This window comes from Hordeum vulgare, chromosome 6H, assembly GCF_904849725.1.
Source record: "Hordeum vulgare subsp. vulgare chromosome 6H, MorexV3_pseudomolecules_assembly, whole genome shotgun sequence".
In the NCBI taxonomy this organism is placed as follows: Eukaryota; Viridiplantae; Streptophyta; class Magnoliopsida; order Poales; family Poaceae; genus Hordeum; species Hordeum vulgare.
The window spans coordinates 529579626-529723804 of record NC_058523.1 but is presented as its reverse complement, the minus strand read 5'-3'; the positions used below and the strand labels follow the sequence as shown (position 1 = coordinate 529723804).

Genomic DNA, 144179 nt, shown 5'->3' with positions numbered 1-144179 from the left:
CTTTGGGTACAAGTAATTTTGGAGTTTTTTTTAAGAGATAAATACTGAGTCCCACGGTGTTTAAACCTGTCATGGATGATTTTTTCGATGTGTGAACTTGAAAAATACATCGAACAGGCCCTAAAACTTGACACAAACATGTACTCCCTTCGTCCGGAAATACTTGTCCTAAAATGTATAAAATGGATGTATCTATAACTAAAATAAGTCTAGATACATCTATTTTTAGGACAAGTATTTCTGGACGGAGGGAGTAAATATGATGCTAATTCTGTCCTTAACCGTAAAATGGGTCGACATGCATGCCAGCGTATATGGACGATGCGTTTACTAAACCTTTCAACTAATCTAAATATGTCCCTCCTGATTTTCAGGGGTGGGTGGATCTCACCCCCTCTTAATCCAATTAATGATTGTTAAATCAGACTATCTCGTAAACGTACGTAAACATTTACGTAGATATAGCATTACTCATGGACGATGTGACTGCTCGCCCTGGCCACTATACCAAACATGTTTTGATGCTACACCAAACATGTTTTTTTAGCCTCCATTGAGCATACAAGTTATAGGATCTGTTCGGATGTACTACAAACAGATGAATTTTGATTGGAGATTAAGGGGGATGAGGACCCCATCCTCCTTGAAAATCAGAGGGGAGTGGTTAGTTAAAAAGAAAGAATCCTAGTCAGCATGTAACCTTATGTAGCTCTTTGTATGTCTAGCATTTTTGCTGGCCACTGGCTAGCCACGGCTCAGTCCTTCCACCAAACATGTTTGGCCGAAAGAAAAGGACCATCAGTTTTAATGTACTGTAAACAAAACTTTTCTGTCCACAAATGGGTTGCAGCCACTAGGGCATTTTGCACACGTTATTGTTTTCAAATATTTAAATAATAATCATAGTAATAAAATTAGTTTCAAATATTATAAATTATCTTATGCCACACAAATATCCGTACGCACACAAGATAAATATAAAGAGGCATGTAATAATATAATCCATGACTGTTTACAAATTCTTGCACATACAAAAATTAAAAATAGTGTTTTCTAAAAATAAGTTAATATTTCTGAAACTTACAAGAACATTTTCTAAGTAAGTTATTTTCTCACATACCTCTGTATATTCATTTTGTGTGCACACAGATTTCTGTGTGGCATGAGGTAATTATTAATAACACATGAATATTTGAACCTAACTTTTATTATTATAATTATCATTTACATACTTTTACAATAAAAAAATAATGTGTGCAAAATGGGCCACTAGCTACAGCTCATTTATGTACACGAGAGTTTTTGGTTGCAATACATTAAGCCCAGGGCCCCTCATTTCCATCAAAACATGTTAGGTGGAGTGGTGAGCGCAAGTACGGCGAATTTGTTGTGTACCCAAGATTTTTTATGTTAAATTTTTTGTTTCATATTGTATGGATTGTTGCTTTATTTATAAAGCGTCACGAACGACTATTTCAAGTAATTACAAGTCGGCTCCACGTCGTGTCAGTGCCACATCAGCCATATACGATGCCACGTTGACGCATTTTACGTCTACGGACAGGATTTTCATTGAATCTACACGTTCATGCCAAGTTTTAAAAGCAATTCAACGTTTTTTTAAGTTCATGCATTAAAGTGAACATCAATGACAAGTTCAAACACCACCGTTGAATCTACCTTTTTTAATATTACTTTTAGAACTGATTTTTTAAAAAGTTGATGTGTTTGGCATCGACCAATACCATGGTGTTACAGATTATGGTGTTTCAATATTATGGTATTTTTGCAGTATTTTAAAAAGAGGTTTTCGTGGCTGCAGGCGACCGTTAACGATCCGGCGCCTGCAGAGTCGCTCGCATGGGCCAGCCCACTAGTGCGCTGCGCACTTTCTTTGATCTGTTATTTTTTCGTTGATCCAGTAGAGAAAAGGCCCAGATTTTCTATTTGTTACGAAAATGGAAATAAAAAATAAAGAAAGGTTTACAGACTTGAAGAAAAAGGTTCATACATTTGAAAAAAAGTTCATATCTTTAAAAGACGTTCATCAATTTTGAATTTTTTTTTATCAATTTGAAAAACAAAAGTTCATACAATATGGAAAAAGTTCATGCATATTTGAAAAAAGTTCATCGAACTGAAAAAAGGTTCATAAATCATTAAAAAGTCCATCAATTTTGATAAAAAATCATCCATTTTCAAAAAGATGTTCATTAAATTTCAAAAAAGTTCATTGATATTCAAAAAAGTTCACCGATATTAAAAAATTACATAGAATTTTGATATTTCAGAAAAGGTTCATCGATTTTCAGAGAAAAGGTCACCAATCATAAAAAATACTCGTTAAATTTTAAAAAAGTTTATAAATATTTGAAAAAGTTCACAAAGTTTTTGGGAAAAAAAATCGTCAACAGCACCTAGATGGTCAGGCTCATTTATGAACGTCACATGCGCCATTTAACGAAAATGCACATTAACTGATGCATGTGGCGCCAAATAGGAAATGTCGTTTCCGTCATCACCTTTTTATTTCCTAAACCAAAATCAGTTATGACATCTAGGAGTGCCGAGACGATCCGCCCTTCCCATTGTCAGTTGGAGCGCATCCCCAGAGTCATCTCTTTCGTCTCTCGGTTCGTATGACCCATTGCTAGTCATAACTCTCAATCAAGTTATACGAGATATCGTTGGAGTGCCCCCTTTTTGACTGGTTGGCTCGTATTTGAGGAGGTCTATTTGGTGGTTGCCATTGGATGTCGTAGCACGCCCAAGTGATGGAGTAATAGCATACGTGAGTACTACCTCCGTCTCGGTGTATAGGTCATCTTAGGTTGTGCACCGTGACTAGGATGGAGAGGAAAACAAGAAAAATTAATGTGATTTTGCTAATTAATACCATTGCATGCAATGAACTGACCACTGCATGTCTCAAATCATTAAAAACATACACGTCCCGCGTCTCTTATTGGTTGATTCCTCTATTCATGTCAAAAAACAAAAAACGAGATGAAAGTTAGTGCACTGTGCCTAAGTGTTTTGTGATTATTTGGTTTTCGTAAGATGACTTATAAACCGAAACGGAGGGAGTAGAAATTTCTGACATTTATTATTAAAAATATTTTGACAATGGCATACTACTACTCCCTTCGTTTTTCAATATAAGTTTCTTTAGAAGTTTTATTAAAAGATTACATATACATATATGTAAAAATATTTTAAAGTATAGATACACTCATTTTGCTTTGTAAATAGTCTTATATTGAATTTTTAAAAAAGATTTATATTTAGAAAACGGAGTATACATGTAAACGGAGTATAATCGCTTCAAAAGTCAAGACGTGTGATATGACAGGGTCGAGGTGGAGCCTAGTTCGGTCGTGACGCCGACAGTATCTGCGACAGGCCAAGGGTTGACCGACCGACGCGACAGCATGTCCAAAGTACCCGTTCTACATGGCAAGCACGAATGGTGCAAGCTTTCGGCAGCCGACACACGGAGCCAAAGCGGGGCTCCTTTCGGCGACTGTTCTCCTACATGCCCCTCCACTCCTGCCATTTGCATGTCGCATGCGGACGAGATAGATGAATGCATTCAATTCACCATGCACACAGAATAGCGCTCATTCGTGGTCAGGCTGAAAGCGTGACTTGTTCACTGACGACACACCAAATCAGCCTCGATGCTGCATGCACTGCACTGCAGGGGCTTGACCCCGACGACGACGACGACACCGCTGGGCTGCTCGGCCAACGTTGTGACCGATCGTCTCCCTGTGCGTGCGTGCGTCAAGTGCCGGAACAGAACTGTACGTGTAGCCATCACAAATTCGTGGCGCAAGATCTTTGTTGCTCCGGGCTAAATAAACTGTGCGGACGTCGATCGGTGCGTGTCGCGTGGCCAGAAAACTGGAAGGCGTCACGTCACGTCTGCCGCCGGTGCAGCCGTACGTACGCAGGTTGCATCATGGAGTTAAGCGCAACCAGACCGACGACGGATCAACCACCGCCTAATCAACGCCATGCATAAACCACAAGAAAACAAAACCGGGCTGCATGCATGGACCGAGCTAGCCAGCGTGCATCGCTTTCCCCAGTTAATTCAGATAGACGTACATGCAGCCCGGACGTGATGGAATGCGTGCATGCATGCATGCCTGGCGTGCATCGCTTTCAACGGTTGATTCAGGTAGAAACTGCAATCGATCGACCGGCCGAGCATAACCTCGATCGTGTGAAGCACGCACGCACGCACGCAGGGCGTAGGTTAAGATGCATGGGAAACGAGGTGGGTTTGAAGGGGTCGGCTAAGATGGGAAACCACGGCAAGGCACGCACGTACGTGTCGTGACAGCGACCACAAACATCCATGGAAAAAGTCATCGGCTGAACAAGCGGTAACGGAATTACCTACCTCTCCGGCGGCGTTGGCCTCCTCCGCGGCGGCCGGGGCGCCGGCGGCGCCGCGCCCGAGCTGCGCCCAGAGCGCCATGACCTCGGCCTCCTTGCGCTCCATGCGCGCGCGCCACACGGACCGCAGCCGCTCGTCCCTCCGCCGCGTGTACGCCTCGTACATCCTCCCCCGCACGCCCCCCACCGCCGCCTCCTCCTCCTCGACGCCGCCGTTCGCGTCGGCGCCGGGGGCGGCGAGGACGAGGACGCGTGCGTCGTCGTCGTCGTCGACGGCGAGCCCGCTGATCATCCTCCCGGAGGAGGCCTGCAGGCGCTGCTTGTAGCCGGCGAACTGGCGCTCCAGCTCCGCGGCCATCGCCCACAGGTCCACGGCGCCGTCGCGCAGCGCCATGGCGGGGCTCTGGACCTCTGGCGCACGCTGGCTCGCTCCGGGCTGTGGATTCCGTTTGACTCTCGTGTCGAGGATGGAAGGGGAATTATGGGGAAGGCGCCGCGCGGGAAGGAAGACGGTGGCGCACGTCGTGGGCGCATGCACCCGGTGTCGGTCGGTCTCCAGAGCGTGCGGGTTCGGTCGACCGTTGCGCGCCGGGCTGGGGTATTTGTTGGGGCGGTCGATCGGGCCAGGTCCAAAGGTTTGGGTGACGTCGACCGTGTGTCCAGTCTAGCCACATCGCGTATATATATACGTAAGTAATCCATCCAAAAAAACAAATACGTATGTATCTAGTTTAATTTGTTCGTCGCGGGCTCGCCGTACGTCATCCTCATCAGATGAATGGATGGACGGATCATTTCCTGACGACTTCCAAGTTCCAACGATCGATCGATGTGTAATTAAGGTCGTGCATATCTCTGGATAAGAACGGACCGAATCGTGTTGGATATGTATTTACATTGGCATCCCTTGTAAGAAAGAGGCACGTGGACATGTAGTTTAGTTGATGGAGTTTGCGTGTACGCATTTTGTACGACGGGGTATATATAGTAAACTAACTGATCGCGTCCACTTCTGCTAGCTAGTATACAGTATCTGTCAGCGCTGAAATTTTCGCATATATCTCGTAGTACGCCATGTCACGGCGACTCGGTGAGACCAGGTGGTACGTCAATTAATCTGGCTGGCACACGTACGTAGACGCGGACATGGGAATAAAACAGATAGACCTCCTGTGTTAGCTTGGAGGCATGTTGTCGCAGACGACAAAGATCCCCGGCCGTATCTTCTCCTCGGGCCGCGCTCTGTCTCGATCAGTCTGATGGAGCATTTTGCTTGCCGATCTTCTCTGGGCATCTCTCATCTCTGTGCTTCATGCGCATTCATCGTCTCTCATTTACGCAGGCACGCATGCCGTGCGTGCAGGGGGCACCCGATGCATCCATGAAGGCCAGGCCAGGCAGGGGCCGCCGGTCAGTGCGTGTCCCCGCTCGACGCCGGCCGGCCTGCGTGACTCTCCGTCCTGCAACATCGATCGCCTTCAATTAGCTGCCGTTGGAACGAGAAATGCCCACTGCCTGCGTGCTCTCGGCATGTACCCCGGGGGCCGGGGACATGCATGCATGCATGCATGCGGCCATCGCAGGGCATTTACGCTTACGCAGCGATGCGTTTCGTCGCCGGTAGATCGAGCCTGCCGCATGCACTTCCGCCAGTGCCTGTCCCCGGCCGGCCGGTCTACGTGACTGCGCCCGTAGCCCCTGCGGCGTGGCCATTACTAATTACGTGCTAGCTGCTGCAGCAGCCGGCCGGCGCCGGCCTCTGTGCTGCCGTCAGTTATCACGAGAATGCAGTGCGGTGGCCGGCGCACTGGCGCGTGATTGGAATTGAAGCAGCGGGGCGCAGATCGGTCGATGATGCATGCCAGTTTTATTTTAAAAGAACTGCCTTTATGAAGGCCAGGTGACTAGCAAGAGGTGGTGGTGGTAGTAGTAGTAGTACCACTTCGCGCGTAGCTTGCCATGGCTTGCTGTAGAACCCGTCTCCATTGAGGTAGGGCCGTAGGAGTAGCATGCCACCGTCTGCATCGCACGATGAAGCAGGGGCAGGGCTAGGGAAGTAGAGAGGCAGCGATCGCGATGGCAGTGGCCAAATCAATTCGAGAATCAACGTATAGTAAGTATGCATAGTGACTACACGGATGTGGACCGGCCGGGTTCGCCGGTGATCGCTGACCAGCATAGCCTGGTCCATTCTCTCTTGGGAGCATCTACGTGTTGGTCCGTCGTCCGGCAACTTTGTATTTCTCGCTCGACAAACCCTGACCGCCGGGTCCTCTTGCCATCCCCGCACAGCACCTTTTGTCCTGTAAGGTGGGCGATTTGCTTCGGAGAGAAGAGCAGCGCCCAGAGCCCGAGACGGGATGCTGCGGTAGTGCAGCGTCCCTAGCGAGGTGTCGCCATGGGCAAGTCGATGCGGCTGGCCGCGACGGTAGCAGACGGAGGCGATGCGGAGGTCTGACGGGTTATTATGCGCGGGGGTTCGACGGGCTGCTCGCTGACGCTAGAGGACAGTGGTCTTAGGGAAGGACAGAGGGCTGGCGGCTCGGGGTGGTGGGCAGGGCAGCCCGTTCGGTGGGTGGGCCGCATGCGAGAGGAGGAAGAAGATGACCCACCCATTGCATTTCAGTCTAACGGTTGGAAAATTCAACTAAGAGCAAACAAAATCAGGCCGATATGTGCCCTTTTGTCTGTGTGTGTTATTAAAACCGATAGTTTCTACTCGCTCCGTACCATAATACTTGTACTCGAAGAGAAGTAGACTAATTCTTTCCAACTACAATTACTTTAGTACGTGGAGAGTAGGTCGTAATCAAGGTTTTTTTATCTACTCACACTAAAGCTTCAGTCTGTGATTGTAGTGTTCACTTGAGCTTATATGGTGTACACAAAAAATTGATGATTCCTTTTGGTAACGTAGATTAATGCTACCTCCGTCCAAGTGTATAGGGCATGCACGTAGTTCTAGGTTGTTAATTTAACTAGCTAAATATATATTATTTGTGATAAAAATTACACATTCAGAAACTACATTCCTACATGAATCTAATGGTATATTATTTATTACATATAATATATATTTAGGTAGTTAAATTAACAACTTAGAACTGCGCGCATGCCCTACACACTTGGACGGAGGTAGTACCTTCAACTTCTAAACTCCTTTGAAATGGGAAGCTCTCAACCCTCCCCGGCGTGGGTTTTACGTGGGCCCCCCATGTCATAGAGCCAACAACATTTTTCATCGCCCTAGTCTGCACCTTAATTATGTATCATTCATACATTGTTGTGTCGCTATGCCGTCGATTGGGTGAGAGAAGAAAAGGTGGCACCGTTTGCAGGGTGTTGTCGATGCTTCCTCCTGATATTGTGGTCATGTTTGAGGTTGCCTCTAGAATGATGGTGTCCAAGTTAACTACGCTAACCTCGTGTCACTGGTCGGTTCGGAAGCCCCGGTGTGCAGAGATTATGCCACTACTGTAGATCTAAGGACCGGGGTGACCGGATCTTTTTGGAGACGGACACAACACTAAGACAAAATGTTAGTTCATGGAGTTATGATTCCGTGCACCCCCACCCCGAAGTGAAGTTTACATATTTTGATTCATGTAAACTCTTGGGGGGGGGGGGGGGAGTATCCAAGCAAAATTCACGACCCACAATTGTTGATCATATTAAATGATTTGGTATAGCTCGGTGCCGAAAACTATAGGTGCATTATTGGACAATCTAGATCCTTTCGTTCTATCTGCTCAATAATGATAAGAAATACAATGGACGTCCAATTATTAATCTCCCTATACTTTTACTGAAGGCTATGTGAAATCCATGAAGAAAAAAGCTACTACTGGGCTCTTGATCTAAATGAACTCAAAGGGAGACCCAATAAACTCATGAAGCTTTAAATTTCCTAACTACGGTTGGGAAGCATCCTCACACCACCACCTTCATGTTTTTACGGTAGACTTCTTCGAAGAATCAACCAGCATCACTACTATCTACAACAATACCACGTTTTTATAAGCATGATGGTGTGTGTTGAAAACACTTTTGTCAAGCATATCACCAATTAGATCTAGGATGATACCTCCCAAGCCTAAATTAACAAGCCACTGATGAGACTTCTTGCCCCGAATACTTAAAACACAATGAGTATCACTAGTGGGGACGGGGCCTTTAGCCCCGACCCGTAAGGGGCTTTAGTCCCGGTTCACCAACCGGGACTAAAGGGGCGGGACTAAAGGCCTAACCCTTAGTCCCGGCCCTATTACAATCCGGGACTAAAGGTGCTCCACGTGGGCGCCTCGTAGCGCCCCAGGGGCAGGCCCTTTAGTCCCGGTTCGTTACACGGACCTGGACTAAATATTTTCAGATTTTGTTGGTTTTTGGGTTTATTTTTTGAATGAAATTATTTTTGGGTTTTAGGGTTTTAGGGTTTAGGTGCTCGGGAGATTAACGTGATGCCTCGTTTGGTGTTCGGGAATTAGTTTTCATATAATTTAAATAGAAATAATTATGCATATATATATAAGATTAACTTATCTTACAAGCGAGCATATATATACAATTATATGGAGATCTGAATTATCGGGACTAGAGCCCGTCTATTCGATTACATGGACGAACATCAGTAATGGCCCCTAGTTACACTAAGTCGTCCTTTGTCATCTATAGCTTCCGTCCTCAGAAATCCCGCAAGCTCCTCTGCAACAGCAATCGCGCGTTGCTCTGGTAGGACCTTCGTCCTCATGGCCGTGTCCTATATAAGAAGAGGAGATGAATATGAATATCAATCATGATAACAAAGAATGACGGGTAATAATAGAGGTGTGAATGTTCATTGCTTACGTCGAATCTGTGATCCTTGAGCTCAGAGGTAAACGTGCGAATGGTCTCGCAAACATAGTATCCGCATAGATGTGTTCCCCGTGGCTGCTGGTCGCACTTTACGAGAATAGAATATATATAATCAAAATAATAATCTAGCATCATAAATGTATTGAAAATTAATAGAAGTATATCATACTACTACTTACCTGAGCCGCTCTAAAGGTCAGCTTCTCAGGAAAGTTACCGGGAGTCACGCACTTGAACCGCTTCCAAACCCTGCCCGACAAGGATAATGATTTGCTAAGTTTTTCATTAATTGATATATCAGAAAATCATCGAAAGAGACCGATAGAGCGCAAGAATGATTAAAATTACCCTTGGAGCATGTCCTGCAGGCTTTGGAACTGTTCCAAGGGTCTCGATAATGGGTCGAAGGCATCAACTCTTCCCTTATCAATTTGAATGTCCAACAGAATCCAATGGAAGCTGCACATGTATATATATATATATGTGTGTGTGTGTGTGTCAGTAACTTATCAATTACACTTATAAGTGAATGGACACAACAGAGTAAAGACCGTCACCTGAAGTTGTATGGAAACAGTTGTTGGGGAACGTCGCAAGGGAAACAAAAATTTTCCTACGCGCACGAAGACCTATCATGGTGATGTCCATCTACGAGAGGGGATGAGTGATCTACGTACCCTTGTAGATCGTACAGCAGAAGCGTTAGTGAACGTGGTTGATGCAGTGGAACGTCCTCACGTCCCTCGATCCGCCCCGCGAACAATCCCGCGATCAGTCCCACGATCTAGTACCGAACGGACGGCACCTCCGCGTTCAGCACACGTACAACTCGACGATGATCTCGGCCTTCTTGATCCAGCAAGAGAGACGGAGAGGTAGAAGAGTTCTCCAGCAGCGTGACGGCGCTCCGGAGGTTGGTGATGACCTTGTCTCAGCAGGGCTCCGCCCGAGCTCTGCAGAAACGCGATCTAGAGGAAAAACCATGGAGGTATGTGGTCGGGCAGCCGTGAGAAAGTCGTCTCAAATCAGCCCTAAAACCTCCGTATATATAGGTGGGAGGGAGGGGAGGAGGCAGCCTCAAAACCTAAAGGTTTGGCCGAAATTGGAGGTGGAGGAGTCCTACTCCAATCCTACTTGGAGTAGGATTCCACCTTCCCACTTGGAAACTCTTTCCACCTTGTGTTATTTCCTTCTCAAACCTTATGGGCCTTAGTGGGAACTTATTCCAGCCCACTAGGGGCTGGTTTATCTCTTCCCATAGCCCATGAGACCCCTTGGGGCGTGACACCCCTCCCGATGGTCCCCGGCACCCCTCCCGGCACTCCCGGTACACTACCGATGAGCCCGAAACTTTTCCGGTAATGCACGAAAACCTTCCGGTAACCAAATGAGGTCATCCTATATATCAATCTTCGTTCCCGGACCATTCCGGAAACCCTCGTGACGTCCGTGATCTCATCCGGGACTCCGAACAACATTCGGTAACCAACCATATAACTCAAATACGCATAAAACAACGTCGAACCTTAAGTGTGCAGACCCTGCGGGTTCGAGAACTATGTAGACATGACCCGAGAGACTCCTCGGTCAATATCCAATAGCGGGACCTGGATGCCCATATTGGATCCTACATATTCTACGAAGATCTTATCGTTTGAACCTCAGTGCCAAGGATTCATATAATCCCGTATGTCATTCCCTTTGTCCTTCGGTATGTTACTTGCCCGAGATTCGATCGTTAGTATCCGCATACCTATTTCAATCTCGTTTACCGGCAAGTCTCTTTACTCGTTCCGTAATACAAGATCCCGCAACTTACATTAAGTTACATTGCTTGCAAGGCTTGTGTGTGATGTTGTATTACCGAGTGGGCCCCGAGATACCTCTCCGTCACACGGAGTGACAAATCCCAGTCTTGATCCATACTAACTCAACTAACACCTTCGGAGATACCTGTAGAGCATCTTTATAGTCACCCAGTTACGTTGCGACGTTTGATACACACAAAGTATTCCTCCGGTGTCAGTGAGTTATATGATCTCATGGTCATAGGAATAAATACTTGACACGCAGAAAACAGTAGCAACAAAATGACACGATCAACATGCTACGTCTATTAGTTTGGGTCTAGTCCATCACATGATTCTCCTAATGATGTGATCCCGTTATCAAGTGACAACACTTGCCTATGGCCAGGAAACCTTGACCATCTTTGATCAACGAGCTAGTCAACTAGAGGCTTACTAGGGACAGTGTTTTGTCTATGTATCCACACAAGTATTGTGTTTCCAATCAATACAATTATAGCATGGATAATAAACGATTATCATGAACTAAGAAATATAATAATAACTAATTTATTATTGCCTCTAGGGCATATTTCCAACAACAGTATGTGGTCAAAGAAATTTTGATCTATTAGAAACCTTAGAAGGTTTTCCTCCGTCTCCTTGGGTTTATCAGTTAGCGTCGCTATATGTATTTTATCTGGGTCAATAAACCCAATATTTAGGATGCTCTTACTTTTACAATCCAGAATCTTCATTCTGCATAATAGAGTACAAGTTATATATAGACAATGAATTGAAATAACTAAACAAGTTATATGTAGATAACGAATTGAAAAACTTACAGACAATAGCAACTCATAAGCGATTTGTCGAGGGCGTCACCATTGTACATCTGGAAGAGTTCATCAAAGTCGATATGGATTTCTTCGGAGCGGCCGTAGTACTCCCGTGGGACACTCAGCACGATCATCGTTCTCCCATTCTTTGATTCACTTAAGTACCATTTATGCAAGTAACGCATATTTGTTGGGAGATCATCTTTGCTGACCAAAGGCTCTCCCATGACAAACTGTGGCTTAGGGGCTACCACAGCCTTGGGTATCCTGTCATCTTGGGAAGCCAGCAAATCTTCAACCGAGATACCACATTCAGCCGCCAACTCCTTTGCTCTTTCAAAAGCTTGCCCCTGCACCGGAGGGGGAACATTCTCGGTTAACACCTTGAGGGGTGGGATCGACTGTTTGGCCTGTTGTCCAAGCTGAGGAACGTCTGATTTTTCTTGCTTGTAGTTGAACTTGATTTGCTCCCACTTGCACTTGCACGTGAGCTGCTCTTTTTCACTTCCTTCTGCAATGTGCATGTATAGTCATCAGGCTTATAGTGTAAGTCATACTGTGATGGAAGGGTTATGAAGTCTTTTGCCCATGCTATTTGCTTCTCGGTGTATTCCGGGCGGGGCTCGGGTTCCTTCTTTTTCATCTGCGCATCATGCTGTTCCTTTGCTATCCTGGCGTTTTCCTCGGGGGTACGATCATAAGGTCTGATAGGAAGATTAGCATGAGGTACCTTTGGGAGGGGCAACCGTTTGCGCTTTGGGGGGCTCCGTCGCTTAGGAAACGTCGGCGGAGCGTTCTTGGTGGCACGCTTCCGCTTAGTATCCTGTGCGGGCGGCGGCGGAGACGGACGACCCAAGTCCGGCGGCGGTGATCGAGATGGACTCGTGTTGTGCTGGCCGACGTCATGTGGAGGGCTTGGAGGTAATGGAGGTGTAGGTGACCTGCGACGACTCGGAGGCGGTGTTATCCTTGGGGCCGAGCCTAGAAGCTTGATGTAGTTCTTGTCCCATAGGATGACTCCACCCAGTACTTCTCCGAGTGTCCTCTCATCTTCGGGTCCAACTATGTCGAGCTCCATATCATTAAACCCCGTCATGATTTCATCCACCGCGACTTTAGCAAAGCCAGCTGGAATCTCACGGCCATGCCAGCGTGCATCAGGGCCAGAAGGTAAAGCTTGTCCGACGGCCACCTTCATGGATATGTTCTTGAATTTCTGATGGAGTTCACATGATGTTGACTCCTTGATTCCATCCACGGGGTAGTCGGGACCGCCCTCTATCATTCTTCGTGCATCGTCGGGCGGGGCCTCAGATTCAGCTACGCTGCTTTTCCGCTTAGATGGGGCGCCGGTAATATCAAGTGCAGGATCTTCCTGGCGCGGTACTCCTGTAAGCTCATCAATCTGCTTCTGTTGCTCGTTAATCCTGGCAAGCAACTGGTTGAACTTGTCATTCTCCTCATCCTGCTGCCGCTTCTTTGCTCTCTCTCGGCTTCTGTAAGTGTCTTGGTCTCTGGCAAACCCAAGCCACCACGGGTAAGAAGGACCGAAGCCTCGCGTTCGTCCTCCATGTTCGTCATTGCCGAGGACCAGTGTGAGCAAATCTTTATCTCTATCTGCAGTGAACTTTCTTTTTCCCTCCTTAATTTCTTTCACTACCCTTTTCCAATTCTCCCTGGGTATCCTAAGACCGTCATTGTAGATGAGGTCCCCTGTTTTTTCGTCGTACGACCCACCATGCGCAAGGAACCAATTTCTTTCTCTCAATTCCCACTCATCACGGAGTGGTTCAGGTACGATGCCTTTATCTATCAGATCTTGCTCTTTATTATCCCACTTTGGGATGGCAGTCTCATAGCCCCCTGGCCCCAGCTTGTGGTGATATTTCTTCTTGTCGGCATTTATCTTGTTCTTTTCTGATAATGCCTGGGCATCTTCTGACTCCTTGTACTCTTGAAATGCCTTCCAGTGATTCGCCTGCTTGGCTAGATACCCCTCGAATACTGGCACTTTCTTTGTCTTCAGATAGTTTTTCCATAGCTTCTTCTTCCAGCTACGGAACAGTTCGGCCATCTTCTTCAGAGTCCACTGCTTGACTTTGGCCCTCAGTTTGTCTGCGATGTCTTCATTCTCACATTCTGGCAGGTTGAAATGTGACATGAGATCATTCCAAAGATTATCTTTGTACCTTTCGGCGACATAGTCACTATCGGCTGCCCCTTTGCGCTTGTTCCACTCCCGAACGCTGATCGGGACGTGATCCCTAACGAGAACTCCGCATTGCTTCTTGAATGTGTCAGCAGCATTCTTAGGAAGCTTGGGTTCGCCCGTAGGAAATATCACCTCAAAGGTGTAATGCGTCCGTGCATCCAACTTTCTAGTCGGGCCCGTTTCGTAGTTTTGCTCGATGTGGAGGCCTAAGAGGGAGAAACATTCGTCAAATGAATGTATATGTATACAATATAGAGCTATCTCCAATATTTTTCACATATTACAAGTGATTGTCGAACTTCATATGTATACCTCGCCGGACTTTATTATTTCTTCACCGGCTTCTCCATCAGTGGAGCTATCACCTTCTCCGTCATTGGACCTATCTCCTGCCCCATCGGCTTCATCTTCGTGTCGCTCGACCTCCATTCCAACGTTGTGGTTTAGATATGACGACGGAGATTCAGCTGGTTCAACGTCGGGGCCGTCTTTGATTATATCTTCGAGAAGTTCTTCCTCTTCGAGGTTCCTGATATGTGGATCCATAGTTCTGCAAAAAACGGATTCTCTTAACCTTTGTACCAAAAAAGAATTATTCTATCAGGAACTCCGTTCCAAAACAACTTTAGTCCCGGGTCGTGGCTCCACCCGGGACTCCTAGATTTCTGCATAGTATTCAAAGTAGGAGTACTTTTCCAATTTGAGCATTCAATAAGCAAAACCAAATCGTAAAATAAAGTAGTATTCAAATTAGCATGCATTCAATTATAAGCTAATACATCATCTCTTTTGTCTGTACATCGTCAAATATTATCACTAATACTCCTCGAATACTATCATACATATAGCATCACTGATACATCTAGAACCGTAGCGCCGATGGGTATCGGCGCGGGCGGTGGACACCCAAAGAGAAGGAACCATCATAGGATCATAGCTCCAGTGAGATCCCCGAAGAACCTGCCAGGTATGCTCCAACCTGCCCTCCAACGCAACCATGTAGCGACGGACGTGCTCATCCTCCTCGCTGACACGGTGACCTACCACCTCCGCGGTGTCCGGAAGCCTCGGCACCCTCACTGGCCCACGCGACCGCCACCAAACAAGGACCGGGTCAACGACGGGCTGGCTCCTCACCAACCTACGCCCCCCGGAAGGTAGCACCTCCCAATACCAGCCGGGCGGAGCCCGGTCCCGGACAGGGCCCCTCTGATCAAGTAGGTGTCCTCCGCCGAGTCGACGACGAGGATGCGGGATAGGCATCGTAAAATGAACTAAAAAAATAAACTAGTTCTATTAATTTTCTTGCTAAAAATAAACTATTAACACTTAGGCATATACAATAGCAAAATTAAACTACTAACACTTAAGCATATACTATAGCAAAATTAAGCAATAATCTAAGAAACACTATTAACACTTAAGCATATACACTATACAATAGCAAAATTAAATGACAAAAAAATATATTTCTTCTTCTTGTAACCCTAAACTAATTTTTCCTCTTCTTCTACTTCTACTTCTCCTCTTCTTGTAGTACTTCTCCTCTTCTCTTCTTCTACTTCTCCTCTCCACCTCTTCTAATTTTTTCTCTTCTTCTACTTCTCCTCTTCTTCTATTTTTCCTCTTCTTCTCCTCTCCTCCTCTTCTTATTCTCCTTTTTCTTCTTTTCTTCTCCTCCTCTTCTTATTTTCATTTTTCCTAATCTTATTTTCTTATTTTTGTTCATATTTCTTCTTCTTGTAACCCTAACCTAATTCTAAATATTACTAACCCTAATAATCTAGCACAAACCTAATAACAATAGGAATTAAATGACAAAAAAAATCTTTTTCTTTTTCTTCTTTTCTTCTCCTTTTTCTTCCTTTCTTCTCCTTTTTCTTCCTTTCTTCTCCTTTTTCTTCCTTTCTTCCCTTTTTCTTCTTTTCTTCTCCTTTTTCTTATTTTCTTCTCCTTTTTCTTCTTTTCTTCTCCTTCCCTTTTTCTTCTTCTCTTCTCCTCCTCTTCTTATTCTCTACTTCTACTTCTCCTCTTCTTCTATTTTTCCTCTTCTTCTCCTCTCCTCCTCTTCTTTTCTTCTCCTTTTTCTTCTTTTCTTCTTTTCTTCTACTGGCCGGAGTGTTGGGGAGGAGGGGGCGGGGGGCTTACCGGCCGGAGGTGTCGACGGCGCGCGGCGAGGAGGACGACGGCGACAGCGAGGAGGACGACAGGCGGCGGCGAGCAGGACGTCGGGCAGCCTGACGGCGTCGTCGAGTTCGTCGCTGTGCCGCGCCGGGCAGGAGAACGAGAGGAAGAAGAGAAATGGACGATTTGGGTTGGAATTTTTTGAAGTCCCGCTTATATAGGTGGATCTTTAGTCCCGGTGCGTGGCTCGAACCGGGACTAAAGACCCCCTTTAGTCCCGGGTGGAGCCACGACCCGGGACTAAAGCCCCTCGTTTCCCGCCTCCTCGCCTGCCGAAAAGGGGGTCTTTAGTCCCGGGGCGTGGCTCCAACCGGGACTAAAGGCGGTCTGTAGTCCCGGGGCGTGGCTCCACCCGGGACTAAAGCCCCTCCTCGGCTGCACGATAAGTTTAGTCCCACCTCGCCCAGCGAGGGGGACTAACACTTGTTTATAAGCCCCGTCGCAGCTTCTCCATCGAGCTCCTCTCTAAAGCAGGCTTACGGGCCTAAACTCACTGAAAATTGAAACTATATTCGAAATTGTAGAGAAAATTCAATCTAAATTCAAATGAGAATTTAGATTGAATTTTCTCTATGATTTCGAATATAGTTTCAATTTTTTTCTATTTTCATAATTAATAATTTTGACTATCCAAACTATTATCTATTTTGTTATTTTCAATTAAAAACTATGTTTATTAAAAATTCTTTTTGCATATTTGAGAATTTGACAAAACTATGATAATGAAAAGTGTTTGAAATTGAATAAATAATGCAAAACTATTTTCTATTTTCATAATTAATAATTTTGACTATCCAAACTATTATCTATTTTTTTATTTTCAATTGAAAACTATGTTTATTAAAAATTCTTTTTGCATATTTGAGAATTTGACAAAACTATGATAATGAAAAGTGTTTGAAATTGAATAAATAATGCAAAACTATTTTCTATTTTCATAATTAATAATTTTGACTATCCAAACTATTATCTATTTTGTTATTTTCAATTAAAAACTATGTTTATTAAAAATTCTTTTTGCATATTTGAGAATTTGACAAAACTATGATAATGAAAAGTGTTTGAAATTGAATAAATAATGCAAAACTATTTTCTATTTTCATAATTAATAATTTTTACTATCCAAACTATTATCTATTTTTTTATTTTCAATTAAAAACTATGTTTATTAAGAATTCTTTTTGCATATTTGAGAATTTGACAAAACTATGATAATGAAAAGTGTTTGAAATTGAATAATAATGCAAAAATATTTTCTATTTTCAAAAGTAATTTATTTGACTATCCAAACTATTATCTATTTTGTTATTTTCAATTAAAAACTATGTTTATTAAAAATTCTTTTTGCATATTTGAGAATTTGACAAAACTATTATAATGGAAAGTGTTTGAAATTGAATAAATAATGCAAAACTATTTTCTATTTTCAAAAGTAATTATTTTGACTATCCAAACTATTATCTATTTTGTTATTTTCAATTTAAAACTATGTTTATTAAAAATTGTTTTTGCATATTTGAGAAGTTGACCGTGAAAAACTATAGCAGGCTTACTTATTTTTTTGAGCTAGTTGACCCTGAAATTGAAAAGCACTACAAATGAACTCTGAAAATGTTGAAAGTTGGCATGCTATCATCATTTCACCCACATAGCATGTGTTAAAAAGTTGAGAGGGCTACGACAAAAACTGGATGCACTTCGTGTACAAAACGGACAATCTCTCTCGAAGTATCAGGGTTTCGAACGAGAACTCGTCTCTTACAAAGGGATTTCATTTTTTTGAACTTATTTGAACTCCATACTTTTTGTGTGTTCAAAATGCACCATTCTAAGGCACATCACAAAATTTCAACAATTTCTGACTTCATTTGGTATTCTTCGTGCATTTACTTAATTTTTTTGAGCTAGTTGACCTTGAAATTGAAAAGCACTAGAAATGAACTATGAAAATGTTGAAAGTTGGCATGCTATCATCATTTCACCCACATAGCATGTGTTAAAAAGTTGAGAGGGCTACGACAAAAACTGGATGCACTTCGTGTACAAAACGGACAATCTCTCTCGAAGTATCAGGGTTTCGAACGAGAACTCATCTCTTACAAAGGGATTTCATTTTTTTGAACTTATTTCAACTCCATACTTTTTGTGTGTTCAAAATGCACCATTCTAAGGCACATCACAAAATTTCAACAATTTCTGACTTCATTTGGTATTCTTCGTGCATTTACTTATTTTTTGACCGTCGATGATGGTCGCTATTCCTTCTTTCCCTAATGCATAACAAATATCTAGCACAAGGAGAAGAAGGAAAAGCGACCCCACAACAAAAGTGGTTCTGCGGCACGCCACGTGGTTCCGCTGCACGCCACGTGGGACTAATGGTCTTTCATTTTTAAATGACTGTTTTAATCAAAAACAGATCTGTTACAAAAGGGATTTCATTTTTTGAACTTATTTGAACTGAAGACTTTTTGTATATATATGTGGTCGAAATGCATGATACCATGAAATTAGAAAGGGCTAAACCATTCAAAAGTAGCAAAGGAAGTTAGAAAGGGCTAAACCATTCAAATTTCGAAACTATAATGGCACAAATAGAAACTAGACATATATAAATTGGTCCAAGTAGTACATGATACTAGTCGAAACAGTACATAATAATAGCTACCATAGATATATATACAAGTGTTCGACGTTCAGAACACTACTCGTCTGAATCGTCTGAATAAGAATGTCCACCTTCCTCGAGGTGACGCTGGCCATAGTTGACGACTCGAATCTTGCGGTACAACTCGTATGAAACGTATGCATCTTTTGCTGCATACTCAATGTTGATAGGATCAAGTGGGGCCTTCTCCCAAAGTTTGTGCTGAGACTTTGGGAAACTGGTCTTCATATCACCATATTCCTCGTCGATCAAGGCAACTGCCATATGAGCCATCAAAGTCCTGTCATGTCGAAGCCTGAATACCGTTTGGAGATCAACGAGGCAACCAGCTGGTATCTCAATACCGAAGCTGTGCCTCATCTTCAGCTTGTCGTTCCTTATGTCAACGGTAGCAAAAGTGATGCCGCTGCGAAGGAAGTCCATGAGTTCTGGACAATGCTTGTCACTCCTGCAACAGAAACAAATTAAAATGGAACAAATGTTACATACTGCTGCAATAAGGAAACATGTTTCACTACAACTAAAGAGAAAATTATCTTTAGGATTCAAATAGAACATATGCAATGGAACCTAGAGAGATCACTATAGCTATCCAATGGAACCTAGAGAGATCACTAGCTATATGCAATTTTCATGACTATGACATATCATATTGCTATCCAATGGAACCTAGAGAGATCACTAGCTATATGCAATTTTCATAACCTTGGATCAAAGAACAACGCATAAAATTGTATCACTACAACTATGATTTCAATGGAACATATTGAACCAATCAGATATTTCAGATTGTGGAACACTATTCCAATCAGATTGCGTTCCCTTCAACTAATCAAAATTGTTTCACTACAACTATTTGAAGCGAACCAACTATGATTCCAATGGAACATATTAAACATTAGTTGATTCTAATACGATTTTTCAGATTATGGAACACTATTCCAATCAGATTGTGTTCCCCTTCAACTAATCAAAATTGTTCCACTACAACTATTTGAAGGGAACCAACTATGATTCCAATGGAACATATTAAACACTAGTTGATTCTAATACGATTTTTCAGATTATGGAACACTATTCCAATTAGATTGTGTTCCCCTTCAACTAATCAAAATTGTTTCACTACAACTATTTGAAGGGAACCAACTATGATTGAAAGAAATAAACTTACAATGTCATTATCTTGGATCAAAGAAAGCCTCAAAACTTACCTCGCCCATTGGAAGATCAAGACATGGCGTGTGTGTTGGAAATATGCCCTAGAGGCAATAATAAATTAGTTATTATTATATTTCTTTGTTCATGATAATCGTTTATTGTCCATGCTATAATTGTATTGATTGGAAACACAGTGCATGTGTGGATACATAGACTGTCCCTAGTAAGCCTCTAGTTGACTAGCTCGTTGATCAAAGATGGTCAAGGTTTCCTGGCCATAGGCAAGTGTTGTTACTTGATAACAGGAGCACATCATTAGGAGAATCATGTGATGGACTAGACCTAAACTAATAGACGTAGCATGTTGATCGTGTCATTTTGTTGCTACTGTTTTCTGCGTGTCAAGTATTTGTTCCTATGACCATGAGATCATATAACTCACTGACACCGGAGGAATGCTTTGTGTGTATCAAACGTCGCAACGTAACTGGGTGAATATAAAGATGCTCTACAGGTATCTCCGAAGGTGTTCATTGAGTTAGTATGAATCGAGACTGGGATTTGTCACTCCGAGTGACGGAGAGGTATCTCGGGGCCCACTCGGTAATACAACATCACACACAAGCCTTGCAAGCAATGTGACTTAGTGTAAGTTGCGGGATCTTGTATTATGGAACGAGTAAAGAGACTTGCCGGTAAACGAGATTGAAATAGGTATGCGGATACTGACGATCGAATCTCGGGCAAGTAACATACCGAAGGACAAAGGGAATAACATACGGGATTATATGAATCCTTGGCACCGAGGTTCAAACGATAAGATCTTCATAGGATCTGTAGGATCCAATATGGGAATCCAGGTCCCGCTATTGGATATTGACCGAGGAGTCACTCGGGTCATGTCTACATAGTTCTCGAACCCGCAGGGTCTGCACACTTAAGGTTCGACGTTGTTTTATGCGTATTTGAGTTATATGGTTGGTTACCGAATGTTGTTCGGAGTCCCGGATGAGATCACGGACGTCACAAGGGATTCCGGAATGGTCCGGAAACAAAGATTGATATATAGGATGACTTCATTTGGTTACCGGAAGGTTTTCGGGCATTACCGATAATGTACCGGGAATGACGAATGGGTTCCGGATCTTCACCGGGAGGGGGGACCACCCACCCGGGAGGGCCCAAGGACCTTGGGGGTGGCGCACCAAGTAGGTGGGGTCAGCCCAAGGCTGTCTTGCGCAAGAGAAAGAAAAACCAAAAGAAGAGAAAAAAAGGAAAGGTGGGAAAAGAGAGAAGGACTCCACCTTCCAATCCTAGTTGGACTAGGATTGGAGGAGGACTCCTCCTCCCCTTGGTGGCGCAGCCCTTGGGGTTCCTTGAGCCTCAAGGCAAGCCTCCCCTCCCTCCTCCTATATATAGTGGGGTTTTAGGGCTGATTTGAGACAACTTTTTCAAGGCAGCCCGACCACATACCTTCACAGTTTTACCTCTAGACCGCGTCTCTGCGGAGCTCGGGTGGAGCCCTGCCGAGATTAGATCATCACCAACCTCCGGAGCGCCGTCACGCTGCCGGAGAACTCATCTACCTCTCCGTCTCTCTTGCTGGATCAAGAAGGCCGAGATCATCGTCGAGCTGTACGTGTGCTGAACGCGGAGGTGCCATCCGTTCGGCACTAGATCGTGGGACGGATCGCGGGACGGTTCGTGGGACGGTTCGCGGGGCGGATCGAGGGACGTGAGGACGTTCCAGTACATCAACCGCGTTCACTAACGCTTCTGATGTGCGATCTACAAGGGTACGTAGATCAGAAATCCCCTCTCGTAGATGGACATCACCATGATAGGTCTTCGTGCGCGTAGGAAAATTTTGTTTCCCATGCTACGTTCCCCAACAGTGGCATCATGAGCTAGGTTCATGCGTAGATGTCTTCTCGAGTAGAACACAGAAGTTTTTCTGGGCGGTGATGTGCGTTTTGCTGCCCTCCTTAGTCTTTTCTTGATTCCGCAGTATTGTTGGATTGAAGCGGCTTGGACCGACATTACTCGTACGCTTACGAGAGACTGGTTTCATCGCTACGAGTAACCCCCTTGCTCAAAGATGACTGGCAAGTGTCGGTTTCTCCAACTTTAGTTGAATCGGATTTTTATTAAGGAGGTCCTTGTATAAGGTTAAATAGAAATTCATATATCTCCGTTGTGGTATTTGCGTAAGTAAGATGCGATCCTACTAGATACCCATGGTCACCACGTAAAAAATGCAACAACAATTAGAGGACGTCTAACTTGTTTTTGCAGGGTATGCTTGTGCTGTGATATGGCCAACGATGTGATGTGATATATTGGATGTATGAGATGATCATGTTGTAATAGTTAATATCAACTTGCACGTCGATGGTACGACAACCGGCAGGAGCCATAGGGTTGTCTTTAAACTAATGTTTGTGCTTGCAGATGCGTTTACTATATTGCTAGGACGTAGCTTTAGTAGTAATAGCATGAGTAGCACGACAACCCCGATGGCGACACGTTGATGGAGATCATGATGATGGAGATCATGGTGTGACGCCGGTGACAAGAAGATCGTGCCGGTGCTTTGGTGATGGAGATCAAGAAGCACATGATGATGGCTATATCATGTCACTTATGAATTGCATGTGATGTTAATCCTTTTATGCACCTTATTTTGCTTAGAACGACGGTAGCATTATGAGGTGATCTCTCACTAAAATTTCAATACGAAATTGTGTTCTCCCCGACTGTTTACCGTTGCGACACTTCTTCGTTTCGAGACACCACGTGATGATCGGGTGTGATAGACTCAACGTTCACATACAACGGGTGCAAAACAGTTGCACACGCGGAACACTCGGGTTAAGCTTGATGAGTCTAGCATGTGCAGACATGGCCTCGGAACACATGAGACCGAAAGTTCGAGCATGAATCTTATAGTTGATATGATTAGCATAGAGATGCTTACCACTGAAACTATTCTCGACTCACGTGATGATCGGACTTGAGATAGTGGATTTGGATCATGTACCACTCAAATGACTAGAGAGATGTACTTTTTGAGTGGGAGTTCTTAAGTAATATGATTAATTGAACTAATTGTCATGAACGTAGTCTAATGGTCTTTGCAAATTACGATGTAGCTTGCGCTATAGCTCTACTGTTTTTATATGTTCCTAGAGAAAATTTAGTTGAAAGTTGATAGTAGCAAACGTTGCAGAGGATTGTCCTCGTTGCTGTGCAGAAGGCTTATGTCCTTAATGCACCACTCGGTGTGCTGCACCTCGAGCGTCGTCTGTGGATGCTGTGAACATCCGACATACACGTTTCTGATGACTACACGGTAGTTCAGTGCAAAATACTTAATGGCTTAGAAGCAAGGCGCCGAAGACGTTTTGAAACATCACGGAACATAAGTGATGTTCTAAAGAGATGAAATTGTGATTTCATGCTTGTGCCCTTGTTAAAGAGGTATGAGACCTCCGACAAGATTCTTTGTCCACAAAGTAAAGGAGAAAAGCTCAGTCGTTGAGCGGGTGCTCAGATTGTCTGAGTACGACAATCGCTTGAATCAAGTGGGAGTTAATCTTCGAGATGAGATAGTGATGGTTCTCCAAAGTCACTGCCACCAAGCTGTGAGAGCTTCGTGATGAACTATAACATATCAAGGATAGATACAATGATCCTTGAGCGATTCGCGATGTTTGACACTGCGAAAGTAGAAATCAAGAAGGAGCATCAATAGTTGATGGTTAGTAAAACCACTAAGTTTCAAGAAAGGCAAGGGCTAGAAGGGATACTTCGTGAAACGGCAAAACAGTTGCTGCACTAATGAAGAGACCCAAGATTAAACCCAAACCCGAGACTAAGTGCTTCTGTAATGAGGGGAACAGTCAGTGAGGCGGAGCAACTCTAGATACTTGGTTGATAAGAAGGCTGGCAAAAGTCAAAAGAAGTATATTTGATATACATGATGTTGATGTGTACTTTACTAGTACTCCTAGTAGCACGAGGGTATTGGATACCGGTTCGGTTGCTAAGTGATTAGTAACATGAAATGAAAGCTACGGCATAAACGGAGACTAGCTAAAGGCGAGGTGACGATACGTGTTGGAAGTGTTTCCAAGGTTGATATGATCAAACGTCGCACACTCCATCTACCATCGGGATTGGTGTCAAACCTAAATAATTGTTATTTGGTACTTGCGTTAAGCATGAACATGATTGGATCGTGTTTATTGCAATACGATTATTCATTTAAAGAGAATAATGGTTACTCTATTTGCTTGACTAAATCACCTTCAATGGTTTATTGAATCTCGATCGTAGTGTTACACATGTTCATAAAATTGGTGCGAAAAGATACGAGGTAATGACGATAGTACCACTTACTTGTGGCACTGCCGCTTGAGTCATGTTGGTGTAAATTGCATGAAGAGGCTCCATGATGATGGATCTTTATACTCACTTGATTTTGAATCACTAGTGACATGCAAATCATACCACATGAGCAAGGCCTTGTTTTCATTGAGATGAAACAAGATAGTAACTTGTTGGAAGTGATACATTTTGATGTATGCAGTCCAATGGGTGCTGAGGCACGCAGTGGATATCATTATGTTCTTACTTCAATGACGATTTGAGCAGATACAAGAGTATTTACTTAATGAATCACAAGTCTGAAATATTGAAAGGTTCAAATCTGTTTCAGGAGTGAAGTTCGTCGTAACAAGAGGATAAACTGTCTACGATATGATCATAGAAATGAATATCTGAGTTACGAGTTTTGGTACGCAGTTAAGACAATGTGGAAATTGTTTCGCAGTTCATGCCACCTGGAACATCATAGTGTGATGATGTGTCTGAACGTCATAGCCACGCACTATTTGGTATGGTGCATGTTATGATGACTCTTATTGAATTACCACTATCGTTTATGGGTTATGCATTAGAGACAACCGCATTCACTTTAAATAGGGCACCGCGTATTTCCGTTGAGATGACACAGTATAGACTGAGGTTTAGAGAAATCTAAACTGTCGTTTCTTGAAAGTTTGGGGCTTCGACACTTATGTGAAAAAGTTTCAGTCGAATAAGCTCAAACCCAAAGCGGATAAATGCATCTTCATAGGATATCCAAAACAGTTGGGTACATCTCCTATCTCAGATCCGAAAGCAAAGTGTTTGTTTCTAGAAACGGATCCTTTCTCGAGGAAAGGTTTCTCTCGAAAGAATTGAGTGGGAGGGTGATAGAACTTGATGAGGTTATTGAACCATCACTTCGACTAGTGTGTACCACGGCACAAGAAGTTGTTCCTGTGGCGCCTACACCAATTGAAGTGGAAGCTGATGATGGTGATCATTGAGCTTCGGATCAAGTTACTACAAACCTCGTAGGTCGACAAGGTCGCGTACTACTACAGAGTGGTATAGTAACCCTGTCTTGGAGGTCATGTTGTTGAACAATAATGAACCTACGAGCCGTGGAGAAGCAATGGTGGGCCCGGATTCCGACAAATGGCTAGAGGCCATGAAATCCGAGAGAGGATCCATGTATGAAAACAAAGTGTAGACTTTGGAAGAACTACTTGATGGTCATAGGACTGTTGAGTAAAGATGGATCTTTAAAAGGAAGACATACGATGATGGTGATAAGTCACTATTAAAAGCTCGACTTGTCGCAAAGATGTTTCCGACAAGATCAAACAGTTGACTATGATGAGACTTTCTCACTCGTAGCGATGCTAAAAGTCTGTTAGAATTATGTTAGTAGTTGATGCATTATTTATGAAATATTGCACATAGGATGTCAAAACATTGTTTCCTCGACGGTTTCCTTGAGCAAACATTGTATGTGCTAAAACCAGAAGGTTTTGTCGATCCTAAAGATACTAACAAGTATGCAAGCTCCAATGATCCTTCAATGGACCGGTGCAAGCATCTCGGAGTTCGAATATACACTTTGATGAGATGATCAAAGATTTTCGGTTTGTACAAGGTTTATTAGAAACTTGTATTTCCAAAGAAGTGAGTGGGAGCACTATATAATTTCTGATAAGTATATGTGGTTGACATATTGTGGATCAGAAGTAATATAGAATTTCTGTAAAGCATACAAGGTTGTTTGAAAGGAGTTTTCAAAGGAGTACCTAGATTGCACTACTTGAACGTTGAGCATCAAAGATCTATGGACATAGATCGAAAGCGCTTAATGGAAGTTTCAACAAGATCCATGCCTTGACAAGTTTTTGAAGGAGTTCAAAATAGATCAGCAAAGAAGGAGTTCTTGGTTGCGTTGTGAGGTGTGAATTTGAGTAAGACTCAAAACCCGACCCCGGCAGAATAAAGAGAATAGACGAAGGTCGTCTTGTATGCTTTGGCCGTAGAATCTGAAGTATGCCATGCTGGGTACCGCACCTGATGTGTGCCTTGACTCAAAGTCTGTTGAGAGGTACAGAGAGTGATCCATGATTGAATCACTAGCAGCGGTCAAAATTTATCCTTAGTAACTGATGGACTGTCGGGACCCCGATCCTAAGTCATAAGGACCCAGCCTGTAACACATCACATCACTTTGCGGCCTCACGCACGGTAAACTCCACGGCTGCCACCTTACCTTGGCCGGGACCGTTTGCGTCTTTTGGCTCACGTATATGAATATGTTGATAGCGTTCAAACGACAAAGAACCCGGGTCGACATGACTAGTTATAAACCCAAGCGGTACATCCGTACAGGGACAAGCATACATAACCCAGCAAAGCAGGTGTCGGTCATCAGCGTGTGTAGACGAGTCGTAGCAAGCTACAAGGACTCCATTACACCGCGTGACATTTCCCCGAGGGGACAGACACAACAGCAAAGAAGGATACATGCCGGTCAATCAATGTGTTCCGAGCAGTAGCAAGCTACCAAGGCCCGATGGAAACACAAAGAGGCATTTCCCTATAAAGAGTACTACTAAAGACAAACAACTAGGTGTCGAAATCCCACACATATAATGCATTTCAAACATACACACATTATGCACGATATGTGTAGATACAACATGGCATCACAACATAACTCTATGACTCAAGCATTTATTAAAGACTCATAAGAGTCAACATAGTATGATATTACAAACAGGGGTCTCGTGACCCGACACTCAAGTCATACAAACAACAAGCGGAAGCAAATCATGTCTGGGTACAGACATCTACTAAAAGTGGCTGGAAGAGCTTGAAAGCTACTACGACCCTACCAAAGGAGCCAGACCTCTGTCTGGGATTCCCAAGCTATTCCGGTCAACATCGAACACATCGCGTAGAACCTTTTAATGAGTCTAAGTCTTCTCTGCAAAAACATAAATAAAGCAACCATGAGTACAAAGGTACTCAGCAAGTCTTACATCAGAACTATCTACATATGCATCATGTTTCAATGAAAGGATTGTGGGCTTTGATTGCAGCAAGCCAGCTTTGACTCTTGGCTAACTTGTACTACGACTACAAGTTCTTTCTTTGAGGTGGGATAGCGCACACGAGTCCACATATTCACCAATTCAATACACCACTATGGATCCACCCTCGTTTCCCTACGAGAAGGCCTTCCATAGCACTCACACTTATCTTGCATGTTTTAAAGTATCCATTTAAGTTGTCTATGTACCACGTAATGTTTCCAAGTAGTCCATATCCGAGGACGCGGCTATTCGAACAGATTGAATCACCCTGCAGGGGTATACTTCTTCACACACGCTCCCACCACTTATCACCATATGCACGTCATGCATCTCGGCAACCTTCAAGTGGAAGCACTGGCGTGGGTGTCGGCCACGACCGTTAACCACACAAGACCCTAGTCCAGGTTTATCGCCTATTTGAGACTGAACCCGCAAGGAAGTCCGGCCGAGGTTTCCTCTAAGGCCCCAAACGATGTGCGCAGGGTTCCCAAGCCCACCATCCGGGTGCCACTTGGTACACCGTGCCACTGTGTATCTACCGTAGTGAAGCCTACCCCGTCGGGCAGAGCTAAACACGGCCGCCAACACTTTTCCTACAAACACCAGAAACTAATTGCAACTCCTGGACGAGAGGGTCAATTAAGCATCCCAATGTGTGGTAGTATCTTGTCTTGGATAACACACACATAACTCAGTTCTTAAGGACGGTCCCAATGAGACAACCCGCCATGTACTCCTACATGGCCTCTCATCGCTACCTTTACCAAATCAGATTCACACCTTTACTCTCACACTATAGGACATGAACACAACCATTCCGATACATCATTCAGATGGATCAGACCCGACACGACTCTAAGCATAGCAGGCATTGTAAACAAGCATGGATGAGTAAGCACAACAAGGCTCAAGCAGTTGCTACTCATGCTAAGTGGTTTCAACTATTTACTGTGACAAAATCAGGTCATGCAGAGGAATGGGTTCAACTACCGATAACATGTACAGTTGAATCGTGTTTGTCCTAATGCAGTAAAAGAGAGCAGGAGCGAGAGAGTGGGTTTATATCAATATGCTCAAGGGGGGTTTGCTTGCCTGACACGTCTGAAGATAGCAATGAGTCTTTATCAATGTCAACGATCACATCGTCGAAAACATCGTTTACCGAGGGGGAACAACACCGACAAACAAGAAAGAACAACAATTACTTCACGGAAATGCAACACTATGATGCATGCTCAAGACATGAAATGAAAGGTGGCAGGGCTAATGTGGTTATCATTTCTTAAGTTGAAGTTGGTTTGAATTAGGATCCAAACATCACTTCAAGCCGGGTATCTTTCCAAGTACCCTTATAATTGATTCGACCTGATGCTCATAACAAATTGTTCCAACATGCACGGGGTTAGTATTTTGAGGTACAGTTTTGCATTGACCAATCTTTGGTCATAACAGTTGAAGTGGAAATCAAATAAGTATCAATTTCCAACTCCAAACTATTTATTAAATTTACCCTATTCATCATTTTGCCTATTTGGTGTTGTTAACTTTTTCAAACATACATGAAAATGCCATAATCAGATTCTTTGGATTTTTCTGATCCTTTTTCATATATAAATTATTTTCATCCGAGTTATATTTTAATTTCTATGATTTTTACAAGTTTTAGCAATTTCCTGGATTTATTTTATAATAGGAAATCAATTACCGCGTCAGCATTGCGTAAGTGGGGGCTACACGTCAGTGACTCAGTTTCATAACAGGGTTTTATTAGCTAACTAATGAATTAATAAGAAGTGGGGCCCGTCTGTCAGTGGCTCTAGGTTAATTAGTAGCTTTATTAGGCTAATCTAATCCTGACCAGCCGGGCCCACATGGCAGTGGCTCAGGCCGGCGAGGTCAACGCCGGCGACCAACAGGGCGACGGAGGCTCGCCGGAATCGCGTCATCGGCATCCATTTGATGAGCCGAAGGGCGGAATGGGATCGCGGGGACACGCTGAGTACTTATGTGGCAACTGGGTGGCCGGAGGGGCACCGGAACTACGACGGCGATGAGCCTAAGCGGCGGCCGGAGCTCTGCTTAGTCGGGCTCGAGACTAGGGGACCAGGGGAAAGCAGCTGAGGCCGGCTACGGCTTCCTGCGAGCGTGGAGAGCACACAGAGGTGCTCGATAGCGGCCCTAAGTGGCACTGGCCACGGCGACGCCATGGCCGGCGGCATGAGCTTCGGCTCCGACGGCTAGCAAGGTTAGAGGAAGGGGAGCTCGACAAGGAGAGGGGGAACGAGTCCGGTGGCTCACAGGGGTTCGGATTGCGCACACGTAGAGGCCGGGGAAGCTCCGGTTGCGGCGAATCGACGCCGGGGAGGTTCGGCGGCCGACGATGAAGTTGATGCGGATGGCGGCGTGGCAGGGTGTCTGAGCTCGATTCTTCGCGCGTAGAGATGGGGAGGTCAGCGGCGCAGCTATGGGACACATCAGCTGGGCTAGAGAGGGCCGGAGGGGGCGGTGGAGAGCTTGAGCCCGAGCTCGTCAATGGCAGGAGGAAGAAGAGAGAAGAGAAGGGGAGGAAGAAGATGAGGCAGAGGGGTCGGGGGCGGCTCAGCGGCGCGAAGATAAGGGAGAGGAGGGCGACGAGGCAGGCACGCAGGGAGGAGGTGGCGCCCTCGCGAGCTCGCCATCCCCTGCTTCTCCTCTGCCTTCTCGCAAGAGGTAGAAGACAGGGGTGCCCCTGGTTGGCTGGGCCAGCAGGTGAGCACAGGATAGCTCTCTCTCTCTTTTCCTTTGCTGTTTTTATTTACTTTCTGGCATTTGTTTTTATTTGTTTTGGCTCCAACCCTAGGCCAAAATATTGAAATCATTTGTGGGGTTTTGTTTGGACTATTTCCAAGTTCCACAAAAAGATTTACTATTTTTGAAATAACTAAATATTTATAGTTATTTGTTTTGGCAATTTCCAGTGCCTTTTGTGGATTAATTTAAAGGTCAAAAGTTATTGAAAATAAAAGTCATCAATGAAATGTTGTTGCCAACATTTATCAGAAAAGATGAACATTTCTAAAAACCATTTTGGGTTCACTAAAAATCACACTTAGTAGAATTTCCTTTAGTGAGGTGAGGTGCTAGGGTTTTGTTAGTCCAAAATTCAAAAACATTTGGGTTTAACATGATGCAAGATGATGATGTAACTAATTGCAACCAATTATTCTAGGGCTGTCACATGGACTAAGGAATTTTTCTCGATTATGGAGGTGGTTAAAGAATTCGTCGTAAAGGGTTACGTCGATGCAAGCTTTGACACTAATCCAAATAACTATGAGTAGTGAAACGGATTCGTATAGTAGAGTAGATATTTGGAGTATTTCCGAATAGCACATAGTAGCAGCATCTATAAGATGACATAAAGATTTGTAAAGAACACACGGGTCTGAAAGTTTCAGAACCCTTGACTAAAACCGCTCTCACGAGCAAGACGTGATCAGACCCCATGACTATATGGGTGTTGGATTCGTTGGAATCACATGGTGATGTGAACTAGATTATTGACTCTAGTGCAAGTGGGAGACTGTTGGAAATATGCCCTAGAGGCAATAATAAATTAGTTATTATTATATTTCTTTGTTCATGATAATCGTTTATTGTCCATGCTATAATTGTATTGATTGGAAACACAGTGCATGTGTGGATACATAGACAAAACACTGTCCCTAGTAAGCCTCTAGTTTACTAGCTCGTTGATCAAAGATGGTCAAGGTTTCCTGGCCAGAGGCAAGTGTTGTTACTTGATAACGGGATCACATCATTAGGAGAATCATGTGATGGACTAGACCCAAACTAATAGACGTAGCATGTTGATCGTGTCATTTTGTTGCTACTGTTTTCTGCGTGTCAAGTATTTGTTCCTATGACCATGAGATCATATAACTCACTGACACCGGAGGAATGCTTTGTGTGTATCAAACGTCGCAACGTAACTGGGTGACTATAAAGATGCTCTACATGTATCTCCGAAGGTTTTCGTTGAGTTAGTATGAATCGAGACTCGGATTTGTCACTCCGTGTGACGGAGAGGTATCTCGGGGCCCACTCGGTAATACAACATCACACACAAGCCTTGCAAGCAATGTGACTTAGTGTAAGTTGCGGGATCTTGTATTACAGAACGAGTAAAGAGACTTGCCGGTAAACGAGATTGAAATAGGTATGCGGATACTGACGATCGAATCTCGGGCAAGTAACATACCGAAGGACAAAGGGAATGACATACAGGATTATATGAATCCTTGGCACTGAGGTTCAAACGATAAGATCTTCGTAGAATATGTAGGATCCAATATGGGAATCCAGGTCCCGCTATTGCATATTGACCGAGGAGTCACTCGGGTCATGTCTACATAGTTCTCGAACCCGCAGGGTCTGCACGCTTAAGGTTCGGCGTTGTTTTATGCGTATTTGAGTTATATGGTTGGTTACCGAATGTTGTTCGGAGTCCCGGATGAGATCACGGACGTCATGAGGGTTTCCGGAATGGTCCGGAAACGAAGATTGATATATAGGATGACTTCATTTGGTTACCGGAAGGTTTTCGGGCATTACCGGTAATGTACCGGGAATGACGAATGGGTTCCGGATCTTCACCGGGAGGGGGGACCACCCACCCGGGAGGGCCCAAGGACCTTGGGGGTGGCGCACCAAGTAGGTGGGGTCAGCCCAAGGCTGTCTTGCGCAAGAGAAAGAAAAACCAAAAGAAGAGAAAAAAAAGGAAAGGTGGGAAAAGAGAGAAGGACTCCACCTTCCAATCCTAGTTGGACTAGGATTGGAGGAGGACTCCTCCTCCCCTTGGTGGCGCAGCCCTTGGGGTTCCTTGAGCCTCAAGGCAAGCCTCCCCTCACTCCTCCTATATATAGTGGGGTTTTAGGGCTGATTTGAGACAACTTTTTCAAGGCAGCCCGACCACATACCTTCACGGTTTTACCTCTGGATCGCCTATCTGCGGAGCTCGGGCGGAGCCCTGCCGAGATTAGATCATCACCAACCTCCGGAGCGCCGTCACGCTGCCGGAGAACTCATCTACCTCTCCGTCTCTCTTGCTAGATCAAGAAGGCCGAGATCATCGTCGAGCTGTACGTGTGCTGAACGCGGAGGTGCCGTCCGTTCGGCACTAGATCGTGGGACGGATCGCGGGACGGTTCGTGGGACGGTTCACGGGGCGGATCGAGGGACGTGAGGACGTTCCACTACATCAACCACGTTCACTAACGCTTCTGCTGTGTGATCTACAAGGGTACGTAGATCAGAAATCCCCTCTCGTAGATGGACATCACCATGATAGGTGTTCGTGCGCGTAGGAAAATTTTGTTTCCCATGCTACGTTCCCCAACAGTGGCATCATGAGCTAGGTTCATGCGTAGATGTCTTCTCGAGTAGAACACAAAAGTTTTTGTGGGCGGTGATGTGCGTTTTGCTGCCCTCCTTAGTCTTTTCTTGATTCCACGGTATTGTTGGATTGAAGCGGCTTGGACCGACATTACTCGTACGCTTACGAGAGACTGGTTTCATCGCTACGAGTAACCCCCTTGCTCAAAGATGACTGGCAAGTGTCGGTTTCTCCAACTTTAGTTGAATCAGATTTGACCAAGGAGGTCCTTGTATAAGGTTAAATAGAAATTCATATATCTCCGTTGTGGTGTTTGCGTAAGTAAGATGCGATCCTACTAGATACCCATGGTCACCACGTAAAACATGCAACAACAATTAGAGGACGTCTAACTTGTTTTTGCAGGGTATGCTTGTGCTGTGATATGGCCAACGATGTGATGTGATATATTGGATGTATGAGATGATCATGTTGTAATAGTTAATATCAACTTGCACGTCGATGGTACGACAACCGGCAGGAGCCATAGGGTTGTCTTTAAACTAATGTTTGTGCTTGCAGATGCGTTTACTATATTGCTAGGACGTAGCTTTAGTAGTAATAGCATGAGTAGCACGACAACCCCAATGGTGACACGTTGATGGAGATCATGATGATGGAGATCATGGTGTGACGCCGGTGACAAGAAGATCGTGCCGGTGCTTTGGTGATGGAGATCAAGAAGCACATGATGATGGCTATATCATGTCACTTATGAATTGCATGTGATGTTAATCCTTTTATGCACCTTATTTTGCTTAGAACGACGGTAGCATTATGAGGTGATCTCTCACTAAAATTTCAAGACGAAATTGTGTTCTCCCCGAATGTGCACCATTGCGACACTTCTTCGTTTCGAGACACCACGTGATGATCGGGTGTGATAGACTCAACGTTCACATACAACGGGTGCAAAATAGTTGCACACGCGGAACACTCGGGTTAAGCTTGACGAGTCTAGCATGTGCAGACATGGCCTCGGAACACATGAGACCAAAAGTTCGAGCATGAATCTTATAGTTGATATGATTAGCATAGAGATGCTTACCACTGAAACTATTCTCGACTCACGTGATGATCGGACTTGAGATAGTGGATTTGGATCATGTACCACTCAAATGACTAGAGAGATGTACTTTTTGAGTGGGAGTTCTTAAGTAATATGATTAGTTGAACTAATTGTCATGAACGTAGTCTAATGGTCTTTGCGAATTACGATGTAGCTTGTGCTATAGCTCTACTGTTTTTATATGTTCCTAGAGAAAATTTAGTTGAAAGTTGATAGTAGCAAACGTTGCAGAGGATTGTCCTCGTTGCTGTGCAGAAGGCTTATGTCCTTAATGCACCACTCGGTGTGCTGCACCTCGAGCGTCGTCTGTGGATGCTGTGAACATCCGACATACACGTTTCTGATGACTACACGGTAGTTCAGTGCAAAATACTTAATGGCTTAGAAGCAAGGCGCCGAAGACGTTTTGAAACGTCACGCAACATAAGTGATGTTCTAAAGAGATGAAATTGTGATTTCATGCTTGTGCCCTTGTTAAAGAGGTATGAGACCTCCGACAAGATTCTTTGTCCACAAAGTAAAGGAGAAAAGCTCAGTCGTTGAGCGGGTGCTCAGATTGTCTGAGTACGACAATCGCTTGAATCAAGTGGGAGTTAATCTTCGAGATGAGATAGTGATGGTTCTCCAAAGTCACTGCCACCAAGCTGTGAGAGCTTCGTGATGAACTATAACATATCAAGGATAGATACAATGATCCTTGAGCGATTCGCGATGTTTGACACTGCGAAAGTAGAAATCAAGAAGGAGCATCAATAGTTGATGGTTAGTAAAACCACTAAGTTTCAAGAAAGGCAAGGGCTAGAAGGGATACTTCGTGAAACGGCAAAACAGTTGCTGCACTAATGAAGAGACCCAAGATTAAACCCAAACCCGAGACTAAGTGCTTCTGTAATGAGGGGAACAGTCAGTGAGGCGGAGCAACTCTAGATACTTGGTTGATAAGAAGGCTGGCAAAAGTCAAAAGAAGTATATTTGATATACATGATGTTGATGTGTACTTTACTAGTACTCCTAGTAGCACGAGGGTATTGGATACCGGTTCGGTTGCTAAGTGATTAGTAACATGAAATGAAAGCTACGGCATAAACGGAGACTAGCTAAAGGCGAGGTGACGATACGTGTTGGAAGTGTTTCCAAGGTTGATATGATCAAACGTCGCACACTCCATCTACCATCGGGATTGGTGTCAAACCTAAATAATTGTTATTTGGTACTTGCGTTAAGCATGAACATGATTGGATCGTGTTTATTGCAATACGATTATTCATTTAAAGAGAATAATGGTTACTCTATTTGCTTGAATAAATCACCTTCAATGGTTTATTGAATCTCGATCGTAGTGTTACACATGTTCATAAAATTGGTGCGAAAAGATACGAGGTAATGACGATAGTACCACTTACTTGTGGCACTGCCGCTTGAGTCATGTTGGTGTAAATTGCATGAAGAGGCTCCATGCTGATGGATCTTTATACTCACTTGATTTTGAATCACTAGTGACATGCAAATCATACCACATGACCAAGGCCTTGTTTTCATTGAGATGAAACAAGATAGTAACTTGTTGGAAGTGATACATTTTGATGTATGCAGTCCAATGGGTGCTGAGGCACGCAGTGGATATCATTATGTTCTTACTTCAATGACGATTTGAGCAGATACAAGAGTATTTACTTAATGAATCACAAGTCTGAAATATTGAAAGGTTCAAATCTGTTTCAGGAGTGAAGTTCGTCGTAACAAGAGGATAAACTGTCTACGATATGATCATAGAAATGAATATCTGAGTTACGAGTTTTGGTACGCAGTTAAGACAATGTGGAAATTGTTTCGCAGTTCATGCCACCTGGAACATCATAGTGTGATGATGTGTCTGAACGTCATAGCCACGCACTATTTGGTATGGTGCATGTTATGATGACTCTTATTGAATTACCACTATCGTTTATGGGTTATGCATTAGAGACAACCGCATTCACTTTAAATAGGGCACCGCGTATTTCCGTTGAGATGACACAGTATAGACTGAGGTTTAGAGAAATCTAAACTGTCGTTTCTTGAAAGTTTGGGGCTTCGACACTTATGTGAAAAAGTTTCAGTCGAATAAGCTCAAACCCAAAGCGGATAAATGCATCTTCATAGGATATCCAAAACAGTTGGGTACATCTCCTATCTCAGATCCGAAAGCAAAGTGTTTGTTTCTAGAAACGGATCCTTTCTCGAGGAAAGGTTTCTCTCGAAAGAATTGAGTGGGAGGGTGATAGAACTTGATGAGGTTATTGAACCATCACTTCGACTAGTGTGTACCACGGCACAAGAAGTTGTTCCTGTGGCGCCTACACCAATTGAAGTGGAAGCTGATGATGGTGATCATTGAGCTTCGGATCAAGTTACTACAAACCTCGTAGGTCGACAAGGTCGCGTACTACTACAGAGTGGTATAGTAACCCTGTCTTGGAGGTCATGTTGTTGAACAATAATGAACCTACGAGCCGTGGAGAAGCAATGGTGGGCCCGGATTCCGACAAATGGCTAGAGGCCATGAAATCCGAGAGAGGATCCATGTATGAAAACAAAGTGTAGACTTTGGAAGAACTACTTGATGGTCATAGGACTGTTGAGTAAAGATGGATCTTTAAAAGGAAGACATACGATGATGGTGATAAGTCACTATTAAAAGCTCGACTTGTCGCAAAGATGTTTCCGACAAGATCAAACAGTTGACTATGATGAGACTTTCTCACTCGTAGCGATGCTAAAAGTCTGTTAGAATTATGTTAGTAGTTGATGCATTATTTATGAAATATTGCACATAGGATGTCAAAACATTGTTTCCTCGACGGTTTCCTTGAGCAAACATTGTATGTGCTAAAACCAGAAGGTTTTGTCGATCCTAAAGATACTAACAAGTATGCAAGCTCCAATGATCCTTCAATGGACCGGTGCAAGCATCTCGGAGTTCGAATATACACTTTGATGAGATGATCAAAGATTTTCGGTTTGTACAAGGTTTATTAGAAACTTGTATTTCCAAAGAAGTGAGTGGGAGCACTATATAATTTCTGATAAGTATATGTGGTTGACATATTGTGGATCAGAAGTAATATAGAATTTCTGTAAAGCATACAAGGTTGTTTGAAAGGAGTTTTCAAAGGAGTACCTAGATTGCACTACTTGAACGTTGAGCATCAAAGATCTATGGACATAGATCGAAAGCGCTTAATGGAAGTTTCAACAAGATCCATGCCTTGACAAGTTTTTGAAGGAGTTCAAAATAGATCAGCAAAGAAGGAGTTCTTGGTTGCGTTGTGAGGTGTGAATTTGAGTAAGACTCAAAACCCGACCCCGGCAGAATAAAGAGAATAGACGAAGGTCGTCTTCTATGCTTTGGCCGTAGAATCTGAAGTATGCCATGCTGGGTACCGCACCTGATGTGTGCCTTGACTCAAAGTCTGTTGAGAGGTACAGAGAGTGATCCATGATTGAATCACTAGCAGCGGTCAAAATTTATCCTTAGTAACTGATGGACTGTCGGGACCCCGATCCTAAGTCATAAGGACCCAGCCTGTAACACATCACATCACTTTGCGGCCTCACGCACGGTAAACTCCACGGCTGCCACCTTACCTTGGCCGGGACCGTTTGCGTCTTTTGGCTCACGTATATGAATATGTTGATAGCGTTCAAACGACAAAGAACCCGGGTCGACATGACTAGTTATAAACCCAAGCGGTACATCCGTACAGGGACAAGCATACATAACCCAGCAAAGCAGGTGTCGGTCATCAGCGTGTGTAGACGAGTCGTAGCAAGCTACAAGGACTCCATTACACCGCGTGACATTTCCCCGAGGGGACAGACACAACAGCAAAGAAGGATACATGCCGGTCAATCAATGTGTTCCGAGCAGTAGCAAGCTACCAAGGCCCGATGGAAACACAAAGAGGCATTTCCCTATAAAGAGTACTACTAAAGACAAACAACTAGGTGTCGAAATCCCACACATATAATGCATTTCAAACATACACACATTATGCACGATATGTGTAGATACAACATGGCATCACAACATAACTCTATGACTCAAGCATTTATTAAAGACTCATAAGAGTCAACATAGTATGATATTACAAACAGGGGTCTCGTGACCCGACACTCAAGTCATACAAACAACAAGCGGAAGCAAATCATGTCTGGGTACAGACATCTACTAAAAGTGGCTGGAAGAGCTTGAAAGCTACTACGACCCTACCAAAGGAGCCAGACCTCTGTCTGGGATTCCCAAGCTATTCCGGTCAACATCGAACACATCGCGTAGAACCTTTTAATGAGTCTAAGTCTTCTCTGCAAAAACATAAATAAAGCAACCATGAGTACAAAGGTACTCAGCAAGTCTTACATCAGAACTATCTACATATGCATCATGTTTCAATGAAAGGATTGTGGGCTTTGATTGCAGCAAGCCAGCTTTGACTCTTGGCTAACTTGTACTACGACTACAAGTTCTTTCTTTGAGGTGGGATAGCGCACACGAGTCCACATATTCACCAATTCAATACACCACTATGGATCCACCCTCGTTTCCCTACGAGAAGGCCTTCCATAGCACTCACACTTATCTTGCATGTTTTAAAGTATCCATTTAAGTTGTCTATGTACCACGTAATGTTTCCAAGTAGTCCATATCCGAGGACGCGGCTATTCGAACAGATTGAATCACCCTGCAGGGGTATACTTCTTCACACACGCTCCCACCACTTATCACCATATGCACGTCATGCATCTCGGCAACCTTCAAGTGGAAGCACTGGCGTGGGTGTCGGCCACGACCGTTAACCACACAAGACCCTAGTCCAGGTTTATCGCCTATTTGAGACTGAACCCGCAAGGAAGTCCGGCCGAGGTTTCCTCTAAGGCCCCAAACGATGTGCGCAGGGTTCCCAAGCCCACCATCCGGGTGCCACTTGGTACACCGTGCCACTGTGTATCTACCATAGTGAAGCCTACCCCGTCGGGCAGAGCTAAACACGGCCGCCAACACTTTTCCTACAAACACCAGAAACTAATTGCAACTCCTGGACGAGAGGGTCAATTAAGCATCCCAATGTGTGGTAGTATCTTGTCTTGGATAACACACACATAACTCAGTTCTTAAGGACGGTCCCAATGAGACAACCCGCCATGTACTCCTACATGGCCTCTCATCGCTACCTTTACCAAATCAGATTCACACCTTTACTCTCACACTATAGGACATGAACACAACCATTCCGATACATCATTCAGATGGATCAGACCCGACACGACTCTAAGCATAGCAGGCATTGTAAACAAGCATGGATGAGTAAGCACAACAAGGCTCAAGCAGTTGCTACTCATGCTAAGTGGTTTCAACTATTTAGTGTGACAAAATCAGGTCATGCAGAGGAATGGGTTCAACTACCGATAACATGTACAGTTGAATCGTGTTTGTCCTAATGCAGTAAAAGAGAGCAGGAGCGAGAGAGTGGGTTTATATCAATATGCTCAAGGGAGGTTTGCTTGCCTGAAACGTCTGAAAATAGCAATGAGTCTTCATCAATGTGAACGATCACATCGTCGGAAACATCGTTTACCGAGGGGGAACAACACCGACAAACAAGAAAGAACAACAATTACTTCACGGAAATGCAACACTATGATGCATGCTCAAGACATGAAATGAAAGGTGGCAGGGCTAATATGGTTATCATTTCTTAAGTTGAAGTTGGTTTGAATTAGGATCCAAACATCACTTCAAGCCGGGTATCTTTCCAAGTACCCTTATAATTGATTCGACCTGATGCTCATAACAAATTGTTCCAACATGCACGGGGTTAGTATTTTGAGGTACAGTTTTGCATTGACCAATCTTTGGTCATAACAGTTGAAGTGGAAATCAAATAAGTATCAATTTCCAACTCCAAACTATTTATTAAATTTACCCTATTCATCATTTTGCCTATTTGGTGTTGTTAAATTTTTCAAACATACATGAAATGCCATAATCAGATTCTTTGGATTTTTTTGATCCTTTTTCATATATAAATTATTTTCATCCGAGTTATATTTTAATTTCTATGATTTTTACAAGTTTTAGCAATTTCCTGGATTTATTTCATAATAGGAAATCAATTACTACGTCAGCATTGCGTAAGCAGCCAACTGGCCGAGGCCAGGTCAAACCTGACGTGTGGGGGCCACAAGTCAGTGGATCAGTTTCATAACAGGGTTTATTAGCTAACTAATGAATTAATAAGAAGTGGGGCCCGTCTGTCAGTGGCTCTGGGTTAATTAGTAGCTTTATTAGGCTAATCTAATCCTGACCGGTCGGGCCCACATGGCAGTGGCTCAGGCCGGCGAGGTCAACGCCGGCGACCAACAGGGCGACGGAGGCTCGCCGGAATCGCATCATCAACATCCATTTGACGCGCCGAAGGGCGGAATGGGATCGCGGGGACATGCCGAGTAATTATGTGGCAGCTGGGTGGCCGGAGGGGCACCGGAACTACGACGGCGATGAGCCTAAGCGGCGGCCGGAGCTCTGCTTAGTCGGGCTCGAGACTAGGGGACCAGGGGAAAGCAGCTGAGGCCGGCTACGGCTTCCTACGAGCGTGGAGAGCACACAGAGGTGCTCGGTAGCGGCCCTAAGTGGCACTGGCCACGGCGACGCCATGGCCGGCGGCATGAGCTTCGGCTCCGACGGCTAGCAAGGTTAGAGGAAGGGGAGCTCGACAAGGAGAGGGGGAACGAGTCCGGTGGCTCACAGGGGTTCGGATTGCGCACACGTAGAGGCCGGGGAAGCTCCGGTTGCGGCGAATCGACGCCGGGGAGGTTCGGCGGCCGACGATGAAGTTGATGCGGATGGCGGCGCGGCAGGGTGTCTGAGCTCGATTCTTCGCGCGTAGAGATGGGGAGGTCAGCGGCGCAGCTATGGGACACATCAGCTGGGCTAGAGAGGGCCGGAGGGGGCGGTGGAGAGCTTGAGCCCGAGCTCGTCAATGGCAGGAGGAAGAAGAGAGAAGAGAAGGGGAGGAAGAAGATGAGGCAGAGGGGTCGGGGGCGGCTCAGCGGCGCGAAGATAAGGGAGAGGAGGGCGACGAGGCAGGCACGCAGGGAGGAGGTGGCGCCCTCGCGAGCTCGCCATCCCCTGCTTCTCCTCTGCCTTCTCGCAAGAGGTAGAAGACAGGGGTGCCCCTGGTTGGCTGGGCCAGCAGGTGAGCACAGGATAGCTCTCTCTCTCTTTTCCTTTGCTGTTTTTATTTACTTTCTGGCATTTGTTTTTATTTGTTTTGGCTCCAACCCTAGGCCAAAATATTGAAATCATTTGTGGGGTTTTGTTTGGACTATTTCCAAGTTCCACAAAAAGATTTAGTATTTTTGAAATAACTAAATATTTATAGTTATTTGTTTTGGCAATTTCCAGTGCCTTTTGTGGATTAATTTAAATGTCAAAAGTTATTGAAAATAAAAGTCATCACTGAAATGTTGTTGCCAACATTTATCAGAAAAGATGAACATTTCTAAAAACCATTTTGGGTTCACTAAAAATCACACTTAGTAGAATTTCCTTTAGTGAGGTAGGAACGTCCCTTGAGCTGAGACACAAAACGCATAACACGGATGAGAAAATGAGGCATATGACGAAGGTTCAATTGGTAGGCAACAATTCCACGCTTAAAATAGATGGGGACGAGGTTTCAAAGTAGCGAGGATTAGGTTGCCCTTCATACCACAACGGGGCACCTTAGGAAGGTGACTCTTAGAGTTATTCCCCTAAGTGGCAAAAAGAATTACTTTTGATCCTAAGATCATTGAAACTCTTCATACCAGAATAAGGCAATTCACAATTAATTGTTGGAGGAATTGAAAGAATGGCATACTTAGTTGGAAAGAAACTAGAGTTATAGAACATCTCGGCAAACGGAAGGCACATTCCAAGTATTACCGAGGATACAACCTAGTGTCTGAGCGTGCTCTCAAGAACTTGAGCATTTCCATATTCATCAATGTTTACCAACATCCGTGCCAAGGATCCTGGTGACACAACATACTACCATGATGAACAGTGATGGAGGATGGAGATGCAAAGGAAGACAACACTTCCTCAGATTTCACCTTAGCTGTGCCAAGGGAACGAAATCTGGTTGATCGACCGAGAGACATTTAGCACTCCGCTTCTAATGTTCTCCTTGATGTACTAGCACAACCCAATTATAAGTCATGCTTTATATCTAGCACATCAATATAGATCGGACTTCGGGCTCAAAGGGGATCCATGAGGAACAACTTATAGAATAGGTCATACAAGAACCACACGGAAGATGGCTAAGATTGCTGATGCAAGATATTATAATATCAAGTCTTCCGGCTAGGTGTGTTAGCCATTTCACCACTTTACCGGGTTACATAGAGACCAATATTATAATTCTTGGGGAAATTCCAACCATTACAACTGCCTGAGATTCAGCTCCGGTTGGTGCCACGATGCTTCAGACTCAACGTGTCCAAAAAGAAAGTTTGCAACACAAATCGACGAGATATCGTTGCGAGATTCTCAGGAAATGAACTACGGAAGACAACTCCAGAACATGAGTTGGATCGCAAGACCCACGTGAACACACTGCCCAAGACAACTGTGAACACATAAAAAATCTTACAACAAAACACTACCGAGTTCTGGATGGGAACCATCATTGCGGATAACGAAGCCATGTGCAAGTCCGTCTGGTACCTTCAGGAATGGCACTTACCTTCTTTTCCTTGAACAAATCAATCAGTGGCTTGGTGTGCTAGGAGATACATATGGAGTGAAGATGATCAGTCTATCAAACCATAGAATACTTCGCACGTGCATGATTGACTTGGGAGGATTCCGAAGAAACAAATTAACTTTTCTCGAATTCACGGCGGCAACTTGCATCAGATGCACATGAATCAGAGGAATTCACTTCTTACACCTAACATATACCTCGTGCACGAGACACGAAGACAATGTCTACAAAGTTTCCAGCACTAGCTTAATGTCCAACATAGATCATGGAACAGATTAGAATGTTACCGATGGGCTCAACAATAATTCATCAAGATACCCATATAAATGGATTTCCATAACTATGTGAGCAAGATAATATCATTGGTCAGATCAAAGAATATAATGGTGTATGCTCAGAGAAATCCATGAGTAAAACACCGCTACGAAAATCTTTGGTTCTGAGTTTGATTTGACGATAGCCCATGCTCAAATCAAAATTGAACAAGATAATATATGCAACAATTGATCACCCGAATCAACCAATGGCAATATCATCTTCCTTCAAGACTCTCACAACAGAAAGATATCCCTTTTAAATGAGCTGAGTTTAGGCGAAGCTTTTATCTTCCAACTCTCCAAGTTGTTGTTTAGCTTAACCAACTAGCTCGGGGTATCCAATACGGATTCTTGGAGAAGGGGTTGGTTTATAGAAAAACCAACTGGATCACGAGCTCTATCATAATAGTCAGGAAACAACCTGGTAATACTTCCGAGAAGATATTCGGAAAATCACGAACCACCGATATATTATTAAGCTCGGGAACAATCTCGCTTTTCACGGCAAGATGATGTGATCAATAGAACGAGGGATTGACAAAATCCTAACTCATAGATCGAAAAGTGCACCATGCAACATGGACTAGGTAGCACGCTCAATCTTAGGATGACGATTCAATCATCATCACCATAAGAGTGAATTTATTGTCCATTAACTACCAAGCAATAACATTGCTAGGAGTATTGATTTCACACATCATGGCTCACTTGTCGATATTTCGATTACAACCAACACAAAAACCGAGGAATGAACAATGATAGCGAAAAGTATCACTACATCAAGAGCTCATAAGAGATGGTGCAATTCTCATAACACTCTTGACAAAAAGAGGGTAATACTCCAAGATAGAACAGAGCAAAAGCTGGTTTAGCATTTCGATCTGCGGAATACAACTACTTTGACCCAATCCAAGAGATGGATGTGGTACTGGATTTTGCTTCTCCCAATCATTCGGGAATAGAACAACTTGGCAGACCACAGGAGTAAAAGACATTGATAACAAGAATGCACAACTACTCTTGACTATCCTTTCAATGATGAAGGTCAAAATACAACTAGATAGGGCCAGCTCAAGAGCAGATAAATTCTTGAATTATGGATGCATGGATTAGAATGTGGAAAGAGTTCAACATAATTCTTCCAGATAACCCATGCAAAAGAGCGGAGTAGGCAGAATCACAATATGGAGTAGAGAACTCATCACGAGCACTCTTGTTATGATCTTTAGTTCACGGAGAACTTCTGCCAAAGATGATTCATGGTGTTGGAGAAATGATATACCATGAACCTTGGGAACTACAACAAGGTTACTAATCATTCTAAAGGAACTAGCAACACTATCAACAGAGATGAGCAGAATGATCATTGGATTCAGGAACCTAGAAATAGAGTACCTACAAGCTATTTAACATCACGAGATCTTTTTTTCGAAGATGATGGCCAGAACTATCACACTGGAAACCAAAACACATCTAGACTATTGGGTAGTTTTCGGAGTAACATGTTTTCCTAATACTTCAACAAAACATCGAGGTAATAAAGTACCTCAACACAATTATTGGTGTGCTTTGTCCGGCCAAAAGATTGGGAAAAGAGAAAGGGATTTGCAATCGCATCAGACTATTTGGGAACTTTGGAAAATTCGGACAGCATAACGGCTGTACGGGCATGAAATATGAGGCAACCTGCAAGAAAACTAACAACATAACAATTGAATTCTTATGGAGACACTCATCCAGAAAGACAACAATCTTTCTATAAGTCTCCAACATAGTAACTCGTCATCCTAATGAATAGATGGGAAAGCCTAATTCTTAAACCCCGTAGAATAAAGAAGAGGGTGACTCAGAATAAGGATGACATAAGGAAAGGAGTAAAAAGAGCCTTACGTTCCCTTTCACAAACAATTCCCATATATAACTAAAGAGTTGCTAGACTCAACATCGACCAGTTTGGCTTGGTTATCCTACAGACAGTCAAGCTCTGATACCAAAGCTATCGGGACCCTGATCCTAAGTCATAAGAACCCAGCCTGTAACACATCACATCACTTTGTGGCCTCACGCACGGTAAACTCCACGGCTGCCACCTTACCTTGGCCGGGACAGTTTGCGTCTTTTGGCTCACGTATATGAATATGTTCATAGCGTTCAAACGACAAAGAACCCGGGTCGACATGACTAGTTATAAACGCAAGCGGTACATCCATACAGGGACATGCATACATAACCCAGCAAAGCAGGTGTCGGTCATCAGCGTGTGTAGACGAGTCGTGGCAAGCTACAAGGACTCCATTACACCACGTGACATTTCCCCGAGGGGACAGACACAGCAGCAAAGAAGGATACATGCCGGTCAATCAATGTGTTCCGAGCAGTAGCAAGCTACCAAGGCCCGATGGAAACACAAAGAGGCATTTCCCTGTAAAGAGTACTACTAAAGACAAACAACTAGGTGTCGAAATCCCACACATATAATGCATTTCAAACATACACACATTATGCACGATATGTGTAGATACAACATGGCATCACAACATAACTCTATGACTCAAGCATTTATTAAAGACTCATAAGAGTCAACATAGTATGATATTACAAACAGGGGTCTCGTGACCCGACACTCAAGTCATACAAACAACAAGCGGAAGCAAATCATGTCTGGGTACAGACATCTACTAAAAGTGGCTGGAAGAGCCTGAAAGCTACTACGACCCTACCAAAGGAGCCAGACCTCTGTCTGGCATTCCCAAGCTATTCCGGTCAACATCGAACACATCGCGTAGAACCTTTTAATGAGTCTAAGTCTTCTCTGCAAAAACATAAATAAAGCAACCATGAGTACAAAGGTACTCAGCAAGTCTTACATCAGAACTATCTACATATGCATCATGTTTCAATGAAAGGATTGTGGGCTTTGATTGCAGCAAGCCAGCTTTGACTCTTGGCTAACCTGTACTACGACTACAAGTTCTTTCTTTGAGTGGATAGCGCACACGAGTCCACATATTCACCAATTCAATACACCACTATGGATCCACCCTCGTTTCCCTACGAGAAGGCCTTCCATAGCACTCACACTTATCTTGCATGTTTTAAAGTATCCATTTAAGTTGTCTATGTACCACGTAATGTTTCCAAGTAGTCCATATCCGAGGACGCGGCTATTCGAACAGATTGAATCACCCTGCAGGGGTATACTTCTTCACACACGCTCCCACCACTTATCACCATATGCACGTCATGCATCTCGGCAACCTTCAAGTGGAAGCACTGGCGTGGGTGTCGGCCACGACCGTTAACCACACAAGACCCTAGTCCAGGTTTATCGCCTATTTGAGACTGAACCCGCAAGGAAGTCCGGCCGAGGTTTCCTCTAAGGCCCCAAACGATGTGCGCAGGGTTCCCAAGCCCACCATCCGGGTGCCACTTGGTACACCGTGCCACTGTGTATCTACCGTAGTGAAGCCTACCCCGTCGGGCAGAGCTAAACACGGCCGCCAACACTTTTCCTACAAACACCAGAAACTAATTGCAACTCCTGGACGAGAGGGTCAATTAAGCATCCCAATGTGTGGTAGTATCTTGTCTTGGATAACACACACATAACTCAGTTCTTAAGGACGGTCCCAATGAGACAACCCGCCATGTACTCCTACATGGCCTCTCATCGCTACCTTTACCAAATCAGATTCACACCTTTACTCTCACACTATAGGACATGAACACAACCATTCCGATACATCATTCAGATGGATCAGACCCGACACGACTCTAAGCATAGCAGGCATTGTAAACAAGCATGGATGAGTAAGCACAACAAGGCTCAAGCAGTTGCTACTCATGCTAAGTGGTTTCAACTATTTACTGTGACAAAATCAGGTCATGCAGAGGAATGGGTTCAACTACCGATAACATGTACAGTTGAATCGTGTTTGTCCTAATGCAGTAAAAGAGAGCAGGAGCGAGAGAGTGGGTTTATATCAATATGCTCAAGGGGGGTTTGCTTGCCTGACACGTCTGAAGATAGCAATGAGTCTTTATCAATGTCAACGATCACATCGTCGAAAACATCGTTTACCGAGGGGGAACAACACCGACAAACAAGAAAGAACAACAATTACTTCACGGAAATGCAACACTATGATGCATGCTCAAGACATGAAATGAAAGGTGGCAGGGCTAATGTGGTTATCATTTCTTAAGTTGAAGTTGGTTTGAATTAGGATCCAAACATCACTTCAAGCCGGGTATCTTTCCAAGTACCCTTATAATTGATTCGACCTGATGCTCATAACAAATTGTTCCAACATGCACGGGGTTAGTATTTTGAGGTACAGTTTTGCATTGACCAATCTTTGGTCATAACAGTTGAAGTGGAAATCAAATAAGTATCAATTTCCAACTCCAAACTATTTATTAAATTTACCCTATTCATCATTTTGCCTATTTGGTGTTGTTAACTTTTTCAAACATACATGAAAATGCCATAATCAGATTCTTTGGATTTTTCTGATCCTTTTTCATATATAAATTATTTTCATCCGAGTTATATTTTAATTTCTATGATTTTTACAAGTTTTAGCAATTTCCTGGATTTATTTTATAATAGGAAATCAATTACCGCGTCAGCATTGCGTAAGTGGGGGCTACACGTCAGTGACTCAGTTTCATAACAGGGTTTTATTAGCTAACTAATGAATTAATAAGAAGTGGGGCCCGTCTGTCAGTGGCTCTAGGTTAATTAGTAGCTTTATTAGGCTAATCTAATCCTGACCAGCCGGGCCCACATGGCAGTGGCTCAGGCCGGCGAGGTCAACGCCGGCGACCAACAGGGCGACGGAGGCTCGCCGGAATCGCGTCATCGGCATCCATTTGATGAGCCGAAGGGCGGAATGGGATCGCGGGGACACGCTGAGTACTTATGTGGCAACTGGGTGGCCGGAGGGGCACCGGAACTACGACGGCGATGAGCCTAAGTGGCGGCCGAAGCTCTGCTTAGTCGAGCTCGAGACTAGGGGACCACGGGAAAGCAGCTGAGGCCGGCTACTACTTCCTGCGAGCGCGGAGAGCACACAGAGGTGCTCGGCAGCGGCCCTAAGTGGCACTGGCCATGGCGACGCCATGGCCGGCGGCTGGAGCTTCGGCTGCGACGGCTAGCAAGGTTAGAGGAAGGGGAGCTCGACAAGGAGAGGGGGAACGAGTCCGGTGGCTCACAGGGGTTCGGATTGCGCACACGTAGAGGCCGGGGAAGCTCCGGTTGCGGCGAATCGACGCCGGGGAGGTTCGGCGGCCGACGATGAAGTTGATGCGGATGGCGGTGCGGCAGGGTGTCTGAGCTTGATTCTTCGCGCGTAGAGATGGGGAGGTGAGCGGCGGAGCTATGGGACACATCAGCTAGGGTAGAGAGGGCTGGAGGGGGCGGTGGAGAGCTTGAGCCCGAGCTCGTCAATGGCGGGAGGAAGAAGAGAGAAGAGAAGGGGAGGAAGAAGATGAGGCAGAGGGGTCGGGGGTGGCTCAGCGGCGCGAAGATAAGGGAGAGGAGGGCGACGAGGCAGGCACGCAGGGAGGAGGTGGCGCCCTCGCGAGCTCGTCGTCCCCTGCTTCTCCTCTGCCTTCTCGCAAGAGGTAGAAGATAGGGTGCCCCTGGTGGGCTGGGCCAGCAGGTGAGCACGGGATAGCTCTCTCTCTCTTTTCCTTTGCTGTTTTTATTTACTTTTTGGCATTTGTTTTTATTTGGTTTGTCCCAACCCTAGGCCAAAATATTGAAATCATTTGTGGGGTTTTGCTTGGACTATTTCCAAGTTCCACAAAAAGATTTAGTATTTTTGAAATAACTAAATATTTATAGTTATTTGTTTTGGCAATTTCCAGTGCCTTTTCTGGATTAATTTAAATGTCAAAAGTTATTGAAAATAAAAGTCATCACTGAAATGTTGTTGCCAACATTTATCAGAAAAGATGAACATTTCTAAAAACCATTTTGGGTTCACTAAAAATCACACTTAGTAGAATTTCCTTTAGTGAGGTGAGGTGCTAGGGTTTTGTTAGTCCAAAATTCAAAAACATTTGGGTTTAACATGATGCAAGATGATGATGCAACTAATTGCAACCAATTATTCTAGGGCTGTCACATGGACTAAGGAAGTTTTCTCGATTATGGAGGTGGTTAAAGAGTTCGTCGTAAAGGGTTACGTCGATACAAGCTTTGACACTAATCCGAATAACTATGAGTAGTGAAACGGATTCGTATAGTAGAGTAGATATTTGGAGTATTTCCGAATAGCACATAGTAGCAGCATCTATAAGATGACATAAAGATTTGTAAAGAACACACGGGTCTAAAAGTTTCAGAACCGTTGACTAAAACCGCTCTCACGAGCAAGACGTGATCAGACCCCATGACTATATGGGTGTTGGATTCGTTGGAATCACATGGTCATGTGAACTAGATTATTGACTCTAGTGCAAGTGGGAGACTGTTGGAAATATGCCCTAGAGGCAATAATAAATTAGTTATTATTATATTTCTTTGTTCATGATAATCGTTTATTGTCCATGCTATAATTGTATTGATCGGAAACACAGTGCATGTGTGGATACATAGACAAAACACTGTCCCTAGTAAGCCTCTAGTTGACTAGCTCGTTGATCAAAGATGGTCAAGGTTTCCTGGCCATAGGCAAGTGTTGTTACTTGATAACGGGATCACATCATTAGGAGAATCATGTGATGGACTAGACCCAAACTAATACACGTAGCATGTTGATCGTGTCATTTAGTTGCTACTGTTTTCTGCATGTCAAGTATTTGTTCCTATGACCATGAGATCATATAACTCACTGACACCGGAGGAATGCTTTGTGTGTATCAAACGTCGCAACGTAACTGGGTGACTATAAAGATGCTCTACAGGTATCTCCGAAGGTGTTCGTTGAGTTAGTATGAATCGAGACTGGGATTTGTCACTCCGTGTGATGGAGAGGTATCTCGGGGCCCACTCGGTAATACAACATCACACACAAGCCTTGCGAGCAATGTGACTTAGTGTAAGTTGCGGGATCTTGTATTACGGAACGAGTAAAGAGACTTGCCGGTAAACGAGATTGAAATAGGTATGCGGATACTGACGATCGAATCTCGGGCAAGTAACATACCGAAGGACAAAGGGAATGACATACGGGATTATATGAATCCTTGGCACTGAGGTTCAAACGATAAGATCTTCGTAGAATATGTAGGATCCAATATGGGCATCCAGGTCCCGCTATTGGATATTGACCGAGGAGTCACTCGGGTCATGTCTACATAGTTCTCGAACCCGCAGGGTCTGCACACTTAAGGTTCGACGTTGTTTTATGCGTATTTGAGTTATATGGTTGGTTACCGAATGTTGTTCGGAGTCCCGAATGAGATCACGGACGTCACGAGGGTTTCCGTAATGGTCCGGAAAGGAAGATTGATATATAGGATGACCTCATTTGATTACCGGAAGGTTTTCGGAGTTACCGGGAATGTATCGGGAATGACGAATGGGTTCCGGGAGTTCACCGGGGGGGGGGGGGGGGGGCAACCCACCCCGGGGAAGCCCATAGGCCTTGAGGGTGGCGCACCAGCCCTTAGTGGGCTGGTGGGACAGCCCAAAAGGGCCCTATGCGCATTGGAAGAAAAATCAAAGAGAAAAAAAAGAAGGAGGTGGGAAGGGAAGGAAGGACTCCCACCCACCAAACCAAGTCCAACTCGGTTTAGGGGGGGGGGAGACCGTCCCCCTTGGCTCGGCCGACCCCCTTGGGGCTCCTTGAGCCCCAAGGCAAGGCCCCCCCTCTCCCACCTATATATATAGAGGTTTTAGGGCTGATTTGAGACGACTTTTCCACGGCAGCCCGACCACATACCTCCACGGTTTTTCCTCTAGATCGTGTTTCTGCGGAGCTCGGGCGGAGCCCTGCTGAGACAAGGTGATCACCAACCTCCGGAGCGCCGTCACGCTGCTGGAGAACTCTTCTACCTCTCCGTCTCTCTTGCTGGATCAAGAAGGCCGAGATCATCGTCGAGCTGTACGTGTGCGGAACGCGGAGGTGCCGTCCGTTCGGTACTAGATCGTGGGACTGATCGCGGGATTGTTCGCGGGGCGGATCGAGGGACGTGAGGACGTTCCACTACATCAACCGCGTTCACTAACGCTTCTACTGTACGGTCTACAAGGGTACGTAGATCACTCATCCCCTCTCGTAGATGGACATCACCATGATAGGTCTTCGTGCGCGTAGGAATTTTTTTGTTTCCCATGCAACGTTCCCCAACAATAAGATCCACTACAAGAAAAAAGGTTAATTATGATTCCCTATATTGGTCATTGATTCGTCATTTTTGTCGTTTATTGACCTTTTTTGACCAAATTTACAAGGTCAACAGTTGGCCGTCAAGATTGAACAAACATGACTTTTCTAAAATTTTGGTCGTAGCTCTCTATCGACCAAAATTTTGGTTTGATCATTACCCAGTTGTGTGAGCCACGTAGGATCTGACGTGGCCAAGCTCACGTGGCATTGCCAGTGACCAAATGGAATCATCATAAATTTCAGATCTCTGTCCATCAATCTAGCCTACATGGGCCTGGCCCAATACCTATTTTACTATTGAAAATGTCTGATTTGTTTGAGTTGAAGCATTTTTTTGCTAGAAGCACGCATATCTCACGATAGGCCCATTAAAAATAAGTACAACAGAATAAAAGATTGCAAATAAAATATATATTTCATTTCAGTAGCATATCTCATCAAATACAATACATCATCCATCGACTCCATGCATTAAGGTTCAACGCCCACAAGGGCACATCAAAATAATTTTATATGTGCACAACAGAATACTTCTGCAAGTGCAAGTACACAGAAAAAGGACCCCAAATGCACAATCGCTGTGACTGCCCGATGCCGACGTTCCAGAAGATTCCCCTTTCTTTCCGTTTACGTCGTGTGTCTATTTTCTTTTGTCGCATCATCATCGCATCATGCGCATCATCAACATTGCATTGGCGTTTCGTTGCCGACAGTTTTCAAAACTTGCATCCGTTGTTAGTTGTCGGTTCTCATCGTTGTTCGTTCTGAGCCCGTCCGCACTGGCACGCGCCCGCGGCATCGTCAAACCCTATTTTAAAAGTGTGATGAAAACTTTCTCTGATCGGGTTGAGATTTGACATGCGGTCTTTATTAGTTATAGCTAGGTCGCCTGTCGAATTTCGTCGCGGTCGGAGTCCGTCTGGTACCCGAACGGTCGACCGTAGCGGCACCGTCTCCGGTTATTCGTCGGACGTTTGTCAGTGTTTTTAAATTCGTTGCCGCCCCGCCCGTTCTACCTCTCGTCTCCGGATAACCGCTCAACACAGCCGCTAGTTCCACCTAGACACTTCCTCCGTTCGTGGTCATCGGATCACGATCGGACGGACGAGGTCCACCCCACCATAGACCAACGCTATATAAGTATCACCCCCTAGAAAGACCCCTCCCACTTCACTAGGGTTTCCCCCTAGTCATTTTTGCAGCCACCCCCTCAAAAAAACCCCACCTGCCAGCCCCATCTCCCCCCTCACCGAAATCTCATTCCAGGTCAAACCTGGGCCATTGGATTTCCATCCAAAGGCCCAGATTCGTCAGTTTTCCCACCTACCGGACATGTCCGTGGTCAAACCGGACACGTCCGGCGACCACAGAGCCAACAGAGGCCGGAGATCCTCCTCCTCCCGTAGCCTCGTGCCCGTGTTGGAATTATGCCCTAGAGGCAATAATAAATATAGTTATTATTATAATTCCTGTATCAAGATAATAGTTTATTATCCATGCTATAATTGTATTGAATGAAGACTCATTTACATGTGTGGATACATAGACAAAACACCATCCCTAGCATGCCTCTAGTTGGCTAGCCAGTTGATCGATGATAGTCAGTGTCTTCTGATTATGAACAAGGTGTTGTTGCTTGATAACTGGATCACGTCATTGGGAGAATCACGTGATGGACTAGACCCAAACTAATAGACGTAGCATGTTGATCGTGTCATTTTGTTGCTACTCTTTTCTGCGTGTCAAGTATTTATTCCTATGACCATGAGATCATATAACGCACTGACACCGGAGGAATGCTTTGTGTGTATCAAACGTCGCAACGTAACTGGGTGACTATAAAGATGCTCTACAGGTATCTCCGAAGGTGTTGGTTGAGTTAGTATGGATCAAGACTGGGATTTGTCACTCCGTGTGACGGAGAGGTATCTCGGGGCCCACTCGGTAATACAACATCACACACAAGCCTTGCAAGCAATGTAACTTAGTGTAAGTTGCGGGATCTTGTATTACGGAACGAGTAAAGAGACTTGCCGGTAAACGAGATTGAAATAGGTATGCGGATACTGACGATCGAATCTCGGGCAAGTAACATACGGAAGGACAAAGGGAATGACATACGGGATTATACGAATCCTTGGCACTGAGGTTCAAACGATAAGATCTTCGTAGAATATGTAGGATCCAATATGGGCATCCAGGTCCCGCTATTGGATATTGACCGAGGAGTCTCTCGGGTCATGTCTACATAGTTCTCGAACCCGCAGGGTCTGCACACTTAAGGTTCGACGTTGTTTTGTGCGTATTTGACTTATATGGTTGGTTACCGAATGTTGTTCGGAGTCCCGGATGAGATCACGGACGCCACGAGGGTTTACGGAATGGTCCGGAAACGAGGATTGATATATAGGATGACCTCATTTGATTACCGGAAGGTTTTCGGAGTTACCGGGAATGTACCGGGAATGACGAATGGGTTCTGGGAGTTCACCGGGGGGGGGGGGGGGGGCAACCCACCCCGGGGAAGCCCATTGGCCTTGGGGGAGACACACCAGCCCTTAGTGGGCTGGTGGGACAGCCCACAAGTGCCCTATGCGCCAAGGGGAAGAAAATCAAGAGAGAAAGAAAAAAAAGGAGGAGGTGGGAAGGAAGGGGGACTCCCTCCTACCAAACCTAGTCCAACTCGGTTTGGGGGGGAGGGGAGAGTCCTCCCCCTTGGACTCGGCCGACCCCCTTGGGGCTCCTTGAGCCCCAAGGCAAGGCCCCCTCCCTCCCACCTATATATACAGAGGTTTTAGGGCTGATTTGAGACGACTTTTCCACGGCAGCCCGACCACATACCTCCACGGTTTTTCCTCTAGATTGCGTTTCTGCGGAGCTCGGGCGAAGCCCTGCTGAGACAAGGTCATCACCAACCTACGGAGCGCCGTCACGCTGCCGGAGAACTCTTCTACCTCTCCGTCTCTCTTGCTGGATCAAGAAGGCCGAGATCATCGTCGAGCTGTACGTGTGCTGAACGCGGAGGTGCCGTCCGTTCGGTACTAGATCGTGGGACTGATCGCGGGATTGTTCGCTGGGCGGATCGAGGGACGTAAGGACGTTCCACTACATCAACCGCGTTCTCTAATGCTTCTGCTGTACGGTCTACAAGGGTACGTAGATCACTCATCCCCTCTCGTAGATGGACATCACCATGATAGGTCTTCGTGCGCGTAGGAAAATTTTTGTTTCCCATGCGACGTTCCCCTACAGTGGTATCATCACCTAGGTTCATGCGTAGATGTCTTCTCGAGTAGAACACAAAAGTTTTTTGTGGGCGGTGATGTGCGTTTTGCTGCCCTCCTTAGTCTTTTCTTGATTCCGCGGGATTGTTGGATTGAAGCGGCTTGGACCGACATTACTCGTACGCTTACGAGAGACTGGTTTCATCGTTACGAGTAACCCCCTTTGCTCAAAGATGACTGGCAAGTGTTGGTTTCTCCAACTTTAGTTGAATCGGATTTGACCGAGGAGGTCCTTGGATGAGGTTAAATAGCAACTCATATATCTCCGTTGTGGTGTTTGCGTAAGTAAGATGCGATCCTACTAGATACCCTTGGTCACCACGTAAAACATGCAACAACAAAATTAGAGGACGTCTAACTTGTTTTTGCAGGGTATGATTGTAATGTGATATGGCCAACGATGTGATGTGATATATTGGATGTATGAGATGATCATGTTGTAATAGAAATATCGACTTGCACGTCGATGGTACGGCAACCGGCAGGAGCCATAGGGTTGTCTTTATACTAACGTTTGTGCTTGCAGATGCGTTTACTATTTTGCTAGGATGTAGCTTTAGTAGTAATAGCATAAGTAGCACGACAACCCCGATGGCAACACGTTGATGGATGATCATGGTGTGGCACCGGTGACAAGAAGATCGTGCCGGTGCTTTGGTGATGGAGATCAAGAAGCACGTGATGATGGCCATATCATGTCACTTATGAATTGCATGTGATGTTAATCCTTTTATGCACCTTATTTTGCTTAGAACGACGGTAGCATTATGAGGTGATCTCTCACTAAAATTTCAAGACGAAATTGTGTTCTCCCCGACTGTGCACCGTTGCTACAGTTCGTCGTTTCGAGACACCACGTGATGATCGGGTGTGATAGACTCAACGTACACATACAACGGGTGCAAAACAGTTGCGCACGCGGAACACTCGGGTTAAGCTTGACGAGCCTAGCATGTGCAGACATGGCCTCGGATCACATGAGACCGAAAGGTCGACCATGAATCATATAGTTGATATGATTAGCATAGGGATGCTTACCACTGAAACTATACTCAACTCACGTGATGATCGGACTTGGGATAGTGTAAGTGGATCATGAACCACTCAAATGACTTGACAGATGTACTTTTTGAGTGGGAGTTTAGCATATAATTTGATTAAGTTGAACTATAATTATCTTGAACATAGTCTAAGTCCACTTTGAATATATTTGTGTTGTAGATCATGGCTCACGCGACAGTCATCCTGAATTTTAATACGTTCCTAGAGAAAGCTAAGTTGAAAGATGATGGAAGCAACTTTGTAGACTGGGCTCGTAATCTTAAGCTAATCTTACAAGCTGGGAAAAAGGATTATGTCCTTAATGCTACGCTAGGAGATGAACCACCCGCTACGGCTGATCAGGATGTTAAGAACGCTTGGTTAGCACGTAAGGAGGACTACTCAATAGTTCAATGTGCAGTCTTGTATGGCTTAGAACCGGGACTTCAACGTCGCTTTGAGCGTCATGGAGCATTTGAGATGTTCCAGGAGTTGGAGTTTATCTTTCAGAAGAAGCCCGGATCGAGAGGTATGAGACCTCCGATAAATTCTATGCTTGCAAGATGGAGGAAAACTCGTCTGTCAGTGAACATGTGCTCAAAATTTCTGGGTACTCAAACCGTCTAGCTGAACTGGGGATTGAACTCCCGCAAGAAGCTATCACTGACAGAATCCTTCAATCACTGCCGCCAAGCTACAAAGGCTTTGTGTTGAACTACAACATGCAAGGGATGAACAAGTCTCCCGGCGAGTTGTTTGCGATGTTGAAGGTCGCAGAGTCTGAACTCCGTAAAGAGCATCAAGTGTTGATGGTAAATAAGACCACTAGTTTCAAGAGAAACGGCAAAGGCAAGAAGGGCAATTCGAAGAAGAGCGGCAAGCCTGTTGCCAATCCGCCGAAGAAACCCAAAGCTGGACCTAAGCCTGAAACGGAGTGTTTCTATTGCAAGGGTATGGGTCACTGGAAGCGCAATTGCCCCAAGTATCTGGCAGATAAGAAGGAGGGCAAAGAAAAATCAGGTATATTTGATATACATGTTATTGATGTGTACTTAACCGGCTCTCGTAGTAGTGCCTGGGTATTCGATACCGGTTCTGTTGCTCATATTTGCAACTCGAAGCAGGAACTGCGGAATAGACGAAGGCTGGCGAAAGACGAAGTGACGATGCGCGTAGGAAATGGTTCCAAAGTTGATGCAATCGCAGTCGGCACAGTGTCACTTCAGCTACCATCGGGATTAGTGATGAACTTAAATCATTGTTATTTAGTGCCTGTGTTGAGCATGAACATTATATCTGGATCTTGTTTATTGTGAGACGGTTACTCTTTTAAGTCTGAGAATAATGGTTGTTCTATTTCTATGAGTAACATCTTTTATGGTCATGCACCGAATGTGAGAGGATTGTTCATATTGAATCTTGATAGCGATACGCATATACATAACATTGAGACCAAAAGAGTTAGAGTAAACAATGATAGCGCCATATTTTTGTGGCACTGCCGCTTGGGTCATATTGGTGTAAAGCGCATGAAGAAACTCCATGCTGATGGACTTTTGGAGTCACTTGACACGTGCGAACCATGCCTCATGGGCAAGATGACTAAGACTCCATTCTCAGGAACAATGGAGCGTGCAAGTGACTTGTTGGAAATCATACATACCGATGTGTGTGGTCCGATGAGCGTGGAGGCACGCGGCGGATATCGTTATTTTCTCACATTCACTGACGATTTAAGTAGATATGGTTATGTCTACTTGATGAAACACAAGTCTGAAACATTTGAAAAGTTCAAGCAATTTCAGAGTGAAGTGGAAAATCATCGTAACAAGAAGATCAAGTTCCTACGGTCAGATCGTGGGGGCGAATATCTGAGTTTCGAGTTTGGTGCTCACTTAAAACAATGTGGAATTTTTTCACAGTTAACACCGCCTGGAACACCACAGCGTAATGGTGTGTCCTAACGTCGTAATCGTACTCTATTAGAGATGGTGCGATCTATGATGTCTCTTACTGATTTGCCGTTATCATTTTGGGGCTATGCATTAGAAACAGCTGCATTCACTTTAAATAGGGCACCATCAAAATCCGTTGAGACGACACCATACGAACTGTGGTATGGCAAAAGGCCAAAGTTGTCGTTTCTTGAAGTTTGGGGATGTGATGCTTATGTCAAAAAGCTTCAGCCTGAAAAGCTGGAACCCAAAGCGGAAAGGTGCATCTTCATAGGTTACCCAAAAGAGACAGTTGGGTACACCTTCTATCTCAAATCCGAGGGCAAAGTGTTTGTTGCTAAAAACGGAGCTTTTCTCGAGAAGGAGTTTCTCTCGAGAGAATTGAGTGGGAGGAAGATAGAACTTGACGAGGTTGTCGAACCTCTCATCCCTCTGGATGGTGGCGCAGGGCAAGGGGAAACCTCTGTCGTTGCGACGCCGGTTGAGGAGGAAGTTAATGATGATGATCATGAAACTCCAGTTCAAGTTTCTATTGAACCACGCAGGTCGACGAGATCACGCGCTGCTCCAGAGTGGTACGGTAATCCCGTCTTATCAATCATGTTGTTGGACAACAATGAACCTGCAAATTATGAAGAAGCAATGGTGGGCCCAGATTCCAACAAATGGCTAGAAGCAATGAAATCCGAGATAGGATCCATGTGTGAGAACAAAGTGTGGACTTTGGAGATACTACCTGAGGGCCGCAAGGCTATTCAGAACAAATGGATCTTTAAGAAGAAGACGGACGCTGATGGTAATGTGACCGTTTATAAAGCTCGACTTGTGGCAAAGGGTTTTTCACAAGTTCCAGGAGTTGACTACGATGAGACTTTCTCACCCGTAGCGATGCTTAAGTCCGTCAGAATCATGTTAGCAATAGCTGCATTTTTCGATTATGAAATCTGGCAGATGGATGTCAAAACGGCGTTCCTTAACGGTTTCCTTAAGGAAGAGTTGTATATGATGCAACCCGAAGGTTTTGTCGATCCTAAGAATGCTAACAAGGTGTGCAAGCTCCAGCGATCCATTTATGGACTGGTGCAAGCATCTCGGAGTTGGAACAAACGCTTTGATGAGGTGATCAAGGCATTTGGGTTTATACAAGTGGTTGGAGAATCTTGCATTTACAAGAAAGTGAGTGGGAGCTCTGTGGCGTTTCTAATATTATATGTGGATGACATATTACTGATTGGAAACAACGTAGAGCTTTTGGAGAGCATAAAAGGTTACTTGAATAAAAGTTTCTCTATGAAGGACCTAGGAGAAGCTGCTTACATTCTAGGCATTAAGATCTATAGGGATAGATCAAAACGCCTGATAGGACTTTCACAAAGCACATACCTTGATAAAGTTTTGAAGAGGTTCAAAATGGAACAGTCCAAGAAAGGGTTCTTGCCAGTTTTACAAGGTACGAGATTGAGTAAGACTCAGTGCCCAGCAACTGATGAAGATAGAGAGCATACGCGCTCCGTCCCCTATGCTTCAGCCATAGGTTCTATCATGTATGCGATGATGTGCACTAGACCGGATGTTAGCCTGGCCATAAGTATGGCAGGTAGGTTCCAGAGTAATCCAGGAGTGGATCACTATACAGCGGTCAAGAATATCCTGAAGTACCTGAAATGGACTAAGGAGCTGTTTCTTGTATATGGAGGTGACGAAGAGCTCGCCGTAAGAGGTTACGTCGATGCAAGCTTTGACACAGATCCGGACGACTCTAAGTCGCAAACCGGATACGTATTTATTCTTAATGGGGGTGCGGTAAGCTGGTGCAGTTCCAAGCAAAGCGTCGTAGCAGATTCTACATGTGAAGCGGAGTACATGGCTGCCTCGGAGGCGGCTAAGGAGGGTGTCTGGATGAAGAAGTTCATGACGGATCTTGTAGTGGTGCCAAGTGCACTGGATCCAATAACCTTGTTCTGTGACAACACGGGTGCCATTGCCTTAGCAAAGGAACCACGGTTTCACAAGAAGACCAGACACATCAAACGACGCTTCAACCTCATCCGCGACTACGTCGAGGAAGAGGACGTAAATATATGCAAAGTGCACACGGATCTGAATGTAGCAGACCCGCTGACTAAACCTCTTCCACGGGCAAAACATGATCGACACCAGAACTGTATGGGTGTTAGATTTATTATAATGTAATTCACATGGTGATGTGAGGGCTAGATTATTGACTCTAGTGCAAGTGGGAGACTTTTGGAATTATGCCCTAGAGGCAATAATAAATATAGTTATTATTATAATTCCTGTATCAACATAATGTTGGAAATATGCCCTAGAGGCAATAATAAATTAGTTATTATTATATTTCTTAGTTCATGATAATCGTTTATTATCCATGCTATAATTGTATTGATTGGAAACACAATACTTTTGTGGATACATAGACAAAACACTGTCCCTAGTAAGCCTCTAGTTGACTAGCTCGTTGATCAAAGATGGTCAAGGTTTCCTGGCCATAGGCAAGTATTGTCACTTGATAACGGGATCACATCATTAGGAGAATCATGTGATGGACTAGACCCAAACTAATAGACGTAGCACGTTGATCGTGTCATTTTATTGCTACTGTTTTCTGCGTGTCAAGTATTTATTCCTATGACCATGAGATCATATAACTCACTGACACCGGAGGAATGCTTTGTGTGTATCAAACGTCGCAACGTAACTGGGTGACTATAAAGATGCTCGACGGGTATCTCCGAAGGTGTTAGGTGAGTTAGTATGGATCAAGACTGGGATTTGTCACTCCGTGTGACGGAGAGGTATCTCGGGGCCCACTCGGTAATACAACATCACACACAAGCCTTGCAAGCAATGTGACTTAGTGTAAGTTGCGGGATCCTGTATTACGGAACGAGTAAAGAGACTTGCCGGTAAACGAGATTGAAATAGGTATGCGGATACTGACGATCAAATCTCGGGCAAGTAACATACCGAAGGACAAAGGGAATGACATACGGGATTATACGAATCCTTGGCACTGAGGTTCAAACGATAAGATCTTCGTAGAATATGTAGGATCCAATATGAGCATCCAGGTCCCGCTATTGGATATTGACCGAGGAGTCTCTCGGGTCATGTCTACATAGTTCTCGAACCCGCAGGGTCTGCACACTTAAGGTTCGACGTTGTTTTATGCGTATTTGAGTTATATGGTTGGTTACCGAATGTTGTTCGGAGTCCCGGATGAGATCATGGACGTCACGAGGGTTTCCGGAATGGTCCGAAAACGAAGATTGATATATAGGATGACTTCATTTGATTACCGGAAGGTTTTCGGAGTTACCGGGAATGTACCGGGAATGACGAATGGGTTCCGGGAGTTCACCGGGGGGGGGGGGCAACCCACCCCGGGGAAGCCCATAGGCCTTTGGGGAGACACACCAGCCCTTAGTGGGCTGGTGGGACAGCCCACAAGTGCCCTATGCGCCAAGGAGAAGAAAATCAAGAGAGAAAGAAAAAAAAAGGAAGGAGGTGGGAAGGAAGGGGGACTCCTCCCACCAAACCAAGTCCAACTTCGTTTGGGGGGCGGGGGGGCAGTCCTCCCCCCTTGGACTCGGCCGACCCCCTTGGGGCTCCTTGAGCCCCAAGGCAAGCCCCCCTCCCTCCCACCTATATATACGGAGGTTTTAGGGCTGATTTGAGACGACTTTCCACGGCAGCCCGACCACATACCTCCACGGTTTTTCCTCTAGATCGCGTTTCTGCGGAGCTCGGGCAGAGCCCTGCTGAGACAAGGTCATCACCAACCTCCAGAGCGCCGTCACGCTGCCGGAGAACTCTTCTACCTCTCCGTCTCTCTTGCTGGATCAAGAAGGCCGAGATCATCGTCGAGCTGTACGTGTGCTGAACGCGGAGGTGCCGTCCGTTCAGTACTAGATCGTGGGACTGATCGCGGGATTGTTCGCGGGGCGGATCGAGGGACGTGAGGACGTTCCACTACATCAACCGCGTTCACTAACGCTTCTTCTGTACGATCTACAAGGGTACGTAGATCACTCATCCCCTCTCGTAGATGGACATCACCATCATAGGTCTTCGTGCGCGTAGGAAAATTTTGTTTCCCATGCGTCGTTCCCAACAGTGGCATCATGAGCTAGGTTCATGCGTAGATGTCTTCTCGAGTAGAACACAAAAGTTTTTGTGGGCGGTGATGTGCGTTTTGCTGCCCTCCTTAGTCTTTTCTTGATTCCGCGGTATTGTTGGATTGAAGCGGCTTGGACCGACATTACTCGTACGCTTACGAGAGACTGGTTTCATTGTTACGAGTAACCCCCTTTGCTCAAAGATGACTGGCAAGTGACGGTTTCTCCAACTTTAGTTGAATCGGATTTGACCGAGGAGGTCCTTGGATGAGGTTAAATAGCAATTCATATATCGCCGTTGTGGTGTTTGCGTAAGTAAGATGCGATCCTACTAGATACCCTTGGTCTCCACGTAAAACATGCAACAACAAAATTAGAGGACGTCTAACTTGTTTTTGCAGGGTATGCTTGTGATGTGATATGGCCAACGATGTGATGTGATATATTGGATGTATGAGATGATCATGTTCTAATAGATAATATCGACTTGCACGTCGATGGTACGGCAACCGGCAGGAGCCATAGGGTTGTCTTTATAACTAACGTTTGTGCTTGCAGATGCGTTTACTATTTTGCTAGGACGTAGCTTTAGTAGTAATAGCATGAGTAGCACGACAACCCCGATGGCGACACGTTGATGGAGATCATGGTGTGACGCCGGTGACAAGAAGATCGTGCCGGTGCTTTGGTGATGAAGATCAAGAAGCACGTGATGATGGCCATATCATATCACTTATGAATTGCATGTGATGTTAATCCTTTTATGCACCTTATTTTGCTTAGAACGACGGTAGCATTATGAGGTGATCTCTCACTAAAATTTCAAGACGAAATTGTGTTCTCCCCGACTGTGCACCGTTGCTACAGTTCGTCGTTTCGAGACACCACGTGATGATCGGGTGTGATAGACTCAACGTTCACATACAACGGGTGCAAAACAGTTGCGCACGCGGAACACTCGGGTTAAGCTTGATGAGCCTAGCATGTGCAGACATGGCCTCGGAACACATGAGACCGAAAGGTCGAGCATGAATCGTATAGTTGATATGATTAGCATAGAGATGCTTACCACTAAAACTATTCTCGACTCACGTGATGATCGGACTTGAGATAGTGGATTTGGATCATGTACCACTCAAATGACTAGAGAGATGTACTTTTTGAGTGGGAGTTCTTAAGTAATATGATTAATTGAACTAATTGTCATGAACATAGTCTAATGGTCTTTGCGAATTACGATGTAGCTTGCGCTATAGCTCTACTATTTTTATATGTTCCTAGAGAAAATTTAGTTGAAAGTTGATAGTAGCAAACTTTGCAGACTGAGTCTGTAAAACCGAGGATTGTCCTCGTTGCTGCACAGAAGGCTTATGTCCTTAATTCACCACTCGGTGTGCTGCACCTCGAACGTCGTCTGTGGATGCTGTGAACATCCGACATACACGTTTGTGATGACTACACGATAGTTCAGTACAAAATTACTTAATGGCTTAGAAGCAAGGCGCCGAAAACGTTGTAAAACGTCACGGAACATAAGTGATGTTCTAAAGAGATGAAATTGTGATTTCATGCTTGTGCCCTTGTTAAGAGATACGAGACCTCCGACAAGATTCTTTGTCCACGAAGTAAAGGAGAAAGGCTCAATCGTTGAGCATGTGCTCAGATTGTCTGAGTACGACAATCCCTTGAATCAAGTGGGAGTTAATCTTCCAGATGTGATAGTGATGGTTCTCCAAAGTCACTGCCACCAAGCTGTGAGAGCTTGGTGATGAACTATAACATATCAAGGATACATACAATGATCCTTGAGCGATTCGCGATGTTTGACACTGCGAAAGTAGAAATCAAGGAGGAGCATCAATAGTTGATGGTTTGTAAAACCACTAATTTTCAAGAAAGTCAAGGGCTAGAAGGGATACTTCGTGAAACCGCAAAACAGTTGCTGCACTAATGAAGAGACCCAAGATTAAACCCAAACCCGAGACTAAGCGCTTCTGTAATCAGGGGAACAGTCACTGAGGCGGAGCAACTCTAGATACTTGGTAGATAAGAAGGCTGGCAAGAGTCGAAAGAAGTGTATTTGATATACATGATGTTGATGTGTACTTTACTAGTACTCCTAGTAGCATGAGGTTATTGGATACCGGTTCAGTTGCTAAGTGATTAGTAACACGAAATGTAAGCTACGGCATAAACGGAGACTGGCTAAAGGCGAGGTGACGATACGCGTTGGAAGTGTTTCCAAGGTTGATGTGATCAAACGTCGCATGCTCCCTCTACCATCGGGATTGGTGTTAAACCTAAATAATTGTTATTTGGTGCTTGCGTTAAGCATGAACATGATTGGATCGTGTTTATTGCAATACGATTATTCATTTAAAGAGAATAATGGTTACTCTATTTTCTTGAATAATCACCTTCAATGGTTTATTGAATCTCGATCGTAGTGTTACACGTGTTCATGATATTGGTGCCAAAAGATACGAGTTGATGATGATAGTACCACTTAGTTGTGGCACTGCCGCTTGAGTCATGTTAGTATAAATTGCATGAAGAGGCTCCATGCTGATGGATCTTTGTACTCACCTGATTTCGAATCATTAGTGACATGCAAATCATACCACATGAGCAAGGCCTTGTTTTCATTGAGATGAAATGAAGATAGTAACTTGTTGGAAGTGATACATTTTGATGTATGCAGTCCAATGGGTGCTGAGACACGCAGAGAATATCATTATGTTCTTACTTCACTGACGATTTGAGTAGATACAAGAGTATTTACTTAATGAATCACAAGTCTGAAATGTTGAAAAGTTCAATCCCGTTTCAAAGTGAAGTTCGTCGTAACAAGAGGATAAACTGTCTACGATATGATCATGGAAATGAATATCTGAGTTACGAGTTTTGGTACACAGTTAAGACAATGTGGAAATTGTTTCGCAGTTCATGCCACCTGGAACATCATAGTGTGATGATGTGTCTGAACGTCATAGCCACGCACTATTTGGTATGGTGCATACTATGATGTCTCTTATCGAATTACCAGTATCGTTTATGGGTTATGCATTAGAGACAACCGCACTCACTTTAAATAGGGCACCGCGTATTTCCGTTGAGATGACACATTATAGACTGAGGTTTAGAGAAATCTAAACTGTCATTTCTTAAAAGTTTGGGGTTTCGACACTTATGTGAAAAAGTTTCAGTCTGATAAGCTCGAACCCAAAGCGGATAAATGCATCTTCATAGGATATCCAAAACAGTTGGGTACATCTCCTATCTCAGATCCGAAAGCAAAGTGTTTGTTTCTAGAAATGGATCCTTTCTCGAGGAAAGGTTTCTCTCGAAAGAATTTAGTGGGAGGGTAGTAGAACTTGATGAGGTTATTGAACCATCACTTCGACCAGTGTGTAGCAGGGCGCATGAAGTTGTTCATGTGGAGCCTACACCAATTGAAGTGGAAACTGATGATGATGATCATTGAGCTTCGAATCAAGTTACTACAAACCTCGTAGGTCGACAAGGTCGCGTACTGCTGCAGAGTAGTACGGTAACCCTGTCTTGGAGGTCATGTTGTTGAGCAACAGTGAACCTACGAGTTATGGAGAAAGCAATGGTGGGCCCAGATTCCGACAAATGGCTGGAAGCCATGAAATCCGAGAGAGGATCCATGTGTGAAAACAAAGTGTAGACTTTGGTAGAACTACTTGATGGTCATAGGACTATTGAGTAAAAATGGATCTTTAAAAGAAGACAGATGATGATGGTGATAAGTCACTATTAAGAAAAGCTCGACTTGTCGCAAAGATGTTTTCGACAAGATCAAGCAGTTGACTATGATGAGACTTTCTCACTCGTAGCGATGCTAAAGGTCTGTTAGAATTATGTTAGTTGTTGATGCATTATTTACGAAATATTGTACGTAGGATGTCAAAACATTGTTTTCTCGACGGTTTCCTTGAGCAAACATTGTATGTGATACAACCAGAAGGTTTTATCGATCCTAAAGATACTAGCAAGTATGCAAGCTCCAGTGATCCTTCAATGGACTGGTGCAAGCATCTCGGAGTTGGAATATACACTTTGATGAGATGATCAAAGATTTTGGGTTTGTACAAGGTTTATGAGAAACTTGTATTTACAAAGAAGTGAGTGGGAGCACTATAGAATTTCTGATAAGTATATGTGCTTGACATATTGTGGATCAGAAGTAATGTAGAATTTCTGTAAAGCATACAAGGTTGTTTGAAAGAAGTTTTCAAAGGAGTACCTGGATTAAGCTACTTGAACGTTGAGCATCAAAGATCTATGGAGATAGATCGAAAGCGCTTAATAGAAGTTTCAACAAGATGCATGCCTTGACAAGTTTTTGAAAGAGTTCCAAATAGATCAGCAAAGAAGGAGTTCTTGGTTGCGTTGTGAGGTGTGAATTTGAGTAAGACTCAAAACCCGACCACGGCAGAATAAAGAGAATAGACGAAGGTCGTCTTCTATGCCTTAGACGTAGAATCTAAAGTATGCCATGCTGTGTACCGCACCTGATGTGTGCCTTGACTCAAAGTATGTTGAGGGGTACATAGAGTGATCCATGATTGAATCACTAGCAGCGGTCGAAATTTATCCTTAGTAACTAATGGACTAAGGATTTTTTTCTCGATTGCGGAGGTGGTTAAAGAGTTTGTCGTAAAGGGTTACGTCGATGCAAGCTTTGACACCAATCCGAATAACTATGAGTAGTGAAACGGATTCATATAGTAGAGTAGATATTTGGAGCATTTCCCAATAGCACGTAGTAGCAGCATCTATAAGATGACATATAGATTTGTAAAGAACGCACGGATCTGAAAGTTTCGGAACCGTTGACTAAAACCTCTCTCACGAGCAAGACGTGATCAGACCCCATAACTATATGGGTGTTGGATTCGTTGGAATCACATGGTGATGTGAACTAGATTATTGACTCTAGTGCAAGTGGGAGACTGTTGGAAATATGCCCTAGAGGCAATAATAAATTAGTTATTATTATATTTCTTAGTTCATGATAATCGTTTATTATCCATGCTATAATTGTATTGATTGGAAACACAATACTTGTGTGGATACATAGACAAAACACTGTCCCTAGTAAGCCTCTAGTTGACTAGCTCGTTGATCAAAGATGGTCAAGGTTTCCTGGCCATAGGCAAGTGTTGTTGCTTGATAACTGGATCACATCATTAGGAGAATCACGTGATGGACTAGACCCAAACTAATAGACGTAGCATGTTGATCGTGTCATTTTGTTGCTACTGTTTTCTGCGTGTCAAGTATTTATTCCTATGACCATGAGATCATATAACTCACTGACACCGGAGGAATGCTTTGTGTGTATCAAACGTCGCAACGTAAGTGGGTGACTATAAAGATGATCTACGGGTATCTCCGAAGGTGTTGGTTGAGTTAGTATGGATCAAGACTGGGATTTGTCACTCCGTGTGACGGAGAGGTATCTCGGGGCCCACTCGGTAATACAACATCACACACAAGCCTTGCAAGCAATGTAACTTAGTGTAAGTTGCGGGATCTTGTATTACGGAACGAGTAAAGAGACTTGCCGGTAAACGAGATTGAAATAGGTATGCGGATACTGACGATCGAATCTCGGGCAAGTAACATACGGAAGGACAAAGGGAATGACATACGGGATTATACGAATCCTTGGCACTGAGGTTCAAACGATAAGATCTTCGTAGAATATGTAGGATCCAATATGGGCATCCAGGTCCCGCTATTGGATATTGACCGAGGAGTCTCTCGGGTCATGTCTACATAGTTCTCGAACCCGCAGGGTCTGCACACTTAAGGTTCGACGTTGTTTTGTGCGTATTTGAGTTATATGGTTGGTTACCGAATGTTGTTCGGAGTCCCGGATGAGATCACGGACGTCACGAGGGTTTCCGGAATGGTCCGGAAACGAAGATTGATATATAGGATGACCTCATCTGATTACCAGAAGGATTTCGGAGTTACCGGGAATGTACCGGGAATGACGAATGGGTTCCGGGAGTTCACCGGGGGGGGGGCGGGCAACCCACCCCGGGGAAGCCCATAGGCCTTGGGGGAGACACACCAGCCCTTAGTGGGCTGGTGGGACAGCCCACAAGTGCCCTATGCGCCAAGGGGAAGAAAATCAAGAGAGAAAGAAAAAAAGGAGGAGGTGGGAAGGAAGGGAGACTCCCTCCCACCAAACCTAGTTCAACTCGGTTTGGGGGGGGGGGGAGAGTCCTCCCCCTTGGAGTCGGCCGACCCCCTTGGGGCTCCTTGAGCCCCAAGGCAAGGCCCCCTCCCTCCCACCTATATATACGGAGGTTTTAGGGCTGATTTGAGACGACTTTTCCACGGCAACCCGACCACATACCTCCACGGTTTTTCCTCTAGATCGTGTTTCTGCGGAGCTCGGGCGGAGCCCTGCTGAGACAAGGTCATCACCAACCTCCGGAGAGCCGTCACGCTGCCGGAGAACTCTTCTACCTCTCCGTCTCTCTTGCTGGATCAAGAAGGCCGAGATCATCGTCGAGCTGTACGTGTGCTGAACGTGGAGGTGCCGTCCGTTCGGTACTAGATCGTGGGACTGATCGCGGGATTGTTCGCGGGGCGGATCGAGGGACGTGAGGACGTTCCACTACATCAACTGTGTTCTCTAATGCTTCTGCTGTACGGTCTACAAGGGTGCGTAGATCACTCATCCCCTCTCGTAGATGGACATCACCATGATAGGTCTTCGTGCGCGTAGGAAAATTTTTGTTTCCCATGCGACGTTCCCCTACAGCCCGGGCTCCAGATCGGGGAGGAGCCCCGATCCAGAGCAGCAGCCGCCTAAGCCGGTTCGGCCTCAAGCCGCTCCTCCCGAGCGCCGCTCCTCCTCCCGAGCGCCGCCTCCAGCACCCTGCCCGCGCCCTAGCGCCGCCGCGCCGCCACCGGCCGGTGTAGCCCCGCCGCTGCCCTCGGTCCCAACCTGATCCGTCGCCGCCCTCGGTCCCAACATGATCCGCCGCCGCCCTCGGTCCCAACCTGATCCGCCGCCGCCCCTCGACCTCTCGTGCCCCTGCGCTCGCCAGCGCCTCGCGTCGATCTGGAGGCGTCAGATCGAGCGTGGGGATCGCCCCGGCCCAACGCTCTGCGTTGACCGCGGCCAGGTGGTCAGCCGCCCCGGCCCAGCTCGCCACCAGCGCGCCGCTGGCCCGTCGCCCACCGCCTCGCCACCCCGGTCGGCCCAGCGCGCCAACCGGCCTGCCTCCCCGCCGCCGGGCCTTGGCCATCAGGTGAACACCCTGCTGCCCCTATTTTTCGCCTGCGGGTAGCTTAGCTATCCCGCATCCACCTGGATTTGGCCCGTTGCAGCAGATTCGGCCTAGTAGTTGTTTTAGGATTTATATCAGGTTTTATTATCTCAGGTTTTATTAGATTTAAACGTCCGTAACTTTTTATCCGTAAGTCGGATCGCGATGATTTAGACATGGATTTCGTGTAGTTTTACGCGTACAACCCGTTTATTGAACTTGCATAATTTTTCGGCGTTGTTTGACGTGTTGAATGCATAGATGTACGTGCTGTCCCAATAGTATATTGCGCGTGTTTAATTTTTCGTGCGTGTCCGGATAGCCCGTATGCCTTAGATTAAATGCCTACGTTTTAGGAACTATTTTTCCGTGTATTTTAGAGCAGTCATTTGTATTTTGTGTGTTGGGAATTGCCGATAGTTTAATTTTCCGTGTCTAGGTTATTATCCCGCATTTTTCGTGTGGCAATATTTTGTTGCGCAACCCCACATATCTTATATGTTTCCGGGGTAGAAAAATCCATGGGATTTTTTTGTGCAATTAGTTTTAGCTTTTGAGCAAGTTAGTTCGCGCGATATTTTGCCGTGAAGCCCTTTTGTTTATTTCGTAGGATTTATTCCGTGCGTCGTGTGATGGAGTTGTCAACTTGGAAGTTGTTCTTGGGTGTTTAGTCCAGCCCCTTGTATTTTTGGTTGTAATAGAAATGCATGTTTAGGTGTGTTTTGCTAGCTCTCAAGTTGCTATAAATAGTGCTGATTTGGAGGAGCTGAAATATTTCTAAGTCTGGAATCTGTTATATTTAGTTGCTGTCTTGTTTTGCTTCCATCTTTTGATCTGTAGTTCTTTTGAGGTTGGTCCAATGGAGTTAGTTGTACCCCTTGTGTTTCTCTTGCATGCTGTAAATTTTCATACCATTTGGAGTCCTGTAGCTATAGGTTTTGCTGCTGTCAATATGCCTTCAGACCGAAAACTCCACTTTCATGAGGTGTTATTTTCACTAAGTCTGAAATAGTGTGTGAGATGCTATTTTTTGTCTTCTTTTCCTAGTGCTCCTTGCTGCCATGCTAGTTGTTGTTAGTTGGTTGTAGTAGTGCGTCTTGCCCTCTTTTGTGCCATGCCTTGCTTGAGTTTATCGGAGTTGGTAGCTCGTAGTTGTGGGGCGTAGAAAATGCTATGTGGCTGATTTTGGCAGATTGTAGTCAGTTCTTGTTTTGTTCGTAGTAGTTGAACCGTAGCTCCGATTTGATCGTGTCCTACATGAAACTTTCTTAGAATCTCGTGTAGTTTCATTTTATCTTGCTGGTTGGATGTTTTGAAGTGCTCGTAGCCGTCGTTGCACACATATTGCATTCATGCCATCATATCTTGCGGTGCTTGTATCTTTTGATCCGTAGCTCCGTTGGAGATGTTCTTTATGTGTAGGTTGCTTGACATGACGTGTAGAATCACGTGAACCTATTTGTTTTGATGTTTAACAACCAATTAAATGTGTTAGTTCAGATCTGGTCAGAATTGTAAATTAACATGTGAGGTCCTCTCGGAGGTGCTATATATCATTTCCGACCTCATTTAAAATGCCTAGATAGATAGTTTAAATACGTTTCACCTCTTGCCATGTTTAATCACATTTAATATTGCCATGTACTTAATCGGGATAGAACTAAATAATTAAACATGGAGTTTCGTCAATATGCAACTCGCTGCATATTGAACTTCACTTAACGTGTAGTGTTTGATTGTGTGAATTGTCATGTCGTGACTTGCTTGCTTTCAGCTGCTCATGCATGATATGTGTTGTGCATCGTGTGGTGAATATCGTGTGTTGATTTGTGTTTCCGATTTGCTTCGTCTCGATAGAGTTCCGCAAGCGTGTCGGATGTGAGGACCCGTTCGACTACGTCGGTTCGTCTGCTTCACGAAGGCATTCTTCTTCCAAGCGGGATCTCAGGCAAGATGATCATTTCCCCAGATACCATTACTATCATTGCCATGCTAGTTTTATCGTTGCTACCGTTTATGTTTCGTTGCCTACCACATGTTAAATATCAGCCTCTCAACAAAGCCATGTTTACCTTCAACCTGTTCGACCTAGCAAACCACTGATTGGCTATGTTACTGCTTGCTTAACCCTGTTGTTAGCGTTGCTAGTTGCAGGTGCAGTTGCTTCCATGTGAAAACATGGGTTCCTTGTTATATCACCATATTAATGCTATTTAATTTAATGCACCTATATACTTGGTAAAAGGTGGAAGGCTCGGCCTTTCTAGCCTGGTGTTTTGTTCCACCTTTGCCCCTTAGTTTCCGGCTACAGGTGTTATGTTCCATAATTGAGCGCTCCTAACACGATCGGGGTTGTTATGGGGACCCCATTGATAATTCGTTTTAGATTAAAGCTGGTTTGGCAAGGCCCAACATTGGTACTACATTTGCCTAATCACCTAATAAAATTGCATAGGGACTTTCCGGACCCCGAGGATAATTTAATCAACCCCCCGGGCCAGTGCTCCGCATGAGTGTTGGTCCACCCACCTAGCAGTCGGCGGTGCCACCTCGGGGCAACTCGAGGTTTGGCTACCGTCCACTTTGCATAGACGGTGTGTCCTGAGAACGAGATACGCGGCTCCTATCGGGTTCATCGACACACCGGGTGGCCTTGCTGGATTAGTTTTACCTTTGACGAGATATCTTGTGCATCGGGATTCCGGTGATGCTTTGGGTAATCTCAGAGTTGAGGTTTTCCACTAGGGAATCCGACGAGATCGCGAGCTTCGTGATTGAGGATTTCTATGCGGCTTGTGGTAATTTGTGATGGACTAGTTGGAGCACCCCTGCAGGGTTAAATCTTTTCGGAAAGCCGTGCCCGCGGTTATGTGGCAACGTGGAAACTTTGTTTAACACTTGTTCTAGATAACTTGAAGTTAACTTAATTAAAATATGCCAACTGCGTGCGTAACCGTGATTGTCTCTTTCGTGAGTTCTTTCTTCGATTGAGGACACGGTGGGGTTATGTCTGACGTAGGTAGGTGTTCAGGATCATTCATTTGATCATCTGTAGTTCACGTCCGCTATGCGTAGATCTTCCCCCTCTTATTTCTGGTACTCGTAAGTTAGCCACCAAATATATGCTTAGTCGCTGCTGCAACCTCACCACTTAACCATACCTCACCCATTAAGCTTTGCTAGTCTTGATACCTTTGGAAATGAGATTGCTGAGTCCCCTGTGGCTCACAGATTACTACAACACCAGTTGCAGGTACAGGTAAAGGTTATTTGATGCGAGCGCGTTGATTGATCATTTGGAGTTGCTTCTTCTTCTTCGATCTAGGATGGGTTCCAGGCCGACAGCCTGGGATAGCAAGGATAGACGTCGTTCTTATTTTTCTCGTTTGTTTTCGTCCGTAGTCGGACCCTGCTCTTCCTCTTGATTTTTATGTAATGTACTGATGTGACTCTGATGTAGCTTGTGGCGAGTGTAAGCCAATTCTTTATATATCTCTTCTTTTCAGTACATGTACTTGTAACGATATCCATTCTTGTGACACGACGAGATGCGCTTCTATCCCTGACGAGGCCTCCGTGCCAAATTGAGGATAGGGTCGCATCTTGGGCGTGACAATCGCACATAAAGAGAGTTCCACAAAAATTGGATGAGAACCACAAGTTTCTTCTCATCCTCTTCCTCTGCACAGTATGCTCTTGTCATTGCCGCCTGCAAGAAGAAAATGATGGTAAGGCTTTCACACCAAGGAAACTAGTAAAATTGCACGCACGATAACCAATGATAAAACAGTAGAAAATTGTTTTTCTCATTCATATAGTTATGACTTATGAGGTCATAAAAAGTATCATATATATATAAGTATCAGATATATATGTACTATCTAAATCGAATAAACCTCCAACTCCTTTTTAGCACCTTCACCCTTTAAGTAGTATGTACAATTATTTTACCATACCCCTTTTTATGTATAAATAAGAATTCTAAGAATTCGCTAAAACCTATGAACCTTGCATACACCATCAAACAATGTAGTATGTATACTACCTAAGTAGCCTTATAAGCTACATAGTATAGATGCATACCGGAAATTGCTTTTGGCTCCCGAGCTCCATGGAGGCCTTTAAATTTGAAACTCAAATTTCATAAAAATTCGTATTTTTATATTTCAAAAAATTCTGAAAAAAATACAGGGACAAGTGAAGGCGTAACACATATGTGTGTAAATTTTCAGAAAAAAATACATTGAAATGAGGGCTGTGCAAAAAAGACAAACATGAGGCTTTTTACACATGACGCTATTCATCGTTTCAGGTCATGAATTTGTCTTTTTTGTGCAGATCGTATTTTAAGGTATTTCATCCTAAATATTTGCACACATACACATAACATCCTTCTTTACTTCCATATTTTTTTTCAGATTTTTTTGAAACCAAAAAAATTTGAATTTTGAATTATTTAAAAATTTCGGCCTCCATGGAGGCCGAGCTCCAAACGTCCGCACTCAGATGCATACTCTGCAGTATGTTAGATACTACCTAAACTGTATGGAACACATGTACGTGGGTGTAACTTCAGCCGGTAGTAGAAAAAAGGTTTGAACACATGGATGTAACTTCACCCGGTACTGGCTAGATCCCATATATACACGGTAGGTTTAAAATAGCTACACCCCCTAGTAAAACAGTCCAAACTAATAGTAAAATAAGCACAAAATTGCAGAGATTTTGGAATACATTGTTTATTACCAAAGTCACTATTTACTGCATTGTTCTGGAATTACTACATTTGGTACACTATTTTACTATATTTTGTACTGTTTTACACTTACACTAGGGGAATAAGCTATTCTAAGCTTAGGCTTCATATATATATAATATAAAGTATAGTATGAAAAATAGAAGGTTCAACAAGAACTAGACAAAAGAGCAAAGGCAAACCACAATTAAGTAACAGCTAAAAGAGACTGTCCAGAAGAAATGAAAATACGAGCGTACCTAACATTTCATCACCCCGACTCCTCCGACTCACATGTAAACATTGTGCAAGTACAGCAGCCTGCTGGACCGGAGTTAATGATATGTGTGTGCTTCGACTATTCGAGTCATTCACATTTTCTGCAAGCAAAGGCGTTCTTAGTATATCACAAAATTCATCACTTTCACCAGGAACAGAGCTCCTCATCTTTCTCAAAGCCACAACATCATCCGAAGCTCCTCTTTGTTCTGTTGTTTGCCCCTCATCAGCTGCTAGTTTAGTGGTCTCTGTAATTAGTACCATTTGGGACTTCGCATCCACCTATACCAAAGAATTGATCATTTCAAAAAGATTAAGGATAATTATTCTATATATGTTATGAAACAGCAACATGAATGATAGAAATGAAATACAGTAGCATTTAAGTATATATGTGATGTATACATCATTGTTTTCTCATTTTCTAACAAGGTCCTCAAAAGAATCTGACTAAGAGTGAATGAGGTGGCAAGAAGGAAGTCAATCAATACATTCATTTGAAAAGATTTTTTTTGCAAAATGAAATGGTCCCCTATCATCAAGCTCCAGAAGCTAAAATAGAAACAGTAAGTGCCACGAGGTCAAGCACAATATACCTGGTGTATTTTTCGAAAACCAAGAATCCCTAAGACAATATTATGCTCACATCAGCTACAGATTTTCTGTTCCCCTGCCATTCAGCATACGGGTTAAAAAAATCAGCAAAGTGTCGGTACCCTATGATAGTAAATGAGTTAGGTATACATCTAAAAGTACAACACAGATAAGCTATCAAACATTCATGGAAGATACTTCTATAGGGAACATTTGTTTCCAAAAACATGTCCCTCGATGTGTAATAAACTTTTTACAGTTATAGGCTCGTGCTTTAAGTCAATCTAGACATGTTATGCCCAACATTTTAACTTCACAGCAGCCTCTGAACATCCCATGTAGTGAGAAATAGAATTTTGAGTGTCTGACGTGCAAGATATTTCACTTCTTATCAACTATCCACTATGCAAATTATTTCTAATTGTACACTAACTCTGAGCATCCAGTGAGGAGATGTGGTGGCTGTGTGTGCCCCTCCTGCTCCTCATTCTCGAGCAGGACAAGGCCGGTGGCTACATAGTGAGGAGACGTCCTGGTCGCTTGTCGGCGGGATCTACATGCAGATACGAGATAAGACAGGGTCAGGGGTCAGAGGGAGAGGGGAGGCACGAGGATCTGTAGAAGCTTGTCCTTGGTGGGAGACTCACCAGATCGGGTGCACAAAACAAGTAAGTTGTCATCGGTGCATAAAGCAATAAAATTTGCTCCTAAACATGTATGATCTTTTATTGTAAGGAAAAATAAGCATTGTATGATCTTGTAATGACAAAGAAATTAAAGCGACATACTGCATAGTAAAGTTTGTTATCATAAGGGACAATATAAAGTGACGTTCCTTTCAATTAAGAATTTGCATGTCCAAAAATAAAAAAAATGCAGGACAACCTTTGTTTCCCTCTGTGAAGGGCCTATCTTTTACTTTCATGTATTTATTTTATGCAAGAGTCAATAATGTTAACCTATTCTACCTATTAACACTCTAGTTGGCAAGCATCATGTGTTGGGAAAAGATCCATATATATATCCACTTGGATGTAGGTGATCATGATTCATTATTGTTGACATTATCCTTGAGGTAAATGATTTGGGTGAAAAAAACAATAAAACCCATATCTTCATATGTGTCCGATGGAAATATTAACTCCAAAAATATGCAAGGAGTGTCACTAATCATACAAGACTAAATGATAGTTGAGTATGTGAACTTGCTAAACTGAAAGCTCTTATATAGACTCTTCTTTGAAATATGATAAATTATGATTGTCCCAATGATTCAGAACATAGCTTGTTGATTATCAATAAATTTTATGCTTCATACTTCAATGTTGCAAATCGGTTGTTACTTGTTCATGAGAAGTTATATGATGAAAAACTTGTTGCTAATATTCATGATGCTTTCATGGCCCTATTTTGCTTTTACCGACACCTCCCTATCAAATTATGTGGTCATTATTATCGAGGCCAACTTTCGCTTGAGGACAAACGAGATCTATGCTTGGGGGAGTTAATATGTCCATTTTGCATCATGATTTTCTATTAATATTTATGTTATTCTTGGTCATTATTCCAATTTATGATACTATTCTTATGCCTTTTCTCTCTGAGTTTACAAGGTACATCACAAAGAGGAAAATTGCTGGGAACTAGAATTCTGAACCTAAAAACGAAGAAAAAGGGTGAAAATTCATTGGACTCCAAATGAACTAAAACTTCACAGAGAATTTTAGTGGAATATATAAGAATTATTGAGCCCAAAATACAACACAGGGGGGCCACCTGCTGGCCACAAGCCAATAGGGCGCGCCCTATTAGCTTGTGGGGCCCACGCAGGTGCCCTACTCCCCTCTTCTCCTATAAGGTGTGTTTTGACATCCAAAGAAAATCAAGAAGATACTTTCGGGAAGAAGCGCTGTTGTCTCAAGGCGGAAACCAGGGCAGCGACCCTTGTGCTCTCCGGGAGAAAGATTGTATCGGGGAAATTTCTTTCCGGGAGGGGGAGATCAAAGCCATTGTCGTCACCAACGCTTTCTCCTTCGTGAGAGGATCAATGTCCATCAACATCTTCACCAACACCATATCATCTCAAACCCTAGTTCATCTCTTGTGTTCAATCTTTGTCTCAAAACCTCAGATAGGTACGTGTGGGTTACTAGTAGTGTTGATTATATCTCGTAGTTGATGCTTGTTGGTTTACTTGGTGGAATATATTATGTCAAGACTTAATTATCATTATTACACCTCTGATCTTGAACATGTTGATGATGTGTGAGTAGTTACTTTTGTTCCTGAGGACATGAGAGAAATCTCGTTATAAGTAATTGATGCCAACTGTTCTTCCCCTTTGCAACGGCACCAGAAGAATGCTGCTAGCACTCTCCGGCAATCGAAACTAGAAGAATGTTGTTGACGGTCCACAAGCGCATGGGATCGCAACAGTTTTCGAGGGTAGAGTATTCAACCCAAATTTGTTGATCGCCTATAGGAGGTGAGAGGATACTCTCAAGTATTAGCAGTTGAATATGTCAGATTCAACCACACCTGAAAGATTAGTATCTGCAAGCAAGGTATCAGTAGCAAAGTAGTATGATAACAACGGTGTCAGAAATGATCTGTTGACGGCATACTATTCCTAACGATTGTATCAATGGCGCCAAGTTGCCTCGTTGACGGAAATTGTTAGTTCCCGTCAACGATCAGCGAATCAAGATTGTAGCAGGTAGCATCAGCGTAACGAGCAATAGCAGCGGCAAGGAAAAGCAGTAGTGACAGCAGTAGCAAGTAGCAACAGTAGCAAGCGACAGTAGTAGCAACAGTAGCAGCAGGGCAAGACAAGTAACAGCAGTAGCAACAGTAGTAGCAGCAGCAAAGCAAGACAAGTAACAACAGTAGCAACAGTAGTAGCAGCAGCAGAGCAAAACAAGTAACATCAGTAGCAACAGTAGGACAAACTCGTAGGCAATGGGTCGGTGATTTGTTTGGATGATATTCATCATGCAACAGTTCTAACACGGAGAGATATGTGGCTAGCTCCCGTTCGTCAATGTGATGTAGGCATGCATTCCGTGTATCGTCATACGTGCTTAGGGAAAAGAACTTGCATGACATCTATTGTCCATCCCTCCCGTGGCAGCGAGGTCCAAAAGGAAACTACGGGATATTAAGGTTCTCCTTTTAATAAAGAACCGGACCAACGCATTAGCACTTGGTGAACACATGAACTCCTCAAACTATGGTCATCACCGGGAGTGGTTCTTGTTATTGTCACTCCGGGGTTGCCGGATCATAACACATAGTAGGTAACTACAACTTGCAAGATCGGATCTAAAACACACATATATTGGTGACAACATAATAATTTCAGATCTGAAATCATGTCACTCGAGCCCTAGTGACAAGCATTAAGCATGGCAAAGTAGTAGCAACATCAATCTCAGAACATAGTGGATACTAGGGATCAATCCCCATCAAAACTAACTCGATTACATGATAGATCTCATCCTACTCATCACCGCCTAGCGAACCTCCGAATAGATTACTCACGAACGACGAAGAGCTTCATGGAATTGGAGAGGGAAGAAGGTTGATGATGACGATGGCGACGATTTCCCCTCTCCGGAGCCTAAGACGGACTCCAGATCTGCCCTCCAGATGAAGAACAGGTGGTGGCGGCGCCTCCGTATCGTAAACGCAGCGAAAACTTTTTTTCTGGGATGAAAGGGATCTTATAGAGCTGGAATTGGGGGCGACAGAGCCGTGTGGGCCCCACAAGCCTGCCCACCGCCACCAGGGGGGTGGTGGCGGAGCCAGGGCTTGTGGCCCACTGGCCCACCCCCTGAGGTGGAACTTGGCGCAGATATTTTTCTTATTTGCCAAAACTGCTCCCCGTAAATTTTCAGGACGTTTGGAGAACTTTGATTTCTGCACAAAAATAACACCAAGGCAATTCTGCTGAAAACAGCGTCAGTCCAGGTTAGTTCCATTCAAATCATGCAAATTAGAGTCCAAAACAAGGGCAAAAGAGTTTGGAAAAGTACATACGATGGAGATGTATCAGTAATCATGTGAAGTTGGTATTCGCTCGACATTTTAATGATATGTATGTTGTTCCTTCTCTTATTGGTATCATGTGAACGTCGACTACATGACACTTCACCATATTATGGGCCTAATGGAAGGAATTGTGGACTCATAAGTAGATGTTGGGTTTTGGGTTTCTAGAGTGATAGAAGCTTAAACCCTAGTTTATGTGTTATTTCATAAGAGGCTGGTTTGAATCGACACATTTCATGTTATGGTTAGATTTATCTTAATTCATCTTTCTTAGTTGCGGATGCTTGCGAGAGGGGGTAATCATAAGTGCGTTCGTTGTTCAAGTAAGAACAACACTTAGCACTGGACCACCCACATATCAAATTATCAAGTAATGAATGCGAATCAACTCAACATGATGAACATGACTAGACAGACGGTAGCGCTTGCTTCATATAACAGTACTTTGAGTCCCTTCCTTTGCTATATAAAGGATTGGGCTATCTTGTTGCACACTTGCTACTATTATTACTTGTTACTTGTTATGAATTATCTTGCTATAAAATTATCTATCATTGCTATTCACAACACTTGTAGAGATACCTTGCTGAAACTACTTATCATTTCCTTTGATCCATCTTGATCTACACTTCTTCTTTGGTACAACCCCTGAACACATGAACGGACGAGATTTCTCTATACCCTTCGTTAGAAAGGGCAGGATGGTCTTTCCTTAATTTTTTTAGCGTTTGATTTTCATTAAGTATGTCGTATGCTTGCCGAATTGTATACTCGGTATGATTGCGACGGATGTAGAGAGTCTCGCCACATGTAAAAATTAACAAACTGAGTCCATGCACCTGTTGCAAGTAAGAGCAAGCGGCTGACCAGTTGAGATGACTATTATTTGTGGATAATTAGTAGCGTACATTCTTTAAACCTACTCTTTCCGATTTTATTGACAAGGCCAAGGCACATCGGGGCCGCTTTTTGCTTTTGAATTAGCCCAATTAGTGAGAAGGATTGAATGACATTAACCATAAATTAATTTCCCAAACCCAGTGCTGCACCTCACGTACATATTGGCTGCATGGCCCAATCAAAGTGCAACTTTCACTTAAAACCTTAAAATTAATTTCCAACTAAATAACTGTCTATAAATTCACACGTAGGCAATAGCAACATGCCTTACTGTTTCGCAATCCCGGATCCGTTAACACGAGTGTTTTCGACTCACATGCGTCAATAGACCCAATCGAAGAGCAACACCGACTTATGCACGCCATGGGCCCTCTCCCTTCAAAAGACTAGCATGTTAGGAGGGGACACCCTCACCTTTATAAGTCGTGTTATGTCTCCTCCTACAACCGATGTGGGACTAAATCCAACAATCTCCTCCTCACACATCGGTCACTATGGGCCCGCTAATACCAGCGTCTCCAGCCCACCAACCATGACCGATCACCCATGAGTCTACCGAGATCTATTCCGGGCACCTGGGCTCTGATACCACTTGTTACGCAATCCCGGTCCGCTAACACCTATTGTTAGGTTAGTCCCACATCGGTTTTGGAAGGAGACATAACACGACTTATAAGGGTGAGGGTGTCCCCTCCTAACATGCTAGTCTTTGTGGGGGGGGGGGGGGGGTATAGAGGGCCCAAGGCCTGTCATAAGTCGGTGTTGCTCTCCGATTGGGCCTGTTGACGCATGTGGGTCGGAAACGCTGGTGTTAGCGGACCCGGGATTGCGTAACACTTACAAAAGTGGGCTTTCTCTAGCCTAAAATAACTGGACAGAGGTAACACCAAAGCAAAATCCGGACACCTTTCAAATTTTTCGAACATTTGTTGGATATTTAGACTATTTTTTTAAAACCTGATTAATGTTTGGAAATCCAACAATTTTCTGAACGATTTGAACACATTTTAAAAATATCATTTTTCTAGAAAAGAATAAACACTTTTTGAAAATTTTGAACAACATTTTCTACAAGCATGAACAATTTGCAAGTTTTAAAGAAATGTGTTAGTTAAAAATTTTAAGAACATTTTTAGAACAACATTTTGAACAATTTGAAAGAGATATGAGGAGTATGAGAAAACTTCGGTCCGTTTCATGAGTCTAAGAAACATCATCGCAATATAGCACTTCTTCCGCCCTTATAGACACCCGTGTGTTCGACATAATGTACATACATACGTTCATCAAATCTACTCAACTTTTGCCAGCAAGTGAGAATGGACATACAAATGACCGACATAAAATTTCAACGAAATCGGACAACAAACGCACGTTGTGTCACGTCCGACCACTGTTTTTCTGTGTTTTCGCATGAAAAATCATAAAAAATGTACGAAATATCAGAAATTTAAGAAATTTGGCGTGCATCCTTGTGATGATCATTAGGGCATGTGAAAAAAATTTGGGTCCATTTCATGAGTCTAAGGAACATCATCGCATTATAGCACCTCTTCAGCCTTACCAACACCCGTGGGTTTCACATGATGTACATGTGTACATTCATTAGATCTATCCAACTTTTTGCCAGCAAGTGAGAATGAACATGCCAATCACCCACATAAAATTTGAACAAAATCGGACACCAAACGCATGTTGCGTCACGTCCGGCAACTATTTTTCCATGTTTTTGCATACAAAAATACAGAAAATGCACGTAATGTTAGAAATTTAAAAATTTGACGTACCTCTTTGTGATGATCACTAGGGCGTGTGAAGAAAACTAGGTCTGTTTCATAAATCTGAGAAATATCATCGCATTACAACACCACTTTCGCCCTTACCGACACTCGTGGTTTCCACATGATGTACATGCATACGTTCATCAAATCTACCAAGTTTTGCCAGCAAGTGGGAATTGACATACAAATGACCCGCAAAATTTAAATAAAATCAGACACCAAACGCACGTTACGTCACGTCCCGAAACTGTATTTCCGTGTTTTCGCATGAAAAATAACAAAAAATGCACGAAATGTCAGAAATTAAATTTATTTGAGGTGCCTCCTTGTGATGATCACTAGGGGGTGTGAATTTTTTTTAGTTTGGTTTCATGACTCTAAGAAACGCCATTGCACTATAACACCCCTTCTGCCCTTACCGACGTCCGTGGGTTCCACATGATGTATATTTATACGTTCATCAAATCTACCCAACTTTTGCAAGTAAATGAGAATAAACATTACACATAATCCGTGCAAAATTTAAATGAAATCAGACACCAAACGCACGTTGCGTCAAGTCTGACTACTGTTTTTCCTTGTTTTTGCATGAAAAATCATAGAAGATGCACCGAATGTCAGAAATTAAAAAAATTGGCGTTCCCCTTTGTGATGATCACAAGGATGTGTGGAAAAAATTGGGTTCATGAGTGTGAAAAACATCATCGATTTATAACACTCTTTCGCCCTTACCGACATCTGTGAATTCCACATGATGTATATGTATACGTTCATCGAATCTACCCAACTTTTGCGAGAAAGTGAGAATGAACATACAAATGACCCACGCAAACTTAAACAAAATTGGGCACCAAACGCACGTTGCCTCACACGTTCGCCAACTGTTTTTTCGTGTTTTCGCATGAAAAATCATGTAAAACGCACAGAATGTCAGAAATTAAATAAATTTGGCATGCCTTCTTGTGATGATCATTAGGACATGTGGAAAAAAATTGGGTCCGTTTCATGAGTCTGAAAAACATCATCGCACTTTAACACCCCTTCCGCCCTTACCGACTCTCTTGGGTTCTGCATTATGTACATGCATATGTCCATCAAATCTACCCAACTTTTGCTAGCAAGTGAGAATGAACATACAAATGACCCATGGAAAATTTGAACAAAATCGGTAACCAAAAGCACGTTGTGTCACGTCTGAAACTGTTTTCTACGTTTTCGCATGAAAAATCATAGAAAATGCACGAAATGGCGTGACTCCTTGTGATGATCACTAGGGCGTGTGAAAAAATGTTTCTGTTTCATGAGTCAGAGTAACATCATCACATCATTGTTTAAAGTGAACAAAGATATTGAAGAAGATAAACCCGTTGGGCCCATCGTTAGAAGAGATTTGCGCCTGTTGTTATGATGCTCTGATGTAAAATAAGGTAATCCAATAATAGCCTTAAACAATGTGTGTGTTCTTTTTAAAAATAGTGTACTTCAAAAGTTTATTTGCATTTTTATGAACTATTCGTATATTATTTTTAAATGTAAGGAAGCCCGATTTTTTTTCACATATTTCAAAAATTGTTCAATATTTTCAAACATGTTTTCAGTTTCATAAATTATTTTATTTTTGCAAAATGTATTCGACATTTCCAAGTTGTTCACTGTTTTTTCAAGAAAAGTTTCGTTTTCCGGAAATGTTTAATATATAAATGTGTTATTTTGTACATATAGCTGATGCGCTGTGTAAAACCACCAGCAGTTGCTAGGTCGTGTGGTAAGCAGTGCGTCCCAAGAGTATGACGCCCTGAGTTTGAATCTTGTTATTGCCGTTTTTAAAAAATTTCCCTGCACATAAGGGGGTTGTACGGAAGCGGGCTCCTTGATCTATCCTATTTGTGGACATCTACTGGGTAGCGATGGATTCAATCTGCCCATGCTCTATCAGTATTTTGGCTCGACTGGATGCACTTCCAAATAGCACTGTTGCACTTGTAGCCAGATCCAAAACCAATCATTAAAACTCGATCTGCCTTCCTCATTCGGCCTTTAGCTTCAATATACGCTTAGCTCATACCACAAGGAGCTACTTGATGTATTCCCATATCGGTAGAGTGTCATCCTTGATGGCTCGACATGCTCATATGACAGGTCGAGGCTTTTTTGGACAGCATCGATCACTGCTCGTCCACCAGCGTGGATACAAAAATGCTCGAAGGCTTTGCGGAAGTCAGGGATATACATCTCGGTCCTTATGTTGAATAACTTCCGTGCGATGAAGGAGAGCAAAAATGACAATAGTTCTGAGTTCGGAAGAACAAGTGGTCCAATTATGGTGAGGTTGTCCTTGAGAGTCTTACCAGCAATATCCAAAAGGTCTTTTGATAGATGAATCCCAAGATATCCCCCTCGTCATCTTCCCGTTGGAATACACAGTGGTAGGCCTTGTCTTCGGCCCCAGCGGACTTTCGAGTGATGTGCAAGAGCTGAAAGCGAGCTTTTGCTCTGGATGTTGAAAGGAGCACAGCAGCACCGCCACTGCGGAACAATGCATTGGTCACCAGCATCTCATGCTTTCTCCTCATGTAGTACCTGTTGGAAATAACCACTCTGTCCGTGTTCGGGTCGGACCGGTACAACCAAACCGATTCAAAGTGTATTAGGCTAGCTTTAGTTCTTTATATACTCGTGTAAGCTACCCCTTCTAACCAGATCAGAGCTTAGACAAAGCAATAACAAAACGCAGGTGCGACACGCACCTGTTAACATCAAGTTGCCTCGTGTGTTCTTGTGAGTTTCTCTTGAGCGTATCCATCCAGCTGCTACCCTGGGTGCTTAGCTTTGCTACGTGCGTGTGCAAGTCGACGGGACCTGTGCCAACAATTGGTATCTAGAGCAAGGTTGATCTTCTAGTAACGGAAGATCATGTCGAAGGACGGCACGGAGAAGCAGCTGGCGGCGTACTCCGGTGCGGCTAAAGTACTTGCTGCTCCGGCGAGTTCGTCATACCCACGATTTGATCGCGAGAACTTCGGGGTTTGGAAGGCCCTGATGGAGTGTGGTGTCCGCGCCAACGTGTTGTGGGACGCAGTCGATCCAGGAGGCGACGCTTTCAAGAAAGGAGGAGCCGAGCACTCGAAGGATCGGCAGGCGGCATCGGCGATTTACTCGGTGATGTCGATGGATGTCCTCCAACACCTGATCGCCAAAGAAACGGCGAAGGAGGTGTGGGATACCTTGGAGCTCATGTTCGAGGGACACGACCGCGTCAAGCAAGCCAATCTCCAAACTCTCTTAAGGAACTATGAGACTTTGGTCATGGGCGACAATGAGTCCGTGGACGTGTTTGCTTCACGCGTTGCTACTCTCGTCAATCGGATCCACGCACTTGGAGAAAACCTCACGGAGGCCTCGGTTGTCTGTCGGTTCTTGCGCGCGGCTCCTCCTTGGTTCCTGCAAATTGTCACGGCGATCGAGCAGTGCGTCGATCTCGCGACACTCTCCATTGATGATCTCGTCGGACGCTACAAGGCTCAAGACGAGCGTATGCGGTATAGTCTCAGGGACGGGAAGAATGATGAGCATGTCATGCTCACGCGAGCTCAGTGGCAAGCGTTGGACTCAAGGAAAGGAGGTGAGGGCTCAAGCAAAAACACTCGCCAAGATCGTGCGCCAAACGAACAAATTCAGAAGAACGCCAGCGACGGCGCTCCAAAGAAGATAAAGAAGTTCGACAAGCGCAAGATCAAGTCGGAGTGCAAGAAACCACCAAAGGAGAAAGCTTTCATGGCCAAGGAAGGCGATGACGGCGACATGATGCTCATGGTCGAAGTATGGGAGCTAATGGACGAGGATAGTCCAACTCCTAAGGCGCCAGCTACGGAGGTTGTTACGCTCATAGAGGAGGCAGTTTATCTTCATGACAAGAAGAGGATGAACTCGGCGAGGCACGTGTGGTACCTCGACACGGGAGCTAGCAACCACATGACCGGCGACAAGGACCAGTTTCCTGAGCTCAGACTTTCGGTGGGAGATACGGTTCGGTTCGGCGATGGACGGACCGTTGACATTGCAGGGCGAGGTACTGTCCTGTTTGAGTTGAAGAATGGCGGCCACAAGGTACTCACGGATGTTTACTATATTCCCAAGCTAAAGAGTAGCATGATAAGTCTTGGCCAGCTCGAGGAGCGTGGTTGCAAGATTGTGCTCGAAGATGGCTATCTATGGGGGTATGATCGTCAGAGGATGCTAATTATGAAGGTGCAGAGGTCACCGAACAGACTCTACATCCTCAACTTGTCTCGTGTGGATCCAGTATGTCTCTTGTCGAGCATGGATGACTCGGCATGGAAGTGGCACGCACGCTACGGGCATCTAAATTTCTAGGCTCTTCGGCAACTTGGACAAAAAGAGATGGTACGTGGTCTACCGTGCATCGAACATGTCGACCAAGTGTGTGACGATTGTCTTATTGAGAAACAAAGGAGGGCCCCATTCCCAAGAGAGGAAAACTTTAGGGCGAGTAAAGTTCTTGAGTTGGTCCAGGGAGATTTGTGCGGGCCGATTACACCGGCCACCCCTGCCGGAAATAGATATTTCCTGCTCATCGTCGACGACTTCAGCAGATACATGTGGATTGTGTTGTTGAAGACGAAGGATCAAGCTTTGGAAGCCTTCAGGATAGTAAAGATGGCGGCCGAAGTGGAATCCGAAGCCAAGATGAAGGCCCTCCATACCGATCAGGGGGGGTGAGTTCAAGTCTCGTGAACTCACAAGATTCTGCAAAACACACGGGATCAAGCGGTATCTTAGGGCTCCATATTCACCACAGCAAAATGGTGTTGTGGAGCGGAGGAACCAAACTGTGGTGGCGATGGCACGGAGCATGTTAAAGAGTAAAGGCATGTCGGGCAAGTATTGGGGTGAGGCGGTCAATACGGCCGTTTATTTGCTGAACCGGGCTCCAACCAAGAGTGTGGTTGGAATGACGTCGTACGAAGCATGGTACGGACACAAACCCGCGGTTGATCATCTTCGTACTTTCGGGTGCGTGGCGCATGTGAAGACAGTGGCGGGGCATACTAGCAAATTGGCAGATCGGAGTACTCCAATGATATTGGTTGGCTATGAAGCGGGCACAAAGGCGTACCGTGCGTGCAACCCCTCGAACAACAAGGTGGTTGTGACGCGTGATGTGGTCTTTGAAGAAGCGAGGTCATGGAATTGGAACTCCACCAAGCAAGTATACCCGTCATCAGATGACATTATTAATGTCGTTTACGATGAACCTGAACATGCAGAAGCTGACGATCAACTGAAGAGGTCGTCGGGACAGAGCGATCCTCCGTACGCAGGTGCTACTAAAAACACGCCATCTAGGTCGGCTGTGTCTCTTGAGCCCGTGATCAGTACGTCACCTAGCGCTGCTGGGTGTACATGCAACAACCGAGGCAAGGGAGCCATACAAACTGCAGCCTGCAGCACGCCTGACAGCATTCCCCGTAGCGCTGGTAGCCTAGGCCGTGGCACCTCTCCTGGAGGTTCTGTTGGGGAACGTTGCATGGGAAACAAAAAAATTCCTACGCGCACGAAGACCTATCATCGTGATGTCCATCTACGAGAGGGGATTTCCGAATCAACGTACCCTTGTAGATCGCACAGCAGAAGCGTTAGTGAACGCGGTTGATGTAGTGGAACATCCTCACGTCCCTCGATCAGCCCCGCGAACCGTCCCACGAACCGTCGCGCGATCTGTCCCACGATCAAGTGCCGGTAAACGAGTAAAGAGACTTGCCGGTAAACGAGATTGAAACAGGTATGCAGATACTGACGATCAAATCTCAGGCAAGTAACATACCGAAGGACAAAGGGAATGACATACGGGATTATATGAATCCTTGGCACTGAGGTTCAAACGATAAGATCTTCGTAGAATATGTAGGATCCAATATGGGCATCCAGGTCCCGCTATTGGATATCGACCGAGGAGTCTCTCGGTCATGTCTACATAGTTCTCGACCCCGCAGGGTCTGCACACTTAAGGTTCGACGTTGTTTTATGCGTATTTGAGTTATATGGTTGGTTACCGAATGTTGTTCGGAGTCCCGGATGAGATCGCGGATGTCATGATGGTTTCTGGAATGGTCCGGAAACGAATATTGATATATAGGATGACCTCATTTGGTTACCGGAAGGTTTTCGTGCATTACCGGAAAAGTTTCGGGCTCATCGGTAGTGTACTGGGCATGCCGGGACAGGTGCCGGGGACCATCAGGAGGGGTATCACGCCCCAAGGGGTCTCATGGGCTATGGGAAGAGATAAACCAGCCCCTAGTGGGCTGGAATAAGTTCCCACTAAGGCCCATAAGGTTTGAGAAGGAAAAAACACAAGGTGGAAAGAGTTTCCAAGTGGGACGGTGGAATCCTACTCCAAGTAGGATTGGAGTAGGACTCCTCCACCTCTAATTTCGGCCAAACCTTTAGGTTTTGAGGCTGCCTCCTCCCCTCCCTCCCTCCTATATATAGTGGGGTTTTAGGGCTGATTTGAGACAACTTTTGCCACGGGAGCCCGACCACATACCTCCACGGTTTTACCTCTAGATCGCGTTTCTGCGGAGCTCGGGCGGAGCCCTGCTGAGATTAGATCACCACCAACCTTCGGAGCGCCGTCACGCTGCCGGAGAACTCATCTACCTCTCCGTCTCTCTTGCTGCATCAAGAAGGCCGAGATCATCGTCGAGCTGTACATGTGCTGAACGCGGAGGTGTCGTCCATTCGGCACTAGATCGGAGTAGATCGTGGGACGGATCGTGGGACGGTTCGTGGGACAGTTCGTGGGGCGGGTCGAGGGACGTGAGGACATTCCACTACACCAACCGCGTTTCTTAACGCTTCTGCTATGCGATCTACAAGGGTACGTAGATCGGAAATCCCCTCTCGTAGATGGACATCACCATGATAGGTCTTCGTGCGCGTAGGAAATTTTTGTTTCCCATGCGACGTTCCCCAACAGTTGGATCATGAGCTAGGTTAATGCGTAGATGTAATCTCGAGTAGAACACAAAAGCTTTTGTGGGCGGTGATGTGCGTTTTGCTTCCCTCCTTAGTCTTTTCTTGATTCCACGGTATTGTTGGATCGAAGCGGCTCGGACCGACATTACTCGTACGCTTATGAGAGACTGGTTTCATCGCTACGAGTAACTCCGTTGCTCAATGATGACCGGCGAGTGTCGGTTTCTCCAACTTTAGTTGAATCGAATTTGACTGAGGAGGTCCTTGGATGAGGTTAAATAGCAATTCATATATCTCCGTTTTCGTTTTTGCGTAAGTAAGATGCGATCCTACTAGATACCCATGGTCACCACGTAAAACATGCAACAACAATTAGAGGACGTCTAACTTGTTTTTGCAGGGTATGCTTGTGATGTGATATGGCCAACGATGCGATGTGATATATTGGATGTATGAGATGATCATGTTGTAATAGTTAATATCGACTTGCACATCGATGGTACAACAACCGGCAAGAGCCATAGGGTTGTCTTTAAACTAACGTTTGTGCTTGCACATGTGTTTACTATATTGCTAGGACGTAGCTTTAGTAGTAATAGCATGAGTAGCACGACAACCCCGATGGCGACACGTTGATGGAGATCATGATGATGGAGATCATGGTGTGACGTCGGTGACAAGAAGATCGTGTCGGTGCTTTGGTGATGGAGATCAAGAAGCACATGATGATGGCCATATCATGTCACTTATGAATTGCATGTGATGTTAATCCTTTATGCACCTTATCTTGCTTAGAATGACGGTAGCATTATGAGGTGATGTCTCACTAAAATTTCAAGACGAAATTGTGTTCTCCCCGACTGTGCACCGTTGCGACAGTTCTTCGTTTCGAGACACCACATGATGATCGGGTGTGATAGACTCAACGTTCACATACAACGGGTGCAAAATAGTTGCACACGCGGAACACTCGGGTTAAGCTTGACGAGCCTAGCATGTGCAGACATGGCCTGGGAACACATGAGACCGAAAGGTCGAGCATGAATCGTATAGTTGATATGATTAGCATAGAGATGCTTACCACTGAAACTATTCTCGACTCACGTGATGATCGGACTTGAGATAGTGGATTTGGATCATGTACCACTCAAATGACTAGAGAGATGTACTTTTTGAGTGGGAGTTCTTAAGTAATATGATTAATTGAACTAATTGTCATGAACATAGTCTAATGGTCTTTGCGAATTACGATGTAGCTTGTGCTATAGCTCTACTGTTTTTATATGTTCCTAGAGAAAATTTAGTTGAAAGTTGATAGTAGCAAACTTTGCAGACTAAGTCTTTAAAACCGAGGATTGTCCTCGTTGCTGCGCAGAAGGCTTATGTCCTTAATGCACCACTCGTCGTGCTGCACCTCGAGCGTCGTCTGTAGATGTTGTGAACATCCGACATACACGTTTCTAATGACTACATGATAGTTCAGTACAAATTCCTTAATGGCTTAGAAGCAAGGCGCCAAAGACGTTTTGAAACGTCATGGAACATAAGAGATGTTCTAAAGAGATGAAATTGTGATTTCATGCTTGTGCCCTTGTTAAGAGGTATGAGACCTCCGACAAGATTCTTTGTCCACGAAGTAAAGGAGAAAAGCTCAATCATTGAGTGTGTGCTCAGATTGTCTGAGTACGACAATCGCTTGAATCAAATGGGAGTTGATCTTCCAGATAAGATAGTGATGGTTCTCCAAAGTCACTGCCACCAAGCTGTGAGAGCTTCGTGATGAACTATAACATATCAAGGATAGATACAATGATCCTTGATCGATTCGCGATGTTTGACACTGCGAAAGTAGAAATCAAGAAGGAGCATCGATAGTTGATGGTTAGTAAAACCACTAAGTTTCGACAAAGGCAAGGGCTAGAAGGGATACTTCGTGAAACGGCAAAGCAGTTGCTGCACTAATGAAGAGACCCCAGATTAAACCCAAGCCGGGGACTAAGTGCTTCTGTTATGATGGGAACGGTCACTAAGGCGAAGCAACTCTAGATACTTGGTAGATAAGAAGGCTGGCAAAAGTCGAAAGAAGTATATTTGATATACATGATGTTGATGTGTACTTTACTAGTACTCCTAGTACCACGAGGGTATTGGATACCGGTTCGGTTGCTAAGTGATTAGTAACACGAAATGAAAGCTACGGCATAAACAGAGACTAGCTAAAGGCGAGGTAACGATACGTGTTGGAAGTGTTTCCAAGGTTGATATGATCAAACGTCGCACGCTCCCTCTACCATCGGGATTGGGGTTAAACCGAAATAATCGTTATTTGGTGCTTGCGTTAAGCATGAACATGATTGGATCGTGTTTATTGCAATACGATTATTCATTTAAAGAGAATAATGGTTACTCTATTTTCTTGAATAATCACCTTCAATGGTTTATTGAATCTCGATCGTAGTGTTACACATGTTCATGATATTGGTGCCAAAAGGTACGAGGTAATGATGATAGTACCACTTACTTGTGGCACTGCCCTTGAGTCATGTTGGTATAAATTGCATGAAGATGCTCCATGCTGATGGATCTTTATACTCACTTGATTTTGAATCACTAGTGACATGCAAATCATACCACATGAGCAAGGCCTTGTTTTCATTGAGATGAAACAAGATAGTAACTTGTTGGAAGTGATACATTTTGATGTATGCAGTCAAATGGGTGCTGAGGCACGCAGTGGATATCATTATGTTCTTACTTCAATGACGATTTGAGTGGATACAAGAGTATTTACTTAATGAATCACAAGTCTGAAATATTGAAAAGTTCAATTCTGTTTCGGAGTGAAGTTCGTCGTAAGAAGAGGATAAACTGTCTACGATATGATCATAGAAATGAATATCTGAGTTAAGAGTTTTGGTACGCAGTTAAGACAATGTGGAAATTGTTTCACAGTTCATGCCACCTGGAACATCATAGTGTGATGATGTGTCTGAACGTCATAGCCACACACTATTTGGTATGGTGCATGCTATGATGTCTCTTATCTAATTACCACTATCGTTTATGGGTTATGCATTAGAGACAACCGCATTCACTTTAAATAGGGCACCGCGTATTTCCGTTGACATGACACTCTATAGACTGAGGTTTAGAGAAGTCTAAACTGTCGTTTCTTGAAAGTTTGGGGCTTCGACACTTATGTGAAAAAGTTTCAGTCTGATAAGCTCGAACCCAAAGCGGATAAATGCATCTTCATAAGATATCCAAAACAGTTGGATACATCTCCTATCTCAGATCCGGAAGCAAAGTGTTTGTTTCTAGAAACGGGTTCTTTCTTGAGGAAAGGTTTCTCTCGAAAGAATTGAGTGGGAGGGTGATAGAACTTGATGAGGTTATTGAACCATCACTTCGACTAGTGTGTAGCAGGGCACAGGAAGTTGTTCCTGTGGTGCCTACACCAATTGAAGTGGAAGCTGATGATGGTGATCATTGAGCTTCGGATCAAGTTACTACAAACCTCGTAGGTCGACAAGGTCGCGTACTACTACAGAGTGGTATGGTAACCCTGTCTTGGAGGTCATGTTATTGAACAATAATGAACCTACGAGCTGTGGAGAAGCGATGGTGGGCCCGGATTCCGACAAATGGCTGGAGGCCATGAAATCCGAGAGAGGATCCATGTATGAAAACAAAGTGTAGACTTTGGAAGAACTACTTGATGGTCGTAGGACTATTGAGTAAAGATGGATCTTTGAAAGGAAGACAGACGACGATGGTGATAAGTCACTATTAAGAAAAGCTCAACTTGTCGCAAAGATGTTTCCTACATGATCAAACAGTTGACTATGGTGAGACTTTCTCACTCGTAGCGATGCTAAAAGTCTGTTAGAATTATGTTAGTAGTTGTTGCATTATTTTTGAAATATTGCACATAGGATGTCAAAACATTGTTCCCTCGACGGTTTCCTTGAGCAAACATTGTATGTGATACAACCAGAAGGTTTTGTCGATCCTAAAGATACTAACAAGTATGCAAGCTCCGGCGATCCTTCAATGGACTGGTGCAAGCATCTCGGAGTTGGAATATACACTTTGATAAGATGATCAAAGATTTTGGGTTTGTACAAGGTTTATGAGAAACTTGTATTTCCTAAGAAGTGAGTGGGAGTACTATAGAATTTCTGATAAGTATATGTGGTTGACATATTGTTGATCAGAAGTAATGTAGAATTTCTGTGAAGCATAAAAGGTTGTTTGAAAGGAGTTTTTCAAAGGAATACCTGGATTGAGCTACTTGAACATTGAGCATCAAGATCTATGGAGATAGATCAAAACGCTTAATAGAAGTTTCAACAAGATGCATGCCTTGACAAGTTTTTGAAGGAATTCGAAATAGATCACCAAGAAGGAGTTCTTGACGGTGTTGTAAGGTGTGAATTTTAGTAAGACTCAAAACCCGACCACGGCAGAATAAAGAGAATAGACGAAGGTCGTCTTCTATGCCTTAGCCGTAGACTCTAAAGTATGCCATGCTGAGTACCGCACCTGATGTGTGCCTTGCAGCAAGTCTGTTAAGAGGTACACAGAGTGATCCAGGATTGAATCACTGATCAGCGGTCAAAGTTATCCTTAGTAACTAAATAGACTAAGGAATTTTTCTCGATTATGGAGGTGGTTAAAGAGTTCGTCGTAAAGGGTTACGTCGATACAAGATTTGACACTAATCCGAATAACTATGAGTAGTGAAACAGATTCGTATAGTAGAGTCGATATTTGGAGCATTTCTGAATAGCACATAGTAGCAGCATCTATAAGATGACATAAAGATTTGTAAAGAACACACGAATCTGAAAGTTTCAGAACCGTTGACTAAAACCTCTCTCACGAGCAAAATGTGATAAGACCCCTTAACTATATGGGTGTTGGATTCGTTGGAATCACATGGTGATGTGAACTAGATTATTGACTCTAGTGCAAGTGGGAGACTATTGGAAATATGCCCTAGAGGCAATGATAAATTAGTTATTATTATATTTCTTAGTTCATGATAATCGTTTATTATCCATGCTATAATTGTATTGATTGGAAACACAATACTTGTGTGGATACATAGACAAAACACTGTCCCTAGTAAGCCTCTAGTTAACTAGCTCGTTGATCAAAGATGGTCAAGGTCTCCTGGCCATAGGCAAGTGTTGTTACTTGATAACGGGATCACATCATTAGGAGAATCATGTGATGGACTAGACCCAAAACTAATAGACGTAGCATGTTGATCGTGTCATTTTGTTGCTACTGTTTTCTGTGTGTCAAGTATTTGTTCCTATGACCATGAGATCATATAACTCACTGACACCGGAGGAATGCTTTGTGTGTATCAAACGCCGCAACGTAACTGGGTGACTATAAAGATGCTCTACAGGTATCTCTGAAGGTGTTCATTGAGTTAGTATGGATCGAGACTGGGATTTGTCACTCCGTGTGACGGAGAGGTATCTCGGGGCCCACTCGGTAATACAACATCACACACAAGCCTTGCAAGCAATGTGACTTAGTGTAAGTTCGGGATCTTGTATTACGGAACGAGTAAAGAGACTTGCCGGTAAACGAGATTGAAATAGGTATGTGGATACTGACGATCGAATCTCAGGCAAGTAACATACCGAAGGACAAAGGGAGTGACATACGGGATTATATGAATCCTTGGCACTGAGGTTCAAACGATAAGATCTTCGTAGAATATGTAGGATCCAATATGGGCATCCAGGTCCCGCTATTGGATACTGACCGAGGAGTCTCTCGGGTCATGTCTACATAGTTCTCGAACCCGCAGGGTCTGCACACTTAAGGTTCGACGTTGTTTTATGCGTATTTGAGTTATATGGTTGGTTACCGAATGTTGTTCGGAGTCTCGGATGAGATCACAGACGTTATGAGGGTTTCCGGAATGGTCCGGAAACGAATATTGATATATAGGATGACCTCATTTGGTTACTGGAAGGTTTTCGTGCATTACCGGAAAAGTTTCGGGCTCATCGGTAGTGTACTGGGAGTGCCAGGACGGGTGCTGGGGACCATCAGGAGGGGTATCACGCCCCTAGGGGTCTCATGGGCTATGGAAAGAGATAAACCAGCCCCTAGTGGGCTGGAATAAGTTCCCACTAAGGCCCATAAGGTTTGAGAAGGAAAAAACACAAGGTGGAAAGAGTTTCCAAGTGGGAAGGTGGAATCCTACTCCAAGTAGGATTGGAGTAGGACTCCTCCACCTCCAATTTCGGCCAAACCTTTAGATTTTGAGGCTGCCTCCTCCCCTCCATCCCTCCTATATATCGTGGGGTTTTAGGGCTGATTTGAGACAACTTTTGCCACGGCAGCCCGACCACATACCTCTACGGTTTTACCTCTAGATCGCGTTTCTGCGGAGCTCGGGCGGAGCCCTACTGAGATTAGATCACCACCAACCTCTGGAGCACCATCACGCTGCCGGAGAACTCATCTACCTCTCCGTCTCTCTTGCTGGATCAAGAAGGCCGAGATCATCGTCGAGCTGTACGTGTGCTGAACGCGGAGGTGCCGTCCGTTCGGCACTAGATCGGAGCGGATCGTGGGACGGATCGCGGGACGGTTCGTGGGACGGTTTGCGGGGCGGATCGAGGGACGTGAGGACGCTCCACTACATAAACCGCGTTTCTTAACGCTTCTGCTATGCGATCTACAAGGGTACGTAGATCGGAAATTCCCTCTCGTAGATGGACATCACCATGATAGGTCTTCGTGCGCGTAGGAAATTTTTGTTTCCCATGCGACGTTCCCCAACAATAGGAACATATACTTGACAAGCAGAAAACAGTAGCAACAAAATGACACGATCAACATGCTACGTCTATTAGTTTGGGTCTAGTCCATCACATGATTGTCCTAATGATGTGGTCCCGTTATCAAGTGACAACACTTGCCTATGGTCAGGAAACCATGACCATCTTTGATCAACGAGCTAGTCAACTAGAGGCTTACTAGGGACAGTGTTTTGTCTATGTATCCACACATGCACTGTGTTTCCAATCAATACAATTATAGCATGGATAATAAACGATTATCATGAACAAAGAAATATCATAATAACTAATTTATTATTGCCTCTAGGGCATATTTCCAACAGGTTCACGTGATGGTGGTATGACCCAGAGTCCACCAAGCCACGTGCATGGGGCTGATGGTTCTCTTGTACGTGCACCAGTTTCACCTGGTTCACCTCGTGGATGTGTAGCCAGCCTAGGGGTGCTCCAATCTCTAGAAATCGGGAGTGTGGCAGCTTCAGCAGAAAATTCTTTGTCTTCGACGAAAGAGGAGACGAGGGAACGTCCCCCAACACCAATACGTCTTCGATCAGTGGTGGATTTATATCCGAAGGACACATTTGAAACCATAAATCCGGTAAAAATTAAGAGAAGAGGACGACAATGTTTGCTTAGTGTCGAGGAACCGACAAAGTTTGAAGAAGCAAACACGGAGGAGTGTTGGCGTCGTGCTATGGATGAGGAGTTGGGGTCGATCCGAGACAACAAAACATGGGAGCTCGTGGATCCTCCCAACGGCCATAAAATTATAGGGCTCAAGTGGGTGTACAAGGTAAAAAAGGATGCCCGATGGAAATCTTGTGAAGTACAAAGCAAGGCTCGTAGCTAAGGGATACGTGCAAGAGCAAGGTGTGGATTTCGAAGAAGTGTTTGCTCCAGTTACAAGGATGGAATCGGTGAGGCTAGTTATAGCTCTTGTGGCTCAAGAATCTTGGAGGCTACATCACATGGATGTAAAATCCGTGTTTTTGAACGGGGAGTTGGAAGAAGAAGTTTATGTCAAGAAACCACCGGGGTACATCAAAGAAGGAGAGGAACACAAGGTGCTGAAACTACACAAGGCATTGTACGGGCTATGTCAAGCTCCTCGTGCATGGAACATCAAGCTTGACCGTACACTGGTTTCTCTTGGTTTTGAGAAAAGTCCACTAGAGCACGCTATCACTAGTAGAAAACAGGGCATTGAGCCAACCACATTGGACCCGGATTGGATATAAACCGGTTCTAAAGGGTCTGTCCGCTGGGCCCCCTCCCTGCAGCAAATGGCCGTAAGGCCTTTAGGACCGGTTTGTAACACAAACCGGTCCTAAAGGTTTTTGGACCGGTTGCTGCAGGGAGGGGGGCCCAGTGGACAGACCCTTTAGAACCGGTTTGTATCACAAACCGGTGCTAAAGGTTTTCTCATTTTTGCAGCAACTGCGGGGCCCCGCTGTCAGACCCTTTAGCACCGGTTTTTGACACAAACCGGTCCTAAAGCCCTCCTCTCCTTCCTCCCCGAGCACCCCTATATTCCACCCCATTTTTTCTAGCTCCATTTTTTCTAGCTCGAGCTCAACTCCATTTTTGCTCCCTCCTTCCTCTTGGGAGCTCTAATCCATCCCCATTTTTCTCCACCATTTGTCAAGATTGTTGGCACCCATCGGTCCTATGGTTAGCATCAACATTCCCTCTTCCGGTATTGCAAGTTTTGCTCGTTTTCTTGCTCATTTCATTTTTGTTGTGCTAGCTAGGTGTTTGATGAAATGCCTAAGCTAGAGAGAGTTCATCATTTGTTATGTATACATATGCAATTTGAGCTCAAATTTAATTATGATTTGTGGTTTTTTTTAGTGTCGCGCGCCTTGTCCCCTTCCTCACCGCCGTCGATCGCCCCGTCACCGACACAACCTTGGTGAGCCTATTGTTTTTATTTACCAAAACAAATTTTGATTTGTATGATTTACATATTTACTTGTATATAATTTTCTTATTGTGTAAGATTTTTTTATATGTATAGCGCCATGGTTTTGATATCCGTCCCCGTTGGCCCTCGTCCAGTCTATGATTCGGATGTGGTATATTATCTTTTAGAACTACATATTTTTATTTTCTGATCATATGACAATTAATTACGCCGACCAACTTGACATAGATATTTTTATCTAGGAGGTAGTGGAACCGGAAATGCCAATCGACCCTATTGTTGAGAAGTTACACTTAGTTGAACAAGAAAATGTTGGCCTGAAAGAAAGATTGAAAAAAACTGAAGAAAGGTTGGAAAAAACTGAAAGAGAGAAGATGACCTTGGAAAAGGTTCTTGCCGGTGTCGTCGATGGTCACAAGAGCGAGATGGACGCAATGCGTCTGAAGATTAGAAATATTAGAAAATATGCAATTAGTAAAGAGGCTTGGTATCATTATGCCGTCGGGTCAATTGTTACCTTTGTTGCGATTTTGATCGCATTTGTTGTTGTTTTTAAATGCATTAATTAGAGAGAGTTTTTATGGTTGGTTTCAGTGTGTGTTTTTATGAGAACTATATATGTATGGTCACTACGCTACTTTGGTTTTAACGTGTGATGAACTTTTTGTATTAATTAATTAATTTAGTCATGATGATTTAGCATAATGGTTTTTGATAAATTTATATAATGCAGATGAACCGGCAATGGATGTACAGTGATCGACGTCGTCCCGAATTCCTTAAAGGCATGCATAGTTTTCTCAATGTGGCTGAGAAAAACAGGTAGAATGGATTTATTTTTTGTCCATGTAAAAAATGCCAGAATAAGAGGAATTTCCCTAACTCAAGAACCATACGCACCCACCTGTTGCAAGAAGGCTTCATGCCAAGTTATTTTTGTTGGACCAAGCACGGAGAAAGAGGGGTTGTAATGGAAGACAATGAAGAAGAAGAGGATAATGATAACTATCCTATGTTCGGTGAACACGGTGATACTGAAATGGGGGAAGACGAGCCTGAACTTGAGGACATTGTTGATGAGTGTGATGATGATCTTCGTCAGGTCATTCGTGAAGAACAGATAAACTGCGGAAGTGAAAACGAGAGGTTGAAGTTGGAGCGCATGTTAGAAGATCACAAAAAATTGTTGTACCCAAATTGCGAAGATGGCCAGAAAAAGCTGGGCACCACCCTGGAATTGCTGCAATGGAAGGCAGAGAATGGAATATCTGACAAGGGATTTGAAAAGCTACTGAAAATAATGAAGAAGATGCTTCCAAGAGATAATGTGCTGCCCTGCAGTACGTACGAAGCAAAGAAGGTTGTCTGCCCTCTAGGATTGGAAGTGCATAAGATACATGCATGCATCAATGACTGCATCCTCTACCGCGGTCAGCACGAGAATTTAAATGCCTGCCCGGTATGCGGTGCATTTCGGTATAAGATCAGGCGAGATGACCCTGGTGATGTTGAGGGCGACGACCGCCCCAGGAAGAGGGTTCCTGCCAAGGTGATGTGGCATGCTCCTATAATACCACGGTTGAAACATTTGTTCCGAAACAAAGAGCATGCCAAGTTGCTGCGATGGCACAAAGAAGACCGGAGGGAAGACGATATGCTGAGACAACCCGCTGATGGGTCGCAGTGGAGAAACATCGACGATAAGTACGAGGACTTTGCACGTGACCCAAGAAACTTAAGGTTTGGTCTAAGTACAGATGGCCTGAATCCGTTTGGGGAGCAGAGTAGCAGTCATAGCACCTGGCCCGTGACTCTATATATCTATAACCTTCCTCCTTGGTTATGCATGAAGCGTAAGTTCATTATGATGCCAGTGCTTATCCCAGGCCCGTCGCAACCCGGCAACAACATTGATGTGTACCTGAGGCGACTGGTTGATGAACTTTTAGAGTTATGGGCTGACGAAGGTGTACGTGTGTGGGACGAGTACAAACAGGAGGAATTTGACCTACGAGGGTTGCTGTTTGTAACCATCAATGATTGGCCCGCTCTTAGTAACATCTCAGGACAGTCAAACAAGGGATACAGCGCATGGACACATTGTTTAGGCGAGACTGAAAGTATACATATAGGCAAGAATGTGTACCCGGGGCATCATCGATTTCTTCCAGACAGGCATCCCGTAAGAAAGAAAGGAAAGCATTTCAAAGGCGAGGAAGATACACGGAGGAAGCCAACCCTCCCTAAAGGTACTGATATATATGACATGGTCAAAGATATAAAAGTAATCTTTGGTAAGGGTCCTGGCGCACAATCTGTTCCGAATGACGCCGACAACCACGTAGCCATGTGGAAGAAGAAATCTATATTCTGGGAACTACCCTATTGGAAATTCCTAGAGGTTCGCTCTGCGATCGACGTGATGCACGTGACGAAAAATATTTGCGTGAACCTGCTAAACTTATTGGGCGTGCATGGGAAGAAGTCGAGAGATACACCAAAAGCACGGCTGCACCACCAACGTATGCACGAACGAGACGACCTGATGAATCGAGAGAATTTCAAAGGTCCTGCCAGCTACGCTCTTACCAAGGAAGAGAAGGAGATCTTTTTCCAAGTCCTGAGCAGTATCAAGGTCCCGTCTGGCTACTCGTCGAACATAAAAGGAATACTAAACCTGGAAGAGAAAAAGTTCCAAAACCTAAAGTCTCATGACTGCCACGTGATCATGACCCAGTTACTTCCGATTGCATTGAGGGGGCTTCTGCCAGAAAACGTGCGAGTACCCATTATGAAGCTATGTGCATTCCTCAACGCAATTTCTCAGAAGGCAATCGATCCAGCAACTCTACCAAGTTTACAGAAGGACGTGGTCCAATGTCTTGTCAGCTTCAAGTTGGTGTTCCCACCATCCTTCTTCAATATTATGACGCACCTCATAGTTCACCTAGTCCAAGAGATTTCCGTTCTCGGTCCTGTATTCTTACACAATATGTTCCCCTTTGAGAGGTTCACGGGAGTCTTGAAGAATTATGTTAAAAAACGTGCTAGGCCAGAAGGAAGCATGGTCAAGGGCTATGGAACAGAGGAGGTCATTGAGTTTTGTGTTGACTTTATTCTTGACCTGAACCCGATCGGTGTTCCTCAGTCGCGCCATGAGGGGAGACTGCATGGAAAAGGCACGCTAGGAAAGAAATCAACAACATGTATGGACGAGCAATCTTTCACTCAAGCACACTACACAGTTCTAGTTAATTCCAGCTTGGCGGCTCCATATATCCAGGAACACAAGGATATTTTACGCTCGGAATACCCGGAGCAACCTGAAGATTTCATTGCTAAAGAACACGCGAAGACTTTCGGCGGTTGGTTGCAAAGACGTCTCATTAATGGCAACATTGTTGAAGATGAGCTATACTTGTTGGCCAAGCAACCATCTTCGACTGTATTGACCTTTAAAGGGTACGAGATAAATGGTAACACATTTTACACGGCAGACCAAGATAAAAAGAGCACCAACCAAAACAGTGGCGTCCAGTTTGATGCAAAAGACGACAACGGGCAAAGGGTCACATACTATGGTTACATAGAGCAGATATGGGAACTTGACTACGGACCTTCCTTTAAGGTCCCTTTGTTCTGGTGCAAATGGTTCAACCTGTCAGGCGTGAAGGTAGACCCGAAGTACGGAATGACAATAGTGGATCAGAAGAATCTTGGGTACGGCAATGATCAATTCGTCCTAGCCAATGATGTGGCTCAGGTTTTCTATGTGAAGGACATGTCTAGCAGACCGAGAAAAAGAAAAGATAAGGAAGCGAATACATCAGACAATGAGCCAAGGCGCCACATAGTTCTTTCAGGAAAAAGAAACATCGTGGGAGTCGAGGACAAGACAAAAATGTCAGAAGATTACAATAAATTTGATGAAATTCCTCCCTTCAAAGTCAAAGATGATCCAAGCATCCCGTTAAATGATGAAGATAGTCCATGGTTACGGCGCAATCAGAAGAAAGGCAAGAAGAAAAATAGATAGGGGGTGTTGTTGGTGATGTGTAATAATGTATTAAACCTTTTATGTAATTGTGTTGACCATTTTGATAAATATTAAAAATTTAACCAGTTTCCACTAAATTTGTCCATTTTCTTAAATATCATTTTTATTTTTAAGTGTAAAAATGAAATTTTGACAATTTGTAAATAAATGTAAAAGAAAACAGAAAAGGGAAACAAAAAAGAAAAATAAAAGAAGAAACAGGAAAAAGAAAAAGGAAATAAAAAGAAAAAGAAAACAGGAAACAGAAAAAAGGAAAAAAGAAAAATAAAAGAAGAAACAGGAAAAAGAAAAAGAAAACAAAAAGAAAAAGAAAAGAGGAAACAGAAAAAAGGAAAAAAGAAAAATAAAAGAAGAAACAGGAAAAAGAAAAAGGAAACAAAAAGAAAAAGAAAACAGGAAACAGAAAAAAGGAAAAAAGAAAAAGGAAAAAAACCTTTAGGACTGGTCTGTAACAACAACCGGTCCTAAAGATGGGTTCGGTTCGCGCCCGAATTTTGGACCCTTTAGCACCGGTCTGTGTTAACAACCGGTGCTAAAGGGTCTTTAGCACCGGTTGTTAACACAGACCGGTGCTAAAGGCCCTATACCTCTACGGGGTCGCCAACTTCTCGCCTTCCCGCGCGTCTCTCCTCGCCTTCTCTCCTCGCCGCCTCTCTCCTCGCCGACTCGCGCCGCCTCGCCGGCCGACGATCCTCGGCGCCGCCTCCTCGCCGCGCCGTCGCCTCCTCGCCGCGCCGCCGCCTCCTCCCGCGCGCGGCCGCTGCCTCCTCGCGCGTCGCCTCCTCGCCGCGGCGCCGCCTGCTCGCGCACCGCCGCCGCCTCCTCGCGCGCGCCGCCGCTGCCTCCTCGCCGCGCCGCGGCCTCCTCGTGCCGCGGCCTCCTCGCGCCGCCTCGCCGACCGACGATCCTCGCCGCCTCCTCGCCGCGCCGTCGCCTCCTCGCCGCATCGTCGCCTCCTCGCCGCGCCGCCGCCTCCTCGCCGGTCCTCGCCGCCTCCTCGCGCGCGGCCTCCTCGCGCCACCTCCTCGCCGATCCTCGCGCCGCCTCTTCGCCGCGCCGTCGCCTCCTCGACGCCTCCTCGCGACGCCTCCTCGCCGCCTCCTCGCGCGCCGCGCCACGCTGCCTCCTCGCCGCCCCACTTCGTCTTCTTCACGTAAGGTATATCCATATTTTCGTATATCCATATTGTTGTATGCTTGTAATTATAACCGTCGATATGAGTTTTTTTCCGGCCCGAATAGGACATCCTATAAAAAAAAGTTACGTGAAGCCGCCTTCATCATATTCCGACGATTCCGTAAAACCCTAAACCGACGATTCCGACGATTCATAGTTTACCCTAAACCGACGATTCCGACGATTCCGTAAAACCCTAAACCGACGATTCCGACGATTCATAGTTTACCCTAAACCGACGATTCCGACGATTCCGTAAAACCCTAAACCGACGATTCCGACGATTCATAGTTTACCCTAAACCGATGATTCCGACGATTCCGTAAAACCCTAAACCGACGATTCCGACGATTTCGTAAAACTTTCCGATGATTACAATTCCGTAAAACTTTCCTACGATTCCGACGATTCCATAACTGCGGGGAAAGTTTCCGACGATTCCGTAAAACTTTCCGACGATTCCATAAAACTTTGCGACGATTACGACTCCGACGATTCCGTAAAACTTTTCCGTAAAATTTCAGGTTCCGTAAAACTTTTCCATAAATAATTTTGGTAAGTTAAATTCTTGTTACTAGCAGGTGTTGAGCTATGGATCCCCAAGAACCACATGATCAGCACGCCGATCAGCTCGCGGGAATGGGTGAGGCGGAGAAGGAAAGATACATGTGCCAGATGATTTTTGAAGATGCAACGGCCATATATCATGATGACGACGGTGGGCATGCGTTTAGCAATCAATTTTTGAACGACTCCGTGACGGAGCTGAGAATATAGAAGATGTAGTAGATGCAGAAGTGCCCTCCGGAACAAACTCTGCCAATGTATATCTCAAGTCACTGTTGACGCAACAATTAATTTGTATTGCACTTACTAACGAATCATTATTTTCTCGTTTAGGTGCCCTCCGGAATACCTAGCGCAAGTACTGAGACAAAGTCGAAACGAGGCCCGGCCGCAAGGTTGAAAGATACTGCAAGGTACTCGATCGATAAAGTTGCTGCTGATGGCAAACCACTGGAACCCCCAGAAACTTATCGCAAATTTGTAAATCAGTGCGGAGTTGTTGTAAGAGACCTGGTCCCGATCAACTTAATAGAATGGAATAAGCCGAAGACCGGCGCCAACGTTGGAGCTACTTATGTCGATGACAGATTGAAAAGAGTGCTTTGCGACACGGTGTGGCTAAATTTCAGCGTAGCGGAAGATAAGAAGAAGAAAGTCGAGGAGTGGGCTTTGAAGAAGATGGCCACACAATTCCAGAGGTGAAGAAATATAAGGACGAAGATCCAGTTTTCACTGGGCACCTAGTGAAGATAAGAGACGCTTGGCCTGATTTTAAGGCGTACAAGAAATCGGGTGTCTTTACATCCCGATCAGCCACAAATACGGAGAATGCGAAGAAGAAGAAATATCACCATATTTTGGGGTCAGGTGGCTACATGACTGCCCTGCCTAGGTGGCGACGCTATGAAGATGCGTTTCTGAAAAGAAATATCATTCCACAGACACATGACTGGCCCGATAGGTCCAAGTTCTGGTTGTTCGCGCATGGGGCAACGTTGGACGCTGAGACTGGGATGATTGTTGCGGAGGGACCATGGTCGGAAAAAATAAGACAAGTCGTATCAGATCTAGAGAAGGCAATAGAAGCTGTTCGAAAAGGAACTTTTGTTCCCGATAGAGAGAACGACGAGTTGACGAAGGCACTCGGGAACCCCGAAAAGTGGGGACGAACACGAGGCTTTGGAGCCACTACCCCATGGAACCAAGGGTTTCCGTTGGACCTTGGCACTTACAGAAGCCGTGGTAGAAGCAAGAGGAAGGCGCTGGAACGGATATCGACATTAGAAGAAAAGGTGGCGTTTCTCTTGAAGAAAGGGGGACACCCTGTACCTGACACTGAAGAGGAGGAAGAAGATCCTGCACCTGACGCTGATCAGCAGCAATTAGAAGACAATCCTGTAGCAGATGCCGTCCCATCTCAGCATAGAAGCAGCGTGGGTTCCACGCAGCTGCAGCTAGAAGAAGGTCCTACAGTCGAACCGTCGGCGCCTCACTACCCCGTGGATGATGTCACGGAGAAGACAAACTGTGAGATACATATGCCAATGGGGAACATATCCTTCATGGTGGCGTCAGGCTATGCTTTACCGAATCAACCTGGAGCAACCTACCATGGTGGTCAGATTCCAGCATCCCATGCTCGTGTCGGGTTGTCAACAATTACGCCGGGATGCCAGTCAATTGAGCTTGATATTCCTGGAGGTGAAGGCGAGAAGACACCGGGAGAAATGGAGCTTGGTATCATCTTGTGGAAGAAGAAACACATCGTGTTTCCTAACGCGGCGCCAAGGCCACCGACTCCTCCAGGTACAAATGCACCACCTCCAACAATTACTGAATGTTGCACCACATGTAAGCCTATTTTTAATAGTTTTTTCACTTTCGTACAGAGAATGCACGACCTCCAAGTCCACCCCCAAACGCACCTCCAAGTCCACCCCCCAACGCACCTCCAAGTCCACCCCACAACGAAGATAGGGAGCCCGAGGCCGAGAGTCCATCGCCCGTGCACTCCAGTGAGCCGACGGATGCGCCCACTATGGGTACGGCAAAGCGGAAGCTGCAGTTCACAAGAAACGGGACTCCTCCCAAGAAGAGAGAAAGGAAACCCAATAAAGTCAATACTCCCCCGAAGTTACCAGGCCTGATGACTCCGGAGGAACTAGACGAGGCCGTGAAAGCCAAAAACAAAGCATGGTTCGCATGGTTTCCCCTGAAGCCCCCTCCAGACATCTGGAAGGAAACTCTGAAGAACGTACCAAAGTGGAAAATTGAGCGCACCATCGACAACTTATATTATCCTGAACTGCCGCCACCGCCGCCCCTTTCAGATTATGAACGGTTCATTGAAAAGATGCACACCGCACAGATGAAGCAGGCGGAGCAGATGAAGCAGGCGGAGCAGACGAAATGCGGGAAACAAGTTCCCCAGCTCGGACAACAAGAAGCACAGTCAATTGCCCCGCTCAAGGTGTTATCTCACCAGGCTTCAGTGTCCGGTCCACGCATGGGCGACGTAGGTTACGCTATTGCTGATGTGGTATATAAATATAAGCCCGAGCACCCTCTGGTCGAAAATCCTAGTGCTCTAACAACCCAACTATGGAATTTACATGGTTGGTACTTGGAGGCCGCAAGGCAAAAGAGAGACTGTATCATGGCGGCAGTTCAGGATCAACACTACTTCGGAGAGTACGGTGTGGAGGTTGGGTTCGATGATTTTTTCCAGATGTACAATCAACGTGCCCTCGACAAAGCTATCGTCAGCTGCTACCGTTTGTAAGTGATTTATTTGTGTAATTTAATTATTTAGTTAAGCTCGCGTTCATTGCCCGTATAATTATCACTCACGAGACATTCTTTTTGTACGCTACTATGTAGAATGAAGATTCGTGAATGCAGGCTGGCAGGAATCTGGGACTTTGGGTTCATTGACCCGTATTCGTTTCATCAAGAGACAATAAAAAAGTTCAACAAGGATACACCGGATGATTTGCTAAGGTTTTTGAAGTGACAAAGTACCAAAAAAGAAATACTTTGGCCCTACGCATTCAAGTGAGTGTTACTGTCTTGTACACATTCCATTTTGCTTACCTGATGTTAAGTGTAATTGATGAGTATGCATGACTGCGTGTGTACACGTGCGCAGGTCCCACTTCATATTGTTCATCATTAGAATCGATCAAGGACAAGTTGAAGTCTGGGACCCGTTAACCTGGGACGCTGACAAATGAAAGAGCGCGCGTCAGATGCTTCAAAGGTATATATATATCGGCCTCTTTCGTTCATCGGCCTCTTTTTCGTTCATTTCCTGATATCAAGTAAGTAATAATTAACTCTTGTATTCATTTTTCTTTGTCGGCCAGGGTTTGGCAAATGTTCATCAAGGAAGAACCCGGTACATGGGCAGACAAGATCCACTTTCAGATTAACAAAGTAAGTAGTACTACGTACCCTGGTTTCAATACCATTACCATTCTCTTGATTATTATTAATTTGACTGAATTATGTTCTTGTATATAGGGCGTCCCGCAACAACCACAGGGCACTGATTATTGTGGATACTACGTTTGCGAGTACATTCACAGGATTATCAATGAGAAATCCCGTACTTCCAGAAATCTAGAGGTACGTAACCGGATCTTCACAACTTTATTTATGTTGCCATCAATTATGTTAGTTTTGTTCATAACTTAATTGTTTTCATCTAATTCTTTTAAAGCTGCAACGAAAGCGGGCGATGCTAAGACCAATCCAACGTTGCAAGGCAGTTGCAGAGGAATTGGCAGGATTTCTCCTCACGCAAGTCATAGATGAAGGCGGAGAATTTTTCCATCCTATGAACCAATAGCCAGCTCCCTTCTCTATGCAAGTATAGAGCTATAGGAAACGAACTTCAAATTATGTAATGATAATCGGTCCAGTACTTCGTGTTACATGTATATATGTACTTTTATTTGGTGCATCAACATTTAACCGCAAACACGGAATCGGAAACACTTAACCGCAAACACGGAATCGGTGTTTCCGGATACGTGTTTCCGATTCCGTGTCCGTAAAAAACGGAACACGGACACACGGAATCTGAAATACGTAAACGGAAATACGGAACCGGAAACACGGAATCGGAAAGATGTAAACGGAAATACGGAACCGGAAACACGTAAATGAAAACCCTGAAAATACAGAACACGGAAACACCGAAATATGGAATCGGAAACCCTGAAAAGAAAAGAAAAAAAAAGAAAAAAAAGCATTAGGACCGGTTGGTGTTACCAACCTGTTCTAAAGGTCCTCCGCCTGTGCGCACTCATCGGCGCCCACGTGGAGGCCTTTAGCACCGGTTTGTAAGAGACCGGTGCTAAAGGGGGGGGCTTTAGTCCCGGATACGTAGCACCGGATGTGTATCCGGGTCCAAAGGCCCTTACCAACCGGTTCTAATACCCCTTTCTCCACTAGTGTATGTATAAGCGAGGCAAAGGGAAGGATCGTCTCTTAGTGAGCATCTATGTTGATGATCTTTTGATAACCGGAGCAGATGAGGAGGAGATTGCTAGATTCAAGCTACAAATGAAGGAGCTATTCAAGATGAGTGATCTAGGGCTCTTGAGTTACTATCTCGGGATTGAGGTACAACAAAATCCCGAGGGGATCACACTATGTCAGGAGGCATATGCAAAGAAGATTCTTGAAAGTTGTGGCATGGAGGACTGCAAACCAACTTTTGTTCCGATGGAGCCTCGTCTTAAACTAAGCAAAAGAAGCAAAGCACCCGTGGTTGATGCAACGGAGTATAGGAGTGTGGTCGGAAGCCTAAGGTATCTTGTGAATACACGGTCAGACTTGGCCTATTCCGTTGGCATAGTGAGTCGCTTCATGGAAGCACCCACGAAGGAACATTGGGCAGCTGTGAAACATATACTCAGATACATCAAAGGGACAACAAACTTCGGTTGTGTCTATTTGAGAGGGAAGAAGAAGGAGATGGTGGAGCTACTTGGCTATAGTGATAGTGACCTGGCAGGAGATGTGGACGACCGTAAAAGTACCTCGGGAGTGGCATATTTCTTGGGCGGGAGCATAGTGAGTTGGCTATCACAAAAGCAGAAGGTGGTCGCATTATCATCCTGTGAAGCAGAGTATATTGCAGCTGCAACTGCGGCGTGTCAAGGTGTGTTTTTAGAAAGGCTACTCGGTGACCTCACACACAAGGAACCGAAAGGAATGGTGCTCTATGTTGACAACAAGTCTGCGATTGCTCTATGTAAGAATCCAGTGCATCATGATAGGAGCAAGCACATTGATACGAGGTATCACTACATACGGCAGTGTGTGGAAGAAGGCAAGATTAAAGTCAACTACATTTGCACCGACGACCAGCTTGCACATATCCTGACCAAGTCTTCGGCATCCAAGCTGTGAAGTGAGGACATCGTGTTTAGGGGGGTGATTGTTGGAAATAACCACTCCGTCCGTGTCCGGGTTAGACCGGAACAATCAAACCGACTCGAAGTGTATTAGGCTAGCTTTAGTTCTTTATATACTCGTGTAAGCTGTTGGGGAACGTCGCATGGGAAACAAAAATTTTCCTACGCGCACGAAGACCTATCATGGTGATGTCCATCTACGAGAGGGGATGTGTGATCTACGTACCCTTGTAGACCGTACAGCAGAAGCGTTAGTGAACGCGGTTGATGTAGTGGAACGTCCTCACGTCCCTCGATCCGCCCCGCGAACCGTCCCGCGATCAGTCCCACGATCTAGTGCCGAACGGACGACACCTCCACGTTCAGCACACGTACAGCTATACGATGATCTCGGCCTTCTTGATCCAGCAAGAGAGACGGAGAGGTAGAAGAGTTCTCCGGCAGCGTGACGGCGCTCCGGAGGTTGGTGATGATCTTGTCTTAGCAGGGCTCCGCCCGAGCTCCGCAGAAATGCGATCTAGAGGAAAAACCGTGGAGGTATGTGGTCGGGCTGCCATGGAAAAGTCGTCTCAAATCAGCCCTAAAACCTCCGTATATATAGGTGGGGGAGGGGGGGCATTGCCTTGGGGCTCAAGGAGCCCCAAGGGGGTCGGCCGAGCCAAAGGGGGGAAGGTCTTCCCCCCAAACCGAGTCCTACTTGGTTTGGTGGGTGGAGTCCTTCTTTCCTTTCCCACCTCCTCCTTTTTTTCTTTTCTCTTTGATTTTCTTCCTATGGCGCATAGGGCCTTCTTGGGCTGTCCCACCAGCCCACTAAGGGCTGGTGCGCCAGCCCCAAGGACTATGGGCTTCCCCCGGGTGGGTTGTCCCCCCGGTGAACTCCCGGAACCCATTCGTCATACCCGGTACATTCCCGGTAACTCCGAAAACCTTCCGGTAATCAAATGAGGTCATCCTATATATCAATCTTTGTTTCCGGACCATTCCGGAAACCCTCGTGACGTCCGTGATCTCATCCGGGACTCCGAACAACATTCGGTAACCAACCATATAACTCAAATATGCATAAAACAACGTCGAACCTTAAGTGTGCAGACCCTGCGGGTTCGAGAACTATGTAGACATGACCCGAGAGACTCCTCGGTCAATATCCAATAGCGGGACCTGGATGCCCATATTGGATCCTACATATTCTATGAAGATCTTATCGTTTGAACCTCAGTGCCAAGGATTCATATAATCCCGTATGTCATTCCCTTTGTCCTTCGGTATGTTACTTGCCCGAGATTCGATCGTCAGTATCCGCATACCTATTTCAATCTCATTTACCGGCAAGTCTCTTTACTCGTTCCGTAATACAAGATCCCGCAACTTACACTAAGTCACATTGCTTGCAAGGCTTGTGTATGATGTTGTATTACCGAGTGGGCCCCGAGATACCTCTCCGTCACACGGAGTGACAAATCCCTGTGTTGATCCATACTAACTCAACGAACACCTTCGGAGATACCTGTAGAGCATCTTTATAGTCACCCAGTTACGTTGCGACGTTTGATACACACAAAGTATTCCTCCGGTGTTAGTGCGTTATATGATCTCATGGTCATAGGAACAAATACTTGACACGCAGAAAAACAGTAGCATCAAAATGACACGATCAACATGCTACGTCTATTAGTTTGGGTCTAGTCCATCACGTGATTCTCTTAATGACGTGATCCAGTTATCAAGCAACAACACCTTGTTCATAATCAGAAGACACTGACTATCTTTGATCAGCTGGCTAGCCAACTAGACGCTTGCTAGGGACAGTGTTTTGTCTATGTATCCACACATGTAAATGAGTCTTCATTCAATACAATTATAGCATGGATAATAAACGATTATCTTGATACAGGAATTCTAATAATAACTATATTTTTTATTGCCTCTAGGGCATAATTCCAACATAAGCTACCCCTTGTAACCAGATCAGAGCTTAGACAATGTTGGGGAACGTCGCATGGGAAACAAAAAATTTCCTACGCGCAGGAAGACCTATCATGGTGATGTCCATCTACGAGAGGGGATTTCCGATCTACGTACCCTTGTAGATCGCACAGCAGAAGCGTTAAGAAACGTGGTTGACGTAGTGGAACGTCCTCACGTCCCTCGATCCGCCCCGCGAACCGTCCCACGAACCGTCCCGCGATCCGTCCCACGATCCGCTCCGATCTAGTGCCGAACGGACGACACCTCCGCATTCAGCACACGTACAGCTCGACGATGGTCTTGGCCTTCTTGATCCAGCAAGAGATACGGATAGGCAGATGAGTTCTCCGCAAGCGTGATGACGCTTCGGAGGTTGGTGGTGATCTAATCTCAGCAGGTCTCCGCCCGAGCTCCGCAGAAACGCGATCTAGAGGTAAAACCGTGGAGGTATGTGGTCGGGCTGCCGTGGCAAAAGTTGTCTCAAATCAGCCCTAAAACCCCACTATATATAGGAGGTAGGGAGGGGAGGAGGCAGCCTCAAAACCTAAAGGTTTGGCCAAAATTGGAGGTGGAGGAGTCCTACTCCAATCCTACTTGGAGTAGGATTCCACCTTCCCACTTGGAAACTCTTTCCACCTTGTGTTTTTTCCTTCTCAAACCTTATGGGCCTTAGTGGGGACTTATTCCAGCCCACTAGGGGCTGGTTTATATCTTCCCATAGCCCATGAGACCCCTTGGGGCGTGACACCCCTACTGATGGTCCCCGGCACCCCTCCCGGCACTCCCAGTACACTACCGATGAGCCCGAAACTTTTCCGGTAATGCACGAAAACCTTCCGGTAACCAAATGAGGTCATCCTATATATCAATCTTAGTTTCCGGACCAATCCGGAAACCCTCGTGACGTCCATGATCTCATCCGGGACTCCGAACAACATTCGGTAACCAACCATATAACTCAAATACGCATAAAACAACGTCGAACCTTAAGTGTGCAGACCCTGCGGGCTCGAGAACTATGTATACATGACCCGAGTGACTCCTCGGTCAATATCCAATAGCGGGACCTGGATGCCCATATTGGATCCTACATATTCTACGAAGATCTTATCGTTTGAACCTCAGTGGCAAGGATTCATATAATCCCGTATGTCATTCCCTTTGTCCTTCGGTATGTTACTTGCCCGAGATTCGATCGTCAGTATCCGCATACCTATTTCAATCTCGTTTACCGGCAAGTCTCTTTACTCGTTCCGTAATACAAGATCCCGCAACTTACACTAAGTTGCAATGCTTGCAAGGCTTGTGTGTGATGTTGTATTACCGAGTGGGCCCCGAGATACCTCTCCGTCACACGGAGTGACAAATCCCAGTCTCGATCCATACTAACTCAACGAACACCTTCGGAGATACCTGTAGAGCATCTTCATAGTCACCCAGTTACGTTGCGACGTTTGATACACACAAAGCATTCCTCCGGTGTCAGTGAGTTATATGATCTCATGTTCATAGGAACAAATACTTGAGACGCAGAAAACAGTAGCAACAAAATGACACGATCAACATGCTACGTCTATTAGTTTGGGTCTAGTCCATCACAAGGTTTTCCTAATGATGTGATCCCGTTATCAAGTGACAACACTTGCCTATGGTCAGGAAACCTTGACCATCCTTGATCAACGAGCTAGTCAACTAGAGGCTTACTAGCGACAGTGTTTTGTCTATGTATCCACACATGCACTGTGTTTCCAATCAATACAATTATATCATGGATAATAAATGATTATCATGAAGAAAGAAATATAATAATAACTAATTTATTATTGCCTCTAGGGCATATTTCCAACAGTCTCCCACTTGCACTAGAGTCAATAATCTAGTTCACATCACCATGTGATTCCAATGAATCCAACACCCATATAGTTATGGGGTCCGATCACGTCTTGCTCGTGAGAGAGGTTTTAGTCAACGGTTCTGAAACTTTCAGATCCGTGTGTTCTTTACAAATCTTTATGTCATCTTATAGATGCTGCTACTATGTGCTATTCGGAAATACTCCAAATATCTACTCTACTATACAAATCTGTTTCACTACTCATAGTTATTCGGATTAGTGTCAAAGCTTGCATCGACGTAACCCTTTACGACGAACTTTTTAACCACCTCCATAATCGAGAAAAATTCCTTAGCCCATGAGTTACTAAGGATAAATTTTGACCGCTGCTAGTGATTCAATCATGGATCACTCTCTGTAACTCTCAGCAGACTTTGAATCAAGGCACACATTAGGTGCGGTACCCAGCATGGCATACTTCAGATTCTACGGCCAAGGCATAGAAGACGACCTTCGTCTATTCTCTTTATTCTGCCGGGGTCGGGTTTTGAATCTTACTCAAATTCACACCTCACAGCGCAACCAAGAACTCCTTCTTTGCTGATCTATTTTGAACTCCTTTAAAAACTTGTCAAGGCATGCATCTTGTTGAAACTTCTATTAAGCGCTTTCGATCTATCTCCATAGATCTTTGATGCTCAACGTTCAAGTAGCGCAATCTAGGTATTCCTTTGAAAACTCCTTTCAAACAACCTTGTATGCTTTACAGAAATTCTACATTACTTCTGATCCACAATATGTCAACCACATATACTTATCAGAAATTCTATAGTGCTCCCATTAACTTCTTTGGAAATACAAGTTTCTCATAAACCTTGTACAAACCCAAAATCTTTGATCATCTCATCAAAGTGTATATTCCAACTCCGAGATGCTTGCACCAGTCCATTGAAGGATCGCTGGAGCTTGCATACTTGCTAGTATATTTAGGATCGACAAAACCTCCTGGTTGTATCACATACAATGTTTGCTCAAGGAAACCGTCGAGGAAACAATGTTTTGACATCTTATGTGCAATATTTCATAAATAATGCAACAACTACTAACTTAATTCTAACAGACTTTTAGCATCGCTACGAGTGAGAAAGTCTCATCATAGTCAACTGTTTGATCTTGTCCGAAACATCTTTGCGACAAGTCGAGCTTTTCTTAATAGTGACTTATCACCATCATCGTCTGTCTTCCTTTTAAAGATCCATCTTTACTCAACAGTCCTATGACCATCAAGTAGTTCTTCCAAAGTCTACACTTTGTTTTCATACATGGATCCTCTCTCGGATTTCATGGCTTCCAGCCATTTGTCGGAATCCCGGCCCACCATTGCTTTCTCCATAACTCGTAGGTTCACTGTTGCTCAACAACATGACCTCCAAGACAGGGTTACCGTACCACTCTGCAGTAGTACGCGACCTTGTCAACCTACGAGGCTTGTAGTAACTTGATCTGATGCTCGATGATCACCATCATCTGCTTTCACTTCAATTGGTGTAGGCGCCACAGGAACAACTTCCTGCGCCCTGCTACACACTGGTTGAAGTGATGGTTCAATAACCTCATCAAGTTCTACCACCCTCTCGCTCATTTTTTTTGAGAGAAACCTTTCCTCGAGAAAGGATCCGTTTCTAGAAACAAACACTTTGCTTTCGGATCTGAGATAGGAGATGTACCCAACTGTTTTGGATATCCTATGAAGATGCATTTATCCGCTTTGGGTTCGAGCTTATCAGACTGAAACTTTTTCACATAAGTGTCGAAGCCCCAAACTTTCATGAAACGACAGTTTAGATTTCTCTAAACCTCAGTCTATAGAGTGTCATGTCAACGGAAATACGCGGTGCCCTATTTAAAGTGAATGCGGTTGTCTCTAATGCATAACCCATAAACGATAGTGGTAATTCGATAAGAGACATCATAGCATGCACCATACCAAATAGTGCGTGGCTATGACGTTCAGACACATCATCACACTATGATGTTCCGGGTGGCATGAACTGCGAAACAATTTCCACATTGTCTTAACTGCGTACCAAAACTCGTAACTCAGATATTCATTTCTATGATCATATCGTAGACAGTTTATCCTCTTGTTACGACGAACTTCACTCCTGAAACAGAATTGAACCTTTCAATATTTCAGACTTGTGATTCATTAAGTAAATATTCTTGTATCTGCTCAAATCGTCATTGAAGTAAGAACATAATGATATCCACTGCGTGCCTCAGCACCTATTGGACTGCATACATCAAAATGTATCACTTCCAACAAGTTACTATCTTGTTTCATCTCAATGAAAACAAGGCCTTGCTCATGTGGTATGATTTGCATGTCACTAGTGATTCAAAATCAAGTGAGTATACAGATTCATCAGCATGGAGCCTCTTCATGCAATTTATACCAACATGACTCAAGCGGCAGTGCCACAAGTAAGTGGTACTATCATCATTACCTCGTATCTTTTGGCACCAATGTCATGAACATGTGTAACACTGCAATCGAGATTCTATAAACCATTGAAGGTGATTATTCAAGCAAATAGAGTAACCATTATTCTCTTTAAATGAATAATCGTATTGCAATAAACACGATCCAATCATGTTCGTGCTTAACGCAAGCACCAAATAACAATTATTTAGGTTTAACACCAATACCGATGGTAGAGGGAGTGTGCGACGTTTGATCATATCAACCTTGGAAACACTTCCAACATGTATCGTCACCTCGCCTTTAGCTAGTCTCCGTTTATGCCGTAGCTTTCATTTCGTGTTACTAATCACTTAGCAACCGAACCGGTATCCAATACCCTCGTGCTACTAGGACTACTAGTAAAGTACACATCAACATCATGTATATCAAATATACTTCTTTCAACTTTTGCCAGCCTTCTTATCTACCAAGTATCTAGAGTTGCTCCGCCTCAGTGACCGTTCCCCTTATAGCAGAAGCACTTACTCCCGGGCTTGGGTTTAATCTGGGGTCTCTTCATTAGTGCAGCAACTACTTTGCCGTTTCACGAAGTATCCCTTCTAGCCCTTGCCTTTCTCGAAACTTAGTGGTTTTACTAACCATCAACTATTGATGCTCCTTCTTGATTTCTACTCTCGCAGTGTCAAACATCGCGAATCGCTCAAGGATCATTGTATCTATCCTTGACATGTTATAGTTCATCACGAAGCTCTCACAGCTTGGTGGCAGTGACTTTGGAGAACCATCACTATCTTATCTGGAAGATCAACTCCCACTTGATTCAAGCGATTGTCGTACTTAGATAATCTGAGCACACGCTCAATGATTGAGCTTTTCTCCTTTACTTCGTGGACAAAGAATCTTCTTGGAGGTCTCATTCCTCTTAACAAGGGCACAAGCATGAAATCACAATTTCATCTCTTTAGAACATCTCTCATGTTCCGTGACGTTTCAAAACGTCTTCGGCGCCTTGCTTCTAAGCCATTAAGTATTTCGTACTGAACTATCGTGTAGTCATGAGAAACGTGTATGACGGATGTTCACAACATCTACACACGACGCTCGAGGTGCAGCACACCGAGTGGTGCATTAAGGACATAAGCCTTCTGCGCAGCAACGAGGACAATCCTCGGTTTTACAGACTTAGTCTGCAAAGTTTGCTACTATCAACTTTCAACTAAATTTTCTCTAGGAACATATAAAAAACAGTAGAGCTATAGCGCAAGCTACATCGTAATTCGCAAAGACCATTAGACTATGTTCATGACAATTAGTTCAATTAATCATATTACTTAAGAACTCCCACTCAAAAAGTACATCTCTCTAGTCATTTGAGTGGTACATGATCCAAATCCACTATCTCAAGTCCGATCATCACGTGAGTCGAGAATAGTTTCAGTGGTAAGCATCTCTATGCTAATCATATCAACTATACGATTCATGCTCGACCTTCCGGTCTCATGTGTTCCGAGGCCATGTCTGCACATGCTAGGCTCGTCAAGTTTAACCCGAGGTTTCCGCGTGTGCAACTGTTTTGCACCTGTTGTATGTGAACGTTGAGTCTATCACACCCGATCATAACGTGGTGTCTCGAAACGAAGAACTGTCGCAACGGTGCATAGTCGGGGAGAACACAATTTCGTATTGAAATTTTAGTGAGAGATCACCTCATAATGCTACCGTCGTTCTAAGCAAGATAAGGTGCATAAAGGATTAACATCAGATGCAATTCATAAGTGACATGATATGGCCATCATCATGTGCTTCTTGATCTCCATCACCAAAGCACCAACACGATCTTCTTGTCACGGGCGTCACACCATGTTCTCCATCATCATGATCTCCATCAACGTGTCGCCATCGGGGTTGTCGTGCAACTCATGCTATTACTACTAAAGCTACGTCCTAGCAATATAGTAAACGCATGTGCAAGCACAAACGTTAGTTTAAAGACAACCCTATGGCTCCTGCCCGTTGCCGTACCATCGACGTGCAAGTCGATATTAACTATTACAACATGATCATCTCATACATCCAATATATCACATCACATCGTTGGCCATATCACATCACAAGCATACCCTGCAAAAACAAGTTAGACGTCCTCTAATTGTTGTTGCATGTTTTACGTGGTGACCCTGGGTATCTAGTAAGATCGCATCTTACTTACGCAAACACCACAACGGAGATATATGAATTGCTATTTAACCTCATCTAAGGACCTCCTCGGTCAAATCCGATTCCACTAAAGTTGGAGAAACCGACACTCGCCGGTCATCTTTGAGCAAGGGAGTTACTCGTAGCGATGAAACCAGTCTCTCATAAGCGTACGAGTAACGTCGGTCCGAGCCGCTTCGATCCAACAATATCGCGGAATCAAGAAAAGACTAAGGAGGGTAGCAAAACGCACATCACCGCCCACAAAAACTTTTGTGTTCTACTCGAGAAGACATCTACGCATGAACCTAGCTCATGATGCCACTGTTGGGGAACCTCGATCCGCCCCGTGAACCGTCCCACGAACCGTCCCGCGATCCGTCCCACGATCCGCTCCGATCTAGTGCCGAACGGACGGCACCTCCGCGTTCAGCACACGTACAGCTCGACGATGGTCTCGGCCTTCTTGATCCAGCAAGAGAGACGGAGAGGTAGATGATTTCTCCGATAGCGTGACAGCGCTCCGGAGGTTGGTGGTGATCTAATCTCAGCAGGGCTCCGCCCGAGCTCCGCAGAAACGCGATCTAGAGGTAAAACCGTGGATGTATGTGGTCGGGCTGCCGTGGCAAAAGTTGTCTCAAATCAGCCCTAAAACCCCACTATATATAGGAGGGAGGGAGGGGAGGAGGCAGCCTCAAAACCTAAAGGTTTGGCCGAAATTGGAGGTGGAGGAGTCCTAATCCAATCCTACTTGGAGTAGGATTCCACCTTCCCACTTGGAAACTCTTTCCACCTTGTGTTTTTTCCTTCTCAAACCTTACGGGCCTTAGTGGGAACTTATTCCAGCCTACTAGGGGCTGGTCTATCTCTTCCCATAGCCCATGAGACCCCTTGGGGCGTGACACCCCTCCTGATGGTCCCCGGCACCCCTCCCGGCACTCCCAGTACACTACCGATGAGCCCGAAACTTTTCCGGTAATGCACGAAAATCTTCCGGTAACCAAATGAGGTCATCCTATATATCAATCTTCGTTTCGGACCATTCCGGAAACCCTCGTGACGTCCGTGATCTCATCCGGGACTCCGAACAACATTCGGTAACCAACCATATAACTCAAATACGCATAAAACAACGTCGAACCTTAAGTGTGCAGACCCTGCGGGCTCGAGTACTATGTAGACATGATCCGAGTGACTCCTCGGTCAATATCCAATAGCGGAACCTGGATGCCCATATTGGATCCTACATATTATACGAAGATCTTATCGTTTGAACCTCAGTGCCAAGGATTCATATAATCCCGTATGTCATTCCCTTTGTCCTTCGGTATGTTACTTGCTCGAGATTCGATCGTCAGTATCCGCATACCTATTTCAATCTCGTTTACCAGAAAGTCTCTTTACTCGTTCCGTAATACAAGATCCCGCAACTTACACTAAGTCACAATGCTTGCAAGGCTTGTGTGTGATGTTGTATTATCGAGTGGGCCCCGAGATACCTCTCCGTCACACGGAGTGACAAATCCCAGTCTCGATCCATACTAACTCAACGAACACCTTCGGAGATACCTGCAGAGCATCTTTATTAGCAACCAGTTACGTTGCAACGTTTGATACACACAAACATTCCTCCGGTGTCAGTGAGTTATATGATCTCATGGTCATAGAACAAATACTTGACACGCAAAAAACAGTAGCAAAAAAATGACACGATCAACATGCTACGTCTATAAGTTTGGGTGTAGTCCATCACAGGATTCTCCTAATGATGTGATCCCGTTATCAAGTGACAACACTTGCCTATGGTCAAGAAACCTTGACCATCTTTGATCAACGAGCTAGTCAACTAGAGGCTTACTAGGGACAGTGTTTTGTCTATGTATCCACACATGCACTGTGTTTCCAATCAATACAATTATAGCATGGATAATAAACGATTATCATGAACAAAGAAATATAATAATAACTAATTTATTATTGCCTCTAGGGCATATTTTCAACAGACAAAGCAATAATATTTTCAACAGACAAAGCAATAACAAAACGCATGTGCGACACGCACCTATTGCCATCAAGTTGCCTCATGTGTTCTCAGGGCCGTCCAAGGCCATGTGCGAACTGTGTGACAGCACAGGGCCCCCACTTTTGAGGGGCCCTGATTTGGTCCATCTTTGTAACTAGGTTTTCGTTTTGTTCACTGCAGCCCACTTTGCACGGGTGCACAATAAATAGTCTTGTCCAATTCGTTCGTTGTATTTCTGAGACGTTGTTCGTCTGCCTCCTAATCTCGCATGTACACTGCAGACAGCTACTACTCGTCGCTTGTTAATTGCCTAGCATAGATCAGTGGCAGGCTTGAGTTACGAAAGCGGCACGGTCTATGGATACAGCAGCACCAACCACCAAGCATGCAAGGGCGCAAGCCGCAACGCACCCACAATCCCTCATCAGTGTGAGCCAAATCTTTTCTTTTTCTAATCTTTACCTACTAATAAAGCAAATATTGCTTGTGCCGTATGTCATTCAAATTGCCTCTAAAGTTGGCTAAAATTACCCACCAATGCCACATATAAGTAACAGAAAACGTTTAAAACAGAAAAATCACCGGACTGTGCCGGCCCATGTAGGCGTCTCCTATATTATGCTCTGGGCATTGGAAAAAATGCAGCACACCTGTTTGGGCCGGCCCATGCATGGGCGTCTGTTTTTTTAGTTTAGTTTTTAATTTTTCTTTTCCGTTTCATTTTGTTTTTCTACTTTAAATAATTTAAAACTTGAAATAACTTTTTTCAATTTTAAGAAACTGAGAATTTCGAAATAAAATATTTAAAAAACATAATAGTTTTGAGAATTCAAAAACTACTCAGGAGTTTTGAAAAATGTTTGCATATGCAAAAAATGTTTAAATTTTGAGAAAATGTCCATAAAATAAAAAAGTCAATGATTTTAAACAAAAGTCCGTGTAAAAATCTTAAAAACAGTTCGTACCTCTGTTTTTAGTCTCGTTTTTTATTTTCATTTTTCTGTTCCATTTTTTAATTTAAATAATTTAGAACTTTGAAAAATTTATGTAATTTATAAAACTTAGAATTTTGAAATAAAAGATTGAAGAAAACATAAAATGTTTGTGAATTCAAAAAATGCTCGGGATTTTTGTAAAAATATTCGCATATTCAGAAAAATGTTCATAATTTTGAGAACAATGTTGGTGAAAATAATAAAATACCATGATTTTGAAGAAAAAAATTAGGTATAATTTTTTGAGTGAAATTGAAAAAGATGTTTACTAATTCAAAAAATGTTCATGCATTTCTAGAAATGTGCTAAAATTTTAAAGACATAATATGTCCACCACCATTGGAGATTATAATTGTTTCTCCCAGTGCAACGCACGGGCCCTTTTGCTAGTAATAATAAAACAGCTAATGCTTCTATCGTCCGTCATGACGGTTTTGTAAAAAAGCCCCTCACGTTTTGTGTATTCGACCCACACTCCTTTCTTAAGTGAAAAAGGAAAAAACGGTCCGTTTCATTTGGTATATATAACGTGCCACCTCTATTTAAACATAGTCATGCATCTAGCCCACTAGCCGATGCATCTATGCCTTGCTCCAGCAATAGGACGAGACCTGAGTTCAATTCCTCCACCATCCTGTTTTTTTTCCTTTTGCTTCATTTTTTGTGTAAATTCAAATGCTTTTAAAATACTTATATCTTTTAAATCCTAACTCCAAATCTAACATGTTGTATATGAAAATCGTCCAGAAAAAAGTGAAGATTTCAAATATGCTATTATTTTGCACGTTACTTTCTACAATAAAGCTTATTGTGCAATATTGATTAATACCTTCTATGTATTGTTTTCTTTTTTCCCCGTTGCAACGCACGGGCTCTTTTGCTAGTCACCATTAATCCATGAGAACACGAGTCCACCAAGTAATCATCTCTATCTAGGTTAATTCTAACCGCATCTAATTCTCAGTTTAAGTAATTATATTGGAAAAATATATATTAATTTTTTTTTGTCAATCGCTGATTGAATAATTATATTAATTTGTTTCCTTTCATCGTTTGTGCATGTACATCAGTTTATCAATTGGCTAGTTGATCAAGTTCTCACCTATATTTTTAAATACTGTGCAAAATAATAAATATTAAAATTTGTATAATTATGTGAGGTTATGCTTTTTAATTTCAAAATTATATTTATTTATTCAAGTTTTTATGTCTTATTTTGCATTTCGCACAGGGGCCCCGAATTTCTGGAGACGGCCCTGTGTGTTCTTCGTGAGTTTCTCTTAAACGTATCCATCCAGCTGCTAGCCTGGGTGCTTAGCTTTGCTACGTGCGTGTGCAAGTCGACGGAACCTGTGCCAACAGTACCGACCGGTTAGGATCTCTGTGGACACTACCAGTGCATGTGCACCGTAAGGCATTGTTTGCAAGATGTTCCTTGCAAGACCCACGCTAATTATCCCTGCGCTGCACTCCATCCCAGAGAGTTGCGCAATCCGTATGTCACCCCGAAGCTTGAATTTTCTCATGATCATGTCAACAAGGGATGGAGTTTGGTTGAAGAGGCTGCAGTTAACGATGAGTATGTCGATCGCATCTGGGTTGAGGCGTGTCTTCACTAATAATTCATCAATAACAGCGAATATGACCATATCTGCCTCATCACGAATTTTGCATAGACAATGCACTAGTGGAAAACGGGCCTTTGGCCGGGACCCTTTAGTCCCGGCCTGCCTCTGGGCCGGGACTAAAGGCCCGGCCACGTCGCCCCAATTTTCAATGCCTCCCTCGAGGCTTTAGTCCCGGCCCGTAAGGAGCCTTTAGTCCCGGTTCGTGTCCCAAACCGGGACTAAAGGGCTACGCGGCGGGCAGCCCGCATGTGCGCCACCTTTAGTCCCAGTTTGTGTTTCAAACCGGGACTAAAGTCCTCTGCCTATATATAGCACAGCCGCCCTCTCCCCTCTTCCTTGCATTTTTCTTGGATGGAGGATTGTGGGTGGGTGCTAGCTCTCCACTTTTTTTTATGCACTAGAGGTGTTTGTTGAAATGTGTGTTAGAGCGATGCCGCTTTAGTTCACCGAACGCAACTACGATATGAGATGCCTGAGCCACGCTTAAACCTCTTCATCTTTGTTTCTACTTATTCTAAAAGGTTAGGAACTATATTTCCTCGTTTAGACCGTGTGGTACTAATTTTTAGGATCCTGATTGTATTTGATATACTGTCGTATAACACAGATGAGTCATCCATGGATGTACGGTGATTGACGCACAGCCGCTTACAGAGAAGGCGTGCATTCTTTTTGAGATGCAGCCGATGCGAACAAGCATGGTGGTGGCTATATGTTTTGTCCATGTGTTGAATGTCGGAATGAGAAGGATTACACTTCCTCAAGAGTCATTCAGAGCCACCTGCTTTGGTCCGGTTTTATGTCGGGCTATAATGTTTGGACCAAGCACGGAGAAAGAGGGGTTATGATGGAAGACGACGATGAAGAAGAAGAGAACGATGATCACAACTACCGATCTATGTTCCCTGAGTATGCTGATACCGCAATGGAAGACAATGAAGAAGATCAGGATGAAGAATGGGAACCAGATGAGCCCGCTGATGATCTTGGTCGGGTCATTTCTGATGCACGGCGAGGTTGCGACACAGAAAAGGAGAGGTTGCAGTTCGAGCAGATGTTACAGGACCACAAGAAATTGTTGTACCCAACTTATGAAGATGGCCAGAAGAAGCTGGGTAGCACACTGGAATTGCTGAAGTGGAAGGCAGAGACCGGTGTGACTGACTCGTCATTCGAAAAGTTGCTGGTACTGATGAAGAAGATGCTTCCAAGAAAGAATGAATTGCTGTTGGGGAACATCGCATGGGAAACAAAAATTTCCTACGCGCACGAAGACCTATCATGGTGATGTCCATCTACGAGAGGGGATGAGTGATCTACGTACCCTCGTAGACCGTACAGCAGAAGCGTTAGAGAACGCGGTTGATGTAGTGGAACGTCCTCACGTCCCTCGATCCGCCCCGCGAACAATCCCGCGATCAGTCCCACGATCTAGTACCGAACGGACGGCACCTCCGCGTTCAGCACACGTACAGCTCGACGATGATCTCGGCCTTCTTGATCCAGCAAGAGAGACGGAGAGGTAGAAGAGTTCTCCGGCAGCGTGACGGCGCTCCGGAGGTTGGTGATGACCTTGTCTCAGCAGGGCTCTGCCCGAGCTCCGCAGAAACGCGATCTAGAGGAAAAACCGTGGAGGTATGTGGTCGGGCTGCCGTGGAAAAGTCGTCTTAAATCAGCCCTAAAACCTCCATATATATAGGTGGGAGGGAGGGGAGGAGGCAGCCTCAAAACCTAAAGGTTTGGCCGAAATTGGAGGTGGAGGAGTCCTACTCCAATCCTACTTGGAGTAGGATTCCACCTTCCCACTTGGAAACTCTTTCCACCTTGTGTTTTTTCCTTCTCAAACCTTATGGGCCTAAGTGGGAACTTATTCCAGCCCACTAGGGGCTGGTTTATCTCTTCCCATAGCCCATGAGACCCCTTGGGGCGTGACACCCCTCCCGATGGTCCCCGGCACCCCTCCCGGCACTCCCGGTACACTACCGATGAGCCCGAAACTTTTCCGGTAATGCACGAAAACCTTCCGGTAACCAAATGAGGTCATCCTATATATCAATCTTCGTTTCCGGACCATTCCGGAAACCCTCGTGACGTCCGTGATCTCATCCGGGACTCCGAACAACATTCGGTAACCAACCATATAACTCAAATACGCATAAAACAACGTCGAACCTTAAGTGTGCAGACCCTGCGGGTTCGAGAACTATGTAGACATGACCCGAGAGACTCCTCGGTCAATATCCAATAGCGGGACCTGGATGCCCATATTGGATCCTACATATTCTACGAAGATCTTATCGTTTGAACCTCAGTGCCAAGGATTCATATAATCCCGTACGTCATTCCCTTTGTCCTTCGGTATGTTACTTGCCCGAGATTCGATCGTCAGTATCCGCATACCTATTTCAATCTCGTTTATCGGCAAGTCTCTTTACTCGTTCCGTAATACAAGATCCCGCAACTTACACTAAGTCACATTGCTTGCAAGGCTTGTGTGTGATGTTGTATTACCGAGTGGGCCCCGAGATACCTCTCCGTCACACGGAGTGACAAATCCCAGTCTTGATCCATACTAACTCAACTAACACCTTCGGAGATACCTGTAGAGCATCTTTATAGTCACCCAGTTACGTTGCGACGTTTGATACACACAAAGCATTCCTCCGGTGTCAGTGAGTTATATGATCTCATGGTCATAGGAATAAATACTTGACACGCAGAAAACAGTAGCAACAAGATGACACGATCAACATGCTACGTCTATTAGTTTGGGTCTAGTCCATCACATGATTCTCCTAATGATGTGATCCCGTTATCAAGTGACAACACTTCCCTATGGCCAGGAAACCTTGACAATATTTGATCAACGAGCCAGTCAACTAGAGGCTTACTAGGGACAGTGTTTTGTCTATGTATCCACACAAGTATTGTGTTTCCAATCAATACAATTATAGCATGGATAATAAACGATTATCATGAACAAAGAAATATAATAATAACTAATTTATTATTGCCTCTAGGGCATATTTCCAACAGTCTCCCACTTGCACAAGAGTCAATAATCTAGTTCACATCACCATGTGATTCCAACGAATCCAACACCCATATTGTTATGGGGTCTGATCACATCTTGCTCTTGAGAGAGGTTTTAGTCAACGGTTCTGAAACTTTCAGATCCGTGTGTTCTTTACAAATCTTTATGTCATCTTATAGATGCTGCTACTATGTGCTATTCGGAAATACTCCAAATATCTACTCTACTATACGAATCCGTTTCACTACTCATAGTTATTCGGATTAGTGTTAAAGCTTGCATCGACGTAACCCTTTACGACGAACTCTTTAAGCACCTCCATAATCGAGAAAAATTCCTTAGTCCATTAGTTACTAAGGATAAATTTTGACCACTGCTAGTGATTCAATCATGGATCACTCTCTGTACCTCTCAACAAATTTTGAGTCAAGGCACACATCAGGTGCGGTACACAGCATGGCATACTTTAGATTCTACCGCTAAGGCATAGAAGACGACCTTCGTCTATTCTCTTTATTCTGCCATGGTCGGGTTTTGAGTCTTACTCAAATTCACACCTCACAACGCAACCAAGAACTCCTTCTTTGCTGATCTATTTTTGAACTCTTTCAAAAACTTGTCAAGGCATGCATCTTGTTGAAACTTCTATTAAGCGATTTTGATCTATCTCCATAGATCTTTGATGCTCAACGTTCAAGTAGCTCAATCCAGGTATTCCTTTGAAAACTCCTTTCAAACAACCTTGTATGCTTTACAGAAATTCTACATTACTTCTGATCCACAATATGTCAACCACATATACTTATCAGAAATTCTATAGTGCTCCCACTCACTTCTTTGGAAATACAAGTTTCTCATAAACCTTGTACAAACCCAAAATCTTTGATCATCTCATCAAAGTGTATATTCCAACTCCGAGATGCTTGCACCAGTCCATTGAAGGATCACTGGAGCTTGCATACTTGCTAGTATCTTTAGGATCGACAAAACCTTCTGGTTGTATCACATACAATGTTTGCTCAAAGAAACCGTTGAGAAAACAATGTTTTGACATCCTATGTGCAATATTTCATAAATAATGCATCAACAACTAATCAAAATTCTAACAGACCTTTAGCATCGCTACGAGTGAGAAAGACTCATCATAGTTAACAGTTTGATCTTGTCGGAAACATCTTTGCGACAAGTCGAGCTTTTCTTAATAGTGATTTATCACCATCATCGTCTGTCTTTCTTTTAAAGACCCATCTTTACTCAATAGTCCTCTGACCATCAAGTAGTTCTTCCAAAGTCTACACTTTGTTTTCATACATGGATCCTCTCTCGGATTTCATGGCTTCCAGCCATTTGTCGGAATCTGGGCCCACCATCGCTTTCTCCATAACTCGTAGGTTCACTGTTGCTCAACAACATGACCTCCAAGACATGGTTACCGTACCACTCTGCAGTAGTACGCGACCTTGTCAACCTACGAGGCTTGTAGTAACTTGATCCGATGCTTGATGATCACCATCATTAGCTTCCACTTCAATTGGTGTAGGTGCCACAGGAACAACTTCCTGCGCCCTGCTACACACTGGTTGAAGTTATGGTTCAATAACCTCATCAAGTTCTACCACTCTCCCACTCAATTCTTTCGAGAGAAACCTTTCCTCGAGAAAGGATCCGTTTCTAGAAACAAACACTTTGCTTTCGGATCTGAGATAGGAGATGTACCCAACTGTTTTGGACATCCTATGAAGATGCATTTATCCGCTTTGGGTTCGAGCTTATCAGACTGAAATTTTTCACATAAGTGTCGAAGCCCCAAACTTTCAAGAAACGACAGTTTAGATTTCTCTAAACCTCAGTCTATACTGTGTCATCTCAACGGAAATACGCGGTGCCCTATTTAAAGTGAGTGCGGTTGTCTCTAATGCATAACCCACAAACGATAGTGGTAATTCGATAAGAGACATCATAGTATGCACCATACCAAATAGTGCGTGGCTATGACGTTCAGAGACATCATCACACTATGATGTTCCAGGTGGCATGAACTGCGAAACAATTTCCACATTGTCTTAACTGCGTACAAAAACTCGTAACTCAGATATTCATTTCTATGATCATATCGTAGACAGTTTATCCTCTTGTTACGACGAACTTCACTCCGAAACAGAATTGAACTTTTCAATATTTCAGACTTGTGATTCATTAAGTAAATACTCTAGTATCTACTCAAATCGTCAGTGAAGTAAGAACATAATGATATCCACTGCGTGCCTCAGCACCCATTGGACTGCATACATCAAAATGTATCACTTCCAACAAGTTACTTTCTTATTTCATCTCAATGAAAACAAGGCCTTGCTCATGTGGTATGATTTGCATGTCACTAGTGATTCGAAATCAGGTGAGTACAAAGATCCATCAGCATGGAGCCTCTCCATGCAATTTATACTAACATGACTCAAGCGGCAATGCCACAAGTAAGTGGTACTATCATCATCAACTCGTATCTTTTGGCACCAATATCATGAACATGTGTAACACTACGATCGAGATTCAATAAACCATTGAAGGTGATTATTCAAGAAAACAGAGTAACCATTATTCTCTTTAAATGAATAATCGTATTGCAATAAACACGATCCAATCATGTTCATGCTTAACGCAAGCACCAAATAACAATTATTTAGGTTTAATACCAATCCCGATGGTAGAGGGAGCGTGCGACGTTTGATCATATCAACCTTGGAAACACTTCCAACACGTATCGTCACCTCGCCTTTAGCTAGTCTCCGTTTATGCCGTAGCTTTCATTTCGTGTTACTAATCACTTAGCAACCAAACCGGTATCCAATACCCTCATGCTACTAGGAGTACTAGTAAAGTACACATCAACATCATGTATATAAAATACACTTCTTTCGACTTTTGCCAGCCTTCTTATCTACCAAGTATCTAGAGTTGCTCCGCCTCAGTGACTGTTCCCCTCATTACAGAAGCACTTAGTCTCGGATTTGGGTTTAATCTTGGGTCTCTTCATTAGTGCAGCAACTGTTTTGCCGTTTCACGAAGTATCCCTTCTAGCCCTTGCCTTTCTTGAAACTTAGTGGTTTTACAAACCATCAACTATTGACGCTCCTTCTTGATTTCTACTTTCGCAGTGTCAAACATCGTGAATCGCTCAAGGATCATTGTATCTATCCTTGATATGTTATAGTTCATCACGAAGCTCTCACAGCTTGGTGGCAGTGACTTTGGAGAACCATCACTATTTCATCTGGAAGATTAACTCCCACTTGATTCAAGTGATTGTCGTACTCAGACAATCTGAGCACATGCTCAACGATTGAGCTTTTCTCCTTTACTTTGTGGACAAAGAATCTTGTTGGAGGTCTCGTACCTCTTAACAAGGGCACAAGCATGAAATCACAATTTCATCTCTTTAGAACAATACTTATGTTCCGTGACGTTTTAAAACGTTTTCGGCGCCTTGCTTCTAAGCCATTTAAGTATTTTGCACTGAACTATCGTGTAGTCATCAGAAACGTGTATGTCGGATGTTCACAGCATCCACAGACGACGCTCGAGGTGCAGCACACCGAGTGTTGCATTAAGGACATAAGCCTTCTGCGCAGTAATGAGGACAATCCTCGGTTTTACAGACTCAGTCTGCAAAGTTTGCTACTATCAACTTTCAACTAAATTTTCTCTAGGAACATATAAAAACAGTAGAGCTATAGCGCAAGCTACATCGTAATTCGCAAAGACCATTAGACTATGTTCATGACAATTAGTTCAATTAATCATATTACTTAAGAACTCCCACTCAAAAAGTACATCTCTCTAGTCATTTGAGTGGTACATGATCCAAATCCACTATCTCAAGTCCGATCATCACGTGAGTCGAGAATAGTTTCAGTGGTAAGCATCCCTATGCTAATCATATCAACTATACGATTCATGCTCGACCTTTCGGTCTCATGTGTTCCGAGGCCATGTCTGCACATGCTAGGCTCGTCAAGCTTAACCCGAGTGTTCCGCGTGCGCAACTGTTTTGCACCCGTTGTATGTGAACGTTGAGTCTATCACACCCGATCATCACATGGTGTCTCGAAACGACGAACTGTAGCAACGGTGCACAGTCGGGGAGAACACAATTTCGTCTTGAAATTTTAGTGAGAGATCACCTCATAATGCTACCGTCGTTCTAAGCAAAATAAGGTGCATAAAAGGATTAACATCACATGCAATTCATAAGTGACATGATATGGCCATCATCACGTGCTTCTTGATCTCCATCACCAAAGCACCGGCACGATCTTCTTGTCACCGGCGCCACACCATGATCTCCATCATCATGATCTCCATCAACGTGTCGCCATCGGGGTTGTCGTGCTACTCATGCTATTACTACTAAAGCTACGTCCTAGCAAAATAGTAAACGCATCTGCAAGCACAAACATTAGTTATAAAGACAACCCTATGGCTCCTGCCGGTTGCCGTACCATCGACGTGCAAGTCGATATTTCTATTACAACATGATCATCTCATACATCCAATATATCACATCACATCGTTGGCCATATCACATCACAATCATACCCTGCAAAAACAAGTTAGACGTCCTCTAATTTTGTTGTTGCATGTTTTACGTGGTGACCATGGGTATCTAGTAGGATCGCATCTTACTTACGCAAACACCACAACGGAGATATATGAGTTGCTATTTAACCTCACCCAAGGACCTCCTCGGTCAAATCCGATTCAACTAAAGTTGGAGAAACCGACACTTGCCAGTCATCTTTGAGCAAAGGGGGTTACTCGTAACGATGAAACCAGTCTCTCGTAAGCGTACGAGTAATGTCGGTCCAAGCCGCTTCAATCCAACAATACCGCGGAATCAAGAAAAGACTAAGGAGGGCAGCAAAACGCACATCACCGCCCACAAAAACTTTTGTGTTTTACTCGAGAAGACATCTACGCATGAACCTAGCTCATGATGCCACTGTTGGGGAACGTCGCATGGGAAACAAAAATTTCCTACGCGCACGAAGACCTATCATGGTGATGTCCATCTACGAGAGGGGATGAGTGATCTACGTACCCTCGTAGACCGTACAGCAGAAGCGTTAGAGAACGCGGTTGATGTAGTGGAACGTCCTCACGTCCCTCGATCCGCCCCGCGAACAATCCCGCGATCAGTCCCACGATCTAGTACCGAACGGACGGCACCTCCGCGTTCAGCACACGTACAGCTCGACGATGATCTCGGCCTTCTTGATCCAGCAAGAGAGACGGAGAGGTAGAAGAGTTCTCCGGCAGCGTGACGGCGCTCCGGAGGTTGGTGATGACCTTGTCTCAGCAGGGCTCTGCCCGAGCTCCGCAGAAACGCGATCTAGAGGAAAAACCGTGGAGGTATGTGGTCGGGCTGCCGTGGAAAAGTCGTCTCAAATCAGCCCTAAAACCTCCATATATATAGGTGGGAGGGAGGGGAGGAGGCAGCCTCAAAACCTAAAGGTTTGGCCGAAATTGGAGGTGGAGGAGTCCTACTCCAATCCTACTTGGAGTAGGATTCCACCTTCCCACTTGGAAACTCTTTCCACCTTGTGTTTTTTCCTTCTCAAACCTTATGGGCCTAAGTGGGAACTTATTCCAGCCCACTAGGGGCTGGTTTATCTCTTCCCATAGCCCATGAGACCCCTTGGGGCGTGACACCCCTCCCGATGGTCCCCGGCACCCCTCCCGGCACTCCCGGTACACTACCGATGAGCCCGAAACTTTTCCGGTAATGCACGAAAACCTTCCGGTAACCAAATGAGGTCATCCTATATATCAATCTTCGTTTCCGGACCATTCCGGAAACCCTCGTGACGTCCGTGATCTCATCCGGGACTCCGAACAACATTCGGTAACCAACCATATAACTCAAATACGCATAAAACAACGTCGAACCTTAAGTGTGCAGACCCTGCGGGTTCGAGAACTATGTAGACATGACCCGAGAGACTCCTCGGTCAATATCCAATAGCGGGACCTGGATGCCCATATTGGATCCTACATATTCTACGAAGATCTTATCGTTTGAACCTCAGTGCCAAGGATTCATATAATCCCGTACGTCATTCCCTTTGTCCTTCGGTATGTTACTTGCCCGAGGTTCGATCGTCAGTATCCGCATACCTATTTCAATCTCGTTTATCGGCAAGTCTCTTTACTCGTTCCGTAATACAAGATCCCGCAACTTACACTAAGTCACATTGCTTGCAAGGCTTGTGTGTGATGTTGTATTACCGAGTGGGCCCCGAGATACCTCTCCGTCACACGGAGTGACAAATCCCAGTCTTGATCCATACTAACTCAACTAACACCTTCGGAGATACCTGTAGAGCATCTTTATAGTCACCCAGTTACGTTGCGACGTTTGATACACACAAAGCATTCCTCCGGTGTCAGTGAGTTATATGATCTCATGGTCATAGGAATAAATACTTGACACGCAGAAAACATTAGCAACAAGATGACACGATCAACATGCTACGTCTATTAGTTTGGGTCTAGTCCATCACATGATTCTCCTAATGATGTGATCCCGTTATCAAGTGACAACACTTGCCTATGGCCAGGAAACCTTGACCATCTTTGATCAACGAGCCAGTCAACTAGAGGCTTACTAGGGACAGTGTTTTGTCTATGTATCCACACAAGTATTGTGTTTCCAATCAATACAACTATAGCATGGATAATAAACGATTATCATGAACAAAGAAATATAATAATAACTAATTTATTATTGCCTCTAGGGCATATTTCCAACAATTGCCCGCCAGCACGTACGAAGCAAAGAAGCTTGTCTGCCCTCTAGGATTAGACGTGCAGAAGATACATGCATGCCCTAATGACTGCATCCTCTACCGCGGTGAGAAGTACGAGAATACGGATAAATGTCCGGTATGCACTGCATTGCGGTATAAGATCAGAAAACATGACCCCCTGGTGATATTGAGGGCGAGCCACCCAGGAAGAGGTTTCCTGCCAAGGTGATGTGGTATGCTCCTATAATATCACGGTTGAAACGTCTGTTCAGAAATAAAGATCATGCGAAGTTGTTGCGATGGCACATGGAAGATCGTATGAAAGACGATAAGTTGAGGCACACCGTTGATGGTCGGAAGTGGGGAAAAATCGAGAGAGAGTTCCCGAGATTTGCAGCTGACGCAAGGAACTTATGGTTAGGTCTGAGTACAGATGACATGAATCCTTTTGGGGAGCAGAGTTGCAGTCACAGCACCTGGCCCGTTACTCTAAGTGTCTACAACCTTCCTCCTTGGTTGTGCATGAAGCGGAAGTTCATTATGATGCCAGTGTTTATCCAAGGTCCAAAGAAACCCGGCAACGATATTGATGTGTACCTAAGGCCATTAGTTGATGAACTTTTACAGCTGTGGGCCGAACCAGGTGTACGTGTGTGGGACGAGCACAAACAAGAGGAATTTGACCTTCGAGCGTTTCTTTTCGTAACCATCAATGATTGGCCTGCTCTTAGTAACATTTCAGGACAGTCAAACAAGGGATACAATGCATGCATGCACTGTTCGGATCAGACAGAAAGTATATATCTGGACAAATGTAGGAAGAATGTGTACCCGTACAATCGTCGTTTTCTTCCGCCCAAGCATCCCTTAAAGAAAAAAGGCAAGCATTTCAATGGCAAGGCAGAACCCCGGGGGAAGCCTGTCATCCGTACTTGCTGAAGTATTTCATATGGTCAAAGATTTAAAAGTAATCTTTGGAAAGGGTCCTGGTAGCCAACCTGTTCCTAACGGCCCTAATAAGCGCGTACCCATGTGGAAGAAGAAATCTATATTTTTGGAGCTACCCTACTGGGAAGTCCATGAGGTCCGCTCGGCAATCGATGTGATGCACCTGACGAAGAATCTCTGCGTGAATATTCTAGGCTTCCTGGGCTTGTATGGGAAGTCAAAAGTTACACCGGAAGCACGGGAGGACCAGGAACGTCATAAAGGAAGAGATGGCATGCATCCAGGGCAGTTTCAAGGGCGTGCCAGCTACGCTCTTACTAAGGAAGAGAAGGAAATCTTCTTTGAAGTCCTTTTCAGTATCAAGGTCCCGACTGGCTTCTCGTCGAATATAAAGGGAATCGTAAATATGAAAGACAAAAAATTCCAAAACCTAAAGTCTCATGACTGCCACGTGCTTATGACGCAATTGCTTCCGGTTGCATTGAGGGGAATTCTACCAGAAAATGTTCGCCTGGCAATTGTGAAGGTATGTGCATTCCTCAATGCAATTTCTCAGAAGGTAATCGATCGAGAAAGTCTATCAGGGTTACAGATTGATGTGGTCCAATGTCTGGTCAGCTTTGAGTTGTTGTTCCCGCCATCCTTCTTCAATATAATGACACACCTCCTAGTTCACCTAGTCGAAGAGATTAGAATTCTCGGTCCTGTGTTTCTACACAATATGTTCCCCTTCGAGAGGTTCATGAGAGTCTTAAAGAAATATGTTCGTAACCGTGCTAGGCCAGAAGGAAGCATCTCCAAGGGCTATGGAACAGAGGAGGTCATTAAGTTTTGTGTGGACTTTCTTCCTGACCTTAAGCCGATTGGTGTTCCTGAATCTCGGTATGAGGGTAGGCTGACAGGAAAAGGCACACTAGGAAGGAAAGCAAAAGTATGTATGGACGGGCATTCTTTCTCTCAAGCACACTACACAGTTCTACACAATTCTACCATGGTGGCTCCGTATATCGTGAGACACAAGAATATTCTTCGCTCCGAAAACTCGGGGAAGGCTGACTCTTGGATTAAAGGGGAACACGAGAAGACTTTCGGCAGTTGGTTGCAGACACATCTCATGAATGACGACACCGTTGGAGATGAGCTGTACTATTTGGCCAGGCCACCATCTTCGACTATATGTACTTTCCAAGGGTATGAGATAAATGGGAATACATTTTACACGGTTGCCCAAGATAAAAAGAGCACCAACCAAAATAGTGGTGTCCGCTTTGATGCAACAGACGAGAATGGGCACTGTTTGGAAACATATTACGGGTACATAGAGGAGACATGGGAACTTGACTATGGACCTACTTTTAAGATCCCTTTGTTTCGGTGCAAATGGGTGAAGCTGACAGGAGGCGGGGTAGTTGTAGACCAAAAGTACGGCATGACAACAGTGGATCTCAACAATCTTGCGTACACGGACGAACCATTTGTCCTAGCCAATGATGTCGCTCAGGTTTTCTATGTGAAGGACATGTCTACAAAAACGAGAAAAAGAAATCAGCAAAAGAAGATATCGTCCGATGAGCCAAAACGCCACATAGTTCTTTCAAGGAAAAGAAACATCGTGGGAGTAGATGACAAGACACAAATGTCAGAAGATTATAATAAGTTTCATGAAATTCCGCCCTTCAATCTGAAAACTGACCCAAGCATCCTACTGAATGATGAAGATTCTCCATGGCTACGACCCAGAAGAAAACAGAAATAATAGATAGGAATATTGGTGCAATAATGTAATAATGTATTAAACCTTTTATGTAATGCATGTATGGAATGTACTAAATTTCAAACACTTTTCATTTACATAGTATCCATGTAAGAGATGAGTTCTCTTTCGAAACCCTGATACTTCGAGAGAGATTGTCCGTTTTGTATACGAAGTGCATCCAGTTTTTGTCGTAGCCCTCTCAACTTTTTAACACATGCTATGTGGGTGAAATGATGATAGCATGCTAACTTTCAACATTTTCAGAGTTCATTTGTAGTGCTTTTCAATTTCAGGGTCAAATTGGCGATTCATCTCTATTATGAAATTAAATATATCAAAAAAACATTGCAGAACATATGACCAAATTAATACAAGTTTATCATCACAATAAAGTCAAAGAACAGTATTGATCAAATGTTATTATTGCAAAAAATAAATACATAAAGTTCTCTCATAAAACAACATACAACTATGTAAAACATTTAAATGCAACAACAAACGCGATCAAAAGCGCAACTAAGGTAACATTTGACCCAACAGCATAATGATACCAAGCCTCTTTATCAATGGCATATTTTCTAATATTCTTAATCTTCAAGCGCATTTCATCCATCTTCAAGCGCATTGCATCCATCTTAAACCGCATCGCATCGATCTTCATCTTGCGATCATCGATGACATCGGCGACATGCAACTCCAGTTCCATATTCTTATCCTCAATTATTTTCAATTTTTTCTTCAAGTATTTGTTTTCTTTTTCAACCAAATTTAACTTCTCGACAAGAATTTTTATGTGGGTTGGAATTTCCGGTTCACATACCTCCTAGATTAAAAAAATATATGTCATGTTGGTCGTCATAATTGGCATAAACACTAAATAAAACAAATAGTTATAAAAGATAATATATACCACATCCGAATCATAGACAGGACGAGGGCCGACGGAGGCGCATACCAAAACCATCACACTATATAATAACAAAAAATAATGAAAGTTAGTAATTTATACAAGTATGTATCTACATCATACAAGTAAGATTTTTTTCTTTTAAAAAGAAGATAAGAACAAGAGGCTCACCACGGTGGTGCTCGCGACGAGATCGGCACGGGGCGATCGACAATGGTGAGGACGGGCACGGGACGACACCCTACGCATGTGCAGACTCTAAGAAGTTAATTTGAGCATTTGAAATGAGCTACACTAGCAGTGACAAATGAAAGGATGAAGTAGCTAACCTTTTAAAACACTTGTGCAGTTGGTGCACGGCCAAACCTAGACAAATATTAAGGAAAATGGTGCTTGGAGAGGAGAAAGCTTAAGTAGAGTGGCTCGGGCATTTCATCGAACACGTCATGTGCATGAACTAGAGTGGCAAGAGCATGGCATGGACAACTTCAACAACCAAAAAACACGGGATATGGTGGGCAGGGGCGAGGGTTTATACAGGCAACACTTTAGTCCCAGTTCTTGCCACGCCCCGGGACTAAAGGCCCCTGCTTCCCGCCTTTTGGTCTGCCGAAAAAGGGCCTTTAGTCCCGGGTCGTGGCTCCACCCGGGACTAAAGGCCCCTGCTTCCCGCCTTTTGGTCTGCCGAAAAAGGGCCTTTAGTCCCGGGTCGTGGCACCACCCGGGACTAAAGGGGTCTTTAGTCCCGGATCGAGCCCCGAACCGGGACTAAAGATCCACATGTATAAGCGGGAGTTAGAAAATTTCGAACCCAAATCGTCCATTTCTCTTCTTCTTCCTCTCGTTCTCCTGCCCGGCGCGGCACAGCGACGACCTGGACGGCGCCGTCAGGCTACCCGCCGTCCTGCTCGCCGCCGCCTGCCGTCCTCCTCGCCGTCGTCGTCGTCGTCCTGCTCGCCGCTGTCGTCCTCCTCGCCGCGCGCCGCCCTCCTCGCCGCGCGCCGCCCTCCTCCTCGCCGCGCGCCGTCGACACCTCCGGCCGGTAAGCCCCCCGCCCCCTCCTCCCCAACACTCCGGTCGGTAGAAGAAAAGAAGAAAAAGGAGAAGAAAACGAGAAAAAGGAGAAGAAAGTAAGAAAAAGGAGAAGAAAGGAAGAAAAAGGAGAAGAAAGGAAGAAAAAGGGAAGGAGAAGAAAAGAAGAAAAAGGATAAGAAACGAAGAAAAAGGAGAAGAAAAGAAGAAAAAGGGAAGAAAGGAAGAAAAAGGGAAGACAGGAAGAAAAAGGAGAAGAAAGGAAGAAAAAGGGAAGAAAAGAAGAAAATTATTTTTTTTGTCATTTAATTCCTATTGTTATTAGGTTTGTGCTAGATTATTAGGGTTAGTAATATGTAGAATTAGGAAAAAGGAAAATAAGAAGAGGAGGAGAAGAAAAGAAGAAAAAGAAGAATAAGAAGACGAGGAGAGGAGAAGAAGAGGAAAAATAGAAGAAGAGGAGAAGTAGAAGAAGAGAAAAAATTAGAAGAGGAGGAGAAAGGAAGAAAAAGGAGAAGAAAAGAAGAAAAAGGAGAAGAAAGGAAGAAAAAGGAGAAGAAAGGAAGAAAAAGGGAAGGAGAAGAAAAGAAGAAAAAGGAGAAGAAAAGAAGAAAAAGGAGAAGAAAAGAAGAAAAAGGGAAGAAAGGAAGAAGAAGGAGAAGAAAGGAAGAAAAAGGGAAGAAAAGAAGAAAAAGATTTTTTTGTCATTTAATTCCTATTGTTATTAGGTTTGTGCTATATTATTAGGGTTAGTAATATGTAGAATTAGGAAAAACGAAAATAAGAAGAGGAGGAGAAGAAAAGAAGAAAAAGGAGAATAAGAAGAGGAGGAGAGGAGAAGAAGAGGAAAAATAGAAGAAGAGGAGAAGTAGAAGAAGAGAAGAGGATAAGTAGTAGAAGAAGAGGAGAACTAGAAGTAGAAGAAGAAGTAGAAGAAGAGGAGAAATAGAAGAAGAGGAAAAATTAGTTTAGGGTTACAAGAAGAAGAAATATATTTTTTGTCATTTAATTTTTCTATTGTATAATTTATATGCTTAAGTGTTAGTGTTTCTTAGATTATTGCTTAATTTTGCTATTATATATGCTTAAGTGTTAATAGTTTAATTTTTCTATTGTATATGCTTAAGTGTTAATAGTTTATTTTTAGCAAGAAAATTAATAGAACTAGTTTAATTTTGCTATTGTATATGCTTAAGTGTCCAGGACTGGGCTCCGCCCGGCTGGTATTTTAGAGTTTAGGTTCTAGCCAAGACCCGGGACTAAAGGTCCTCCTATATAAAACGACACTTCGAAGTTTCCAACCCCTCTTATATAGTTTGTTAGTTTATTAGTTAATCAAATGTCCGTTTTTTGCAGAACTATGGATCCACATATCAGGAACCTCGAAGAGGAAGAACTTCTCGAAGATATAATCAAAGACGGCCCCGACGTTGAACCAGCTGTATCTCCGTTGTCATATCTAAACGCCTCCGGATATGGAATGGAGGTCGAGCGACACGAAGATGAAGCCGATGGGGCAGGAGATAGGTCCAATGATGGAGAAGGTGATAGCTCCACTGATGGAGAATCCGGTGGAGAAGCCGTTGAAGAAATAATAAAGTCCGGCGAGGTATACATATGAAGTTCGACAATCACTTGTAATATGTGAAAAATATTGGAGATAGCTCTATATTGTATACATATATATTCATTTGACGAATGTTTCTCCCTCTTAGGCCTCCACATCGAGCAAAGCTACGAAACAAGGCCCGACTAGAAAGTTGGATGCACGGACGCATTACACCTTTGAGGTGATATTGCCTACGGGCGAACCCAAGCTTCCTAAGAATGCTGCTGACACATTCAAGAAGCAATGCGGAGTTCTCGTCAGGGATCACGTCCCGATCAGCGTTCGGGAGTGGAACAAGCGCAAAGGGGCAGCCGATAGTGACTATGTCGCCGAAAGGTACAAAGATAATCTTTGGAATGATCTCATGTCACATTTCAACCTGCCAGAATGTGAGAATGAAGACGCCGCAGACAAACTGAGGGCCAAAGTCAAGCAGTGGACTCTAAAGAAGATGGTCGAACTGTTCCGTAGCTGGAAGAAAAAGCTATGGAAAAACTATCTGAAGACAAAGAAAGTGCCAGTATTCGAGGGGTATATAGCCAAGCAGGCGAATCACTGGAAGGCATTTCAAGAGTACAAGGAGTCAGAAGATGCCCAGGCATTATCAGAAAAGAACAAGATAAATGCGGACAAGAAGAAATATCACCACAAGCTGGGGCCAGGGGGCTATGAGACTGCCATCCCAAAGTGGGATAAGAAAGAGCAAGATCTGCTAGATAAAGGCATCGTACGTGAACCACTCCGTGATGAGTGGGAATTGAGAGCAAGAAATTGGTTCCTTGCGCATGATGGGTCGTACGACGAAAAAACAGGGGACCTCATCTGCAGTGACGGTCTTAGGATACCCAGGGAGAATTGGAAAAGGATAGTGAAAGAAATTAAGGAGGGAAAAAGAAAGTTCACTGCAGATAGAGAGAAAGATTTGCTCACACTGGTCCTCGGCAATGACGAACATGGAGGACAAACGCGAGGCTTCGGTCCTTATTACCCGTGGTGGCTTGGGTTTGCCAGAGACCAAGACACTTACAGAAGCCGAGAGAGAGCAAAGAAGCGGGAGCAGGATGAGGAGAATGACAAGTTCAACCAGTTGCTTGCCAGGATTAACGAGCAACAGAAGCAGATTGATGAGCTTAGAGGAGTAGTGCGCCAGGAAGATCCTGCACTTGATATTACCGGCGCCCCATCTAAGCGGAAAAGCAGCATGGCTGAATCTGAGGCCCTGCCCGACGATGCACGAAGAATGATAGAGGGCGGTCCCGGCTACCCCGTGGATGGAATCAAGGAGTCAACATCATGCGAACTCCATCAGAAATTCAAGAACATATCCATGAAGGTGGCCGTCGGACAAGCTTTACCTTCTGGCCCTGATGCACGCTGGCGTGGTCGTGAGCTTCCAGCTGGCATTGCTAAAGTCGGGGTGGATGAAATCCTGACGGGGTTTCATGATATGGAGCTCGACATAGCTGGACCCGAAGATGAGAGGACACTCGGAGAAGTACTGGGTGCAGTCATCCTATGGGACAAGAACTACATCAAGCTTCCAGGCTCGGCCCCAAGGACAACACCGCCTCCGAGTCGTCGCAGGTCACCTACACCTCCATTACCTCCAAGCCCTCCACATGACGTCGGCCAGCACAACACGAGTCCATCTCGATCACCGCCGCCGGACTTGGGTCGTCCGTCTCCGCCGCCGCCCGCTCCGGATACTAAGCGGGAGCGTGCCACCAAGAATGCTCCGCCGACGATTCCTAAGCCACGGAGCCCCCCAAAGCGCAAACGGTCGCCCCTCCTAAGGTACGTCATGCTAATCTTCCTATCAGACCTTATGATCGTACCCCCGAGGAAAACGCCAGGATAGCAAAGGAACATCATGATGAGCAGATGAAAAAGAAGGAACCCGAGCCCCGCCCGGAATACACCGAGAAGCAAATAGCATTTGCAAAATACTTCACGACCCTTCCATCACAGTATGACTTACACCATAAGCCTGATGACTATACACGCACATTGCAGAAGGAAGTGAAAAAGAGAAGATCACCTCCAAGCCCTCCACATGATGCCGGCCAGCACAACACGAGTCCATCTCGATCACCGCCGCCGGACTTGGGTCGTCCGTCTCTGCCGCCGCCCGCTCCGGATACTAAGCGGGAGCGTGCGACCAAGAACGCTCCGCCGACGATTCCTAAGCCACGGAGCCCCCCAAAGCGCAAACGGTCGCCCCTCCCAAAGGTACGTCATGCTAATCTTCCTATCAGACCTTATGATCGTACCCCCGAGGAAAACGCCAGCATAGCAAATAAACATCATGATGCGCAGATGAAAAAGAAGGAACCCGAGCCCCGCCCGGAATACACCGAGAAGCAAATAACATTTGCAAAATACTTCACGACCCTTCCATCACAGTATGACTTACACCATAAGCCTGATGACTATACACGCACATTGCAGAAGGAAGTGAAAAAGAGCAGATCACGTGCAAGTGCAAGTGGGAGCAAATCAAGTTCAACTACATGCAAGAAAAAATCAGACGTTCCTCAGCTTGGACAACAGGCCAAACAGTCGATCCCACCCCTCAAGGTGTTAACCGAGAATGTTCCCCCTCTGGTGCAGGGGCAGGATTTTGAATTAGCAAAGAAGTGGGCGGCTGAATGGGGTGTCTCGGTTGAAGATGTTCTGGCTTCCCAAGACGACAGGTTACCTAAGGCTGTGGTAGCCCCTAAGCCACAGTTTATCATGGGAGAGCCTTTGGTCAGCAAGATGATCTCCCAACAAATATGCGTTACTTGCATCAATGGTACTTAAGTGAATCAAAGAATGGGAGAACGATGATCGTGGTGAGTGTCCCACGGGAGTACTACGGCCGCCCCGAAGAAATCTATATCGACTTTGATGAACTCCTCAAGATGTACAATGGCGACACCCTCGACAAATCGCTTATGAGTTGCTATTGTCTGTAAGTTTTTCAATTCGTTGTCTACATATAACTTGTTTAGTTATTTCAATTCATTGTCTATATATAACTTGTACTCTATTATGCAGAATGAAGATTCTGGATTGTAAAAGTAAGAACAACCTAAATATTGGGTTTATTGACCCAGATAAAATACATATAACGACGCTAACTGATTATCCCAAGGAGACGGAGGAAAACCTTCTAAGGTTTCTAACAGATCAAAATTTCTGTGACCACATACTGTTTCCATACAACTTCAGGTGAGGGTCTTTACTCTGTTGTGTCCATTCACTTATAAGTGTAACTGATAAGTTACTGACACACACACACACACATATATATATATACATGTGCAGCTTCCATTGGATTCTGTTGCACATTCAAATTGATAAGGGAAGAGTTGATGCCTTCGACCCATTATCGAGACCCTTGGAACAGTTCCAAAGCCTGCAGGACATGCTCCAAGGGTAATTTAAATCATTCTTGCGCTCGATCGGTCTCTTTCGATGATTTTCTGATATATCAATTAATGAAAAACTTAGCAAATCATTATCCTTGTCGGGCAGGGTTTGGAAGCGGTTCAAGTGCGTGACTCCCGGTAACTTTCCTGAGAAGCTGACCTTTAGAGCGGCTCAGGTAAGTAGTAGTATGATATACTTCTATTTTCAATACATTTATGATGCTAGATTATTATTCTGATTATATATATTCTATTCTCGTAATGTGCGACCAGCAGCCACGGGGAACGCATCTATGCGGATACTATGTTTGCGAGACCATTCGCACGTTTACCTCTGAGAACAAGGATCACAGATTCGACGTAAGCAATGAACATTCACACCTCTATTTTTACCCGTCATTCTTTGTTATCATGATTGATATTCATATTCATCTCCTCTTCTTATATAGCACACGGCCATGACGACGAAGGTCCTACCAGAGCAACGTGCGATTGCTATTGCAATGGAGCTTGCGGGATTTCTGAGGATGGAAGCTATAGATGACAAAGGACGATTTAGTGTAGCTAGGGGCCATTACTGATGTTCGTCCATGTAATCGAATAGACGGGCTCTAGTCCCGATAATTCAGATCTTCATATAATTGTATATATATATGCTCGCTTGTAAGATAAGTTAACCTTATATATATATATGCATAATTATTTCTATTTAAATTATATGAAAACTAATTCCCGAACACCAAACGAGGCATCACGTTAATCTTCCGAACACCTAAACCCTAAAACCCTAAAACCCAAAAATAATTTCATTAAAAAAAAACGAAAAATAAGTAAAATCTGAAACTCTTTAGTCCCGGCCCGTGTAACGAACCGGGACTAAAGGTCCTGCCTCTGGGGCGCTACGAGGCGCCCACGTGGAGCACCTTTAGTCCCGGCTTGTAACAGGGCCGGGACTAAAGGTTAGGCCTTTAGTCCCGCCCCTTTAGTCCCGGTTGGTGAACCGGGACTAAAGCCCCTTACGGGACGGGGCTAAAGGCCCCGTCCCCACTAGTGATAGTGTGGAGGAATATACCATGCGCTTGGGGGTAGTAGGTCTCGTTACCAAGACCTGATCTCTCAAGCATTCGTTTCATGAAGTGGACAGTGTTTTTAGTAGAGTTGGGAAATAATCGGATGTGCTCGAGGAAAGTGGCCATGGAGACACGGTAGTTGCTAGGCCGGAAGCAAGCATAATCGACAAGGTATACAACATGAGGACGGTGGATAAGGTAAGTCAAGAATGTGATAAATGATAAGAGTGTTGCCATGAAGAGGTGTACTAGTCGGAGGGTATGGAGCGAGGCAAGAATCTTATTAGGGACGAACATTTGTGTAGCTTTGAGTATGTCTCTGGCCATGAGTGGCACCATGATTACGGTGAGAAAGTTCTTCATGATGAAATGAGAGAGGTGTCTTAGGTGCCTAAGATTAGGTGATAAAATCATGTTGTTTCTTGAAGACTTATAGCCCTATCTTGTGCTGGTTTATGCTCAGAAAAGGAGGACGCGGAGGAGGGGAAGCCTAGCATGGGCTTTAAGCACCATTTGAGGTCACTCCAAGTATTTTGGGTAGTTTGATTGCACTCACATGCATGTCATGTGTTTTTTATTCTCAAGATTAGTATGTCACATGTTAGTTAGTTACCATGTTACGATTAAATCATATATGCATGAAGAAATAGTGTTATAGCACGATCGTTCGATTAGCTAGCCGGTAATATCCAGTTCCAAAATGTGAAATCAAGAGGATAAAACACGCAGTTATTGCTGCATATATTAAGCTAAATAATATACTTCACGATACAATATGTCACTTTGCATACATTATTTTCCACACACACACACAAAACCGTTGGATGAATCTTAATATATATATATATATATAAAATAATAAAACGGCTATTGCTTCCGTCGGAAAACCCACCGCGATATTTTTATAAAAAAGCACCTGTAATTTTTGTTATTCAACCCACGCTCCATCATTTATCTGCAACGCAAAAGGAAAAAACGATTCGCTGAAAAAATTATACCCGTACGCATCGCCTCCTCCCGTCGACTCTGGGCCACCCTGGCCTGTGCCCAGGCCGCCGCCGCGGCCGACCTCAACCGCCACCGCTGCCGATCTCAACCCACCCGCCTCCACGGCCGTACCTCTCCCCGCTCACTGCCCCTGTTGCGGCGCTCGAGCGCATCGCGTCGACCCTGGTTCACCCTGGCCTGTGCCCAGGCCGCTGCCACACCACTCGCCGCCGCGGCCGACCTCAACCACCACTGTTGTCGATCTCAACCCACCCGTCTCCGCGGCCGTACCTCTGCCCGCTTGCTGCCCCCGTTTCGACGCTCGAGCACAGCTTCTGGATCAAATCAACGCGACAGCTACAGTGACTCGGGATGATGCGTGTGCTCGATGCAGAACGACGGCGACGCGCGAATAAGGCACGGCGGAGCGAAGTACTTGCAGGTTGAGGCGGGCCTCCATGGCTCACACGGGGAACTCCGAAGTTATGGCGCGGCAACGACGACTCCTTATGGCCAGATAGAGATGCCTAACCCTTGCTCCCCTCATCCGGCAGGAACTCATCATCTGGTGAGATCCCCTCCCCATGCCTCCAACCGTGTGCCAAGCACCGGCAAGAAATTTTGTTTTGTGGGGATTTGTTTGCTGATGAATGAATGTATTGAATCACTACAAGGAATATGCTAATACACGACGCCATTTTTTCGTCGCTACATCGTCACGGTTTTCAATTTACGACGATCTCACGACGAAATACCAAGCGTCGAAAACGGAGCGTCAGAAATGAACTGCAGCGATGTTTTGATCAAAATCATCGTAACTTTTACGACGATTCCTGGGTTGTCGTAACCTTTACGACAATCCTAAATCGTCGTTGGCAATCAAACTCAGTCCTACGTGGCAAAATTACGACGAAATCAAAACGTCAGGGTTGAAAT

At 44.4% G+C, this 144179-nt stretch overlaps 1 protein-coding gene and 1 pseudogene across 1 annotated transcript in view; both read right to left on the bottom strand.

Annotated features, from left to right (window-relative positions):
* Window positions 1-5040, bottom strand: part of LOC123402679 — a 7193-nt gene extending 2153 nt beyond the window's left edge. Inside the window, exon 1 of the mRNA XM_045096620.1 lies at window positions 4412-5040. Within this exon, the coding sequence (XP_044952555.1) occupies window positions 4412-4801 (390 nt within the window). The 5' untranslated portion in view covers window positions 4802-5040. The remainder of the gene's footprint in view (window positions 1-4411) is intronic.
* A 78410-nt stretch (window positions 5041-83450) lies between these two features.
* LOC123405765 lies at window positions 83451-142583 on the bottom strand (annotated as a pseudogene).
* Window positions 142584-144179: the final 1596 nt, after the last annotated feature.